This window comes from Salvia splendens, chromosome 20 (assembly GCF_004379255.2).
Source record: "Salvia splendens isolate huo1 chromosome 20, SspV2, whole genome shotgun sequence".
Taxonomy (NCBI): domain Eukaryota; kingdom Viridiplantae; phylum Streptophyta; class Magnoliopsida; order Lamiales; family Lamiaceae; genus Salvia; species Salvia splendens.
In genome coordinates, this window is record NC_056051.1 from 17,915,252 (window position 1) to 18,031,626 (window position 116,375).

Sequence of the window (116,375 nt, forward strand, 5' to 3'; positions counted from 1 at the left end):
ACGCGAAGTCAATACTTGTAAATTAACAAAAATATTGGGGTATTAAGTTATTTGAAATTTTTGCGAATAATCGGTTCCGTTATTAGTTAGCCAATAACTGCATTATCTATTAAGGTTAATGTAGTTATGATATATCCTAAAATATCATATACGAAAATCAAAGTCGACCATCTTCAATGATATTCTAAAATCCAAATGGAGTAGGAAAATAGTTCTATGGTACTCCAAATTAAATTCATTCCATTTTACGTTTTTCAGTAAATTATACCCGTTTTTGGGTTTATACTAAAACAATTTCAAATCACTTTTTTCAAATTTTGTGAGTAAATAAGTAATTTGATATAGAATATTCTTTTAAGGGTGATGTGGCGTTTACACTCAAATAGTTTAGTGTAAATGGTTAGAGATGCACTAATTAGATTTATACAATTTAATTGTATATACTTATAATGTAATAAAGATGTGATCAGTTGCTAACTATTTGCTAAGTACAAATGTATTTGTGTTGATATTTATAACATAGATTGTTGACATAATTAGCAGTTAGTAATTTAAGATGGGTAGCAACCTAATAAGACCCATATCCTAAAACCATAAACAGTTGATAGTTTAGGATTTGGTTTGATTTACCTTTTTTTTAAATCAAAGATAAACCAAATTATATTTTGTCAAACAGTAAATATAACCCAATTTTCCGCCTAATCAAATTATGAATACCCCTAGCTATACGTAAAGGTGCATTGACAATGTCACGACCACAGCTCCCTAGTGCTAGTGAGCGTAGTTATTTCGCAACCAAATTAAACTCATCGGTCATAGGCTCATCATAAAAGAAATACTTAATTCAAGGCAATAGTCTTGAAGGTAAATGGGTTACAACCAAGTCAAAATCAGAGTATTTAGGCCAGTTACATTGTTCACTAGGACAATGCTCAAACATGCAGCGGAAGGTTCCAAGAAGAAGTAATACGTATGGGGACATATTAATTCAGCTACCTAACTACTTATTCATAGGTTTCTCCCAACACCTTCGTCACCTCGGTCACGATCAACCTGCACGTCAGAGAAATAAACATGCAGGGCTGAGTATTTGATATACCCAGTGGACTTAGTGCCAAAAATAGTTCTTATTCAATTGTCAGCCATAGTTGAGTGAACGCGGGGTTTTTATTTGAAATAAGTCCCGCGTCACTAAATCCTTTTTCATTTCGTGAATTTGATTGCGAAATCACATAAACATCATATACCATATCTGATCTTATGTGAACCAGGAATGTGGTCACATTCCACGACGGTCACGGGACCGGCCAACTAGAAGGCTAGCACCCAGTCCCATATGTATACACTAGTCCGAGTAGGGTTTGCGACCCTACTGGGACCCGAATTCGATTTAACATGATTGACATAGCCAACAGATATGTAATCATAACATAAAACGTGTCATGACAACTCATTCAAAATATGTTCACGTTTTCACATAAAATCACGTTTTGAAAGAAAAGCCCACCTCGTTTGCTTAAACTCTCAATCGAGCGTTCCTCGACTTGGTTTCACTTGACGTGCGACGACGTCCCCTTAAACAATAAATATTTTTTTAAAATTAGACTTGAGCAACTATTTATTTTGCGTGCATGCATTCCTAAGTGTGTGATTATTTTTACTTTCTTCTTCCTAAATCCATAAAATCCTTGAGTATAAATTAAATCAAAAGATTTAATTTATTTGGGACTTTGCCGAATTATTCGAGCATTAGTTAAATTCCAAATATTTTAACTTTATCGTCGTGGAATTAATTAACGGCTATCCATCATTTAATTTGGCAAAACATTAGGAGAGTCTATAAATTAAATTCAATGTTCTTGTCATACTAGTGTTTTAATTAGTAGCCCATTCTATGATTCCATCGATCATTAGACCATTCTCAATTAAATTTTCTTGGATTAAGTATAAAATGTAATTGGGTAGGGGAGGTCCAATTGAATTAAATTACATGGTCTAAATTTTATTGAGGGCAGAGGCCCAAAAACGTGGCCCCAAATAATTTAAATAAAAGAGCCCAACTCTTTTCTCTTTTTTTATGAACTCCTTGGCCCAAATAAGGAATCCTAAGCCCAATAACCTAAAAATTGAAAAAGGCCCAAATCTATACTCCCTATCCGTCGGCTCTCCCTCTCTTTCCCCGGAAGGGATCACCTCATACTTTGCATAATACATTTTATAATACACCATTAAATAGTTGACAAGTGGAACCTATTTTATGGTTAAAAAAGTTTTTCTGGAAATTATTCCCTTCACTTTCTTACTACCATATTTGATCAAAATAATTTTGTTAACTCTTGTTAAACAAATATCACAAGTCAAATTTTACTTTTTTAAAAAGATTTATATGAGAAAATGTAACTTTTACGTATTCTGAAAAATATAAAAATGTCAAAAATTTCTTTTTTTATTTTACTTTGATGATTTATCTTTTAATATCATTAAAAGAATGTCGCTCTTATATAAAATTGTGAATAAACTAAAGCTTGATCAAATTTTACGTTTTATATCGCTATTATCTCAATATAAAATTTATTATATATATTCTATAAAAATAAATGCAAAATTTTATTAAGTTTAAAAAGGTTGACATAATTAGTTGACTATATTTTTTTTAAAATTCGGTTTCATTATAATAGAATCAACTAATTATATCAAAATTAATTAATTAATTAAAATTTTGTAATTATTTTTATGGAGTACTATATTTTTTATATTATTTTGCATTTCGATAATATCTATATAAAACATAATATTTGGTCAAATTCTAGTTAATTGCATTTTTATATAAGATCGACATCTTTTACAATATTAAAAATTATATAATCTCAATAAAATTAGAAAAGAAATAAAAATGAAATTTTAAATTTGATAGAATACATAAAAAATTAATCTTTTTATATAAATATTTTGAAGTAAATAAAATTTGACTTATTAAATATTTTTAACAATTTACGTAGATTCTTTGATTAAATATAATAAGCAAAAGTGCATGAAATAACAAAACTAGGGAATAATTTCTAGAATTAACTTTTTTAACCATAAAATAGGTTCCATTGTCAACTATTTAATAGTGTATTATAAAATGTATTATTCGTCTCTCCTCCAAAATCGACAGCCTCCGATCTTCGGCGAACTTCGCCGATTCGCCACCGCCGTTTGCCGCCATGCACCGCCTCCGATTCTCCGTCGCGAGTGTCGCGACGGCGCTCCTCCCTTCCCCTCTCTCTTTCTCGAGTTTTCTCTCACTCGCTGCGCTCTACGCCGAGCTCCAGCGCGTTTCCTCTCCGGCGGAAACGGTGTTGCCGCAGCCGTCGATTTCTCGCGGTGTTGTCACCGCTATCTTCACAGCGGGGTCGCCGCGGTTCTTCGAGCTTCCGCCGTCAATTTCTGGTTCCTTCGCCCCAGCTCTTGTCGCGGTATTACCGCCGTCACAGCTAGTCACCAGCCGCATGGTCAGGAGTGAAGGAGTCGGCTCTCTCTCTCTCTCTCTCTCTCTCCCTCTCCCTCTCCGAGCCTTGGTCCCGGTCGAGAGCCCAGCCGCTCTGCCGTCCATCGGCTAAGTCCCCGTTCTCCCTTTTTCTAGTTCTTAAATTCCATTTTATTGAAGTGTTGTATGTGATTCAGTAGCATTACGGTTTTGATCCGGGTAGGATCTCCGGTTGGTGAATTTTCGGTTTGTTCTTATCTCGTTGGTATAGTCCATAGATTTGTTGAGGTGTTGCTTGGTAGATAGAGCAAAATCTGAACTTTTTATGCCTAGGGTCATGAATTCTTACCTTGCTGATTTTGAGCAACGACGGTATCTTATGGTTCTTTTGTTTCACTTATGTGATAAGCTCCTAATTTCCTATGTTACGCATGAACTAAACGTGGCAGGGGTGCGCAGAAGTTTTACTCTTCTTCCTACAGTATATCATACTGTCACGATTTGGAGTTGTGGCGCTCTAACATGCTTGAATTTAAATTCCTACATGATGATATGGCGCTTCAAATGAACTTGAAACGGGGTGGGATTACTTTCACTGCAAATGCTCTGCTGCTCCTTACTTCTAGCTTCGATCCCCCTCACTCTCCAACTTGTTAATCTTGCTGAGTGAATATGTTGTGGTGGAAGGGAGTGGAACCGAGGGGCATAGTATATATATATATATATATATGGTACTTGTAACTGAAAGCTGCAGGGCTGCTGGTAGTGTAGGAAAAAGGGGTCCTTTGGCTGCCCTTTGTGGGGCTGATTCCTCTACACCAACGCAGGGTGTACTCGTGTATTAAATGCATTTGTACATCCTCATTTGTTGCCTTATTGCAGGGTACCTCAGCCCCTCTGTTCTCTCGCTGCGGTTCACTGTATTTTGCAGGTACAAACGGGGATGGAGGCCGTTGAACTGAGGTGTAAGGCCCCTGCAGCTTCATTGCAGCCCTTCTCTCTCTGCTCTGACCCGTGGCAGCCTTGGCCGAGGAGTGCAGGCCGTTACAGCCTTCCATCTTGCTTCTTTAGGCAAGTTTTGGTCTTCATCGAATGAGGTAGTGTTGCGTCCTATTCTTGTTCGGTTTGTTTACTATATGTAACGACCCGCTAAGCCGATATTATTGGAAATAATATTATTAGCTTGATTATCTATATCAGTAACTTTTAGGCGATTAAATCCGAGCTACGATAGATTGTTGTTGTTGTTTGACGATAGGAAAGTGAATAGAACACATAAATATATTACACCTCTATGAATATAATAAATTTAAATAAATAAATAAATAAGATCCCAAAATCAAAATTTTAACGCCCGGTACATTCAACAAAAATCCAACAAAATTAAATTTATACATCATGCGTTTTAAGAAAATCGGGTACTTCAACGAGGACAGCCACAAACTTGAACCGATCATACCCACACCAAATTGAATGAATAAGTGAATAAATACATAAATAGTTACTTTAATAAATAAATAAAATAAAATAAAATAAAAGAAAAAGAGAGAGGGGGGGGGGGGGGGGGGGAGAATCGTTTTTTTTAACCCAACATTCAATGATGCATTTAATTAGATTAGGCAAATCTTATCCCCTCCTCCGGCAAAAGAGATTTGAGATAGGAATCTGGTAGGCAACTTGCCACAACCAACTTGCTACCCACGCCACTTTCACCGCCATCTTTTATACATATAGACAATCGTTTTCTTCACCCCCACATCACAATCACACCATCTATTCTCTCAGAACACACCAACAAATCGAAAGGGAGAACAAGAATCAGAGACGGGGGAGTCTTGCAGATGATTATAGGATCATACTCCACAATCCAACAGCACTTTGTTCTCATATCAATAAGGTAAACCCCAACCTCCATTTTCTTTCATACTCATATATATACAAGCATATGCATATTTTTTTTATTTCCTACCACAAGTTTAACAACATAATTTTTTTTCACCATTTAATCTTCCATATAGCAAGGCATATACTACTCATAATTCACCAAATTCAGTAAATAGAAATAAAATAGAATCCCACTGCCTTAATAACTAGAAAGAAGGAAAAAAAAACTCATCTCTATGAATCTACCGGATTCCGGCAGCGAGCTCGGCCGCCCGGAGACGACGAGGGCAGCCCCACACCCCTATGACTTTCAATGAATTCGAAATCTTGACCAATCTACAAAGTTAAAACACAAAACTTGTAAGATATTTGACTCCTAGGAAAATAAAGAAAGCAAAACTCACGTTACCTGTCGGAAAGTTACGCACGGCAGGGGAAGGGGTCTCGGATGTGGCGTCGGCGGCTGGGGGGAGGCGGACCTGCGACGATGGCGAATCCGCAGCGGCGGCGGCGTGAGCATAACCGAGGGAGAGAAGAGAAAGGAGAAGGGACAGACGGAGGTGGTGGTGGCATGATGGCGGCACCGGAGGCAGAGGCGGCGCCGGTGGGATGGCTGGTCGACGAAAATTCTGATCTGGGAGAGATTTTTCCCTATTTGTGCAATTTGGGGAAGAATATGAATAGTAATTTAGGTGAGAGAGAGTAGATGATACGTGTGGTGGAAGGGGGAGTATATGGACTAATTTAGTTATTGAAATGGGCTGGTCTCTTTCTCTAATTAGATGTTGGGCCTTTGGTTTTAAAAGAATTGGGCCTCATTAAATTAAAGTGGATGATTTGTTTAGTTGGACTCCATTTATTTTATTTTGGGCTTTAAACTTTTAATTAGAGATATAAAGTGGGGAAATAATTAAGCTTTGGGGCTTTTAATTAAGTTTTGGGTCGATAATTAATTGTGATGAATTATTTAAATAATCCCGGATTATTTCAAAGGATGAATAATTTTATCTAAGTCCGAAATAAATATATATTCGAGGGGAAATGGTTGCGATAATTTAATTGTGCACTTTTAAAATTTTTGGGATTTTAATTCGATATCGTGGAGGGAAATACGAGGAGCCAACGGAGGAATTATGGGCGTAAGCGACCGACCGGAGTCTCAAGCGACGCCTTGGGCGGCCGCCGAATAATCGAAAATATGTGAAAATCGAGAAACGAGATAAAAGACTTTAATGAGGGTGCATGCATTCTAATTTAAGTAGTTTTGTCCTTGAGTCTAATTAGTGTATTATTATATTGTGATATTTTCAAAAGGGTACGTCCACAAGTAAAGTCGGAACGAAAGATTCAAGCTAAGGGAACTAAACATTCAGGGTGAGCTTTCTTATACTAAAAATACAAATCGTATTTTATGAAAACACGAACACATGTTAGTGATTTTTAAAGATGTTGTCTTGCCATAAATGTTTTTGTATGATGCCTATTTGTTTGGCTAAGGCCAAGTGAATTATGAATGATGATATAAGTCGAATTCGGGTCCCAGTGAGGGTGGTGTCCCCGCTCGGACTAGTGTACACAAGATACCTCTGACATGATGGATAGAGAAGGTGACCGTGCGAGAACACCATCTCGGCGGCACAATGTGATCAGATATGGCTAAAGTACAGGAAAAAGATGCTGCAGCCCAATGTGAATATTTTTAGTAAGCTCGGGACTTTTCAATAACACCCCCGAGTGTTACTGTGATGATGGCTTGCCAATATTTTCAAATGTATATGTGTATTTTTCAGCAATGTGTTCAGTGAGTACTTTTTGTACTCAGCCCTGCATATATTTTTAAATGTGCAGGTTGAGCAGCGAAGTGGTGGAGGAAGTGCCATTGAGACAAGACATTTAATTCAGTCAGATTTTGACTCTCGGAGGTTTATGTCTTCATACATGGAACCGCGTTCATTTGCTTTCGTTGTGCATCTTAAAGGACTCGAGTCTATTTTGTTCAAACTCTGATATTTTGAAATTTTTACAAACAATTACTCGAGTTTTCATGATCGAGTATCTTTTCTTCTATGTATCAGCACTTGATTAGTCATGTCTCGCAACCAATGTTTGATTTTATTTTCCCTAAATTCTTTTCCCGCTTCTTATACCCCACCCCTAGTCACGGTTCCCCGACTATGCTATCCTTAGCAAGTGAGGTCGTGACAAAGTGGTATAAGAGCATTCTTTCTAGCTCTGAACCCGAGAGTCTTCTTTGAAAATCTTTGGTCTAGCCTTGTTCCACTAGACTGTCTAATCGATGAAAATGCCCTTAGCATTCCCACCAATCGCGCTCAATGAGGAAAAAGGTAACTTGTTCTTTTTCAAAAGAAAGTCATGATGTTTAAAAGTTTGAAATGGAGAAATAACTCATGTAGTTAATTTGAGTGAACAGATGAAAACACTAAGTTGAAAGAAAGAGTTGATGTTTCTTGATTTGGTAGCGTGCTTAAAGAAAGAGTTAGTATGTCTTTTCTTGGCTAAAGACTGTGAATGTATGAATAAAATAAGTAAATTTCCTAAATGGAAATAGGTACTGAAATATGAAAGTATAAAGTATATGAGTCTGGTACCAATTGTTGAAAGTATGTCTCTTTTTGAGTTTGTGAAATGATACCTCTTTTTGAGTTAGTCATCGAATCATGTTGCTAGTATGGGGAAATCGAAATTTCCAAGAACTTAGAATACTTAGTTATGCGTTCCTTCTAGAACACAATATGAACTCGAACTTAGAAGTACAGTATGAACATTTCTCACTTTCCCAAGCGACGAAAAGAAAAGGGCGCGATAAGAAACAAACTTCGATAAAAGCAATCTAACATAGAACAAAACGATGTTTCTGGAAAGTTGATAGAAGTTGGATGCCATTTTCTACGTCCCAATGACATGAATAATCTGGGTTAGCCATTGTCTTTCTTGACAATCCAATCACTCCAAAGGATCATACCTTTGATCCAACTAAGCGATGTACACATACATAGCAAGAGAATATGATTACAATGTAAACAAAGAACCTAGCTTTACAATAATAAGTAAACAGAAACGGCGTGTTACGAGGATGAGCGTTCTGACGAACCGAGAGTACCAAAGAGTCATAATCTCCACATATGGTCATCTGACGTGATCGTAAGGTGAAAGTAGCTTGTGACCAAGGTTTCCCATAACTCATTTACCATCCTCTATAAAGAGTTAAACAACGGAGTATCACCATCGTAGTTAACCAGGAAGATTCATCAGCAACGCTTACTTGGATTCCCGTGAATTTCATTTTCTCGTATCCCCCTTGATCAAAATACTTTTGTTGAATTAAGAACTTAAATGACTCCTTTTGCAAGGTAATGTGCCATTATTTTCCCTCTGCTATGTCAAGGTTGTGAATCACTTTCAGTTTTGAGCTTGCTCCCTCATGTTTTCTGATAACCTCCAGTGACTACGGTCCTTCTTTACTCATTCTGTATAAAAGCAATACATTGACTCTCTGAATTCTTACCACCAAACTCCTATACTAGGAGTTGCTTTATTTATAGCCTTCAGAACGAACATGTTTCCCTAAACTATTGTCTCTTCAATGATAATATATTCTTCAAAGATCATTAGTAGACCTTTAGTGTTTTCAAATGTGCTTGCTGACACACATTAATTTATAAAGAATTGTCACCTCTTCTTAATCCCACTATAATTATTCCATCATGCTTTGAGCTCTTTAGCAACTCCAAGTCTAAAGTAATTTGCTCTCTTCCCGAACTAGTTTGCTCTGGTTGTCTTCTCTACAAGTTAATTTCCGTGAGTTGGTTATAAACTTTGTGAATTCGTTAACGTGATATCACGATATTGTTGATCCAAAAGGGTAGTTCCTTGTTATTCCGCTTCTCAAATCCACTTAAACCCAATCATTTTCAGTCTTACTATTTTGAAGCAGCTATCTGGTGAGACCTTAAACCTTTTAATTTGACCCTTTGTGTTTTCAGACATACTTATTGACAAGCTCTTTGTTTTACATGAGGACTCTCATCTTCTGAATTCAAATATGACTGTTGTCTCTTGATCTGAGCTTTTCTGCAAGCTCCATGTTAAAGCTGGCACATTGCTTCTCCCTTGGCTAGTTTCCTCTTGTTGCCCTCTTTATTAGTTAGTTTCCCTGAATTGCCTATAAACTCTAAAAAAAATTCATTGATATGATCTTCTATCACAATGTTGTCGAGCAAATTGCAATTGTTTGTTTTCCTATTCTTTTCAAATCCATTGGTAACCAACCATCTCAGGTTTTCCTGTTATCATCTGGTGATACTTGAAACTTTTTTACTTCACTGTTCATTTTGATTATATTATTGGCAACCTATTATTGACATCTACATTCTATTCATCATACCCCCACTTTCGCAATTTATTCCATCTGGCAAGCTCTTCCCACAATAAAATTCTCAAGTTTTATGGGTATAGCTCAAGCCCTTTGAAGTTGTATCTTTTCTTTTCTGGGGTGAGCATAATGAGCCCAATTGAGCCTAATCATCGCATTTCATAAAAACCTTTGTTACAAGCTACTGGTGAGAGTTTGTGGTGAACCAAACACTCACGTAATTGAAATAATTATAATCGTTTTGTTTTCATGGTTACCTTGGAGCCTACCCAAAGCAAGAACGATTCAAATATTTCTCTTGGAATCCCAAATTCAGTTCCTATCAAAGTTAAAACGGTTAGATCAACTCTATATTTCCTCACGTGAGACCCTCATGGGAGGCAAGACATTGACCACTGCAGAAAATGCCAAAAAAATAATAATTAAATTCTACACCGACGAACGTCGAACCGAATTGAAATTTAACATCGAGAGGTCTTTTTGAAATTAACACCTTCCAAAGGAATAACCAGATTTGGACTCAAGGGAAAGTTGAAACTACGATTTATTGGACCCTATGAAATTCTGGAAGAAGTGGGCCCAGTAGTATATCACTTGGCATTACCACCCAACTTTGGGAACGTACACAACGTATTCCACGTCTCCCAACTTCGAAGGTACGTGTTCGACCCAAAACCTGTGATTGGCCACGAAGAAATCGACCTAGAGCCTAACCTGAGTTACGAAGAAAAGCCGGTGGAAATACTAGTGAAAGGACCTAAGGTGCGTAGGTGTCGTTCAAGCAAGGATATATCCTACTGATCAGGATAGAAATCCTAACTAACCTAGACCTTGGTTTCAAAGATTCCTCAACCCACTTCTACTGATCAGTATAGTGGTGGTAAGGGTCGAATCCCACAGAGATGGTGCGTTCTTAAACTACCGCGGTGACAATCGGAAGATTTGGTTAGCTACCACGCTGGGTTGAGTTTCTACCTAGGCTGGAACTTAAAGGAGGTGTTCTACTGGTCAGACGGTAAGGAAAACATTTGGAATGTAACTGTGTACGTGGAATGAGGGGACAATTTTGTAACAGAAAATATTTGGAAGGTACGGGTTTCTATTTCGGGCTAAACAGAATATTCAGAGTGTAGTGGAAGTTTTGTGACTGGGCTGACAGGGCTTAACTAAAAGTGAAGGACAAAAGCAAAAGCATCTTGAAAAGTAAGTGGTCCCCTCCAATTGAAATAGACATCATCTTCTTCAACAAACGCTTCCAAAATTCATATAACAATTCCAGATTCAACACGGAAAAACTCAGATTAACAACTTACAAACACAGATCCAAAACTAAGAATTCAAATCCGAAATCAAACACTGAAACTGGACTTCTGCATACTGGTCAACATGAAAGAACGATTCAGAAATTAAAACTAAGCTTTGCATGCAACGACCTACTTTCCGATCAAACAGTACTTGTTTATCTATCCTAAAGAAATTTGTTACGTAAACGGAATTGAGAGAATCAGCACTTTAAACACCGAGAAACTTTAGATCTAAGCTAACTAGGCAAGGGAATAAAGAAACACCACAATAAACGAAACGGAAATCAACTTCATAGCATAAACACGTTCGGATCTTCAACAAAGTATTTCAAAAGCAGAAAATATCCAAAGGTAAACAAGATCCGACGTAAGGAAAGCGAGAAATTTAAAACTACGAAAGCAATGTAAAAGTGTTTTGCCACTCCGGACGATGAGACTCTAAACTACGATCTTGCTGGCTGGAATGGACGATGACTGGAATTCTGGGAACATCTGAACGTCAAGTGATCATGGCTACGGCGAGGCAAGAAGCGGGACACGGCTGAAAGACTGAAACTACCGAGAGAACTTTCTACCTAAAGATGGTGGTGAATGAGTGAATGTTGTATCATCCCCCTCTTTCTCTCCAATTTGGCTTCCTTTTATAGGGAGGCTACCCTTGATTTTAGGGTAAATCCTCGTTGCAATTTGACTTCTTTGCCCTTAATTGTGGGTAATCCGTCCCAGCTATCCGTCTTCTCCATCTCAAGCCGTTTTAGCACGAATACTGATCAGTATGAGATCATGCTGGCGCCTTCTTCACCTGAACATTCCGAAACTTCCCTACTGGCTAGAATGCTTAACCTGCACACTTTAAACAACTGTTTTGCAAATATAATCAATTAAGCACATCATACTGACCCGTAACCAAGGCCTAGAATACGACTTATCAACTAGATCGAAGGGTGCAGCAGCTTCGGAATAAGTCGATTACTACAGTAAAGGTTTTGTGAAAAAAACTACGGACAGGAAGAAGCAACATGGGAGCTAGAAGAGAAAATGAAAGAGAAATATCCCGAGCTTTTTGTCTAAGTACTTCCTAAATTTCGGGACGAAATTTCTTTTAAGAGGGATAGAATGTAACGACCCGCTAAGCCGATATTATTGGAAACAATATTATTAGCTTGATTATCTATATCAGTAACTTTTAGGCGATTAAATCCGAGCTACGATATATTGTTGTTGTTGTTTGACGATAGGAAAGTGAATAGAACACGTAAATATATTACACCTCTATGAATATAATAAATTTAAATAAATAAATAAATAAGATCCCAAAATCAAAATTTTAACGCCCGGTACATTCAACAAAAATCCAACAAAATTAAATTTATACATCATGCGTTTTAAGAAAATCGGGTACTTCAACGAGGACAGCCACAAACTTGAACCGATCATACCTACACCAAATTAAATGAATAAGTGAATAAATACTAAAATAGTTACTTTAATAAATAAATAAAATAAAATAAAATAAAATAAAAAAGAAAAAGAGAGAGGGGGGGAGAATCGTTTTTTTAACCCAACATTCAATGATGCATTTAATTAGATTAGGAAAATCTTATCCCATCCTCTGGCAAAAGAGATTTGAGATAGGAATCTGGTAGGCAACTTGCCACAACCAACTTGCTACCCACGCCACTTTCACCGCCATCTTTTATACATATAGACAATCGTTTTCTTCACCCCCACATCACAATCACACCATCTATTCTCTCAGAACACACCAACAAATCGAAAGGGAGAACAAGAATCAGAGACGGGGGAGTCTTGCAGATGATTATAGGATCATACTCCACAATCCAACAACACTTTGTTCTCATATCAATAAGGTAAACCCCAACCTCCCTTTTCTTTCATAGTCATATATATACAAGCATATGCATTTTTTTTTTCTGGAAATAGAATCTGCTACCACAAGTTTAACAACATAATTTTTTTCACCATTTAATCTTCCACATAGCAAGGCATATACTACTCATAATTCAACAAATTCAGTAAATAGAAATAAAATAGAATCCCACTGCCTTAATAACTAGAAAGAAGGAAAAAAAAACTTATCTCTATGAATCTACCGGATTCCGACAGCGAGCTCGGCCGCCCGGAGACGACGAGGGCAGCCCCACGCCCCTATGACTTTCAATGAATTCGAAATCTTGACAAATCTACAAAGTTAAAACACAAAACTTGTAAGATATTTGACTCCTAGGAAAATAAAGAAAGCAAAACTCACGTTACCTGTCGGAAAGCTACGCACGGCAGGGGAAGGAGTCTCGGATGTGGCGTCGGCGGCTGGGGGGAGGCGGACCTGCGACGACGGCGGATCCGCAGTGGCGGCGGCGTGAGCATAGCCGAGGGAGAGAAGAGAAAGGAGAAGGGACAGACGGAGGTGGTGGTGGCATGATGGCGGCACCGGAGGCAGAGGCGTCGCCAGTGGGATGGCTGGTCGACGGAAATTCTGATCTGGGAGAGATTTTTCCCTATTTGTGCAATTTGGGGAAGAATATGAATAGTAATTTAGGTGAGAGAGAGTAGATGATACGTGTGGTGGAAGGAGGAGTATATGGACTAATTTAGTTATTGAAATGGGCTGGTCTCTTTCTCTAATTAGATGTTGGGCCTTTGGTTTTAAAAGAATTGGGCCCCATTAAATTAAAGTGGATGATTTGTTTAGTTGGACTCCATTTATTTTATTTTGGGCTTTAAACTTTTAATTAGAGATATAAAGTGGGAAAATAATTAAGCTTTGGGGCTTCTAATTAAGTTTTGGGTCGATAATTAATTGTGATGAATTATTTAAATAATCCCGGATTATTTCAAAGGATGAATAATTTTATCCTAAGTCCGAAATAAATATATTTTCGAGGGGAAATGGTTGCGATAATTTAATTGTGCACTTTTATAATTTTTGGGATTTTAATTGGATATCGTGGAGGGAAATACGTGGAGCCATCGGAGGAATTATGGGCGTAAGCGACCGACCGGAGTCTCAAGCGACGCCTTGGGCGGCCGCCGAATAATCGAAAATATGTGAAAATCGAGAAACGAGATAAAAGACTTTAATGAGGGTGCATGCATTCTAATTTAAGTAGTTTTGTCCTTGAGTCTAATTAGTGTATTATTATATTGTGATATTTTCAAAAGGGTACGTCCACAAGTAAAGTCGGAACGAAAGATTCAAGCTAAGGGAACTAAACATTATAGGTGAGCTTTCTTATACTAAAAATACAAATCGTATTTTATGAAAATACGAACACATGTTCGTGATTTTTAAAGATGTTGTCTTGCCATAAATGTTTTTGTATGATGCCTATCTGTTTGGCTAAGGCCAAGTGAATTATGAATGATGATATAAGTCGAATTCGGGTCCCAGTGAGGGTGGTGTCCCCGCTCGGACTAGTGTACACAAGCTACCTCTGACATGTTGGGCAGAGCAGGTGACCGTGGAAGGTGGTCACCTTCCCGGCACAAGGATACCTATGACATGATGGGCAGAGAAGGTGACCGTGCGAGAACACCATCTCGGCGGCACAATGTGATCAGATATGGCTAAAGTACAGGAAAAAGGGGCTGCAGCCCAATGTGAATATTTTTAGTAAGCTCGGGACTTTTCAATAACACCCCCGAGTGTTACTGTGATGATGGCTTGCCAATATTTTCAAATGTATATGTGTATTTTTCGGCAATGTGTTCACTGAGTACTTTTTGTACTCAGCCCTGCATATATTTTTAAATATGCAGGTTGAGCAGCGAAGTGGTGGAGGAAGTGCTATTGAGACAAGACATTTAATTCAGTCAGATTTTGACTCTCGGAGGTTCATGTCTTCATACATGGAACCGCGTTCATTTGCTTTCGTTGTGCATCTTAAAGGACTCAAGTCTATTTTGTTCAAACTCTGATATTTTGAAATTTTTACAAACAATTACTCGAGTTTTCATGATCGAGTATCTTTTCTTCTATGTATCAGCACTTGATTAGTCATGTCTCGCAACCAATGTTTGATTTTATTTTCCCTAAATTCTTTTCCCGCTTCTTATACCCCACCCCTAGTCACGGTTCCCCGACTATGCTATCCTTAGCAAGTGCGGTCGTGACACTATATGCCTTAGTATCTCATGCATTTTTCTTGTTTATCTTATTTGCATTCGGCAGGGGAGAGGGGGTTGTTCGTACCCAGCTGTCAACACGCTGCCTCGGTCCAACGGCCGTCGACAAACGGGCCGAGAACCGGGCCTAAGGAGAAGGGGCCCAACTTAGAAATTTTAATTTGTAATAGAGTTGCACTTTTCTCTTTTTTTTCCTCAAGTTCCCTCTCCCTTCAAAATGTACAGAATCACTTTCAAAAATTTAAAGTGTATTATCCTTCCTTTATTTTCATCTTCGTGTATTTGTGGTTCGGAATGTAGTACGTTGTATTTTATCCACTTAAGGAATAAACGAACTCATTTTCATTTTACTCGATCCTTGTCCTTTTCTTTAAATTCTTCTAGATTTGTATCACTTATAAATCGTGAAAATCGAATGTAGGAATTGTATAGTCATCGTACATAAGATATTTGGGAGAGGAAATCGCTCCACGTCTCCTTAGTTATTTCATAAGGTTCGGGTAATTAGGTCGGGCTATTACAGACAAACTCGTTCAATTTCACCTAGTATATTTATAATTTCAATTTATGACCTTCAATTATGAGATTTTTTATTCCTTTTGACTCCGAGGCAATTATGTTATCCAGTCCAACGAGGCATCACGTATAGTAGCTTAAATTGAACAATTTCTTAAGCTCCAACTTGTTAAACATATCTAATGTTTATGTGTGGTGCATGTAATTATTGATATATATATGCAAAGTGACGCATAAAAAATGATTGCAGACTATATATTCTAAATTTTAGTCGAAAATATATTTTTAGGTAATTTAGATAATTAATATTGATCTTATCTTTTATATGGAGTGATATTCTATGTAAAATTATGAAATAAATTTGAAGACTGTAATTTTTTTTAAAAAAAACTTGACCGAGGTTTAAGTTTTTCGCCACTTCATTTATGTAATTATGTCCTCCTATGTTGATAATATATGATGTGTATGTGTGTCGCGTTAAGGTTTGTTGGAGATTAGTCCATTATCTATATGTTTGAATTGTGATATAAATGAGACAATTTCCACTAGTCATGATATCATGTTATATTTTTCAAAGGAGTAACATCGCTATGTGTAATTTTAAAAATATTTTATTATTAAATTATAACCGCCATAATGCAAGGATAATATATTTACACATAAAAAAAAGACCATTTAACATAATAGAATGTGTTTATATTGAATTTGGTACTAATATCGAAGTTGACTAAAAATAGGGTTCAATTTAAAAGGGGAGGTTTATCCACTCATAGCCTTATAAACAGTTGCAAAAGTCATCTTTAATTTTTTAGTGCATGATTAGCAATACCACTTCTCTACCTCTCTATAAGTAGGCAGTGTAATTGATAAGCAATTCTACTCACATCTCTCTCTATCTCTAAGCATAATAATATAATATCATTCTTCCACTATCTTTGGAACCTTTTCCCTTCAGCAAATTAAGGGGCAAGTCTTTCTCCTACATTTCCATTGTTAAGGTTTCTAATTCTCTCCCAACATCTATATATATACTTATCAAATGTGTGTGTGTGAGGAGCCATTTATGGAATTTTGGAGTTTCATGTGATATTAGGTGACATCCTTTTATGGAAATTCCCATGTTCTGCCTGGAGAATATTCTCCCATGATCAATTGTAGTATATTTTATTATTCATTCAACTCTGTTTATTTTAATTAATGATGTTTTAATTATACAGATATTTTATATACTCCGGGATTCCTTAGTGCGGAATAGTGACACTTTCGATAAGAAAAATTATTATTTCAAAAACATAGTACTTGGACGTTTTTAATTAAATTTATACACGTAATTCTTTTGGGTCATAGTTTAATTTAGAAAGGCGACGGGAACTTGATACCGGTGAATTATATTTCAAGAATATAGAAAATTTTGATTTTCGAAAATTAGGTTAGCCAATTGCCTGTTCGAGTAAAGTAATTGGGTAGTTCGATCTTGCATAACTAATTCGCCAACTCAAAACAAAACAAAACAAAACAAAACAAAACAATAGTGTATGCGAATAGATTAATTACTTGATATGATTAGGTAAATCTTTCACAAACTTATTCTTGAAAATTTGTAACTTATTTTCATTTTCGTTTGTCCTTAAAAATTTATCACTTTTCACTTTTGTTATTGTTAAGTAGTGAACCTCATATTCCACTAATTCATTTCTATTTATATTTTATTATAAAACTAATATATAAATGTAGGATACACATATTAACATACATTGTTATTAAAGATATCCATTGTGAATTGTCGATTGATAACCAGTATTGTAATGTATGACAATACTGGATTGAGATCACATTTATTAGCCGGGTAAGACATGACATACGACTGACGAATAGAAAATTGTAATACGAAAACTCGTAACATCCACATACTTATGAATCACTGGTTAATTTTCAAAATCATTTACTATAAGTAACCACTACTAGTATTTCAGTATTGTTTCTTGACTAAAACTTTCCATCCCCTAACATTCCAAATATGTGTACAATTTTTCCTGGACCTTGTATAGAAAATAATAACAAGGCATTCAATGATAACAATGATTAGCTATAGTAGAATCGACCTTGTCGTGTCACACTTTTCCTTGGAAAATTCTCATGAATTAAGGCTAGAACTAGTGGAGGTATGTACTAATTCGAGTCAAAATGAACCATATGACTATTATTCAAGATCTTTGCTCATTTCGACATTCTACATGTTATACATCACAATCTTGATATAATGTGTTGGTAATGATTTGATCTAGGTGCAAGTAAGTGTATACAATGGCTCCTAACGCCACCAAATGTATAACGCCTATGAAAGCGACATCTAACGGCGTGTTCCAAGGCGACGATCCACTTCACTACACGCTTCCCCTTCTCATCATACAGATATGCCTCGTCTTGCTCCTCACCTGAGCCCTTGCTCATCTTCTCCGCCCACTCCGCCAGCCATGTGTCATCGCTGAAATCATAGTTTGTTTTTTTTCTCTTTACTTTTTTTTTATTGATAAATGAACATAAATTTAAAGGCTGTGTTATAATGGACCGAAACCCGAGCCTTACACATTCACAATTTTAATGTAACATAATGTTAATGGTAAGCAAACCCGAGATCTTGAGCTTTTTTATGATTGCCACATGACAGTTGATTATTCGTCCACGTGTACAAATGATTGGCTAGGATTAGTGGTATAGTTTCACTTTAAGAGGTGTTGTCATTTTAACACAAACCTGACTCCGTATCTTCAATAAATAGATAGGGGCTTAAGTTTCTAAAGTATAGGAAATTAAAAAAATGAACCAAAATATTTTTAATTCTTACTGCATATTTAGAACGATTTTCATTTCCAATACAAATGGTATCTCAAAATTTATAAATAGTATTCAAACTGGAAGACTACAACGCCAGATAAGTTGCTATGGTGTAGTGGTTATCACGTTAGTCTTACACACTAAAGGTCCCCAGTTCGATCCTGGGTAGCAACATCATATAATATTTTTATGTCCATGGAATATTCGAATATTGAATGAATAACACTGGCATTATTATATACATCAACTTAACCATCAAATCACGTTAGAAATATAAAAAAAAAACATATCACTTTCCTGATCTTTTATTTTATGATTTCAATACAACTAGCGGTTCCGATTCCTATAAAAAAATCAATAATGCAGATAAGGTGCAAAGGATAAATAATTGATTAAAATCTTTGAATTAGTTGACAATAGCCATCTCTGAATGTGGAGAATCTAGCGCTCCAACATAATACTATAATTAATGCAAGCAATGACTTTGGAGATGAATATATATATATATATATATATATATATATATATATATATATATATATCTATAGAATATGAGTAGGTTGTACCTCTTGGATTAAGAATGGTGTCATTTTTTGACCCCCCACTTCCTCAAAATGTTGTATGACTTGTGCATGAAGTGGATATAATTATAAATGGCGTATTACTTTTTCAGTTGTAAATTATCCAATAGTGTTAATGTGGTCCATTGTTGGAAATGTGTTTCATTTTAAATAAGGAGTAGTTGATCATTGGGATATAATGATAGGCTATCATAGACAACTCCCAATTTTTGTGTGATATTTACCCAACATAGCATGCCAGGCATGCTACAACGGTACTTGATTTGTCTAATACTCCTTCCGTTCCAAGAAAGTTGATACAAAACTTTTGGGCACAGAAATTAAGAATTTATATTAAATAAATAGGAGAGATGAAAAAAGTAGGAAATATAAGAGAGTAAAGTAAATGATGGAATAATGTAAGAGTGATTAGATGTCTTGTCTTTTGTTAAAAAAGTAAATGACTCAACTTTGTTGGGACGGACTAAAAAGGAATACGAGGGAGTACTAGTAATTGTTATTATTAACTTGATAAGGTGTCTAATTTAGATATTACTCCCTCCGACCCCTAAGAATATGCACTTTGGGTTTGACACGAGTTTTAATGCAAAAATTGGTAAAGTAAGAGATATGTAGAGTGAAAAAATAATTAAATTATTGTTAGTTGTGAATGGATCCCACCTCAATAGAGAGAAAATAGCTATCAAAATTAGAAGTGCAAATTCTTGTGAGACGGATGGAGTATTAGCGTTATAATAAGAAGGGTGTGTTATAATGCTAACTTTTCTTAAGTTGCTAACTTACTAACTCATCAACGCAATATATAAAAAATATCAATACGTTCGCATTAAAATGTCAATACAAATTTGTGTTGACATTTCAATGTCATCGTGTTGACATTTTTAATAGACTATATTGATGAGTTAGCAAAGTTAGCAACAGATCACACCCTTGGCAACAGAGGGGCAGATCTTGCTGCAACGAGCCTGGATTCGAATCTCACTACTGCAGTGTAGTTGCTTCCATCTCTTAGGCACAAGTATGAGGTCTTGGAAGATGAGCTTCTAACAACCAGTGAGTTAGGCCTCCCCCTTAATGGGCTATTGTGTACCTTGATTGAACTCTCTCACATGATGTTGGGCCGGAGTGTGGGGGCCGCCAAAATGACGGAATCACCTTTTTTGCTGCAGTAAATCACTGATTAAAAAAATAGGGGGGGTTAGACGTTAGGTCATAATGGTGAGAAATATTCCCTTTCATCACAAGATAGTTAGTCATTTCTTTTTTTTGGTAAAAATTATATTCTATCTCTTACTTTTCTCTCTATATCTCTTATATTTTATTCTATCTCTTACCTTCCTATCTCCACTTTAACCTATAACAAATCAATTTCTTAAATCTCGTGTCTAAAAGAAATGGCTCAACTACTTTGGAACGGAGAGAGTATAATTTTTATGTTGTTTTGTGTCATACTCTCATAGATTTGACCTGAAAAGACATAGCTGGCCGTAATGTATAAAATTAATTTGACAACCTTATGATGATTAATTAAAATTCGAATTATTTCATGCTAATTGTGAATGATTTTATTGGTGTCAAATAGGGTACTTATGAGTACCCGATCCAAAAAATCGAATACCAATCACCCAAAATTTGGCTTAATTCGCCACCCGTTATTCAATCCGAAACATATTTTAGATTCATCATCATGAATAAGGACTAAATGAAGACCCAAACAAAAAAGAATAAGGGGTAATCTAATTTGATAAATAAATTTACGAATCTTCAACCAGCAATTGTAATGCCAACAAATAACATACAAGATTATTGCAAATCAATTAATCGGACGACTCATCTGGTATCCTAAGCGAATGAAGCGAGTCTCCAGTCAGCTGCGCCCGATACTGCTGCACCACCAGCACCGACGGAACCGTCGAGAATTCCGATGAAATCAGCAAGTTCCCAACCGGTCCAAGCTCAGGGCAGTCGTTGTTCCTCTTCAGAGCCGCAGCCAGTTGCCCCTCCGGCATTCTCCCCACCACAAACAGATTGCACCGATCATGCCCTCGCATTGCCTCCACCGCCTCCGCCCCATTCCTCACCACCACCTCTTCCAATCCAATCTTCCCATTCTTCCTCACTTTCTCCTTCAAAAACTCCTCATCCTCCGATCTGGCCTCCTCCGAGCCGTCCCGGTCCCCAATGTCCACCCGGATGCCATCCCCGGGGTCCACCACGAAACGCACTACGTTGAACCTTATCCCGGGGTGCTCCGCCATCCGGGCCCCGTACGATAGGGCCTCCCGATCATCGGGTCCTCCGAAGAATAATGACACGACCGTGTAGTCAACGTTGCTCGCGGCCACGTACGCCTTCCCGCCCAGTCCTCGGTCAACGAATATCGCGACCGAGCACGGGGCGTGCTCGAGAACCCTCCGGTTCACGTGCCTGAAACCGGACCGGGTCGTCTCAAGCCGCCCGTCCAGCCTCTGGTGCTTGTGGAACGGGAGCACGATCATCGCGGCCCTCTTCCTCGCGGCCCCGTTGCATACGTCGACGTGCATGCTCGACAGGGCCGACATGGCGGTCGCCGGCCGGACCGACACCTGGCTCAGCTGCTCGAACGCCTCGAACGCGATCTCGACCTGGTTCGGGTCGGATTTACGGTTCCGGTTCCAAAACGGCATCCCGTTGCTCCTCCCCTTGTGCACCATCACGATGGCGGAGGATCTCTCCGAGAGCTCCATCATGTGCATCGCGTAGACACGGAGGCCGTGTCGGTTCCCCGTGCCACGCGACGCCTCCATGAGGTTGATCAAGGAGCCTATGTTCCTTGTGCTGTGGAAACAGATCAGGAGACGGAGCTGAGAGTTCTGCTCCGTCTCCTTTTTCTGTATCGCCCGTCGCTTGTACTCGGATGTCGCCATCCGAGCCGGCTTGTATATCGTCACGACAATCGGCGTCGTGACGAAAGTTGTGAACAATGCCATCAACACCATAATTGCAAATGTTTGGTCATTCAAAACTCCCCTGTCTTTCCCAATGTTTAACACAATGAGCTCCACTAAACCTTTTGTGTTCATCAAAAAACCAAGAGTCACTGCCTCTTTGAAAGGGATCTTACACAAGAGAGAGACCACAACAGTGCCAATAACCTTTCCAGAGCAAGCAGTGAATATGACTAAAATGAGAAGCCCCCATGAATTAGCCCCTTGAATGGTTGCCACATTCGTCTTCAAACCACTCGACACGAAATACAGGGGAAGGAACAGACCCGAGACGAGATCCTCCACCTTTTCGACAAGTGCACCGGTGAAGGCCCCGTGCTTAGGGACGAGAACACCGAGGACGAACGCCCCAAAAAGCGCGTGGATTCCAATAGCATCGGTCACAAATCCAGCCGCCAAAACAGCAGCTAACGTAGCACAAATGTACACCTCGTCCACTTGCTGCCCCTTGGGGCAGCGTTGTGACATCCATTTAAAAACCGGGGGCGCCACGAATATGCACAGGACTATAAAGCCGGACCCGCACAGGAACACCCACACGGCCACTAGGGGGGAATGGCCCGTTCCTGACAAGGCGATGGCCAGAGCGAGTAAAACCCAAGCAGCGACGTCGTTGACAGCAGCAGCGGACATGGCCATCCGGCCTACATCGGTGGTTAGCAGCTTGAGCTCGGCCAGTATGCGCGCCAAGACCGGGAAGGCGGTGATGGAGAGGGCGACGCCCATGAATATGAGAAACGGGGCCTGGCTTACGCCCGTTGAGATGGTGGCTCGGAACACGAATGATGTGCCGATGCCAAGAGCGAAAGGGAGAGTGATTCCGGCTAGGGCGATGCTGAGGGCTGCTTTCCCGGTCCTGCGGAGAGATGCTGGGTCGATTTCGAGGCCGACGAGGAAGAGGAAGAAGAGGAGGCCGAGATTGGCGACGGTGTCCAAAACTGTGAGGCTCCTTTCTGGGAAAATGGTGTGGAGATACTTCTCATTCCGGCCTAAAACTGATGGACCTAAGATTATTCCTCCCTGCCAAAATCATTTTTAATTTCAATTAGTTACTTAATTAGTTACATAAAAATCATGTTCCAATCCATGTTGTGGATACTTCTTCTAGAAAGAAAAGAAGTGTTGATCTAGTGATAATGTGATTAATGTCCGAGGCCAAAAGTATCAGGTTCGAGGTTATGAGTATACTGTTATTCTAGCTTCAACTTTAAGTTTCACATAGACAGATAGAAGCAAATGACATCATGAGAAAAAGGCACTACAGAGCATGTAAATAGTGACATCTAAAAAGTATAGTTTTAACTGCTTCTATTTAGAAGGGACCAAACCAATGGTGGATATAAAAATTCCCAAGCACGAAACACTAGTACATGATAAAGCAAGGGTTGTGAAGTAAAGATGAGAGAAAAAGGGAATAAAGAAGGTTTTCCTTAAATGGTAACAAAAAAAAAGTGGTACACAACACACAAAAAAGTGGTTGTTGTGATTGCAACAAAAGAAAAGAGCAAGAACACTCACAATAATCTCAGCAACGACGCGCGGTTGTCTCAACGGCCTTAGGAAATAGGCGAGAACTCGGGTGAGCACAACCACGAGGCATATCTGCACTATAAGGAGAGGGAGCGCGTAATCGAGAGGATCGTCTCCTTGGAAGACTCCATTAGAAGTTGCCTTCATCGGTGCTGCACATTTTATTGTTCCATTCGATGCCATTTTTTGACAAACAATTTATTCTTGCACTTAATTCTGCTGCATTACAATTCAAAAAATCATCTCACTTCAGATATACTTATACTTGACTGCAACTTGAGAGTTGCAAAATCAACTTGTTTTTAGTTGGCTTCCACACAGTTTGTAATGAGAATATTCAAAGAGTGTTCTTGTCCACCCAAGAATTTATGACACACGTCCAAATAGAGGTGTATTGCAAGGATATTTCGTCAAGTTGCTACAAAATGAAATGCAAATAAGTAAAATTATTCAATGTGGAAAAAATGGATTAAGTGTTTAAAGTCAATGAATTAATGTAGATTAATTATTTAGGCCATGTATGCGATGACTGGAACACCACGACGAAAATAAATCCTACTAAAAATTTGAACCTATTCATGAATTACGACAAAACACATATACGAAATTTAATTTGAATCAATCTGATAGTGAAGGGTTCGTTAGAATCCGGATTCCAATAGATAAAATAAATCTGAAAAATATTTTAAATATTAGCAACTCTAAAATCTGCTAATTTGGAGTTGACTTACGAATAAAAACCATTAGAGAAATTTGCTACTTTAGGACATTTTTCTTACCTATTTTATCTAAAAAAGTGTGCCCGTGGAAAATCAATTCATGAAAACGATGTATGATCTCTTGTGACATTAATGTCACAAAAACTGAATATTTTCACATATACTCGCATTTAAGTTTTTTTGTAATGTATATATGTTCAGACTTAGTTGAAGAGAAGGTTATAATCTGTAAACACATAAAACAAACCTCAATTTTGTTGGATCGGCCGAGTGTTTTCGGAAGAAGATTGTTTGTCAGCTCGAGAGAACTTCGAAAAGGCTATCTTCGAAGAGAGACAGAGAGAGATTAAGGTTTAAGAAAAGGATGGTGATAGAGATGGAGAATTTTGAGAGAGCTCCATACTTGCAACAAACTGAACACTCAAGTATTTATTTGGTCTTGATACGTCGGTCATTCAACAAATCTAAAAGGAATTGAGTTCCTTTTCCATACTTTAATAAATGAATAGAAATTTAAAGATCAACAAACAAATTCAAAAGGAATTGAGTTCTTTTTCGATATTAATAAATGAATAGAAAATTAAACTTCATCTTTTATTAATAGAACCATATATTAAATTTCTCTTTATTCTCTGTTAGATAAGTCTATTCGGTCAGAATGACGATTCATTCTCATCTACTCCCTCCGTTCATCAAATTTTATCACTGTTTGACCAGACATTAATGAACCCACGTTCCACTAATTTATTCCCGCTCACATTTTATTACTCCCTCTGTCCCGCTTTAGCAGTCCCGATTACTTTTGTGCACTCATTTTGTAAATACGATAATAAATAGTTAAAGTGGAGAAATGGTAAAGTAAGAGATAGAGTAATGAAGATAAAACTTTTCTCTACATTATTTTATCTCTTACTTTATCATATCTCCATTTTAACTATTTATTATCATTTTTACAAAACGCGTGTACAAAAGTAACCGGGTCTGCTTAATCGGGATGAAGGGAGTAATAAAATGTGAGCGGTAATAAGTTAGTGGAATGTGAGTTCATTACCAAAAATGGTTAAAAGTGAAATGTAACAAAGTTTGTGGGACAGATGAAAATGGAAAAATGTGATAAAATTTGAAGGATGGAGGGTGTATATTTATGGGATCATATTACTTTTTATCTCATCTTTGTTCTTTGATGGATAAGTCTATTTGGTCTGAATAACGATTCATTCCCATCTATATTTATTGCATCACATTATTTTTTTTATCTCATTCCTTTCTTAAGAAACAATACCGATAACCCATGTTCTTTCCATTAACTATTTATCTGTATTTATGGCATTACATTACTATTGATTTACTTTTATTAGCTAAACAATTTATTTATAAAATATAATTAAATTAAATTTACCATTTAAATACAATATCAAATTTAATTAAAAAAATAGGTTTTATTTTAAGTTAATATTCAGCAATTAAAAAAATTTGCAAAATTCAAAAGAAAATGGAAATAGAAATACAAATGAAATAAAAAACAAAAATAAAACAAAACAAAACAAAGATAAAGATAAAGAGACATTTAAATTAGAATATTTATCTAATTTGTTTTCACAAAAAGTATTAGAATATTTATCTAATGTATTTTTTATTTATACGTTCGTGATTTGTCACTCCGAACGAATATTTTGGAAGTTCAAAGTAAACGTGCAATCTGTGCAAATTATTGCAAGAAAAGTCTTATTGTATCTCTAAATGGCTGTCTTAAAAACCTACCACCCATCAACTTGTGTTAATAGGGATGTATTCAAGTTCAACATGTAAATATTGTCCAAATATTCAATCGAATCTCAGCTCCACGATTTTGTCATTTAACGGTTAAATTAATGCTACGTGTCATTTAATAATGTAAATTTTCATTCTCATAATGTAGCATTATGTCTAATAATGTAGATTTTCATTCTAATAATGTACATCGACTAATAATGTAACATTATAGTCTAATAATGTAGCTCGGCTATTTTGATCACAACCATCCAATTCAAGGATCCATGGGCTGTAATCTGTTTGAAGCTTAACACTAAATGGTTGTGAGGACCCTAATACACCATGTGTTAATATGATAGGCTTTTGCCTATCAAAGGAGTTGTTTTAGTGAAAGAGGCATGAATTGAGAGAGATTGGAGAGAAATCGGTTTCTCCAAAAGGGAGAATAGTAGGGAGAGAATGATAAATATTAATTTAATTCATTCTGCTTCATTATATTTAAAGACTCCACACATATTTATCAAAACATAATAACTAAATAGTAAAACAAAAAATAAGCTAACTAATTATACGGAGAGAATATTAGCTACATTCCGGAATAAAATAAAATATTAGGTCCCTATCAACTCCCCCACCATTGAAAACCACCTTGCCCTCAAGGTGGAAGTCAGAAAAATAATCTTCCATCTTGTTGTCGCGGATCTTCGTCTGCAAACAAAATTGTATCGTTTGCGACCGCAACGAGTGATGGAGAAACCGTCTTTGGACTTGAGATCTCTTGTGGGACTTCAGTGACATAAACAATTATGACAACAATGATTTTTGGGCTATGGGATTTTGGAGGAAGTTTTGTTTCCACCAAAACCATTGGCTCATCCAACTTTTGAGGCGATTCGTCATCAATTTTGACTATCTCTACAATGTTGGGATCAGACCTGACATTTGTCGTTGACTCATCATCGTTTTTTGCAACAGTCTCCACAATAGAATCGGATGTGGCCTCCTTTTTAGCCATGACCTCTTTTTTTGCTAAATATCTAACCGCCTCCATTATTTTGTTGAGAAGCTTATTCATCTCGGCGAAATAAATGACATCCTCATCAAAATTATGATAAACAGCATCCAAAAATTCTTGCCATGAGCAATCAGGATTCGAGCGTCGATACTCGTGGAGCCATACGGATGCTGGATGGTAAAAAAATAACCTCACAAAAAACAGACGGTCAGCATCAGAGAACAAGTGATAATCAAAATATTCCTGAATATCCAAAATCCATCTCACGGGGTTAACACTAGAAAACCGAGGAGGAGTGTCTAGAGGAGAGTTTGACAACAAGACAGACATGGTGGTAGAAAGTAAATCAATATGAGGATCATAACCTAATGAAAGCACAAATTTATAGGCTTTTGTCTATCAAATGATTTGTTTGACTAAAAGAGGCTTGAATTGAGAGAGAAATTGGTTTCTCCAAAAGGGAGAATCGTAGAGAGAGAATGATAAATATTAATTTAATTCATTCTGCTTCATAATAATAAAAGACTCCACACATATTTATAATATGTGAGATACAAAAATATCTCTATAAACTAAGAAAGCAAATAAAATCCTAACCACTAGGAAAAATAAATCAAAACATAATAATTAAATAATAAAATAAAAAATAAGCTAACTAATTATACGGAGAGAATATTAGCTCACTTCCGAAATATGAGGCCCCTATCTTAATATGTTATCAGATCTTTGTTAAATTATATTTGACAATTGAACGAATAAAAAGCAATGATAATTTTCTTCTCATATAATTTCAACTTTACAAGCCAATAATTGTAGTAGGTTATATAGTGACATATATGGAGGAGAATCCTCTCTTTCTCGTGTATCATCTCTGACCATATTAAAACTCCTTGCAACTTTGATTTAGATTCGCACATAAATTGTTAAAATTTTTTAAAAAATTACACTCATATAATTTGTAATTAAGTTAAGAAAGTTCGATATGCCGGGAAATAATATATAGAAGGAAAGATCAATGAAGAGTGGATCAAAAATTAAACGAGAATTTCAACACAACTACAAAAAAATATCAATACAGTTTTATTGATATTTTACATAATATAAAGAGATTTTATTTTTATTTGTAATAAAAATTTCAACACATACGAAAACTGAAATATAAATTATCAACTTTCATCATCCGAACATCGTCGGAATATATGCAATTGAGATCTCATTGGAATCCTTATAAAATTATCTTTAATTTGATATATTTTTTGCGAAAAAATAATTTAAATCAAGAGAGTTACATAAAGTTAAAGTTTTGAGACGATTTTGATGATAGAGAATTGATATTAATACCATTCAAATTTATTTACTAAATTTTTAAATTCAAAATATAATCAAACTTACATTATTTTAACAATTGGATCTCTTAATCTAGTGGCTAAGAAATGGTCTTAAGAGCATCCGCAGCGGTGAGCAGGACGTCGTCCGTCCGTGCCAGCGGCACGGCACCGCTGTCCGCCGCTGCGCTCTTGCCACTGACGCGGCGGTACTCGATGCATCGAGCACGTCCGTGCCAGCGAGCAGCGTACGTGGCAGCTTTCCATTGGCCAACGGCTATTTGATTTTTTTTTAAAATCGGATTTTAATTAAAAAATCCGATTAAAAAATATATATTTTTTCCCACTCCCCAAGAAATTATATCCGTTTTCTATCCATTTTTAATTTATTTTTCAATTTTTTCACCCAAAAATACACATTTTCATCTATAAATACCTCCACTTCTACACCCAAAAATCCACACCACACTACACAATTCTCATCTAAATTCACTCATTTCCATTCTCAATTCTCAATCTTTCTTTCACTCTTACAACAAAACAATGTCCGGCTCCAGCGATCACCCATCCGAGCTCAATTTGGCTGATAGGTCAAATATGACCCCCGAGCAACTTCGATCGCATGTGGCAATGATACGGGGTCTCCAAAGAACATTGGGGGTAGAGCCAGATGAATAGTCTTCCACATGGGTATTTTCAGGCTTAATTATGTAATTTTTATTTTTTAGGAGTTTAATTATGTAATTTTTTAATTTTTAGGATTTTAATTATGTAATTTTTAATTTTTATGATTTTAAATATGTAATTTTTTTTATAATTTGTAATATTATTTCGGGTAATTTTAATGTACTTTAATTTTGTGGAAATATTTTTATTTAAATTGAATAATAGAATGGTGGGACCCTTGTGCTTGTCCTTGCGGAAGAGCACGGATGTGGGTGTTGTGCTCTTGCCTAAGAGCAAGGAGTAAAAGTGGGGCCGAGCCCACATCCATGCTAGTGTTGCCCACGGTTCGGAACCGCCGGTTCCGGTTTGGTCGAAGGCGGAACCGGCGGTTCCGGTTCGGAACCGGCGGTTTCGCGGTTCGATTATTTTTTTTTAAAATTGAAATTTGGATTTATACAACAAATTGGAACAAGACAATGTATAATTCAAATAGGATAACGACGAATAAGGAGAAAATGATATCAATTTTATTGAGTTTGAGTTGTAACGGACAACGATACATTACAATTTACAATACATATACATCTACAACTACAACTACAACTACAAGTATACAACATACAAAATAATATTTGTATTGTAAATTTCAAATAAAATTATGAACAATAATGTAATGTAATTCAAAATTAATTAAATTAGTAGATAAATAAATATTAACCTGCCACACATCCATCTTCATTTGAGAAATTTCATCAATAACGGATCGCCGAGATGGCATCTTGGACTTTCCCTTTCCCTTATCAACACGACCTTCTCGTGATGAAGACATATTGCTATGTAGAAATATAGAAATATGGAATAATATATATATTTTTTTGTTTTGGCAATTGAGAATTAAGACAACTTATAGAATTACGGGAACAAGTATAAGTGTATAACAATGCGTAATAATAAGAGTAGCACTTGAGTAATTAAATGGAAGCACAGTAGCACAAATGAGAAATTGGAGACAAAGAGAGAGAATTGGGAGATTGAAGAGAAAAACTATTATTAACGCAAGAGTGGGGTGAATGTAAATGAGGATAGATGGGGGTATTTATAGATAAAAATGGGGGGGGGGGAAATGGAAGAATTTGAATTTGAAATCTGAAATAAAAAAAAAATTGAATTTTCGAAAAACCGGCGGTTTTGGCGGAAAACCGCCGGTTTCCGGGACAAAACCACCGGTTCGGTCAACAAACCGTCTGCAAAAGCTGCGCCATGTCTCCTCGTTTCTCGCGCCGCCACCGGAAGCCAATGAACCGGCAGTTAACCGCCGGTTTTCACGGTTAACCGCCCAAAAACCACCGGAACCGGCCGGTTTTGCAGCTGAAAAGCTGCCGCCGTCGGCCCCATCCCTAATGCCTTGATATACGCGCCCGAACCGGCGGTTCCGAACCGTCCCGAACCGCTGGTTCGGCGACGGTTCCGGTTCAAAATATCTTGAACCTGAACCGGACCGCGACCCGAATTGCCACGGTTCCGATTCGGGAAAATTGCCACGGTTCCGGTTCGCCGGTTAACCGCCAGAATCGGAACCAGTGGGCATCTCTAATCCATGCTCGTTGGCAAGAGCACGGATGTGGATGCTCTAATTTTAAGGCTCGTTCGGTGATGACTAACTGGCCAAAATTGGGGTCAAATCAGTGCATTAATGATGGTTCGATGTTCAAGAACTGAACAAGCATGGCCCTCGAAAAAGACCCAGGCCCGTACTGTGCTCTTTGGCTTCTGTCTGAAATAATTCACACTTCCAACTTGATATTGGAAATCTCGTCCACAACAGTGATAAAGAAATGGTGAAGAGATTACCAAAGTACCCCTCATAATTTTGGTTTCCCCCTAAGTCCGCATTTCCACCTTCATTTTCGGACGTGCATTTGGGTGTGCATTCTCTCTCTACCCTGCACTGCACATAGTAGTTGACCAGACAGGAGTCCAAGACTCACTGCTTTACCGACGAAAATAAGGTCTTTATCGGGTAAAAATAGGTGGTCCGTCTCGATGTGTATACCTTTATTGCTCTCTCTGACGGTTTTCGCGGTTATGTATGTTATGTATGCAGACACATATCTAACATATGAATGTTATGTATGCAGACACAGATCCATGTTTTTGGTGGAGGCGACGGAGTCGGACGAAGTCAGGATCTTGGAAACACAGTTTCTGTGAAAGGTTTGCCCGATGTACATCGTTTTTCACGCATGACTCATTTGCATATTTCTCGGCTTAAATATGGGTCGAGGGGTGGAAATGGAATTCATTGAAGTGGGTGAGAACATTTTTGTCATGTAAGCTCCAATTTCTTCACCCCAATTCGGCAACAGCAAACACCCAACAATGACGCACTAGTTGGTGGGCCTGTCCATATTTATTTAAGTCAACATTTATCTCTTGCCTTTCTAAATAGTCCTTAGATTGCTATTTAGTTAGCAATCGATCATAACTCATAATATATATTCTTCAAAACATAAGTTATAGAAAAGTAAATAAAATTTAAAGTTAAAAACTGAAATTCACTCAAAGGTGATTTATTCCAGGATGGCAAAATAGGTGATTTAGTTTCTTCCTCTTTTCCCCTAATTTAAACGTGTAATCTTACGATTTTGTTGAAAGTGCATCATTTTAGTGATATGGAGTAGTACATGTTAACAAACTTTTTCACAAAAATACTGAAATAGAAAGAGAAAAAAGTTTTGAATATTTAGTTAAGGGAAAAAAGTTTTGAATATTTTTTTTAATCAAAAACGCTCTTTGTGGGCGGGAGGTTTAGGTAGACATCCAACCCGTAAATAGTATCAAAATAAAATATTCTAACAACATGATCTTAGCCCAAAAGTGACTAGGATCTAAACAAGAACATGAAGAAGCCAAATAGCGGTCCCACAAGTCGAGAACCTCCGTGCTATTAAGCGGAAAAAAGCTGACTAAATACATATGAGGGAGAAACGAAAAATAATCAAAACCAACCACCAAGAAAGTTGGGTCAACCCACATCTCTACGTCGGAAACGGAAGTTAGGATATCCCAGCTGGTCCATCCTAACCAGCGCCTGCAGATACCGAGGCGCAGAGGTTGGGTCATAGTAAGTAAGGGCAGGGGTCTGAACTCCCATACCTGCAAGAAAGTCAGCAGCTCGGTTCCCTTCTTTGTAGATGTGTGAGAACCGAACATGCCGCTGAGCAGTCATACTCCTGATCAAAGCCATGTGATGTCTGAAGTCCGCAGCGCCAAGCTGTCCAGATGACAACAAGGTAACCGGAGCAGCTGAGTCAAGCTCAATCCAGATGTGTGTCGCCATCTCGAACCCCCGAATCAGAGCTAACAACTCCGCCTCAAAGCTCGATGAAGCGGCTATTGGAGCACAGAAGGCACGCAGAAGTCCTCCTTCAGATCCTCGAACCAATCCTCCCTCCCCCGCCTTCATTGTCGATGTAGAGAAGACATCGTCAGTGTTTAACTTCACCCAAGGGGCATCAGGGGATGCCATAGGACCATGAGTGACCGCAGAACACGCTTTCTGGGGGAGAATGACATGAAATCAACCGACGACGAACATCCCCTCCAGTGGGTCGGGGTGATCGTGCCGGCCAAGACAAGCACGTGCAGGTGGTGAGTGACCTGCCAAATAACATGAGAGTAACGAAAAGGACAACCGCCATGCTTGCAGCCGTTCCTCTCCGTCCAAAGAAACCAAGCAATCAAACAGGGTACAAGAAAACTAATATGTAAGGCGGGAGCCCTCTGGAAAGAGGACCTCCGCCAGTGACCTAGTCTAAGTGCAATATCAGTGCTCGTGTGGATCGGTGTGTGCGAGGAAGGAAACCAGGCATCGAAATACTCCCATGCAGAAACCGCCGACTGACTCGAGAAAAAGACATGACTAAGAGACTCGACCGAGGAAGACCGACAACACTGACACCTAGACGCTAACTCAATCCCCCTCCTCTGCAACTTTTCATCCACTGGCAACCTACCAAACAACAACCTCCAAATGAACACCGAGATGGTAGGGGTCAACCCCTGATTCCAGATAAGCTCAAAAATCTCCTTCTTTGGCAGTCTAGTCCGGATGCTCTTCCAGGCTGAGGTCACAGAGAACTCGCCATGGCTAGTCAGACTCCATCGCCTCACATCCTTCGCCCCCAACTCAATCGGCATGGCTATGATCCGGTCTATCACATCTGGAGGTACGCCAAACCTGAAAGATAAACTATGCAGCATATCCTCATCCCATGCATGCTCATGCCAATATGATGCAACGGCCTGAGATTGAGGATGATCATTTCCCGGGATGCACAGACTCCGGATGGGTTAGCCCCAAGCCAGACATCATCCCAGAAGCTGATCTTCCCCTCACCCAAGGACCAACGAATCTAATCATGCATGTAAGACCAAATACGACGCAAACGACGCCAAGTAGGACTATCATGTGACCAACAAGGGGATGTATGCAAATGACAAGGGAGGATACTGTACTTCTGGATCATGAACTGAGCCTAGAGAGAATCCTGTGCCAGTAGTCTCCACCACAGCTTGAAACCAAAAGCCACTGCCACTTCCCTGAAGAGGCGAATACCCAAGCCACCCTCATCAAAAGGCAAGCAGATCTGTCTCCAAGAAATCCAGTGCAGCTTCCTCTTTTCTTCAACTGTACCCCAAAAGTATCTAGCCAGTATCTGCTCCAACTCGTCCAGAAAGCCAAGCAGAGGGTTAATGACCTGTAAAATATGAAGCGGGATGGCGGCAAGGGTGCTCTTAATCAAAGCTAGACGACCCCCAAAGGCAAGGTGACGATGGGACCAACTGTGGATCCTGTCCATGAGCTTCTGCCTAAGGGGCAAGAGGTGATCTGCCCTCCTCGCTCCTCTGAAGATCGGGACCCCAAGGTATGTGAAAGGCATCACCCCTCTCTGAAATCATCCCACCTCCTCAACAATGCTAGCGAACTCCATGTGCTCAGTCGCCAAATAGAAGTGTGTCTTCCCATTATTCACCTTCTGACCAGACACAACAATGTAGTGATCTAGGCATCCAACCAACCTTCCCACTGCCTCTCTATGCGCCCTTGAGAAAATGATGACATCATCTGCGTAGGAAAGATGAGTAATAACGGGAGCCTTTTTCCGGCATCTGTAGACCATCTCTTTATCCCCCTTGATCAGTCTATCAAGACATCTCGAAAGGTAATCTGCAGCCAAAACAAAGAGGGAAGGCGATAGGGGGTCCCCTTGTCTCATCCCCCTGGAGGATTGAAAGAAGCCTGCCGGACCACCATTCACCAGGACAGAGAACCAGCATGAAGAGATGCATCTGCTAATCATACCCACCCAAGCTGGTGAGAATCCCATCTTTTCCAAAACCTTGAGCAGAAATGACCACTGGACTCTATCATACGCCTTTCCCATATCCAACTTGAGGGCCAGATGTGGCGATCTCCCTCTACTCGAAAGTTCTTTTCCCAGGTCATGTATCAATTCTTGGGATAGAAGAGCATTGTCACTAAGTAGGTCAGAGTGGGCGTCGTCACGCTAACGCAATAATTATTTTTTTTTAAAAAAAATTTGAATTAAATAATAAAAAAATTAAAAAAAGTGAAATGGTAATGTTACCGTTTAAAAGAGCCGTTTTAATTTTTTTACTCTATAAATACTCCTAATTCATCCTCATTTCACACACAACTACACATCTATTCTTCCAAATTCATCTCCATTTCCTCTTCAATTTTCATCTAACATCTAATCACAAAATGTCCGGCGACGGAAACTCCGGCGGTGGCGGCTCTAGCGTGTGGGATCTCAACGCGTTCGGCGACTGGGGGTGCATGTACAACACATTGGGTAGTTCCGGTTCGTCGACGCGGGGCACCCAGGGTTCGGGCACGCCGGGGGGTACCAACCACCCAATTTTGATGTTGATGCATACGCCCGTCCCTCCGCCCCGCGGTATTCCCAGGGATTATTCAAGATTCGGGAGGATTATCCGGTTCAACCCACTCCGGAAGAAGGCCGAGGCAGGGGAGGCTCCAGGGCGGAGGCCGAGGCGGAGGAGGAGGATCTATGCCGGTATCCGTACGACCCCAAAGAAACGCTGGCGGTGTACAACGCCTGGATCAGCATCTCGTACGATCCCATCATCGGGAATCAACAACCCCAGAAGTGCTTCTGGGAAAAGGTCACCGAGGCCTACCACGAGATTAAGCCGAAAAGACCCGTTGCCGCAGATATAAGATGATCCGCGCTCACTTTGACCGAGTCGACAGAGAGGTCAAACGATTCTGCGGCATCTACAAGAATGAAGCGGCTTAGTACCAAAGCGGAGCCACGAGAGCCGACATTCTGAGGCCGGCTTTGCGGGTCTGCTACGAAGACACCGGCAAACAATTCAAATATGCCAATGTTACGAGGAAAGGTGGGTCGGCGGTGTGCGGTCCAGCTCGGGCTCGACCTCGAAGCTCACGAAGCACACGACGAGTGGCCAATACTCGTCTGGTGAGAGCGGTTCGGGCATCGGGCCATAAGAGTTTACCTCGCAGGAGGAGGAGACCCCGACAGATGATGCCGGGGGGTCCTCCCGTGGGCGCTGTCGGCCGCAAGGGAGAAATGCGGCGAAGGCGGCTAGAGGGAGAAGAGGCCGAGCTGAATCAAGCCAGGCGGGCTCGGGCTCGGGCTCGGGGGGACTCTCGAACTCCCTTATGTCCATGTACATGACCGCCACAATGGCGGACACTTCCCGCTTTACGCCCACCCAATACGAAGCCTGGCTTAACAGAGTCCTGTTTATGGCGGCACAACTTGGTATCCCTCCTCCAAGTGGCCTTAGGGCACCTCTACCGCCTTCGGGGATGATTCGCCGGTGGAGTAGTTTTTTATTTTCTATAAAATTGTTGTAACGACCCGTTAAATCGTTACCTACACGAAAGAATAAACCACGTATCAAATACACTTTCGATAACAAATCGAGACGAAAAGTTGGATAAGAATCGCGTCACATCGGGCACGTTTTCCAAGTAGATAAGAACCACATCACATCAGGCACGTTTTTCAACGCCGCATTAATTACTCGTCACATCAAAATGAAAAGACGTGAATTTTTGTCTTTTATGAAATTTTTTTCTATAAATATGACCTCCCTCCTCTTTCATTTCTTTTACTTCTACGAACGAATCGAGAACCCGAGAGAGAGAAGAGAGAAGGAGGAGCCGATGGTGGCGGATCCGCGATGGCGGATTCGTGGCAGCGGTGAAGGGAGAGGGACGAATCGTGTCAACGTTTGTTCTACCGATTCGTTTTGTGTCAAAGAAGGTATATTGTTCACTTTCTATCATCCTACCCGTTTTGACCATGTTCTTGAGTCCTACATGCATGTAGAGGGTGTAGGTTTGATAGATCGCAAGTTTAACGGGAGGGAAAGTGTGTTTCGTAAGAACTTGTTTGATTTTGCGCTGTTGATTGAAATCATGTGTGTTGGATTGAAATATTTGGTGAATAATATGAGTTTATGTGCAAATATGTGTATGAGGAACGTGTAAGCATGATTATGTGTTATCGAGCATGAAAAATCGGTGTTTGTGTTGTGGAAGTTTTAAAAACCCTATTTTCGAACTTGAACCAGAAATCTGTGATGCACAACCAGTGACTTATGATCTGTATTTGACCCATCAAACCAATGAATTTTTCTATACAATTTTTACTGAGTAAACTTCAAGTTGTTTTCTGTCTCTCGTATACATTTCAGCCCTTTTTGTCGAAAAATGAATTTTTGAAAAATATTTGAAGTTGACTGCGCAATTCTGCCAGTAACGTGTGTTCTCGGCCAGAATGTTTCGAAATCTGTTTGACCTACCAAATGACCTACGATCGATGTGATTCTTAAACTAGATGAAAATTTGAAGTGTCTTCTGAGTCTTGTGAAAATTTCAGCCTTATTGGACATCGTATGAATTTACGGTGAATTTTTCAAATGAACTGCGCAGTGCTGTTAGAATTTTATGTTCCGATCAGAGAGTTGCATAAATATTTTGACTGACCAAATGATATGATTTCAGTGTGAAATTTTAACCGGGTGAACTTGAATGTGTCTAATGTGTTGTGACCAAATTTTAGCGTCATATGAGGAAGGATGAATATTTGGTGAATTTTTGAAGTTTACTGCGCAATACTGTCAGAAGTTATATGTTCTGACCAGAGAGTTCAATATGTGAAATGACTGACTAAATGGCGTGATTTCGATATGAAAATTTTCATGGATGAACTTGAATGTGTCCTCTGTATTGTGACCAAAATTTAGCATCTTTTGAGGTTGGGTGATTTTATAGTAATTTTTACAAAACGGTCGCGCAATTCTGCCAGTTTTCTGCCTTATTAAAATGACACCTAGTTTCAAGATTTAAAAGTGTTATATGATGCATGTATGTCCAAGAAACGTGTTTAAATGTTGAAATCACTTGTGATCAGTTGAAATGTGTTACGCGTGTCTTACACCTGTGTGACGTATGCTGGGTTTGGGAAATTGAGGAAAACGACGAGAGAGAAGCGATAGGACATGCATAGTAAGATGATGTTGTGTGAGGCTGACTTGTGTTGTCATTGACAAGGGTGTTGTGTACTCGTGAACTCGAGGATCGAGAGTTGCTAAGTTGGGGTGTGAATTGCTAAGAGAACGAGGTGGGCTTTCTTTTACCTAACTCTTTTACGCTTTCAAAAGTATGATTATGGTGTAATAAGGGTGGTTTAAAGTGTTATGTCATGTCATGTTTGTTTTGATGATGAGATTGTGCCTGATGCCTAGTTTGTGAGTGCGCTCCATTAGGCTATAGGGCTATGTTAAACGAATTCGGGTCTGAGTAGGGCCGCAAACCCTATCAGGCTAGTGTACACAGGTGGGATCGTGAGTCGTCCTTGCTAGTCGGCCGGTCTCGTGGGCGAATAGTGTGGCCACACTTTCGTCGCACTATGGAAAGAGAATGTGATTGAATGATTGATGAGAAAGTGGGGAGATTGATTGTCTGGCCAGACTTTGAAATATTTTTGTTTTCTCGTGATATTTCTTAACTACATAAAACTCGAGATCACTGGTATGGATGACATAACTGTTTTTATGAAAATATTTTCGGCATGAGCCCATTGAGTACAACAAGTACTCAGCCCTGCATGTGTTTTCCCTATGTGCAGGTTGAGCGGGATGTTGCGGTGGATGTTGAGTCGGCATAGGGAATTTGGATGCGTTGTGTCTTCATACATAGGCGTCATCCTTGACTCTCTTTGAAACCTTATTTCCGCTGCTATATATATATTTTTGAACTAAACTACTATTCTTTTAAGCTAATTGAGCATTTCTTATGAACTGTTATCCTTAAATGCTATACTTAAATGTTTGACCCTGGGTCACGATCGCCTCGTTTGTAACACCCCTAGTATGGGCGGTCGTGACAGAGTGGTATCAGAGCTTCGTTCTTTCGCTCTGGTCCGAGAGTCTTCTTTCACCATAAGTCTAGAATAGTAAACCTTAAACTGGAGTGTCATGAAGGCTCAACATCCAAAGCATCACGCTCAACCAAAGAAAGTGAGGTATGTTTTAAGTTGTTGAAAGAATGTGAGATAGATGTATGAAATTGATGATGATATGATGAGGATGTTTTGGCAAGTGTACGCATGTGAATGAATGTTATACGTGAAGCTGAATTTTGATGATATGATTATGTGGAATATGAGTACGATTGACATGAAAATTTAAGCATGTGTTATATATGTGAACACGATGTTGTGATAGTATGATTATGTGAAGTATGCGCATGATTGACAAGATGATCTAAGCACGTGTGGTATGTTGATCATGATATTGTTATGATGTGATTATATGGAGCATGAGCAAGACTAGTATGATGACTAAGTATGTTTTATATGTGTGAAAGTACTACGACGTGAGCATGTCAACATAGGATGATGGAGTGTTTTACATGAATGACGAAAGTTGATGAGTTGTTTTGAGAATGTTAAAATTTTTAGAAAATAAATGAGTAATCTAAGAATGTTGTTTCAAACATATATGTGAAGTGCATGAGTGTTTTGTTTGGAATACAAATGTGCTATGAGTTTTGAAAGATTTGCATGGTTTGATATGTAGAAAAAAAATGGAAAAAGGATTTTGTGGTTGATGTTTTGTAATATTAATGACTCGTTGTCTAGTGGAGTTTGATTGAGGAAAAAAATGTTTATGTTGTGGAAAGTTGTTAAAAAAAAATGAAAAAAAAAAATTTGAAAAAAAAAAATTCCTTTTCGATTGGAAAATTTAGCTATGGAAGTGTGATGTTATATATGTTATGAGGTGCGAAGTATGAAGCGTTATTCTATGGAGTGTTTTATACAAGTGATGAAAGTGGATGTTCAAGTATGTTTTGAGTTTTGAGTCAAAACTTTTACTCTAAAGTTGAAAGTGAGATGTGAAAATTTTGATGAAAGTGTGAGAGTCTGAAGAAAATTTTATTTCAAAAGTTTTAAATGATAATGAGAAGTGTGAAAGTGTTTTGCTTTGAGATGTGAAAATGTCGTGTGTTATAGTACTTGTTGTGATATTTTGCTATCTACGAGATGATGAAATGTGTCGTGAACTTAGAGTGCCGAAGATGTAGACCTAGTTGACCACGCGGACCGTAGTTCTAATTTGAAAACTCACCTATTGCTTTCCCGAGCAATGAAAACGAACGAGAATGAAAAGTGGGGCGAAATTTCCAAATTATCGAGATATGAGACTAGAGTATCGAGATAGAGGATGGAGACCAGTGGACCATGAAATTTTTCTATTTCTTGGAATGACGCTATGAACTTTGTATGCGAACACAGAGTGCCTAAGAAGTATGTTAGATTAAATGATATCGAATTTAGTTGTTGACAACTGCAATATCACTTTTCCGAGTGATAGGACAAATGGAAATATGTGGTGTGAACTCGAACTTTATCGAATGATTACAAATTCAGAATCGTTTTCCCTGAATGACGAGAACAAGGAGAATGCGAAAGGACGTAGCATATGATAAAGAGTTTAAGAAAAGAATAAGTGCAAATTGAAGAGATGTTCCAAACGAGAAAATGTTCGAGGCAAGAAGAGATGCGAAATGATCCTACAACGGATGTAGAGATCATACTTGCGATCTAATAGATAAATCCGATCTTCGGTCAAAAGTAGCGATGCGGCGAAAACGACCGTTATAGCATGTTGAGAGCGCGAGTATAACTACAACGTTTTAAGAAAATGACGATTATCACGTGCAAGGAATATATGAAGATATGGATTTCGACTACTGTTATTAGTTGTAACGACACGATGAATCTCAACTTGGAATCCGCAATTTCGTAGAACGATGTTACCATGTTCGGCCTCAGAAAGATGAACGAGAGAGTGTGACCCTCGTGGCTATAATGAATGATTTTAATCAGCAGTACTTACTTGGATCCTAAGAAATTCTTTCTACGTTCTTTCGATTAACGGGGAGCCCTGTTCAATTTAAGACTCTGTTTGACTCAAACCTTGCAAGTAATGCTCATTATTTCCTTTTCCTATGTCAAGTCATGACTCATTTTTCAGTTCTTGAAAATTTGTGCTTGTCTTTGTAACTTTGGACATCTTGATTAGTAGTCTTCTTTGATTCATCTTTTGTAAGGACAATATTTTGACTTTATGAACTTCCGCCTTTGAGCTTCATTTCTAAAGTTGTTTGCAGTTATGACTTTCAGTACGATCCCATTCCCAAACATGTTTCTTCAAAGGATGGAATATTCTTCTTGGAACTTTTGTACACCTTTTTATTTCGTAACTATGCATGCGGCAAGTTCTTCCTTGCAGAAGTGAAATTTTTTTTAGCTCAGTTTCACTACACATATTGTTTCATGCTCAATGATTTTTTTTCTGCAACACCAAGTTAAGGCTATTGTGTCTCTTTTTCCTTAACGTGGTTGATCTAGCCGATCTTCCTAAAAAAAGTTCACTTCACGTTGGTTGCAACCCTGTGAATCCATTGACGTGACATCATTATTCAATAACATGATGTCGTCGAACCATGATCAGTGCTACCTCATGACATTTGTCTATGCTTCTAAATCCTCCCACGATTGATCATCTCGTGTCATGACATGTGTGAACCATCATTCATTGATTTTGCAAATTTGATTTGACAATTGAAATATCTTATTTGGCAGCCTACTATGTAATTTGAGACCTGATTCAGTTTCATCCTTTTTTCAAGGCCTATCTCATATTCTTTCGAGCTCTCGTCAGAAGTAAAGTCTCAACCTTTATGAGTTTATTTGAAACCTTAATTTTCAGAATGAACATGATCAAGATCAATGAAACTTAGACCCTGCCTTATTTTTTCAAACCAATTTCTGCAAGTTGGTGATGAGATCTAAAAGAGTCGAACTAGAAGTGTTGTTCTTGTTTTCTTGATTAATTCTACAACCTTTCTGATTAAGACACCTTCAGCAGTGTTGCTACAATTTTGAATTCAGTTCATATCCAAGTAAGACTGCATGATCAATTTTCGAGTTCTTGATACTAGACTTGGAGAAAAGGGAGGGGTTGAGCTTTTCGAATGCACACGGGGGAATAAGTTTCTATACTCAGACATGCGTAAAAGTGATGCACCAGCTAGAGGCAAATTTCTTTTCAAACTCCTGGCGACGAGCCGACTATTTTTTTTGTAAGGGATTTCTTTAAATCGACAAACCTCTATAATCTCCGCATTGCAAGCAACCATGATGATAAGGAAAGAGCGTCATGCGTATCTTGTGTACTTGAACGGAGAGGAAAGGAAGGAATTGAGAGTGGAAGAAGTGGCAGTAGTACTAGATTTTCTCGATGTGTTTTACAAAAGCTTTGTCTGGACCGCCAACCGACAGACAATTAGAGTTCACTATTGATTTGGAACCAGGGCCTGCGCCAGTATCGAAGGCGCCATACCGAATGGCCCCTAAAGAGTTGGCAGAGTTGAAGATTCAGTTGCAAGAATTGTTAGACTTGGGTTTTATCCGACCTAGTGTGACACCGTGGGGAGCGCCGGTGTTGTTCGTAAAGAAAAAAAGGATGAAACGGTGAGAATGTGCATCGATTACCGTGAGCTCGACAAGATGACCTGAAGAATAAGTACCCACTGCCGAGGATTGATGATTTGTTTGACCAACTTCGAGGAGCGGGCATATTTTCAAAAAAAAAGGACTTGAGGTCGGGATATCATCAACTAAAGGTCCGACGAGAGGATGTACTTAAGACTGCTTTTCGCACTCGTTATGGCCATTATGAATTCGTAGTGATGCCATTTAGGCTGACCAACGCCCCGGCTGTCTTCATGGACTTGATGAACCGAGGTTTCCACGAGTATCTTGACAAGTTCGTGTTAGTCTTCTTCGACGATGTTTTAGTATACTCGAAGAACGAGGAGGAACATGGAGGGCATCTGCAAACTGTGTTGGAAACGTTACGAAGGGAGAAGCTTTATGCCAAGTTTAGTAAATATGAATTTTAGTTGACTCGAGTGAACTTTCTTGGTCATATCGTGACGGCAAATGAGATTCAAGTAGACCCCGCAAAGGTTTAGACTGTGCAAAATTTGAAATCGCAGAAAACGCCGAGTGAAATCCGCAGTTTCTTGGGATTGGCGGGATACTACCGATGCTTCATCGAGGGATTCTCTAAAATCGCGAGACCAATGACACAATTGTTGAAGAAAGGAATCAAAGAGGTTTGGACGCCGGAATGCGAGGCGAGTTTCCAACGATTGAAATAAAAGTTGACCACAACACTTGTTCTAACGGTGCCGGCAGCTAACAAGGATTTCGCCGTCTCTACTGATACATCAAAAGTAGGACTTGGATGAGTGTTACTGCAAGATGGGAAGGTGATAGCATATGCTTCCCGACAGTTGAGACCGAATGAGCTGAATTTTCCGACTCATGATTTGGAACTAGCAGCAGTAGTGCACGCACTGAAAATTTGGAGACACCATCTCTATGGAGTGTGATGTGAGATTTATACGGATCATAAGAGTCTCAAGTACTCGAGCAGAAGGAGCTAAACATGCAACAATGACGTTGGTTAGAAGTCGTGAAAGACTATGACTGTGGTATTCACTATCATCCGGGCAAGGCGAACGCAGTAGCCGATGCTTTGAGTAGGAAGAACCAACCGCAAATAGCTTATTTCCTAACGCAAGAGGAAGCGTTGATTCGCGAATTCGATAGAATGAGATTGGAAATAGTAAAAGAGCCCGAGACAGTAGGAGAAAGAATAACGACGCTAGTGATCGAGCCAGACTTGATAACCAAGCTCATAGAAGCCCAACGACGTGATGAGAAGTTGGAAGAATTACGTGCGAAGGTGAGAGCCGAGAAGCTCGATCATTATCGTGCGGAGGCGGATAATGTTTTGACGTACGATGGACGATTGGGTGTACCGAGCGATGAGGCGCTAAAAGATGAGATTTTAAGTGAAGCGCACGACACGCCTTATACTGCTCACCCCGGAAGTACGAAGATGTATCGAGATTTGAAGAAACATTTTTGGTGGAATGGGATGAAAGGAGACGTAGCGTCACATGTGGAATGATGTCTAGCGTGCCAACAAGTGAATGCCTTACACCAGCGGCCATATGGGAAGTTGCAACCACTCGAAATTCCCGAATGGAAGTGGGAGCATATAGCCATGGACTTCGTGATGAGTTTGCCAAAGTCACATAAGGGCAACACTGCGATTTTGGTGATTATCGATCGACTGACTAAAAGAGCGCACTTCTTACCGATTAAAGATTTCCTATGGATCGGACAAATTAGCTAAGATCTACGTGAGTGAGATTGTACGTTTGCATAGAGTGCCAAAGACTTTTGTGTCCGACCGCGATACGAAGTTCACATCAAAGTTTTGGATAAGTTTGCAACGAGATTTGGGCACGAAATTGAACTTCAGAACTGCTTATCACCTGCAATCGGATGGACAGTCAGAGAGGACGATTCAAAAGCTTGAAGATATGCTACGAGCCGATGTCTTAGATTGAGGGGAAAGTTGGGAAACTGTTCTGCCGTTGGTTGAATTCGCCTACAACAATAGCTACCAAGCGACGATCGATATGGCTCCGAATGAAGCTTTATATGGCAGGAAGTGTCAATCCCCACTATATTGGGATGAAGTTGGCGAGAGGAAGATGTTAAGACCCAACGCTATAAAGGAAATGACCGAAATTATGCATCAAATCCGTGCAAGGATCAAGGAAGCTCAAGATAGGCAAAAATCGTATGCTGACGTGCGTCGATCGGAAATCAAATTCGACGTTGGTGACAAAGTGTTCTTAAAAGTATCCCCGACGAAAGAAGTTGTGAGGTTTGGAATGAAGGGCAAGTTGAAATCGCGCTTTGTAGGACCGTACGAGTTTATCGATGAAGTAGGTCCTGTAGAGTATCGTTTGGCGTTACCTCCCAGTTTTGGGAATGTGCACAACGTGTTCCATGTGTCGCAGTTGCGCAAGTACGTGTTTGACCCCAAGCATGTGATTCGTCAAGAAAAAGTTATCCTAAACCCCGACATGAGCTACGAGGAAAGGCCAGAGGCAATCCTAGATCGAAAGATACAAGAGTTGCGAAACAAGTCGATAGCATTCGTGAAAGTGTTGGAAACACCATGGTTCCAAGGAAGCCACGTGGGAGTTAGAAGATGAAATTAAAGAAAAGTACCCCGAGTTTTTTATGTAAGACGATCAAATTTCGGGACGAAATTTCTGTTAAGGTGGGTAGAATGTAACGACCCGTTAAATCGTTACCTACACGAAAGAATAAACCACGTATCAAATACACTTTCGACAACAAATCGAGACGAAAAGTTGGATAAGAATCGCGTCACATCGGGCACGTTTTCCAAGTAGATAAGAACCACATCACATCAGGCACGTTTTTCAACGCCGCATTAATTACTCGTCACATCAAAATGAAAAGACGTGAATTTTTGTCTTTTATGAAATTTTTTTCTATAAATATGACCTCCCTCCTCTTTCATTTCTTTTACTTCTACGAACGAATCGAGAACCCGAGAGAGAGAAGAGAGAAGGAGGAGCCGATGGTGGCGGATCCGCGATGGCGGATTCGTGGCAGCGGTGAAGGGAGAGGGACGAATCGTGTCAACGTTTGTTCTACCGATTCGTTTTGTGTCAAAGAAGGTATATTGTTCACTTTCTATCATCCTACCCGTTTTGACCATGTTCTTGAGTCCTACATGCATGTAGAGGGTGTAGGTTTGATAGATCGCAAGTTTAACGGGAGGGAAAGTGTGTTTCGTAAGAACTTGTTTGATTTTGCGCTGTTGATTGAAATCATGTGTGTTGGATTGAAATATTTGGTGAATAATATGAGTTTATGTGCAAATATGTGTATGAGGAACGTGTAAGCATGATTATGTGTTATCGAGCATGAAAAATCGGTGTTTGTGTTGTGGAAGTTTTAAAAACCCTATTTTCGAACTTGAACCAGAAATCTGTGATGCACAACCAGTGACTTATGATCTGTATTTGACCCATCAAACCAATGAATTTTTCTATACAATTTTTACTGAGTAAACTTCAAGTTGTTTTCTGTCTCTCGTGTACATTTCAGCCCTTTTTGTCGAAAAATGAATTTTTGAAAAATGTTTGAAGTTGACTGCGCAATTCTGCCAGTAACGTGTGTTCTCGGCCAGAATGTTTCGAAATCTGTTTGACCTACCAAATGACCTACGATCGATGTGATTCTTAAACTAGATGAAAATTTGAAGTGTCTTCTGAGTCTTGTGAAAATTTCAGCCTTATTGGACATCGTATGAATTTACGGTGAATTTTTCAAATGAACTGCGCAGTGCTGTTAGAATTTTATGTTCCGATCAGAGAGTTGCATAAATATTTTGACTGACCAAATGATATGATTTCAGTGTGAAATTTTAACCGGGTGAACTTGAATGTGTCTAATGTGTTGTGACCAAATTTTAGCGTCATATGAGGAAGGATGAATATTTGGTGAATTTTTGAAGTTTACTGCGCAATACTGTCAGAAATTATATGTTCTGACCAGAGAGTTCAATATGTGAAATGACTGACTAAATGGCGTGATTTCGATATGAAAATTTTCATGGATGAACTTGAATGTGTCCTCTGTATTGTGACCAAAATTTAGCATCTTTTGAGGTTGGGTGATTTTATAGTAATTTTTACAAAACGGTCGCGCAATTCTGCCAGTTTTCTGCCTTATTAAAATGACACCTAGTTTCAAGATTTAAAAGTGTTATATGATGCATGTATGTCCAAGAAACGTGTTTAAATGTTGAAATCACTTGTGATCAGTTGAAATGTGTTACGCGTGTCTTACACCTGTGTGACGTATGCTGGGTTTGGGAAATTGAGGAAAACGACGAGAGAGAAGCGATAGGACATGCATAGTAAGATGATGTTGTGTGAGGCTGACTTGTGTTGTCATTGACAAGGGTGTTGTGTACTCGTGAACTCGAGGATCGAGAGTTGCTAAGTTGGGGTGTGAATTGCTAAGAGAACGAGGTGGGCTTTCTTTTACCTAACTCTTTTACGCTTTCAAAAGTATGATTATGGTGTAATAAGGGTGGTTTAAAGTGTTATGTCATGTCATGTTTGTTTTGATGATGAGATTGTGCCTGATGCCTAGTTTGTGAGTGCGCTCCATTAGGCTATAGGGCTATGTTAAACGAATTCGGGTCTGAGTAGGGCCGCAAACCCTATCAGGCTAGTGTACACAGGTGGGATCGTGAGTCGTCCTTGCTAGTCGGCCGGTCTCGTGGGCGAATAGTGTGGCCACACTTTCGTCGCACTATGGAAAGAGAATGTGATTGAATGATTGATGAGAAAGTGGGGAGATTGATTGTCTGGCCAGAGTTTGAAATATTTTTGTTTTCTCGTGATATTTCTTAACTACATAAAACTCGAGATCACTGGTATGGATGACATAACTGTTTTTATGAAAATATTTTCGGCATGAGCCCATTGAGTACAACAAGTACTCAGCCCTGCATGTGTTTTCCCTATGTGCAGGTTGAGCGGGATGTTGCGGTGGATGTTGAGTCGGCATAGGGAATTTGGATGCGTTGTGTCTTCATACATAGGCGTCATCCTTGACTCTCTTTGAAACCTTATTTCCGCTGCTATATATATATTTTTGAACTAAACTACTATTCTTTTAAGCTAATTGAGCATTTCTTATGAACTGTTATCCTTAAATGCTATACTTAAATGTTTGACCCTGGGTCACGATCGCCTCGTTTGTAACACCCCTAGTATGGGCGGTCGTGACAATTGTATTTTAAATTATGTCATTTTTATTTTTTTAGGATTTTAATTATGTCTTTTTTTATTTTATTGAATTTTAAGTTGTATTTTTATTTTATGGTGTAATGTTATTTTATTTTTAATGAAGTGTGTTTTTTATTAATTGAATTTGGTGGAAAAAAAATAAAAAAATGAAATTGAATGAATAGTAATTTAAGGGACGGTTAATGGACGAAGGGTTGCAGGTTCCGTCCCTTAGTTAAGGGATGGAGTAAAAAAGTACAGTGAGGCCCTCAAATAGTGTTTTAAGGGATGGTTAAGGGATGCTATAGTGACAGCGTTGTGGATGGCCTAACCTTAATAGACGTGTATCATTTGAACTTTTTATTATTGTAGAAAAATCTTGGAATATATCTTTGCTTTCTTAATTCTTGTGGTATTCTGTGAAGTATATTTAAATTTTCAATTTAACTTTACAGTAATCCATAATTCATTCATTCAGCACGGTACTATTCATTGATTCCACAATATTTTACACATTTTTACTTAGCTAACAATACCGATTATTCACTATATACATCTCATATTCTTTTATTTGTAATTGAATTTATTCATTCTGAAATCCAATTAAAATATACAACTATTTAACATAATATAATTAAAATTCACAATTCATTAAAAATTGTAGTACATAATTAAAATCCTAATTAGGATATATAATTATCTCTTAAAATTGATGTCACTGTTGTTAGATAATTTTTTTTATTTGGTTTAATAAACTTAAAATCAGGATATCGAATGTCATTTTTAAATGAAAATTAATAATAATTACTCTATCGTTTATGATAATATGATTAAAAAATAAATCAATGTTGGGCCTTTAAGAATGAAATAGCAATAATCGAATATTGGATCCAGTTTGGACTGTATTACACTATTAAGAAAAAAATGTATAATACAAATTCATGATATACGAAGTAAACTTCAGCTCTACGGAGGAAAAAAAAACTAAACTAGAAACTCAATAAAAAAAACAGAGAGCTATCATTAATGAACTTTATATATCACCCAAGCTCTATGAAGCATATCAAGTGTCGTAGCAGATGATTACATCGTGTATCAAAGCGTAGAGTAATTCATTGTTGTGATTCGTGCTCTCTTCATATAGCAACCATTGCAAAACATATAAAAAATTAAAATAAAACTATACAAAATATTACAATTTGAGTTAGTATTAACCGTTCTACTATATCAGCTTAAACCAATAAAAATCCCTGGCAACTACTGTCAGCACTAAAAATACCTGCAAGTATACATGGTAGATCTAGTATATCTAAAGGTAGAGTCACAGAGGTTTTGGTTTGATTTATTAAACTATGGCAGAAATAAATAAACAAATAACAGAAAGCATATAAACAAATTATACAAAGCAGACGAAAGAATGCAGATTTTTTGGATCCAAATACACAATCACGAGCTATTATTTAATCAACTTCCTTGAATTACCATCTCTAGAGTTATTAAGTCGGTCACTTTATTAGATTAAACTCCTTCCCAAAGTGAGAAACCGCAGATTAGATGTTAAAATCAAAGTCCCCTCTAAATTACTAACATCTAAATACCAAAAGATTGTTAAAACCAAAAGACCTCACGTAAAACCTCAACACTCCCGATTTCTATTGAATTAAATTGTGAATTATCCCTTTTCCAAGTCAATTATTTCATCTCTCAAGTACTCTAATCAACTCTAACATGTATTCAAGAGGTAGCTAATAAATTGAATATAGAAGACCCAAGGATAAATCATATAATTGCAAGAGTTAACAAGGAAAATCAATTGAATATCTTCATTAAAAAAAATCCACAAATGATGTTCTACTCATAGACAAGTAAAAACAACAATTAAAGTACGAGACATGAAAGAAATTGATAAAACTCAAGGTTGAATCTTCAATATTCTCTTGCCAGGATCCGCAGAGCTCTGCTACACTAGATGATGATGAATGAATTATGTGTGGAATATGGGATGGAAGAAGGTGTAGAGAAGGAAAATGATTGAAGGCTCTGAGGCTATTTATTGGCTGGATAAATGTTTAGAATGGTGAAAAGTATCCTGCAAGTAATTGAAAATTAATATTTTTGAATCCTTCAATTAAAAGAAGAGATTTGGGAAATAATTTATTTCTTTCTTGAATTTCCGCTTTATTTCTGTCAGCTTTGACTATACTGCACAATGTTCGTAGAATAGTCATGACTTTGTCCACTGAACTCCGATGGAGACATGCAAGGTATCTACGCGAAGCTATATATTTCGAAGAGACGTGCAAGAGAAATGACTCCATTAGTATGGAATATACCAAAATGACAAAATGACTCAACTACTAAAGAACAGAGGGAACAGTTCTAGAACAAAAAACCCAATTTGATTAACCTATACAGTAGTTAGGATTGGTTCTAAGTTAAGACTGGTTTATGGTACTTAGGTTGACACTTTAGTCTCAGTGAAATATTAAACTTTTACTTGTCACTCCCTCCGTCACGCAATAGGAGACACATTTGTTGTGGGCACGGATGTTAAGAAATGTAAAGAATTGTGGGTTGGAAGAGTTAGTGGAATATGAGACCCACTTTTTTATATTGGTTTTATGATAAAATGTGAGTGAAGTGAGTTAGTGGAATGTGAGACGTACTTACCATTTATGGTAAAAGTGAAATGTGACTCTTATTGTGGGATGGACTGAAATGACAAAATGCGACTCTTATTATGAGATACGAGGGAATATTATTATATTAGCCCAATATAAAAGTGAGTAGCTTTAGTAGTAAAATAAAAGTGAGTCTGTATGTGAATAATTAGATATGACATTTTCAGTTAAAATAATTTCAGTTACATAACAAACTTATCCTACGCATGTGTAGGGAGACGCCCGTAAAAACGCATGACACCCACATCCCTAACCTAAAATATGTGATTATAGTATAGTTTTTTTTTTTCAAAATTTTATTATTGCTATTTTCATAATAAATATATTAATTGATCTCATAGAGGTAATAGTTAATTATGATGAGAAGCCAATGTACATTGTACGTAAGCTTAATGCATGTTAGTAGTAGTATCTCTTTTATTACCTTTAAAGAAAATAAAGTTAAACCGAAGGTATACATATAAAAAAATAAAGTTAAACAAAAGGTATACATATAAAGGGATGTGATTAATGGCTAATTCACCCCTATGTATAGTATATTTACGAGGATGAAGAATGTTATTACCAAGTAGTGGGCAATTGAGAAGTAAATAATAATAATAATAATAATAATAATAATAGTAGTAGTAGTAGTAGTAGTATATATTTATACTGTCATTTAAAGATAATATATTTAGTATATTTATCCATAGGGATATTGTAGATGTATATATACATGTACATTTTTAAGGTGTACAAACACATAAGAATTGAGGAGTCATGTATTAGCTTTTAATATTAACATTTTTTTTCTATTTTTTTATATGATTTCAATTATATATGTACAGTATAGTAAACCAACATAGGAGGGAGGAATATATATGTAGTTTGTTGTATTGGGGTAGGAGATAATATTATTTCACAGTTGATTTAAGGAGAGTGCTTAGTTAGTGAGTCTGATTCATATCAAAATATATGAATTGTGTTGAAATGGACGGAATGAATAACTTGAAAAGAAAATTCACGTTACAATAATTTGAGCATGAATTGTAAAGCGAGAAGCAGAATTAGACGTTTGACTAGATTATTTCTTGTGAGCATGTGTGTGTATAAATCATCCTTCAATTTTATATGTGTTATGCAATTCTTTTGCTATATGTATTATTGAAGTGATTTATTGGAGTATATAGTGGATTATATAGTGTGAACTTAGTTGGTGAGGTGTTTATTTGATATTGATTGTAGAATCTGATAGAGATATGTTATTGATGCAATTGATATGTTTTACATGGTATTGGAATAATTCGAATCATTTGATTAAAGAGGATCTGTGACGGTCTTGTCCTGTATCTGAAATCATAGTAGACATATTACGGCCTTCGGGTCAATCACAGTAGGACCTTCGGAAAATGATATTGGGACCTACGGGTAATATCACAATGGGACCTTCAGGTCAAGTCATATTGAGACCTACGGGTCAAATCACAGTGGGACCTTAAGGTCAATTCATATTGTGACCTACGGGTCAAATCATATTGGCATATTGGAAATCCCGTGCCTAATTTGTCACATAATAAACTGAACAGAGTGGCATATGCATATTGATATAGAATTGTTTATGATATTTATTGCTTCTAGTTATATGTGTTGGTCAAAGAAAACGTATGATAAATGTTGGCTTTTGGTAATTACAGTATTTGGATGGACCTATTTGAATATGTGATTACTTTATTTTAAGTAGTACTTTGTTTATTATAAATTCACATGTCAGAGGGGTTAGGGCGTCGTTAAATAAAAATGTATTTTTTAATGCGTCGTTTAGTCGACACATAAGGTATATGCATCATATGTTACAACTCATGACGGTCATGCGTTACTCACTTTGTGGGAATTTAAATGGAACAATAACTGTGTCCTAGAACAAAATTATTTTTTCTTAGAATTATGGTGGACAATGCTCCTAATAGTCATACTAAAATCTAGAGAGCTAAAGACTAAATGAAGATTTCTTTATGGTGTGTTCTCTTCTACTCTAAACTCACCTATTTATAAACTAGAAAATACTGAATAGAAAATCGTGCTATTAAAACAGCTCAAAAAGTATTTGGAGGTTACACTAGGCGAAAGGCGAAAAGCCCACATGAAAAATCCTAAAGCCGAACCGGAATAGGAACCGGGCAGCGGTTCCGAACTGCCGGATGCTTCGGCTGTTTGGATGGTCTGGTTCAGGTTCAATGAAATGCAAAATCGGAACCAACGGTTCCGAACCGCCTGTTAAACGATTAGACTGACGGTTCAAATAAAATTATAAAAAATTAATTATCATTTATACAACATTAACTTTTATGTCTAAAAATTAATTTTCACAAATAAATAAATACACGAGTTTCATAATAGCCCATATTTATTTTTTGGGCCTATGAATTCTAAGAAACCATTATTTGTTGTTTCTATTTTACCGAGACATTCTTGAATGTTTTATGTTTCACTTTGAAAATGAGACAAAATATATTGAACTATTTTCTTATATAGGTATATGTTTAGATCATTCATTCATCTTTTTCCAATGTGGGATACAAAACTTTCTTTTGTCTTCTACTTTTCTTTATTTCTTTAGATTTTTATTATTCACTATTTTATCTTTATTTTTTATATAATTCTATTTCTAAGAAAAAATTATAGATAATAATAGCATAAACTAAAATAGTTTATGCAAAACTTGAATGTTGCATGTTGCTTAGAAGTTGTACTCCATATTTGAATGTGGACATTTCCATAAAATTGGATTTGAATGTAGGTATATTCTTATTTTTCTCAATGTAAAAAATAATTAATATAATATGTATAATAATGATAAAAACAGACATATAAAGAAAATATGAAAATATAATTTATATATTAGTAATATACTAATATTATGATTTTGTATAATAATTATTATTTTAATATATATGAAATTATTGTTTGAATATATTTCTGATAGATAAGAATAAACAATTATTGAATAATATGATTTGTATATAGAAAAATAATTATTTGTATAATAGTTATTGATAGATTAATACAATTTGTATAATAATTATTCTCTTAATGTGTTATAATAGTACCATATACATAAATTTATACTCATAAATGAATCGATAATTATAAATGATTATAGAATAATATTCCATGTAATAATATTTGTTGCTATACTATAATAATAGAAGAAAGAGTACTACTATAGATAAAAAATGATAGAGATACATCATGTAGTTATAAATAATGATTTTTATCCCACATTGAAAGTAGAGTGGATCACCTGCTCCAACATTGGTGCATCATTCCTACTCCACACTCACAACAAAATAAAATAATCTTATAAAGATGAGCAATTTTAACAAGTGATGGTGGGTCCATTTTATTTTGTGGTGAGTGTGGAGTAGGAATGGTGCACCAAAGTTGAAGTAGGTGATCCGCTCCGGCATTGAAAGAATGTAACTATAAAAGAGAATAATTCAATACACTATATTCCAACTCAAAGGCTCAAGTTCAAAATTAAATGTTGGCATTTTAGAAATCAAAAGGTCTAACTTTAAGTATAACTAATTAATTTTTATAAGTAAAACTGATTTAAAAAATAAATTTCCTAAAAAATATATTTTTCAATATTTAGTGTACTCCAAAATAATGAAATGTGTACTATGTTATAGGATGAGTGATAGCATTTTTAAATCAAGAACTGAACATACACTCAATGGTGAGGATGGATTACATTTAGTAAGTATTGATAAAATATGATCAATAAATAAATTAATACTATGTTAAATGTTATGTTTGCTTGATCTGGTGTACATACTACTCATACAGTTGATCACAATGCTAATTGATATTTAAATCATGTTGCAATTCACTTATATACGATATTTGACACTCTTATATAGTAATCTCTTTGATACTAGTTCCATACGTATATACGCAAGCATTTTTATAGTACTTATTTCATAGCAAGTAGTACTACTACATATAAAAAACCCTCAGTACATAGCAGTGAACACACAAATATTTGGAAAAAGTAAAAACCATATCCTTCAACAACTCCTATAAAGATGATCAATAAATTTTTTCAGATTGATGCAAGACGTTCCACCATCACCAACACTCTCCCCACACATTTCCTTCAGTTTTAGTGCATTTTCCTTAAACTTATTGTCAGAAAATATCATATCAATTTTGTTCTTGATTTCATATCTTGATCTAATAATCCCATCTTCATTAAAATCAATTTTTAATCCAATCCCCCACTTTTCACAAATGTACCTCTCATTATGGAACTGGTCACCAAAATGGGGCCAACATAGGAAAGGGACCCCATTGGTCACGCCTTCGGTAGTCGAGTTCCATCCGCAGTGAGACACGAAACAACCAATGGACGGATGCGGCAGGACTCTATTTTGAGGTGCCCATTCCACAATCTTCCCGAGCCCGGTCCTGAACCCGGGAGGGTACACGACCGGCGACCCATTGACGAGGCCGGGCCGGATGACACATAGAAAAGCCCGGCCCGATAGCTCGAGCCCGAGAGCCAACTCATCCAACTGCTGCTGAGAGAAAACTCCTGAGCTTCCGAAAGAAACATACACCACAGATCCATCAGGTTGGATATCCAGCCAGCTTAAACAGGATGAATCTTCAGAGAAGAAATTGGCGGATTTGACATTGTTGGAGTCGAGTAAATTTAAGGGCCCGACTGGCAAGACGTTTGGGAGCAACTGTGTAGCTGCAGGTTCGAGCTCATGACAAGAGTTGCAAAGCCACCACTTTGCTTTACTAGTTTCTTCGAATCCTTTTGTTGTAAATTCGAAGATCAACTTTTGTATTTCCGGGTCTTTGGAGAAACTCCATAGAAACTCATCATTCCTCCAAGAAGGTATATCGTTTGATAGACTAACTACAACCCCATTCTGGAGAGATTCTGCAGTTAATTTATTAGGATATATCGTCGACTTGATATTGTCGGCTTTGAGCTAAGTTTCAAGATATTATTCACACAAGATAGTATGAATAGTGATACAAAAATGAAAAGGGATGAATAAATATTACCATTAGTATTGAGAATTCCTTGCTGTAAGAGTTTGGGAGTGTGAAGCATGAAGGCCAAGCTGGCGATGGAAGGTGTGGAAATGGCGACAGGCTCAGCTCCCATCTTCTCTGCAATTTCGAAAATCCATGAACATGCGATGTCAGCAATGAGACAGGTAACCTTCTCGTTAGGATTGGAGGTGTTGATTCTTTGAATCAAATCTGTTAAGGTTTGTGGCATGGTCCTTCGGAGACTTTTGAGCAGCGTAAAGAGGTTGTTGTTTGGATCATCTTCAGGAGTGAAACCGTCTGGCACAGTTTCCATCACTATGGAATCATCTTCATCTTGTTGTTGAGGAGATGCGGAAATTATTTTGTGATGAACAGACTCGGCATTGACAAAGGTGACTTTAATGCCGTGTTTGGCTATTTGGCGACAGAGGCTCATGAGCGGCTTCACGTGGCCTTTGGCACGGCCAACACATGAGGTCTCTTGCCGGCCATCAGAGCTCCTTCTTTTCAATTCCTACTGACTAATTGAACATGGATGTAAGACGCTTTTAACCACATATTTTTTCCAATCTTATCACGTGTGCTCTTAAAGCAAACACTGATATCATATCTCTTTGGGCTTTCAACTTTTTTTTTCTTCCAAATATGTGGTCCTGAATAAAAATATTGTGAAAATTTTAAAAATATTAGGTTAGAACTGTTAAAATTCTAATATCTTGTCCCACATTGGCTTTGATGATGATCCGATCTTTTCTATATAAGTGTGGATAACCCTCCGGTGAGTGGCCCATTTCTAATATGGTATCAGAGCGGGCCCAAGTCGATGATTGAGTTTATTTTCTTTATCTCTTATCTTGCCTACCCACGTGATGGAAGTCCGATGTGTCATTCCGGCCCACACGTGAGGGGGCGTGTTAAAATTCGATGATTGAGTTTATTTTCTTGATCTCTTCTCTTGCCTACCCACGTGATGGAAGTCCGATGTGTCATTCCGGCCTACACGTGAGGGGGCGTGTTAAAATTCTAATATCTTGTCCCTCATCGGCTTGATGATGATCCTATCTCTTCTATATAAGTGTGGATAACCCTCCCCCTTATGAGGAGGGGTGAGTGGCTGATACGAGGCTCCCAACTACAGCCCCAGCAACAGAGCAGCCCGCAGAGCGGGAGCCGGACGTGGACGCGGCACCGCCAGAGGCAACCCCGAGGGCGAGTGTCCGAGAGGAAGAGAAGTCGGTGACGAAGAGGACCTTGAGGCCTCGAGACAAGCTCAGACCCCCAAGCAAGTTCGCGAAGTAGAGTAGCATCCGTGTGTTTTTGGATTAGCCTTTTAGAATTCTTTCCTTTTATGTTTTAATCCTTTTTGGACTTTAATTTAATTACTTTTGAGTCGGGCCTGAGTTATAAGCCCCGTTCGGGTTTTCTTTGCGGTTCTTTCCCGAATGCATTAGGTTACGTCGAACCGCCCTAGGGTCCTTAGTATAAAATAGGGTATTTCTTCAACCATTATTTTTATGAATGAAATATTTTCCCTAAAACCTATCTTGTGTACCAAGAAACAACAAACTACCGTCTCTTTGTTGCTAAGTGGAAGACGTCCACTGCTCAACAAATTCGTGATCTTCCCTTCGAAGTTGTCGAAAGGTCGATTGCAAATTCTCGCGAGAAGGAAGATAACTACTCGTTACGGAGCACGTCCGTAACAGTGGCCCATTTCTAATAGATTTCCTCCTATCCTCGGTCACAAATCGACTGAAAGCATCCGCAACTAAGAAGAACAAGAATGCCGATAAAGGGTCGCCCTGCCTGAGACCCCTCTGCTCTGCATCTGAAATGGGGAAGTGGGTGATCCATTGACGAGTATTGGCATCGAAGCCGCAGTCACATATTCCATAACCCAATTTGTCCATATTTCATCAAATCCCATGCCAATCAAAATCTCTTTCACAAAATCCCGCCGAATTGTGTCATATGCCTTCTCGAAGTCAATCTTCAGGATGGACACTCTTTGCTCTCACAACCCTATATAGATGTTATTAATAATTTAATTAAATATGAATTGATGTCTACTTTATTCTGTATTTTTGTTCTCCACTGAGGAGACACTATTATCTTTCACCCTAATTTTGAAATATGGAAAAATAAATTTTTGATTATCTGAAAATAATTTGAATTTCAATTTCTTTGAAAAAAGAAAATACTCACTTCTGTCCCTTATAGTTTGTCACCATTTGACCTTGTACGAGTTTTAAGAAATATATATAAAGTGGTTTGAAAAAGTTAATGAGATGTGAGTCCTATTTTTATATTTTAGTTTATAATAAAATAAGTTAGTAGAATATGAGGTCCACTAACCAAAAATAGTAAAAGTGAAAAATGAAAAATTTTCAAGGATGGACGAAAATGGAAATAAGTGATCAATTTTCAGGGACGGAGTGAGTACATTTTAATTTGGAGTCCATTTTTTTTGTTTTTTTGTTTTAAATTAGAATTTCCATTTAAAAATTGAAAAAGATTATAGTCAACATTATACATTATACATTCACTCTACCATTGACTACATCAACTAGTTTCACTATCATAAGATTCTTAACTTTAACTAAAAAGGGAAATGACTTCACTACTATGGAACGTACCAAAATAGCAAACTGACTCCACTATTAGTGACTCAACTTATTTTAACACAAGTAATACCCACAAGTTAACAAATGATTCAGTTTATTCTAACAACTAATAAAAGCATAAAATAACTAAGTAAACAAATAAAAACAAGGCGAGAAATTTGTAGATTAGTATCCCCAAAGTTATTAAGTCAATCACAATTATAGATTAAACCCCTCCCGAGGTGAGAAATATGTAGATTATGTGCTAGGATTGAAGTCCCCTTCTAACCCTAAACCCCTAACTCCAAAAAGCACGATGAGATCCAAGAGCTCACTCAAAACCTCAACTCTCCCTAGTTATATTGTATTAAGGTGTGAATTATTCTTATTTCCAGCTTAATTATTTCATCTCTTGATTAATCTAATTAATCATTCACAATCAAGTGGTGATCAAGCAATTGAAAAATAAACTTAAGAATAATCAACCGACTACAAACGCAAGGTAAGAACAAAATCAATTGGATAAAAACTATGAAATTAGTGTATCATCGCCAAGAATTCTACAAGAAATGTTTAGCTACTCATGTTCATGGAGAAAACTAAGTTTAACACAAAGAATTCAAACAAATACATTAATAAAACATACTAAGTATTCCTATGAGATGGATCTATGGAGTGAAGCTTCAATCTTCCGATTTAGAACCTTCAATCTTCAATTCTCTCTCTCAAAGGTGTTCTTGGGGTATGTGCTGGTGTAGGAGGCTGCTAGTAGTGAATCCTTCTTAACTTAGGCGTTTTTCCTCTTTATTTCCCACTAAAAAAATCATGTTTTGGACGTTACAAAGCGCCAGCACGTCGGACTCGTCCGGGTGGTGGTGGCCTCTTTATTATATGTCTGGGTATAAGTGCTAGAAGCTTCACGCTTTAACACCTTCACTCGTCCGGGTGACCCTACGGTCACAAAGATACCCGAACGGGTAGACTGCCCTAGATCCGTTCTGCCTTCGTGCGATGACCCACCCGGGTGAACCAACCTGGACGAATAGCACTCGGACATGTGTAAGTCCCTGATCCCTTACGCCTTTAGTCTGATGCCCACCCGAGTATATGCCTTTGGTGTTAGAGCTTCACCCGGGCGGGTATTGTGCCAAAATGCACCAATTCTCCATTTTTTCCTTGTTATTCTCTACAACACTTAACGAACACATCAAACTCCAAAATAACAATTATTTGGCTGGAAATAGACAATTCAAGTAATAAACTCGACATTAAGCACCTCAACAGATCAATTAAACCAATGAAAATATGAGTTTGTCATCGATGGAACGGAGGGAATACTAAATGTACACAACTTAAATATGAAATAAACGATATCTTTTATAAAAAGATTGAACTTTAGTCTCACTACTATTGTTTCTAAAATATATATTCTTCAAAATTTAAGTTATAGAAAAAGTAAATTAGAGTTAAAAGTTAAAACCTGAAATTTGCGCAAACTTAAGGTTCTAATCTGCAATTAACCAAGCAAATAAATGTAAAATAAGAAATGACATTATCTGTTGTGGCGGTTTCGGAACCGGAATCGGAATCAGCGGTGGCGGTTCAACGGGTCATGCGGGCCGGTTTAAGTTTGAGAAATCAAGGAACCATAACCTGCGGTTCGCCGGTTTCAACGGTAAGATTCCGGCTTGAATCATAGGTTTTCAGGCTTTTCAGGCGGTTTGAATCAGAAACCGCCGGTTTCCGACGGTTCATGTGCTTTTCAGGCCTTTTCAGGGTGGCAGTCATAGGTTTGCAGTGTTTAGGCCTGAAAACCGGCTAAAAACCACCGGTTTTGTGCAGAAACCGTGGACTGAACCGTCGGTTCAGGCGGTAAACCGGCCGATTTGAATTTTGAATTTTTTTTTGCTTCCTCCAATTTTTCTCCTATAAATACCACACTTCACCATCATTTTTACTCACTCATTCTTGTGTTAACAATGATTTCTCTTCTCAATCTCAATTTCTCTATTCTCTATCCTCATTTTCTCTAATTGCTCAAGTTACTTACTATTATTGTGAATTGTGATTGTGCTCTCTTTCACTACTTAAGTTGTTATTTGCTTACATCCATACACTACTCTAAGTCTTTTTTGTAATTTTTAGACTAGTAGTCTCGGTGTATTTTAATTTTTTGTTTAAGAATTCAAGACTTCAAGGTTTTTATGATTTGTAATTTGTTGTAACTTGTAGTCTCTCAATAAAATTGTAATTTTCATCGTGAGTTTTTGAATTTTATTTACGCACATTTCATAGATAAAGAAAAAAATGCAAAAATAAAATAAAATAAAATTACAAACCGCCGAACCGCCCGGAACCGGCGGTCATCGGGTCCCCACAGTGGGGTAACGAGATCACTGTGGCGACGCCCTACAACTTTGCTGACTTGGTGGCGTTCGACGACCCCGTAACCCTAGACAACAACTTGCATTCTCCACCGGTGAGCCGCGCCCAAGACATGTATTTGTAAGACCAAAAGACCACATACGGTGCGTGGCTCAACTTCTCGTTCATCTTCAACTCCACCGACTACGTGGACACATTGAACTTCGCAGGGGCGGACCCATTGATGAACAACTACAGTGGTGGACGTAGAAAAATAGTGATTTTGTTCTCTAAACAGTCTATTTTTGCCTTGTTAGTTCTTTCATCAAAATTAGATCACTTCAACCTGTGATATTTTCAAAATCTCTAAATTTAAGGAATGAAAAAAATATAAATATATCGCTTTAAGTTACATATGTTTTTTTTGGGGGATATCTCACTATAATGATATATTTTTGAAAATGAAAACATCATTAACATTTGTGCCAAATAAGAAATACTTCCCTAAAATTGAGACTGACAATAGATAAAATCATAATATCGTACAAACAAATTACAAACACAATAGTCATAAACTAATTCAGTACTTACAAAATTATTGAATTTTACATAGTTTATAATGAAAAAAATTTGAATTATTACTTATGGTAAATGATGATTTTTGCTGTGAAAATCTATCATTTATTAAAATTTTGTGTACAACTCTCGAAATACAAAAGAAAATTTTAGACACCACATTTTTATTAAAAAACACTTTTATTTTAAACAAAACAATTTGACATATAAAAGGAATGCAGTTCAAAAAGAAGCCAATAAATGAACCACACGTCACTGTCAGTTTTCCTTTGAGACATAATTCACAAGCTCCATAGGATTCTAAATCAAATGAAGTGAGATAGTCTAACTTTCTCAATGTTGCTATTATTTTCTCATTAATATGACCAAGTCTGCAATGCCAAAGATAAGTTGCATTATTCGTATTACTTAGTTTAGGTCTTTTGTTTTGCACATTGAGAATATTTCGTTTGTATTCAAGCATATATAATCCATTTTCAAGAGTGGTATTTCCATAAAACAATCCATTAAAAGAAAATGAGCATTTACTGTTTGCAAAATGGAAGGAAAAACCTTCAATGTCTGTCTAACATCGGAATGGAAATAATATTCTTTGAAATAACTGGAATAAAATAATAATTATGTAAATCTAGTCTATGTCGTGAGGGAAGATCTAATCTATAAGTTCCCACGCGTTCGGCAGCAACTCTTGCTCCATTTCCAACACGCAAATCAACTTCCCGGGTCTCACTTTCTTGCAATCACTTAGCCCCTGCACATTATTACAAATGTGTGAGCCACAAGCAATATCTAATACCCAAGATTGTGAATTATTCATAGACATATTTATCTCAATGACAAACATACCTGAGCTCCCACTTTCTGCACCTTGTGCCTTGAATTTTGGGCTGTCTCTCTTCCAGTGTCCCTTCTCATGACAGAAAAGACACTCATCCTTTGATAATTTCGACTTCTTATTGGCCCCTCCACTCTTAAGCTTTAGAACAACATCCTTAGATGCTTTCTTCTTCTGTTGCTTATTCTTCCATTTCGAAGACTTCGCAGAAGAGCTCACCATGAGCACAGATTTTACCTTAGCAGTGGAAGACTCATAAGTCTTAAGCCTATTGTGCAGCTCTGGCAGCCCAACCTTCGTGTTGTTCATGTTGAAATTCACAATGAAATTCTCAAAACTACTAGGAAGAGACTGCAAAATTAGATTTGTTGAGACATTTGCGGGGACCGTTCCAATCGAGGCTAACCTCTCAATCAAACAATCATTTTCAGCACATGCTCAGAAACCTTGCTTCCATCATGAAGCTTGCACTTGAAGAGATCGCGAAGTATCTCATAATCCATAGTTTGAGCTTGTGAAGCATACAAACTCTCCAAGTGCTTAAGCATTTCATATGGAAATATGTGTTCATGTTGTCTTTGCAGTTCCAAACTCATAGATGACAACATGACACACTGAGCATCAGAAGCATTATCATTGTGTTTCTGATGAGCTTCAACATCAAATGTAGCAAACTCAAGAGATTCCTTATCGGGGATGACATCGATTGGTTTGTCCAGGACATACTCAACCTTGTCATGCCTTAGCACCAAGCACAAACAATGGAGCCAATCCGTGAAATTTGACCCAGTCAACTAGTTTGTTTATATCAAACATTTGTAAGCCAAGTTTGACATTTTATCTGAACAGAAATTAAAATGAACGCAAATCAGAAAAGCATACAAAGATCACATTCGCATAACTAATCAAACAAGGGTTTATCGTATTGATTAGCTCCCACTAATTTTAACATATATTATGCCCCCATACATAAAATGCAAATTTATATCAAATATAAATTTTAGTGGTCCAAGATCCAAGTCTATATAGTTGTAGCCTCTGCGAGGGCTGATGACTACAATAATATCACCAGGTAGGCTTCCAAGCCAATTGTAACAACAATTTTACAATTCTTGGTTTATTAATCTAATTAATATGCGTCCATAAATTATTTGGTTGCGAGGGCTACTCAAAATAATTTAAGTAAGTCAACCCCATCACACGATGCCAACCATGCATCTATGAATGAGCCTAAACCTTGTAGATTTAGAGTAAACGCGAGAGCGTAAAACTCGTGGTCGAAAAGACTAGGAACATCAAACAATTGTGATGGACGACACATTTGTTTAAAAAACAAGACTTATATTTTATGGAGAAGAGTGTGTGTCACGACCGCATTTTCTAAGGATAGAAAACACGGTTGATCGCGACTAGGGGAGGATTAAAGAAGTGGGGAAGAAAGGGGAAAACAACACAAATCGACCATAGCTCGAAACAAACGGGAATAGCTCGAATTAAAATTAGAGTTTTGAACAAAATAGACTTGAGTCTTTTAAGATGCACAACGGAAGCAAATGAACGCGGTTCCATGTATGAAGACATGAACCTCCGAGAGTCAAAATCTGACTGAATTAAATGTCTTGTCTCAATAGCACTTCCTCCACCACTTCGCTGCTCAACCTGCACATTTATAAATATATGCAGGGCTGAGTACAAAAAGTACTCAGTGAACACATTGCCGAAAATTACACATATACATTTGAAAATATTGTCAAGCCATCATCACAGCAAGACTCGGGGTGTTGTTGAAAAGACCCGAGCTTACTAAAAATATCACATTGGGTTGCAACCTCTTTTTTTTTTGGTACTTAGCCATATCTGATCACATTGTGCCGCCGAGATGGTGTTCTCGCACGGTCACCTTCTCTGCCCATCATGTCAGAGGTATTCTTGTGCCGGGAAGGTGGCCACCTTCCTCGGTCACCTGCTCTGCCCAACATGTCAGAGGTAGCTTGTGTACACTAGTCCGAGCGGGGACACCACCCTCACTGGGACCCGAATTCGACTTATATCATCATTCATAATTCCTTTGGCATTAGCCAAACATATAGGCATCATACAAAAACATTTATGGCAAGACAACATCTTTAAGAATCACGAACATGTGTTCGTGTTTTCATAAAATACAATTTGTATTTTTAGTATAGGAAAGCTCACCTTGATCGTTTAGTTTCCTCAACTTGAATCTTTCGTTCCGACTTTACTCGCGAAGGTAACCTTTTTGAAAACTTCATAATAATACACTTAATTAGACTCAAGGACAAATCTACTTAAATTAGAATGCATGCCTCATAATAAATCTCATTTTCTTATTTCACTTGTCTTTAAGAAATTTCTTAAACTCATATATTATTTGATGTGTCTTCATCCACTATTTTCGGGCTTCGACTAAATTGGATCTACGTATCTTTTTACTTTGAAAATTTTACTCTTAACCAAAACTCTAAAATAAATTTAAAAAAAAATCAATTATTTTCGCTAGTTACATTAATGGAAGAATCATAAAAAAAAATAATTAAAGTAAACATTAATGAAATCTTATTTTAAAACTTAGGCTAAAATTTAATATTAATTTTGCTTTCAAAAGATATTATTTTCTACTAGATGAAGACCCTCTTCTAGTTCTTTTTGCCCAAAATATAAGTAAATTTCGAAATTGGGCTTCCCTCCATTTAAAAGCCATTTAATTTAAGCCCAGTCATTAAATTTCAAAATGGGCCTCATATTCCCTATGTATTGTAGCTCTAATTTAATTAGGAGTAGTTGGGCTTGATTTGTTTTTTTTTTTATATTTGCATGGCCCAATTAAAAAAAACCCAAGAATATATATATTTAGGCTAAGTCATCTTCTCCCCCAACCTCATTACACTCTATCATGATAGAACAGTAGATAACCGAGCATAGAACATGATGAGATACCACAACAACATGAACTTTATCACATAGGTTTAGCCTCTTTGACCACAGTAGATCACAATCAAGCTCAACACCAAGAATCCCTATGTCACATAGCTACTGCTCTTTTCACCATAACAACCAAGGGGCAAGATTTAAACTGAATCACAACTAGACAAGTTCCTAATTACCAAACACTGCCGTAACTGTTAACAAGGAAACGAACGGGGAAAGAGGGAAGAGGACTTAACTTGCGTGGCGACTACCGACGGAGTAGAAGAGGGAGTCGTGGTTCGACGGGGACCAAGGGCGGAGCAGCAGCGGGGTGACATCGAGGGAACGACAGGGCTAACGCCGGGCGGAGGAGAACGGCACGAGCCGCTAGGCGTGGCCGCCTCGCCTGAGAGACGGCGGGTCTGCCGTCTGGCGATCGGAGGTGCGAGGACTCCGGAGGGAGCGAATTCGCTAGAGGAGAAACACGCACCGACGGGACCCGGATTTCCGACGAGATGGTGGCGAACCCGCCAGAGAAAAAAAGGACGCCGCCTCTGAATTCTTCGAATTGAGAATCGTGGAAATAAGAAGTTAGTAGGGAAAGAGCTCGCTCCGGGCGCGGGTTCGCCGGAGGAGAGCGTGAGCACGACGATTGACTCTCGTCAGGATGGCGACGAGATGAGGAAGAAGAAGAATCGGCGAGAGAGGGAGGAGAACTGATGTTGCAGTGTCTCTCAACTTAGGGATTTCAAAATGTGAAGATTTTTTTCTTTAAAGTGACGAGCCTTGAAAAGGTAAGGCTAAGATATATATGTATTTTTAAGCTAATAATATAGTTAATAATAATATCGGCTTAGCGGGTCGTTACAGTGTGATACTAGTTTTGTGAATATAATATCTAATATTAAATTTCAAACAATTACTGGGCGCCGCCTACCCAGACATAGTATAACACAAACTGCACATACTGGGCGCCGCCTACGCAGACATAGTATAACACAGACTACACATACTGGGCGCCACCTACCCATACAATAAAACAGTCTCTAACTACTATAGTTAAAATAAATAAGCGTAAATCAAATAACATGCTTATCACATAGAATATCAAATAATGCTCAACAAATAAAATCAAATTTTATTCTCTAATTAAATATGGATTTAATTATTTATATTAATTCTAAATTAATATAAAATTATAAAATATTAATCCAATTAATATTTCATTACAAACTAAAACTTTGACTAACCATTCATATTAATTATAAATTAATATATTAAATATTCAATGATTTAGTCAACCATTCATATTAATTCTAAATTAATATATTAAATATTCAATGATTTCCTTCAAGATTCCCACGTATATTGAACGCCGTATTTGCACATCCTAATTAACGGAATCATCATCTCCATCGCCACCGCGTCGCGATTCTACCGGAGCCATCCGCCGCCGGCGACTCGATCGCAGCACCTGATTTATGTCAAAACTCCTCCGCCGGCTTATTATGCGGATTACTCACCTCCACCGGAGGTCAGGGACGTGGCTGTGGTTCCGGAGGGGCGTACGAGAGAGAAGATATGGTTATGGACTGGAAACCGGTGATGGTGAATGGTTTGGAAGTCGGCGCCGATGCGGAAGAAGATGAAGGCGAGGACAACGCATTGGACTGCAGTGAAAGAATTTTGAAATCCAATTTCAGAATTTTGATTTCCAAAATCATCCACAAATTAATTAGGAAAAAAAATTAATTATGTATCAAACCCCGGGCTCTGGTACCACTATTAGGAATTCTTGTATTCATCTAATGAGCTCAGCGGAAATTGCAGACAAGAATAACCATTTTAGATTCATAATTATATTGTAAGTTGAGCACGTAATACACAACGGAACTAAATCTTACTTGTTGTGTTGTTTTCTTCTACGATTGTGTCCGACAAGTTGAATCTACAACTATCGAGGTTCACGTGTATTCTGATCCGATGCAAGAACAATTCCTCGGTACAATCGCTCCGTAGAAGAAAGCTATGAATTCTCTCTATAAAGCTTTGCGTATTTTCTCTCTAATGTTATGCTATTTCTCCTCTCTCACAATGGAAAATAAATAACCAGATGGTGAATCACTAGGGTTCCATGATTATTTGGCTTATGGACTATTATAATTATAGCCCAACTATAACTATAAGTATTTAATCCATATGAATCTAATCTAGCCCATATCCTTTCACCACTTCACTACCTCACGATTCCTACAATACCATTATTTAGTGTTTTCCAAAATAATGAAACGTGTCCTATGTTATGGGAAAAACTATAGCATTTTTTAAACTAAGTACCGAAGATACACTCAATGGTGAGCATGGATTACAGTTTACAAGTATTGATAAAATATGATTAATAAAATAATTTAATAAGTACCATAATTGAATATTATGTTTGCATCATCTGATGTACATACTACTCATGCAATTGATCACAATGCTAAATTGATATTTAAATCTTGTTGGAATTCAAGAATAGACACTATAAAAAGCTTATCAATTTCATTGATCAAATTAAACACTCTTATTATAAAGTAATTTCTTTGATACTAGTTTCAAACGTAAACGTATGTACGCAAGCAATTTTGTAGTGTACTTTATTTCATAAAAAGTAGTACTACCACATTTCAGAAACCATTAGTACATAGCAATCAATGAACACACAAAATTTTCAAATAAGTAAAAACCATACCCTTCATCTCCTATAAAGATGATCAATAAATTTCTTCAGATTGTTCCAAGACGTTCCACCATCGACAACACTCTTGCCACACATTTCCTTAAGTTTCAGTGCATTTTCCTTTAACTTATTATCAGAAAATATCATGTCAATTTTGTTCTTGATTTCATATCTAGATCTAATTCCCTCTTCATCAAAATCAATTTTTAATCCAATCTCCCACCTTTCACAAATATACCTTTCATTATGGAACTGGTCAGCAAAATAGGGCCAACATAGGAAAGGGACCCCATTGGCCACGCCTTCGGTAGTCGAGTTCCATCCGCAGTGAGACACGAAACAACCAATGGACGGATGCGACAAGACTCTATTTTGAGGTGCCCATTCCACAATCTTCCCGAGCCCAGTCCCGAACTCGGGAGGGTACACGACCGGCGACCCATTGACGAGGTCGGGCCGGACGACCCATAGAAAAGCCCGGCCCGATAGCTCGAGCCCGAGAGCTAACTCATCCAACTGCTGCTGAGAGAAAACTCCTGTACTTCCGAAAGAAACATACACCACTGATCCATCCGGTTGGGTATCCAGCCAGCGTAAACAAGATGAATCTTCAGAGAAGAAATTGGTGGATCCGACATTGTTGGAGTCGAGTAAATTTAAGGGCCCGATTGGCAAGGCGTTTGGGAGCAACTGAGTAGCTGCGGGTTCGAGCTCATGACAAGAGTTACAAAGCCACCAATTTGCTTTACTAGCATCTTTTATTCCTCTTTTTGGAGTTTCGAAGAAAACCTTTCCTATTTCCGGGTCGCTGGAGAAACTCCATGGAAGCTCATCTTTCCTCCAAGAAGGTATTTCGTTTGAAAGACTAATTATAACTCCATTTTCGAGAGATCCTGCACTTAATTTGTTAGGATATATCGTTGACTTGATATTGTCCGCTTTGAGCTAAGAGGCACGATTTTATTTTTTAGAAATTCAAACATTCACACGTACCAATGGCAAACATAACACAGTTTTGCATTATCACTATTAATATTGAGACATTCAAACATACGTAATCGAATACAGAATAAAAACTCCAAACCATACAACGACGAAAACAACAACAACAACAACAACAACAATCCTTGAACAGAAATGTCTTCAAATTTCCAATCTAATCATCACTGGACTATTTTCAGAGGTCTTATCATTTTAGACACCAATGCTAGCTTTCAAATAAAACTAAATGAAGAGATACAGCAAAAGAAGGAAAGAAAAGAGACCAGATTCATTCAATTGGATAAAGATAACCTCAATGTTTCAACACACAAGCATCCAATTTCAACAATACAAGAAAACCAATCATCAAAAGACAACTCAAATTCCTTTTGGAGTTACAAATATATTCACGTAACTCCAGATATTCGAATTGGTCCCCGCCCAAATTATGCTCACATCCATCACTAGCAAAAAGAAAGCAATTTTTATTTTTTTTCGAAAAAACACATTTTGCTGGGAAAAGGTAGCTCATTATCAACAATTCCTCCACCAAATTACAAATTCAAGAACTAAGCAACAAAAGGAAAACATTCGACAAATCAAAACCAAAATCCAGAATTCTAAGGTGTATTTGAGCCAATAACTCACAGCAATCTTTTAGCTCATTTGCTCATTCCTCATCATCAACTATTCACACAAGAGAGCAATATATACATAATGATATTAAAAACGAAAGGGATGATTAAGTATTACTCCTACCATTTATATTAAGATTTCCTTGCTCTAAGAGTTTGGGAATGTGAAACGTTAAGGCCAAGCTAGCGATGGAAGGCGTCCAGAAGCCGACTGGCTCGGCTCCCATCTTATCTGCAATTTCGAAAATCCATGAAAATGAGATGTCAGCAATGAGACAGGTAACCTTCTCGTTAGGACTGGAGGTGTTGATCCTTTGAATCAAATCTGTTAAGTTTTGCGGCATTGTCTTTGGGAGAGTTTCGAGCAGCGTAAAGGGGTTGTTTGGATCATCTTCAGAAGTGAAACCGTCAGGGACAGTTTCCATGACTATGGAATCATCTTCATCTTGTTGTTTTTGAGATGCGGAAAGTAATTTGTGATGAATAGACTCGGCATTGACAAATGTAACTTTAATGCCGTGTTTGGCTATTTGGCGACAGAGGCGCATGAGCGGCTTCACGTGGCCTTGACCAGGGAATGGAACGGCCAACACATGAGGTTTCTTGCCGGCCATCGGAGCTCTTTCTTTTCAATTCCTACCGACTAGTATGACATGGATGCAAAGATGCCTAATGCAGTATAAAAAGAGTACATATCAAATTTCAACCCCCTATTTCTTTCCATTTTCATCACGTCCGCTCATAGAGTGGATCTTGCGTACCAAAATGTCATTATGAGATAGTGTGCCAAACGAATTAATTATTGACAAATGCGACTCACATCCAACTAAATTAATCAACTAATAAAATTAATTTTAAAACCACTTTTAAAAAGGATATTCAGTAAATCACTTTTGTAGAATATTTATTTATTTAAATATACAAATTATCAATAACTTTTGCCTCCTACATATAGCAGATACATACTTATATATACATGATATCTAGGGATCTCATTCATATTCATATGGTAAATATTGTTCAATAATAAAACACTTATAGTCCATTGAATCTTGTTATCTAACTGTTAGATTAATGCCACGTATCATATAATAATGTAAATTATTAGTTTAATATAATAATATATTATATATATTCATCATCTTTTAGCAAGACAAAAAAATAATATAATCATACAACACTTTGTTAGGATTGGTTCAAATTCTAAGCTTATAATATATGACCAAAATACGAATTTGGTTCAAAAACATTCACTTTATGAAAAACAGGTCCATCACAAATGAACAAGTCGACGAAATAGTCTTTTTTTACAGTTCCGTCAAAAAACTAACGGTCATATGTTTAGGACCGAAATTGACCTTTGCTCTTTTATATATAAAAATATATATAACTGAAAATGTACACAAATAAAAAGTGATGCTATAATTTCATTTTTCTATATTTCTATTACATTAAATGGTTATGGGTTTGTGTTAAAATGACAACAACTCTTAAAGTGACATCATACCACAATTCCTAGTCAATTATTTGTACACATGGACGAATAATCAGCTGGCATGTGGCAATCATAAAAAACGCTCAAGGGCAAATTTTCTCGGGCTGCAATATCCAATACGGTAGACTGCAATTTTTGTCCGATTGTAATATCCAATACGCTAGACTGCAATCTAGTGTTTATACCATTGCAGTGTAGCGTTTATAATATTGCAGGCTACTTGTGAAGGGGTTAGCAGCGGAAGCGTGCATCAAATAAATCACATAATAATCAGATCTATTTAGCATATTATTTAGACAAATTCTATTCGCGTAATTATCACATGTATCATGCTCATAACTTGAAATAAACATGCTTTAAGTATAATTGAAACATAAAACATGCTTTTCTACGGAGTAGGAATAATACCTTGTTGATTCTCCAAAGAATCGACGATAGCTAGCGCCTTCTCCACGTTAAGATCTTGAGTACTAAACCACGGATCTTCTGACTGGTTCCCGGACTGTAATCAGGGTGGGCTGATCTTACCAGAGTACTAGGACTTAAATAAAGAAGACGGAAAATGCTCACGGAGGGAGCTGAAAATCGTCCCTCTTGGAGAAGGAGATGGGGCGAATTTTTAATGAAAATAATGTGTATTTTATGTCTCCTTTATTCTCCTATTTATATTAAGTCATATTTTGGGCCCGGACAAGGATCTATGGAAGGTTTTGGACATGGGCTCCCCCAATTTGCTTTTTACTAATTAAATTGAACCCACAATTTAATATAAGCTTTAATTGGAATATTACGAGCAGCCACTACAGAAGTAATATTGAACTCTCCATCCAAATTCGAGATTACAAGTAATCCGGGTTTCCGTTTTAACTTTCATTTCCCGCGCTTAAGATATAAATGTCCATTAATTAATTAATGTTTGCTATGGACTTAATTAATTAACTTCTTATTAATTCCCAGAGTGGACTTAGCATGAAATACTTTTTATTATTCATAGAGTAATCAAACTCCATCTAGCTAGGTTCCGAATAATAAAACCTTGTTTCGTGCTCCTCTTGAGGACATTATCAAACGAGACTCACCTCGCGCACGTTTCAACATAATAGCAATCCTAGCACCGTTAGATATTAATCACCACTACCCAATATATCAGGATTATTGGGTTGCGAAAAACATGCACCATTTGATTAGTCAAAGCAGTGTATAATCAATACCGTATGCTCAATGCTAACTTACATTGATTAAGAAATAAACATTTATCAAGACCTCGTCTTTCAGTAGATAGCATAAAGACTCGTCTCGCTGTTAGATCCGTTCAATGCTTTACCACACCAATGTCATCTTATTTCAGTAAGGCTCAGGAATATGCGGACTGACATTGCAACCTTTCACGATGGGTAGTCTAATTCCATCTAGGTTGTGAAATTCTCCTTTTTCTTTGTTCAGAACTGACCGTGCTACCTTAAAGTAGACGTGACCCACAACCGGTCTACTAAAACAAAGACTTAGACTTTGTTAAGTTACTTATACATTTAAACATGCAATAAACATCCATTAAATGTAAAACATAACAACATTATGACAAAATTAATCTGTTTTTTTCATTGGAAAATAAAATAAGAGTTTTACAGTATTCAATCACTCGAAATGTGATTTCTAGTATACAAACTCTAACAACGTGTTATCACATTGTCACTTTAAAAGGTGTTGTCATTTTAACGCACCCCAATGGTTATATGTTTAGTAACTTAATATGAAAATAAATATTAAATTTATATAAGTATGTAAATATATTATATATAGGAGGAAAACAATATTGGTAAATTTTCATATTTTATGATTATGCAATATTCATAAAAGGGATTAAATGAATATCTTCTAAATAAACTCTATTATTTGTGACGTGAGCTATTTATATTTCTATTGGTCAAAAATTAATTAGTTGGGCTCACCACCTGATAATGTTAGTTTGACATAGAAGGTCCATCAACCACTTATATCATACTATCTTTTTTGGCTTCCTAGTTATTTTATCTTGTAAAAAAAATATTGGAAATAACTTAAAATTGTTGGTAAAGAATTAATGGTCATAATATTATTATTATTATTATTATTACCATTATTATTATTATAGTATTGTTAAATTGTTATGATACTATTCCCTTCGACCCAATTATGCTATAGTAAAACTTTTGGGCACAAACATTATGAAATTGTGTCAATGGATTCCATATTCCACTTGCCTTTTATTATAAAACTAATTCACGATATATAAAAATTAGACTCACATACCATTAACTTTTTTCAATATCTTTTCCTTTCATTTCTCAAAACTTGAGCGGGGTAATTTGTAATAATTAATGGCGGACAAAGGGAATTACTCCCTCCGTCCACAAAAAATAGTCTCATTTGTGGAATGCACCAGTTTTAATGAGAATTTGATAAAGTAAGAGAAAATGAGAAAAAATTAGGTAAAGTGTGATAGAGAAACTTTCAATTTGTAGAAATAGAACTATTTTTTGTGAAAACACCAAAATGGTAAAGTGAGACTATTTTCATGGATGAAGAGAGTATAGTATAACTTTTTAAATTATAAATTATACTCATGCCGTCCATAGAAAAGAGACAAGTTTTACTCTTTTGGACCGTCCACTAAATCTAGGCTAATTCTAAAAAGGAAAAGTTTTAAACCAATACTAAGCATACACATCATTCTCCATGCGGACCCCACAATCCACTAACACTACTTCCACCATATTTTTCCATCATCTCTCTTACTTTACCAATTATGCATTATAACCAGTGTCATTTACAACTTTGTCCATTTTTTATGGACGAAAGAAGTATAATACTCCTCCCTCCGTTCCAGCTAAGATGACACTTTCCTTTTTTCACTTGTTTTGAAAAAATGATAATAAATAGTTAAAGTATAGAGAAAATAAAGTAAAAAGATAATAATATAGAAGATAGTGTCTTCTACAATATTCTCTAACTTACTTTATTTTTTAACTATTTATCATAATTTTTTCAAAACAAGTGCAAAACAAATGTGTCATCTTAGCTGGGACAGAGGGTGTAATAAATAATAAATATTTTTATTGTTATTATATTAGTATTATATTAAAAATTAATCAAGATTGTCTTAATGATATATTGGAATTGTGTAATTACATTCAATTATAATATCAATAAATAATTATAATTACAACAAATAAATATAAATTTAAAAATTGCACCACAATAACCATAAACTTGATATCTTTATTTTTTATATTAACCATTCTACCGCTTGATTAACTCACACACTAACATAAATATATCTTTTTAGATGAAAATAGGTAGCTTTTACATAATTTTATAAATATGAGCATAATTTGTTTGTATTATATTAAAGAGTTATTTATTTATTATGTACATATAGTACTCTCTCTATTCCATGTTAATAGATTTATTTTTTTTATTTCGGGAAGTTCCAACATAAATGAGTCATTTCTATTTTTCCTAAAAAGGAATCTCCTCTCTTACTTTATTCTTTCTTCATATCTCTTACTTTATTTACTATCCACTTAACACACTATCCTTAAACTCTGTGTCAAAAAAATGTCCCAATTAATAAAGAACGGAAGAAGTAGTTGAAAATTATAGAGATTAATAAAGAATTAAAAAAATGGAATTTTCTAGAATAGGTGGAGTTGGCTACAAATTGCCCAACACCCTCATATTATAGGGTTGCTTTGGTACCCACTCCTATCTTAGCATGGTTAGTTTGGCCACCTTACCTCTAATTAAAAGGTTTTATTTAAGTACATTTGATTAATTAATTAATAAATTATAATATACAATTTTAATGTGATGTTTAAAGCGGGTTTACCCACTCCTAAATTATCATGAGAGAACTCTGCCCCCATTGTCTGATTTAATAAATTGTACTTTCTCCATACCTAAAAGTTTGTCACACTTTTTTCAGCACTCGTTTTGTAGAAATAATAATAAATAGTTAAATTGAACGGAAGGTGACGTAAGAGAGAGAATAAGGTAGAGAAAAGTCTTAACTAAATTATTCTCTCTCTTACTTTACACTCTTTTCTCTAAGAGGAAAAGTAAGAGAAATATGGATAAAAAGTAGATAAAGTATAAAAGGAAAACTTTTAGATTTTAGAAATGGAATTATTTTTTGTGGAGATCTGAAAATGGTAAAGTGGGACTATTTGCGTGGATGAAGAGAGAAGAGTATAAATTTATAAATTATAAATTATACTCCCTCCGTCTCATTCAAGATGTCCACATTTCCTTTTTAGTTTTTCTCACTGAAGATGTTCACTTTCTATATTTAGAAATATATCTCTCTCTACTCTCTCCTCATTAAAATATTTAAGTAGACACCTAACAACTCCTAAAATCTTGTGTCACTCAAGAATGTGGATATCTTGAGTGGGACAGAAGGAGTATAATAATAAATAATAACTATTACTCTCTCCGTCCCCAAAGAATATGCACTTTGGGGATGACACGAGTTTTAATGTAAAATTGGTAAAGTATGAGAGATATAGAGAGAAAAATAATTAAAGTATTGTTAGTGGAGAATGGGTCCCACTCATTAGAGAGAAAAGACTTTCCAAAATTAGAAAATGCATACTCTTGTGGGACGGACTAAAACGGAAAGAGTGTATATTCTTGTGGGACAGAGGGGAGTATTATTTTTACTATTTTAGTACAAATTAAAATTAATCAAGTTTGTCTAAATGATATTTTGAAATTGTGAATTACATTCAATTATAATATTAATAAATAATTATAATTACAATAATAAATATAAGTTTAAAGGTAGCACCATAATAACCTTAATCTTGATATCTTTATACCATACTATCGCTAGATTAACTGACACACCCTATCGTGTGTACATCCTTTTAGATGGAAACTGAGTAGCTTTTATATAATTTTATAAATATGAGTATAATTTTTTTGTATTATATAAAAAGATATATTATGTCTTTCTGATTAGCCCATATATTATAATAATTTAATGTTTTAGTTTTACTTTCTCTGTCCCTTGTGTTCATCCTCCTTCATATTCGTGATTGTCTGTGTTATTTCTCAACAATTAATCCACTGAGAAGATTCTTGATTCTTCTGCTGGTTTTTGAAGTTAAAAAGGCTGAGAAGGAGAAGAAGCCCAATCAGGATCACAAGCGCGAGGAGGAACAAGTTCAATGACAGTTTGAGTGCTCGATGTAACTGAATGCTTTTCCAATCAAGGTTCTTCAAGCTAAGGTTGATTTGGGCAATTCCATGAGGGACAACACGTCAATGGAATTATTGAGTGATTCATCGCATGTTAAAATGTTGCAAATATGAATCATCGATTTACATCACTCGACGCCGATGCCCGGTTGATTCCTCCGTACAATGACACTCTGTGATTGAGCATTCATGGACGCATTCACAAGATTTTAGAACTGAATTATCATGTCCATAAGGCTAATCCCTTTGTGATTTTTTATGGAGATGATACAGGGAGAAGCTCAACTATTCGGTGTATATTTGACCTAGGAGGATTCCTCGACGCTCATTGTTGCTTCATGGTTCCCACCTTGGGACAAGGTGGATTATAACCGTGGAGGAGTTGATACGATCGTATCATATGATTATCTCCATATCTCCATTATTTAGTCTATTATTGATTTACCATATCTTTCTTATATATATTTAGGATATTTATTTGTTGTTTCTTAAGTTAGGGTATTTAGGAGTATTATAAATAGGAGACATTGTTATTCCTTTTAATCAATAAATGAATATATGAATATGAATTTACGTCTCTTTCTGTTTTATTTTATGCACTTTGTTTAAAGCTTGAGTTGCTGACGTGATTCTGCCTCCCGAGACTTCTTGTTTATCGTCTCCGGCATACCATTATCAGTTAGTGTCATGAAGATTCAAGAGAGAGAATATAATGACTGGGGGAATAAATAATAGGTGAATGAATTTGACATTTGTGCGTTTTTAGAGTTTAGAGACAAAAAAAAAAAGAGAGGAAAAAATGATTTTTTTTACATTACCGAAGACATACAACGAAATTCTTTCCGTTTCAAGAATTTAAAATGTATAAGTGCATTTTCCAAAGGCCACACTGAAGTTCAATTTTTTATTTTATTACTTTTATGTTAATATAATTTGAGGTGCCCATTCCACAATCTTCCCGAGCCCGAGAGCCAACTCATCCAACTGCTGCTGAGACAAAACTCCTGAGCTTCCGAAAGAAACATACACCACAGATCCGTCCGGTTGGGTATCCAGCTAACGTAAACAGGATGTATCTTCAGAGAAGAAATTGGTGGATCCGACATTGTTGGAGTCAGAGTAAATATATTGTCCACTTTAAGCTAAGCCGCACAAATTTATTTTTAGACATTCAAACATTCACACAAATCAAATGGTAAACATAACAAAGTTCTGCATTATTGAGACATTTATTAGAAATGGGCCACTCACCCCTTAAAAGGGGTCATAAGGGGGAGGGTTATCCACACTTATATAGATTAAATGGGATCTTCACATAAAAGGCCTCGGGGGGAGGGTTATCCACACTTATATAGATTAAATGGGATCTTCACCAAGTCGATGTGGGACAGAATTTAGAGAATTTAACACGCCCCCTCACGTGTGGGCCGGAAAGGACATCGGTCATCCATCACGTGGGTAGGCAATGCAAGAGAAACCATCATCGATGTGGGCCGGAAAGGACATCGGTCTTCCACTCGTGAGGTAGATAAGAGATAAAGAGAAAACCATCATCGACTTGGGCCCGCTCTGATACCATATTAGAAATGGGCCACTCACCCCTTAAAAGGCCTCATAAGGGGGAGGGTTATCCACACTTATATAGATTATATGAGATCTTCACCAAGTCGATGTGGGACAGAATTTAGAGAATTTAACAACATTCAAACAACAACAACAACAACAATCCTTCAACAGAAATTTCTTCAAATTTCCAATCTAATCATCACCGGATTTTATTCAGAGTTCTGATCATTTTAGCCACCAATGCTAGCTTTCAAACAAAACTAAATGAATAGATACAGCAAAAGAATATAATACTGATATCAAATCCTTCTTTTCAATTCCTACCGACTAATCGGATATGGATGTGAGACATATAATACTGATATAAAAAATCGTACATGTCAACTTTAAACCACATATTATTCCCATTCTTATCACCATTCTTATCACGTGTGCTCATAGAGCAAACAATGATATCATAGTATCTCTTTTGGCTTCCAAGTTTTTTTCTCTTCCAAATATGTGATCTTGTAATAAAATGCTACCCTCTTTGTCCATTGTTTAAAGAGCTCTTTTGACTCGGCATAAATTTTAGAAAATTATTTAATTTTTGTGAAGAAAATAAAAGAAGAAAGTAAGTGGAATGTTTAAAGTCGTATGCTCCCTCCGTCCACGAATAATAGACAAGATTGTGAGTTGCACGGGTTTTAATATGTAATTGGTAAACTAGGAAAGAGATAGAAAAAGTAGGAGGGAGGGAAAAGGTAGTTAAATGAATGTTAGTGGATTGTAAGTTCTACATTTAGAATGATGTGTAGGGCTAGTATTGGTTGAAAACTTTCTATTTAAAATTTAGGGTTAGCAAAACTTTTCTGTTTTTCATGGACGGTGGGAGTATATTAGATTCTTGAGTGTTAAAAAATGATGAAATGGGGAGTCTGTATACTAAAAATTGAATAAAGTAAATAGTTCTATAAATTATAGACAAACTAATATGGCAAAATGATTTATTAAATGGTGGACGGAGGGAGTACTTCTTAATTATATATCGTTCCTTGAAATACAGTCAAGCATATTGAAATTACTCTTATACAAAAGTATAAAACACTAAAATATGTGTGTAACGTACATATTTTACATATTTAAAATACGTTTATAAGTTATGATTATTTTAATTTTCAAAGATAGTTTAGTAGTAATTTTTAATATATGTTATGGGGCGTTCGTTTGCAAATTTGTATCTCGAGATTGAATATGTAGTGTGTTTAGTTTATGAAATTCAATTCCACAACTCAATCCTAGATGAATAATCATGAGTTAATTAGTCATAGCTAACCCCTTATGACTAAACTAATCTCACTATTCAATCCTAAATTATATGTTGGTATTATTTTATCTAGAAAATCGAACACCACCTAAAAATACTCTCTCGGTCCACGAAAAATAGAACACATTTGCCATTTTTGGTTGTCCACAAAAAATAGAGCACATTTAAAAAATGAAATTTTTAACTTCTCTCTTACTTTTTTCCCTATTCTCTTACTAATAATATTGACCCCACATTTCACTAACACTACTTCTCTCTTCCTTTTTCCATTCTCCCTTACTTTACCAATTCTACATTAAAACTCATGTCATTCACAATGCACCCTATTTTTCGTGGACGGAGGGAGTATAATACATAGTACTACCTATTTATAGTACAATTTTAACATGATTTGGTTTCTATTTTGCTCTCTTGGAAATTATCGTGTAATGGTGCATATCTTAACTTCATTTTTATAAATGTAATTCTTTATTGGGGTAATAAATTAATAAGTGTATCACACTTACTTTTTTAAAAAAAATATAACACAATAGCCATCTTCTATTTTATTATGTTTTTTACTTTATTTTCTTGTTACTCCTCTACTTTAACTCTCTTTACTTAATTTTTCTTATGTGTGGTGCCCAAAAGAAACATCTCATTTATCGCGTGACAAAGTACTACTCCCTCCGTCCCACAAATATTGTAGGGATCAGACCACCATGACATTAGTTACTAGGACCTCTTTTGTATTACATCATGTACTGAGACGGCTAATCTCAGAGGATACAAGCCAAGATACAAAAGATGATTACACAACTCAGAACTACTACAAAGTACATGATACAAAGAAAAGCTCTATCTAAGTTCAGATCCTATCACTGGATTGAACTACCCGACATCAGTCCGTGTATCACCTGCACACTCAAGTAGAATAGTTAGTAAACCAACAATCGATCCCGTAGGATCTAAAGTCAAGAATAAGAAAAGCACAGAAAACCGAGAGTTTGAAGGATATGGCTCAGGTCACAGCAGTGACTGCACTAGGCCTTGGACCTCCCCAAATCTTAACTGATTGTCACAAGGAGAGCACCGTTGAACGGACTTGACTGTCAAGGATCAGAAAACCCTAGATCCAACCGACTACGGCTCACCACGGCCAACTCAACACACGGATCTCCACAAACACTTGAATCTCGGCCTCACAGCACAAGATCTCTCAAGAACATCTCAGATCACACCTAGATCTAAGTAGGAAACCGAAGCAGTTACCAACTCAAGATCTACACCGAAGAACCTCTCTAAAACCGAGAATCAACGGTGAGAACAGAAGATCGAAGAAGATGACCGGCAAAGAACCGCCGTCAGAAGGAGAGGGAGTGTAGAAAGAAGGCGGAGCAAATCACAAGAGAGAGAGAGAAGGAGTAGACTGAATGAATGAAAACGGGAAAAGGAAGGGTCGAAGACTTATCTCTCACCAAACAAACACACCTCACATCCAACGGCTCTAACTCATGATCCGCGTGGAGTGAACGCGTGGTGGCCATCAGAGGACTCAGGTAAGTGAATTAATGTAATGGGCCTCATCCTCACATTGGGCCTTATTAATTCCATTTGGGCTCAAATATAGAACGAACCCAATTCCAAGACATGGAGTCCAATATTCAACATTCTCCACCTTTTGACTACATCAGGAGACACAGGGGAGAGCCTTGGTCCACTATTGCTTCATCATAGCCTACAAGGTTTATTCCTGACACCAAAGAGTTTTAAAGCTCATTAGTCAAGAAGAAACCAGGTTGCCTATCAAGACACCAGATGGGAAGCCAATTTGTCTTGAAGGACTTTAATTGCCTTGTGACTTCAAAGAGCCAAAACTCAGAGTCAACAAGGTCTTATTATCCCCGGGACATGCACATGCTAGCCACAGTCAAAATGCAAACTCCTAATACAAGTGAGCAGTTTATCAACAGGGAAACACTTTGTACTCATGTCAGCAGGGTTCTTGTCAGTATTCACTTTATCCAACAAAACCTCTTCATTTTCAACATCTCTAATGAAATGGAACCTAACATCTATATGCTTAGTTCCATCATGAAATACAGAGTTTTCGCATAATTGTATAGCAGACTGACTATCAGAATACACAGCAGGCATAACTTTCAAGAATTTAAGTTCACAAAGAACTCCCTTCAACCAAATAGCTTCCTTCATAGCCTCTGTGATGTAACGACCCGCTAAGCCGATATTATTAGAAACAATATTATTAGCTTGATTACCTATATAAGTGACCTTTATGCGATTAAATCCGAATTACGATAGATCGTCGTTGTTGTTTGTTTTGAGTTAGGTATGTGAATACAACCCGTAAATATATTTCACCTATTAGAATATAATAAATTTAAATAAATAAATAAGATTTCAAAATCAAAATTTTAATGTCTGATACATCCAACAAAAGTCCAACAAAATTTAATCTACACATCCTGTGTTCTAAGAAAATCGGATACTTCAACGCGGACAGCCACGAACTTGAACCGATTATACCTACATCAAATTAAATGAACAAGTGAACAAATACTCAAATAATTACTTTAATAAACAAATAAAATAAAAAAAAGAGAGAGATGGGGGGCAGATCCTTGAGGATCGATTTTTTTCGACACAGCATCAAATGCTGCATTTAATGATAGGAGGTGAATATCTTATCCCCTTACAAAGGGGAATAATTGGGAGAGAATGTCAGGCAACTTGCTATCAGCAACTTGCTACCACAGTCACTTGCACCGCCATCTTTTGTGTATATGTACATATAGATATACAATCATTTTCACCCACCCGCATCACAATCAAACTTTCCAAAAAGAATTCCACGTAGAATAGAGGAGGGAGAGTTGCAGAAAATTGGAGAGTCAAGCACTACAATCCAACAATACTTTTTTCCACATAGCAAGACATATACTCATAATTTACCAAATTCAGTAAATAGAAATCAAGTAGAATCCTACTGCCTTAATAACTAGAAAGAAGGAGAAAAACTTATCCCTATGAATCTGCCGGATTCCGACAGCAAGCTTGGCACTTCGTCGCCGACAATCGACAACCAACGCTCCGACAGTCACTGCTTTCATTCCTTTAAAAATCTGAAAAATTGAATTAATAAAGTTAAATACAAAAAACATGAATTCTTTGAGGTTTAAACAAAAGAAAAGAGATGAGAGAGACGAACAAATTTCCGACCACCTTACCTGTCGGGAATCGGCATCGGCAGCGTGGGAGGGGTCTAGGCTGCGGCGGCGGCCGGCGGTGCGAGGGGCGGAGAAGGCCGAAGCCGCCGCCTGTGCATGCACAGTGGCGGCGGCGGCTGACCTGAACGAGGGGGGGATCTGGTGATGACGGCGGCGTCTGTGCTGCGCACGGTGGTGGCGGTGCGTCGTCGTGCTCGCTGCGGCGGCGGTGGTGGAGTAATCTATGAGAGAGAGAGGGCAGCGGCGTACGGTGAAGAGGGAGAAAAGAGAGAGAGAGGGAGAGAAGAGAGAGAGATGAGGAGGAGGAAGGGAACACCGCCGGAGATGAAAACGGAAGCGGAGGCGGCGCCGGTAGGGTGGCGGTATGAGTAGATCTGAGAGACGGGAGAGAAGGGAAGCCGCGAGAGAGAGAAAGAGGAGGGAGAGAGGAAAACGGTGACGGAGGAGAAGCTGGGCAGCGATGGCGGATCCGCGACGACGGCTGCGGTGGTGGAACCGTGGCGGCCGCGGTGCAGTGGAGAGAGAGAAAGAGAGGAAAGGAGAAGATGATGGAGGGGAGGGAGCTGAAACTCTAAATTAGAAAAGGGGTTACCTATTTTGTGCATTTGGGGAAGAAGATGAATAGTGAGAAGGAGAGAGACGATAAGTGTTGGGGATAGGGGTATGTGGGCTGATTTTAATCCTAGGATTGAGGCTCTTTTCTTAATAGTTGGGCCACTGATTTATTGAGAATTGGGTCAAATTTTAATTTGGTGCTCGTGGGCTAGCTCCATGGAATTTACAGTGGGCTAGAATTAATTATTTTGGGCCATGGAGTAGTAAAGTATTTAGGGAATAAGTTGGGTTGTAGTGAAATAATCCCAGAAGTCCCATTTCCGAAAATCTAATTAATTAGACTATAATTTGAGAAAGAAATCTTGGCCTCTTTGAAAATAACACTTTACGGAAGAGATGTTAGCAATTTTTTTAGCCTACGTTGAGTTCAACTAATATTTTTGTATATTAATTAAATTAGTATTGGTTCTTCTATTAGTGAAATTAAGTTTAAATATCTGAAATTGATTAACGAAAGGTGCCAAATTAATTGAAGAGTGAGGCTTAAAGAACAAGCAGAATAAAATAGTATACATGTCATCAAGTTATTGTATATTCTTGAAGCTAAATTTAGCTTGCATTTTGCGTTCAAAAGGGGAGAATTGAGAGAAAGGTAAAAATTGTGGAGCGGGGAATTATTTTCAAAAATATTGGGAAGCATGCGGGGTGAGCTTTCTTATACTAAAAATACAAATCGCATTTTATGAAAACACGAACACATGTTCATGATTTTTAAAGATGTTGTCTAGCCATAAGTGTTTTTGTATGATGCCTATCTGTTGGCTACGACCAAGTGAATTATGAATGATGATATATGTGAATCGATTCGATTTTGAGTCCTGGTAGGGTTGTGTCCCTACTTGGAACCTCTGACCACGAACGACAGAGAAGGTGACCATGGAAGGTGGCCACCTTCCCGGCACAAGGATACCTCTGACATGTTGGACAGGGAAGGTGACCGTATGAGAACACTATCTCAGCGGCACAATGTGATCAGATATGGCTAAAGTACAGGAAAAAGGGGCTGCAGCCCAATGTGAATATTTTTAGTAAGCTCGGGTCCTTTTCAATAACACCCCCGAGTGTTACTGTGATGATGGCTTGACAATATTTTCAAATGTATATGTGTAATTTTCGGCAATGTGTTCACTGAGTACTTTTTGTACTCAGCCCTGCATATATTTCTAAATGTGCGGGTTGAGCAGCGAAGTGGTGGAGGAAGTGCTATTGAGACAAGACATTTAATTCAGTCAGATTTTGACTCTCGGAGGTTCATGTCTTCATACATGGAACCGCGTTCATTTGCTTCCGTTGTGCATCTTAAAAGACTCAAGTCTATTTTGTTCAAAACTCTGATATTTTGAAATTTTTACAAACAACTACTCGAGTCTTCATGATCGAGTATCTTTCTTCTATGTATCAGCACTTAATTAGTCATGTCTCGCAACCAATGTTTGATTTAATTTCCCCTGAATTCTATCCCCGCTTCTTATACCCCTGCCCCTAGTCACGGTTCCCCGACTATGCTATCCTTAGCTAGTGCGGTCGTGACATGTGATGACTATATATTCTGACTATGTGGTGGAGAGAGCAACTATGTGTTGCAACTGAGATTTCCAACTAATACAAGACCTACACACAGTAAATACATAGGAAGTAGTGGACTTTCTTTTATCCATGTCATTCGCATAGTTAGAATCAACATAACCACATAGCTCAACACCATCATCACATTTAAGCCAATATACCAGAGCAGGGTCCTAGATCAGGAGCACCCGACTTACCTCAGAGCCTATACCGGACGCTGAGCTTTACTCTGAGTTTTAGCGACCTAGCGTGCCACGGTGATCCCCCCGTGTCTTTGATACCACTATAGGGATTAGACCACCATGACACTAGTTACTAGAACTTCTTTTGTATTACACTGCGTACTGAGACGGCTAATCTCAGAGGATACAAGCCAAGATACAAAAGATGATTACACAACTCAGAACTGCTATAAAGTACATGGTACAAAGAAAAGCCCTATCTAAATTCAGATCCTATCACTGGATTGAACTACCAGACATCACTCCGTGTATCACCTGCACACTCAAGTAGAAGAGTTAGTAAACCAACAATCGATCCCGTAGGATCTAAAGTCAAAAATAAGAAAAACACAGAAAACCGAGAGTTTGAAGGATATGGCTCAGGTCACAGCAGTGACGGCACTAGGCCTTTGACCTCCCCAAATCTCAACTGATTGTCACAAGGAGAGCACTGTTGAACGGACTTGACCGTCAAGGATCAGTAAACCCTAGATCCAACCGACTACCGTTCACCACGGCCAACTTAACACACGGATCTCCACAAACACTTGAATCTCAGCCTCACAACACAAGATCTCTCAAGAACATCTCATATCACACCCAGATCTAAGTAGGAAACCGAAGCAGCCAACTCAAGATCTACACCGAAGAACCTCTCTAAAACCGAGAATCAACGGTTATAACAGAAGATCGGAGAAGATGACCGGCAAAGAACCGTCGTCAGAAGGAGAGAGAATGTAGAGAGAAGGCGGAGCAAATGGCAAGAGAGAGAGAGATAGTAGACTGAATGAATGAAAACGGGAAAATGAAGGGTCGACAGACTTATCTCTCACCAAACAAACACACCTCACATCCAACAGCTCCAACTCATGATCCGCGTGGAGTGCACACGTGGAGACCATCGGAGGACTCAGGTAAGTGAATTAATGTAACGGGCATCATCCTCAAATTGGGCCTTATTAATTCCATTTGGGCTCAAATATAGAACCAGCCCAATTCCAAGACATGGAGTTCAATATTCAACAAAAATATTCACTCTTTCCATCTTAGTCCGTCCCACGAGAATATTCATTTTTCAATTTTAGAAATTATTTACTCTCTAATGAGGTAGGACCAATTCCCCACAAAATATACTTAAATTACTTTTTCTCTTTATATCTCTCTTACTTTACCAATTTTTGCATTAAAAACCGTACTGAACCCAAAGTGCATATTCTTTAGCGATAGAGGGAATAATAGTTAGTATAGAAAACTATGTGCCACACAAATTCTATTTTGCTTTGTCATCTTAAATGAACTGGTAATAAAATATGGAAAATTCATCCGTAGATGCATGTCATCTGTACTTGGAGAAAATTAGTATTAAGTAATCGAAAGTTAAAGACGGTGCTGAAAATGGAAGGATAAATGACTATCAATCTTTAATTTGGATATTGAGTAATTGGAACGTTCATAACTTGAACCAGCGCTTTATAAATTAATTTATGAACTTTTATTTGTTAGCTCTAAAATTATTCATGTAAATCAAATGTTAAATAGTGCCATAAAACAATTATAGTACTATCACCCATTTTCGATTTTGTGAAAATGAAAGATGACCTCTACCTCCATATTGTGAAAATGTAAATATAAAAACATTGTCAATAATTAATACCCATCATCTCATCCTTCACTTTGTAAGAATTTCTCCAAATTCTTATAAGATGACTCCCCATATTGGTTCCGTTGTAAAAGGACATATACAAAAAGCACAATATATGAAAAAAAATACTACTAAATTGCACCATATTGAAAGAACAGATTAATAGCACTACCCAACATGCACAAATTCATAGATAAATGCCTATAGTCCTCAAAGTAATTTCTCATCTTCCACCATAGATTGGCAACACAATATGATCCCTGCAGATGCTACCATATCCCGAACTTGAGCTCACACCACTCATTCCATTGTAGTCAATTGGAAGCAAAGACACCGCCTCTTCTTCGATGTCTACAGCATCTCGTGCCCACGAGTGCTTCCCTCCGAGCATTAGCCCTTCGAGTTCCATTGCTACCTCCTTCATACTAGGCCTATTTTCACCTTTCACGTTCAAGCACTCTTTTGCTAGCTCAGCAACTGCAGATATTTGCTCCGTATTTCCCACACACACAATATGATCATCAACAATTTCAAACAACTTATCCTGTTTCAGAACAAAAAGGAAATAGTTAGCTAGACTCTTTTCCTCTACCGGCCTATCTAAACTCAATGCTCTCCGCCCCGTTAATAGCTCCAACAGAACCACACCAAAGCTATAAACATCGCTCTTCTCTGTCAATTGGTTTGTTTGCATATATTCAGGATCAAGGTATCCAAAAGTCCCTTGTACGATAGTGGATAGTTGTGCAAGATCAACCGGAACCAACTTTGAAGATCCAAAATCCGACACCTTTGCTGAGAAATTATGGTCTAGAAGGATGTTGTCCGACTTGACATCTCTATGTATGATTGGAATAGAAGCGGAAGAGTGCAAATACGAGAGCACCCCTGCAGTTTCTGCAGCAATCTTCAAACGCATTTTCCAGTCAAGAACACGCGCCTTAGCCTCATTGTGCAGGTGCGAAGAGAGGGTGCCATTGCTTATGAACTCGTAGACTAGGAGGGGTGTGTCGGTTTCAAGGCAACAACCAAGTAGTGTAACTACATTCCTATGGTTGATTTGAGACAGAACAACCACCTCGTTGATGAACTGCTCGATTTGTGTGGGATCGACTCTTATAGACCTCTTGATTGCAACTGTTCTTCTGTCCGCTAACACGCCTCTGTACACTGTACCAAAGCCACCTCGACCAATGATCATACTGCTGTGGAAGTTGTTGGTGGCCATTTGTAGCTTGGATGAGCTGAAGATGGTGATCATCTCCGGTGAGGCTTCTCTTCTAGCCAGCTTCTCCTGCAACATATGCCCGCCGTTTTGGAGGAAGAATTTTAACTTGGTCTTTCTCTGTGATCTTCTCTTGAGTTCCAAGTAGAGGAGGATGATAGCAAGTAGCAGAGCAATAATCCCACCAGCAACTACTGTTTATTTGTTTTCCACAAGCTAAAATGTGAGTATATGTTTGAAGAAGCAAGAAACATATCCAAGAAAAGAATACTCCCTTCGTCCCCCAATAATTGTCCACTTTGGTTCTGGCGCGAGTTTTAAGAAAATGTAAAAGAAAGTGAGTTGAAATAGTCAGCGGAATATGAGTCCCACATCTATATATTAGTTTTATAATAAAATGTGAGTGGAATAAGTCAGTGGAATGTGAGACCTACTTATCATTTATGGTAAAAAGTGAAAATGGACAATTAATGAGGGACAAACGAAAATGGCAAAAAAAGAACAATTAATAGGGGACAGAGGGAGTATTTAGATATTACCAATGGAGATAGAGGCAATTTTGATATTCTGTTTCTTTGAGCAGCCATAATCACCTCTCCCATCACCATCGTAGTTCTTGGGACAAGAACATGTGTAACTCCCTTGAGTATTATAGCAATACTCACTCTTGGTGCACTTATGTATCTTGTCTGTGCATTCATCAATATCTGCAAACAAACATTTATTAGCACATACTCTGTAAATACAAAGAGAAGTAAAGAATGGTAGGCAAATATACCTCTACATCCATTAGTTAGATAAGGATTTCCTTCAAATCCGTCGCTGCAACGGCAATTGTAGCCATTGCCATTTTTGGGGTTGTGGCAATGAGAGTTTGCACTGAGGCAGGCATTGCCGGTGACCTTTTCGCACGTCTCATTCCCGATGGACCAATCAACCACCGTAGGAAGTTTGGTAACGTCGGACAGGTTTGTAAGATTAGCCTTTGAAAACTTGAAGGCATTGTCCTCAACAAAAAAGGCATAGCTACAGTTGCTGAAGTTGGAAATACGGGTATAATTGAAATGACTCCCGACTTCAATATCAAGATTCCACACATCGTCAGGGATGATAGTCTGGCAACAACCCGCGCCCGCACACTCCCCTTCCGTTAGATCATCCAGCGAGCTGCACATGGCGGTGCAGCCGGTCGTGAATCTGCGTTTCAGCCTATTCCCCGACACGTAGCCATAGGCATCGCATCCCACGATAGTGAACTTATTCGCAGTGTTGCTCACCGTGAAATATTTAGTGAGCTGTAGAGATGGTCCGTTGCTCCTAGAACTTTTGCCATTTTTATAGCAATTTTTGGCTATGAACTGCAGCAATTTGAGGTGGCCGTCGAGGGATAGATCTGTGAGTTCGACAGTCGTATCCATCCAGAAGAGTTTTGAAGTTGAGTGGTTGCAAGTCACCCCGAATTCTCTATCAAGGTAGCATTCTGGTGTGGTGCCGAAAGGGAATGGGATGCGTATGTCGCCGCAAGTATCGATGCAGTTGGGCTTAGCTACGGGGAAATTCTGTGTTGCTAGCGTGGACGCCATTGCCAGCATGATTATGAACATGCTCAACACAATTAGTGCCTGCATATTTTTTACTCTCTCAAACACCATAATTATACTTATCGCAATGAATAACCACACAACAACAATATGGAGTTATATAGAAATAATTTTGAAAAGTCTTTACATATGTGGTCCAACTCTTGCAGCGTGTTATTCCTTACCCAAAATATGGGCTCCTTTTTTCGTCGGATATGAGATTATGATATGAGTAAGAAGTAGAATGAAAAATACTACTCCCTCCATCCTCCATTAATTAACCGTTTGACTTGGCACAAGTTTTAATAAATGTAATAGAAAGTGGGTGAAAAAAAAACTAGTAGAATGTGGATTCTACTTTTATACATTAATTTTATAATAAAATGTGAGTGAAATGAGTTGATGGAGTGTGGGGTCCATTACCAAAAGTAGTACAGTAAAAATTAATGGTGTCAATTAATTAGGGACGGACCAAAAAGGAAATTGATGTCAATTAATGGTAGTAACCCTTTTGAGATTAAAAAAATTACAAATTATACTCACTCAGTACACCATTTAAACAGCTCTTTTGACTCGGTATGAGTTTTAAGAAATCATTTGACTTCGTGTGTAAAATAAAGGGTGAAAGTGAGTGGAATGTGTGACCAATGTAAAAGATAAGTATTATATTGGATTGTGAGGGTAAAATGTTGATGAAATATATATGGGGTTCACATATTAAAAGTGTAATAAAGTAAATAGTTTTATAAATCGTGTAACCTAAGATAACAAAATAGTTCTTTAAATAGTGGATGGTGGATGGAGAGAGTCCACGACAATTAAACAATAGTAGTACCCTTTTAAGTCAGTTTTAATCCATGCACCGCCGATGGGATCATAGAAACCATTATAATGCAATTATAAATTTAACTCATACTTATACGAAACGTATATTTGATCAACCACACTTATGGAGACACATGTAGTAGGGGGAGAGGCTTAAGAGATTTTTTTAAAATTTTCCATATAATATTATCGGATTTTCTGTACTTTATAAGAATATATTAGTGTGCAAAAAAGCCCATATATCATAAAAAATGTGTATCAAAAATATTATTCCGATATTTTCGACTTGAAATTTAGAATGTAACCAGAATAATTTTCTTCGCCTGGCCTTGATTAAGGCTGAATTTTGATTTTAATTTACGAGTTTGAAGTTTCTCGATTTTTGACGGAATTTAATGGTTTTGTATGAGAAAGGAAAGACACAAGTTTTGTAGGGTGGAATAACAATATATACGACATAGATTCATGTACAAGTCGTTGAATTAGTCTTCCTGCAGGCGTCTTCTTCATTAGTATTAACTAAGATGTGCATTGCGACACTGACATTCCACAACTTAGTCGCCCTGACCTTTCTCTTTTTTTCCTAAACTTTCTTACGTAATTCATCTATGGCTCTGTTCGATATCATGGAATTCGACATGTAAAATTAGAATTAGATCCTTCCATTCTAAATCTAATGTTTGGCATTCGCAAATATATAGAATCAATTCCAATTCATCTCAATTTCATAGTTTGAATTTCATATAAAAAAATTGATAATTGGAATTTCAAAAATTATAAAATTGGGCATCTTAACAAACGACACACGCATATATACACACTACACACACAAATACATACTATAGTGTATTTGTTCGGTGAATGTGTGAGTGTGTGCATGCGAAGTGAATTAATGTGTGTGCACAATTTCTTCAACTTCGACTTCACATCAATTACTCCATATCATTTGTATGAGGATTTCGAATTGAATTATAGTCCACATAATTCAATTACGTGGAATTTTAATTCTACGTCCAATACAGTTCTAATTCTCTGTAAGGAACATACCCTAACTAATTTGTTGAATCATCATCTCGGATTGTGTTTTTGGATTATTCAAAACATCTTCAGTGAGATTTTCTTTATTAATTTTAGTTTGGATTTATTAATTGTTAATTCTCGGTTACAATTTATTATTCTTTCCATTCCCGCTCAAAATGTATTAGTATTAATTTTTTTAACTATTATTATTCATTTAAACTTAATATATTTTAAATATAAATATCAAATAAACACATTTTTCAACTTCCTTTCACAATATGTTCTATCTTTGTTTTCTCTTAAGCCATCCGTGTTGCGTCTCGGGGATGCCTCACCGTCTCGGTCTCGTTTAGGCGAGACGAGCCAACTGTGAGATTGTGTTATAAAGGTCTGGTCATACGAAGGGGCTTGGGGAGGGGGAGCCGGCGAGCCACAACCCCCACTCTCTCCCACGTGGCACGCTGGTGTTGAGCGGTGAAGCCCATTTACTAGCCTGCAAGTGGCGTCATAATATGATGGTTTGAATTTTATTTTTTTTAAAGAAAAATATCGAAAAAATCAAAAACAAATTAAAATTCATCTATAATAAGAAATTTAAAATCTCAAAAAAATCGAAAAAAAAATTTAAATTTATTTTTAATTAAGTATTTTTTTAATAAGTTGCAATTTTAAATTAAAGAAATTAAATTGTAAGACTAATTAATAAATAGTTAACATAAGATATTGTTAAGAAATGTAGGATTGTCGAAGTATTGTTTTTTGATTAAGAAATGAATTTAAAAAATGATGTTGAGCCTATTGGACAAAATTTCAATATTCCGGTAGAACTATTGAATAATTGTGATTGGAATTTTTTTTTTTAAATTGGATTAACATTGTATCACCATAAATTCTTTTGTTTTTTAAAATTAACTCTATATAAGCGAGGAAATTACAAATAAACTCCTATACGAGGAAAATACAACTGATGTCAGGAGGGCTCGAACTCGGCACCTCACGCAATAATGTCTAAGCTCTTTGCCGCTAGTACAAAGGCTCTGGACTAATTGTGATTGGAACTTGTGGTCCGATACTTTAGGCGAAACCTTCGGATTCAATCGGTCTATATATGTTATCATTAACTGCGGGTAATTTCTTTTGTTTTACTCGTGTTTTTAATACAACCCTAATATAAAATAATTACAGCATATCTTGAAAAAACAAGCAAACTAAAGCCGCCGAATTTATAGTTTATAGTACTAGTTTGTAATTTACTTTACGTACGAATTCAACTTATCAGCATCGAAAATTTCTTATTGGTGAATTGACAATATGTTGTTTATAATTAATGATGAAAAAAATCGTAATCTTAAAATTTAACAATAATTTGTAAACCACAAAACGGTTTTGCGTTCTTAGGCCATCTACAACGCTGTTCCTATACCGTTCCTTAACCGTTCCTTAAATTACTATTTGTGGGGCTCACTGTACTTTTTAACTCCATTTCTTAACTAAGGAACAGAATCTGCAACCCTCCGTTCCTTATCCGTCCCTTAACCGTTCCTTAAATTACTATTTATTCAATTTCATTTTTTATTTTTAATTCCCACCCAATTCAATTAAAACAAACACACTTCATTAAATAAAATAAACTTACAACATAAAATTTCGTAAAAAAAATATAACTTAATAATTCCTAAAAATAAAAGTACACAATTTAATAATTGGTGTAGAAATAGAGAGGATTTGAGAGGAATAGATGTGTGTTTGTGAGTGAAATGAGTATGAAATAGGAGTATTTTATAGAGTAAAGAAATAAAAAAAAATTGAAAAACGGCTGTAAACGGTAACATTACTGTTTACAAATTTTTTTTATTTTTTTTTATTTTTTTTTTAAATTCGAATTAAAAAAATATATATTTATTGCATCATCGTGACGACGCCCACTCGCGGGCCGGCGAGTGGGCGTCACGCATGGCCTGGGAGCTCGCCACGTCGCCTCGGCGCGTGGCGAGACGTCTCGTGCCGCGTCTCATGGTGGCGGCTCTCGGGACGGGCTGGGGACGAAACGGCAGGCTGCAACGCGTTTCTCCGCGGTTTCATTCCTCCGGCACGGAACGCGGGCCGGTTACGCCACGCTTTGTGGATGCTCTTAATCGTGAACTAATCATAATATACAACAATCTTATTGATAATCCGAAAACTTTTTAACTGTGAATTATGGACAAACCCAAGATACTTGCTAAAACAAATAGATAATTTTGTATTGAGTAAAGGTCTAAAATGATCCTAAACATATAGCTAGAATATGAATTTGGTTTAAAACATTCACTTTTTGAGAACCGAGTCCAAAATATTTGAAATCGTTATTGAAGTGTTCCTAATTTGACGGAACCGTTAATTTCTAACGACAAGCACCCAATTAACGATTTTTTGACTTAATTAGTAGTATAATGATACATAATAATTTAATGGAGCAGCGGTGTTGAGCTCATGGAGCAGCAATACTACTCGACTGACAACGAGCTGGCAGAGGCGACGGAAGCGAAACCATCATCCAGCAACAGCGACGACGTCGGTGGAGAGATAACAACGTCGGACCGCTAAGAAAGAAAATTGAGAGAGATGAGGAAGACTGAAAGGGATAGGTGTTGATGGCGACAACAATGGTGGATAGCGACTGTTTTGATCTCAGACAGCAGCAATGCGAAGAAACACACGATGACGGCGAGTTGTGGAGGAGCGAGGAGAGAGAGAGAGAGAAAGATGCGACGAGGTTGGGCGCCAGAGAGAAGAAGAGAGAGTGAGTTGATTTAGGAAGAACGAATGAGAGATGGAAAAAAAAGAGAGAAAGAGTCGATTTTGGAATATCTTAGCACTTTTTTAATTTTTTATTTAATTTTGTTTAATTAATTATGCATTAATATATTAATTAAGTTAAAAAATTATTAATTAGGCGTTGACCGTTAGTTTTTTACGGAACCGTAAAAAAAGACCACTTCAACAACGATTTCAAATGTCACAATTTTCAAAAAGTGAATGATTTAGACTAAATTCATATTCTAACTATAATTTCAGGACCAATTTTGACCTTTACTCTTTTATATACTCCCTCCGTCCCGCACTACTTGCATTTATTTCCTTTCTGGGCGTCCCAAGTTATTTGCACTCTTTCCATTTTTAGTAACAATTTATACCTACAGCCGTAATTGATGACTTTGTCTATCACTAATTCCTTAATCCCCGTGCCCAAAAGGAAATGTGCAAGTAGTGCGGGACGGAGAGAGTATTAATTATTGATTAAGTCTTATTTGTATATACTATTGATTATTTGACTAAGTCTATTATATGAAAATAGCCGATAAGACTAAGTCTACTATATGAATCTCAGTGTACTCCATCCACCAAGTCAAATAACCAGTATGATTAGGACCAAAACCAATACTCCCTTTCGTCCTCGAAAATAGTCTCATTTTATCACTTTACTCTAATTTCTCTAAATGAAAAGTTTTCCTCTTTAACTTTATCCACTTTTTCTCCTCTCTCATACTTTACCTATATTTACTTTATATATCTCGCTTACTTTACCTACTTTTTCTCATTCTACTTTACCAATTTCTCATTATAAGTCGTGTCATCCACAAATGAGACTATTTTTTGTGGACAGAGGGAGTATTATTTCATTATTATAGCGTATTTTATCTTTATAATGGAAAATAGATAATTTTATATATTGGTTATTTGAGTTTTGAATAAGTCTAATATATGAATGTATCCTTTACCTACTATAATGAGACATTTTTAATTTAGAATAAGTCGTGTGTGGAATTAGCGCTAAGCTGTTTTCATCATGAGGGTTTAGGGACGTCGTCTTCCCACGCGTTGTACGGCTGCGAACCTCTGCCATTGATTGTGGTTTTGCAAAAGAATTTGGAGAAGACACAACATCCCATGTGAGCTACTGCAAACCGCCACCGCCGTGATGTTGAGTTTCGCTTAGGCGACAAGGTTTTACTTAAATTACAACGGTGCCCACTATCACCGGCGATTTTACCATCCTTTCGAAGTGATTGAGCGCAATTACTTATTTAATTTATATTTTTGCGCTTTAATTAATTATTAAACAATAGAGTTGAGCATATCTATAAGCTCTTTTCCGAATTTTGTTTGTTGAATCTTACCGGATCGCAAAGAAACTCCAATCAACTAACTATAGGTGACTTATCGTTATTTCCCCTCAATAAATTAATAAACGTCACCTTATTTTCACGTCTTATTTTGCAACCCCAAAAACTACTCTTCTTGTTCGACAGATCTACTACCCTTGACGGAAATTTTGATCTCTGAGCAAGGATTCGCCGCTGATTATCTTGATAAGGAAAGAAATCCATTATCAGAGACAGAAAAACTGAATAAAGTATAAGATGAGGTTTTCATTTTTGTAATATGACTATTTTTCGAGGACATCCAAATTGCAAAACCAAACTATTTTACGTGGACGAATGGAGTAAAGAAATGTACGTGAGACTCATTTTTTTATATTGATTTTATAATAAAATGTGGGTGAAGTGAGTTAGCGGATTGTGAGACCTAGTTACTATTGGCAATTGAAACTAAAAATATAACATATAACTGTCCCAAATCGGTGTCAAGAGAAAAACTGAAACTAGTATATAAGTCTCATGGGCCCCTCCTCCTATCACCAATTGGTTTTAGGATGGAACTCATGGATTTCTATCATGGTATCAGAGCAGGTCACCGACTGTGGGTCATATTTAACTGACCCAGCAGTATATCTGGGCTGAAACCGAAAAAAATGACTGACCCAGCAGTATAACTGGGCTAAAATTTGGGCCAAGTGGTCCAACCGATCGAAAAAAATTGGGCTGATTGTCTAATCAATTAGAAAAAAAGTCCAACCCCTCCAAACTTCACTTTGAAGGGTTTGAGGGAGGGTGTTGGCAATTGAAACTAAAAATATAACATATAACTGTCCCACATCGGTTTGAGGGAGGTGTTGGCAATTGAAACTAAAAATATAACATATAACTGTCCTACATCAGTGTCAAGAGAAAAACTGAAACTAGTATATAAGTCTCATGGGCCCCTCCTCCTATCACCAATTGGTTTTAGGATGAAACCCATGGATTTCTATCAGTTACCATTTATGGTAAAAATGATGTGTGACAATTATTATGGGACGGACCGAAATGGAAAAAAGTGATAATTATTGTGGGACGGAGAGAGCATTATCTTCGATACCAGTTTCACACGTATATAAGCAAGCATTTTTATGTTCCACACATAACAAATAAATTACAGATATAATTACATAGACATGAGAACACAAATTTTATAAATCAGTATAAATCATCCTTCATCAGTTCATCTCCTATAAAGATGATCAATAAATTTTTTCAGATTGTTTCAAGATGTTCCATCATCGGCAACACTCTTGCCACACATTTCCTCCAGTTTCAATGCATTTTCCTAAAACTTATTATCTTAAAACATCATGTCAATTTTATTCTTAATTTCATGTCTAGATCTAATACCCTCTTCATCAATATTAATTTTCAATCCAATCCCGCACTTATCACGAATGTACTTCTCATTATGCAACTGGTAGAAAAGTAGGACCAACAAAGGCCCATTGCTCACTGAAAGCTCGTTTTCTTCGAGGTGTTCTTCTTTCTTTTTTGGATATTTTCGTCTTTACTTATCTTCCGCGCCAACTAACTCATGAATTTGTAGCTGTATATTGATCAAGTCGGAATACCAATCGGATCCAGTGGACAAGATCTTATGTCACCTACGCGTGTCCCTTGAGCGGATCCATTGGACAACCTAGCTGATCAACTTAGTGTGTTTCAACCTACTCTGGCTTTGTTGAGTGCGCGAACGGAGAAAGTCGAAGGCTTTCAAAACCTTAACCCACAATACTATTACTTAGTAAAGGGAAGTAAGGATCGAATCCCACAGAGAGGATGTGTTCTACATTTGTAAAAGACAAGTTGGGAATGGCTGTCACACTTTAAAAGTGGGTTAAGTTGAGATTACTAATGGCTAGAACAAACTGAGAGACTAACTAGACTGAATTGATCAACTCATTCTAACTAAAGGAACTTGTGCTCCGGTTTCCTGAAATAGCAAAACAGAATAAAAATGAGCCAGTGTCAGAGTTCTGCAAGATGTACGATAAAGTGAAACTTTACTAACAAACTCATCTTTCTCATACAACCGAATTAAACACAAAGTAAATCAGATCTGCAGAAAAATCCATCGTAACAACTTCGCATAAAGAGACGAAACTCCAGAACTAACGCATGACTCCCAATTAAAGCGGAAAGAAAACGACTACACACGTAGATAATCTGACCTACTTATAATCATGCAGAAATCATAAATCATTCATCAGATCCACAACGAAAGCTAAATCAGAAATGATCACATCTTCAATCGACGTAAATAAACTCAGATCTACTCTAATATACTCCACGGTACCAGATCTAAACATCCTAGTTCAATCCATTCAACATTTCCTCGCAACCAAGCAGAAATCGTAAGTTAACAACTTAGATCTAACAGGTTTAACAATGACAAGAAACTTAGTTGACAGATTTATCGCAGAACGGAAATCAAAGATGATTCAGAGAATTCATGCATGGAATAGAATATTGCAAGGTAAACGGAAATGATTCATCAGATTTACTTCGCAAAAAAACACTAGAGTTAATAACAACAAGAAATATAAAACCAAGCGTAACAAACATAAAAACAACAGATTGTATCTTCGTCCCTTCTCAGAACGGAATCACAGAACCACAATGAAAGTTTGAAAACCAACACCCAACCACAATAAAACTAAACTAAACTGAGAACCAAGTGTGTGTGGCAGAAATCAGGAATTTGGAGTGTTGGGAGCTCCCATTTCAACCCTGAGAGAGAGCTGGAGTCTATTGAGTGCTGCCTCCTTCCTCCTTCTCTATTTCCATTTATAGGAAGGCATGAGGTCTTGATCCCTAGGGCAACTATTATCTGAAAAGTCTGTCTTGCCCTTGCTTTGGGGGATCTTTCTTTTGTTTCGCTCCATCTCCAAATCGGGTGCTCCTGTTGCCGCCAATTGCTTTGTCTTGATCCGTTTATGCAACAAAACAACTCTTCTTCCTTGATCTGCTTGTCCGCCCAACTGATCAGTTCATTCTTTAGATATGGCAGACTTTTGCACACACCTGGCTCACAATTACACGTTAGAATACAGGATTGGGCGTAGTTTTAACAACGAACACATGCATGAAACGAGTCTTATCACTCACGCCTTCAATAGTTGAATTCCATCCCCAATGAGACACGAAACAACCAATGGATGGATGCGAAAGTACTTTGTTTTGAGGCGCCCATTCCACTATCTTCCCAAACCCAGGAGGGTTAATGATACGTGACCCATTGGCGAGGTCAGGCCGGACGACCCAGAGAAAAGCCCGGCCCAATAGCTCGAGCCCGAGAGCCAACTCATCCAACTGCTGCTGCTGAGAGAAAACTGCTAAACTTTCGAAAGAGACATATACCACTGATCCATCCGGTTTGGTATCCAACCAGCGCAAACAAGATGAATCTTCAGAAAATAAATTGGTGGATTTGACATTGTCGGAGTCGAGTAAATTTTAAGGGCCCGACTGGCATGACGTTCGGTAGCAACTCAGTAGCTGCAGGTTCAAGCTCATGACAAGTATTGCAAAGCAACCACTTTGCTTTACTAGCTTCTTTGTATACTTTCAAACCTTTGAAGAAAACCTTTTTCATTTCCGGGTCGCCGGAGAAACACCATGGAAGTTCATCTTACCTCCAAGAAGGTATATCTGTAAGAATATTTATATTCTTATGTGACCTATGTATCTATTGGTTTAAAATTAAAGTTTAAGTTCATAATATTAAAAGCTAAGAGGGATTCTAATATTAAAGATGACACCGTGATGGATCGGTTTCAATTAAAGAATTAGAATCGGGTGTATTGATAACCCTCATCTCTTGCCTCTTAATTATAATAATATATAAATGTGTAGTATATGTGTGAAGATGTACACGAAATGATATACAAATATATATATATATATGGATTTATTATATATATTATATTAATGTATATGTTACGTGCATAAAGAATGTGATGTGACAGTAATATATATACACATTAAATTGTATTGATTTATGTGCATGATGGTTATATATATTGAATTGTAATGACTTATGCGTATATATGCATAAGTAAATAAATTCAATGGATGGTTGTTATTAAATTAATGGCAGTTAATGATGCGAAATGACACACCTTTTGGGAAAGAAATCGGTTGGTCAATTATGAAGTAATAAATGAATAGTCACATCCATTCCCATGCAGTACGTGTGCATCTATAAAAGGCCTCATGCAGGCAGATGAAACATACACTAAAAAGCAATTTGCTTACTCTCGGCTATTGTTTATACACATATATTCTTACAGTATTTATATATTTAAAGTTTCGATTCTTTATTTCATCAAAAGAATCATCAAAGCTTGAGGCCAAGGAGAGGATAAACATCAATAGCAGCTTAAGGGGAAACATCAAATAGTGGATCCAACCCTACATCAAATTAATAAGCATGGACGGAGGTTGGTGATTCTATCCCCACTTTATAGTATAAATGTTATGGTTGAATTAATTCAAATTTAGAATTAGATTTCATTATCGAAATCATTAAAGTTGAGATATGGCTGACAATATCATTTGAAAGACTAATTGCATCCCCATTTTGGAGATCCTGCACTTAATTTGTTAGGATCGTCGACTATCATTAGTTTGATATTATCTGGCTTTGAGCTAAGTCTCCACAAGCTTGTATTTGGATCACTCTAAAAAATTCTCAAACTAATTGGAATTGAACAGAAGATAGTAACAAGATTGATGTAAAAACAAAAGGTATGATTTAGTATTACCATCTATAATGAGAATTCCTTGCTCCAACAGTTTAGGAGTGTGAAGCAAGAAGGCCAAGCAGGCAACGGAAGGCGAGGCCGTGGGGAGAAGCTGACAGGCTCGGCTCCCATCTTATCAGCAATGTCGAAAATCCATGAAAATGAGATGTCAGCAATGAGACAGGTAATCTTCTCTTTAGGATTGGAGGTGTTGATTCTTTGAATCAAATCTGTTAAGGTTTGTGGCATTGTCTTATTGGAGTTGTTTCTAGCAGCGTAAAGGGGTTGTTTGGATCGTCTTCAGGAGTTAGACCGTCTGGGACAGTTTCCATCAATATGTTGTGGTCGTCGTCGTCGTCATCATCATCTTCTTCTTCTTGAGGATAAACAGAAAGTAATTTGTGATGAATAGACTTGGCATAGACAAATGTAACTTTAATGCCGTGTTTGGCTATTTGGCGACAGAGGCTCATGAGCGCCTTCACGTGGCCTTGGACCGAGATTGGAACGGCCAACACATGAGGTTTGTTGCCGGCCATCGGAGCTCCTTCTTTTCAATTCCTACCGACTAATTGAACATGCATGTAAGACGCATAATGTGGTAGAAAAATCGAACTTATCATATCTTCTAACCACACATTTTTCCCATTCTTATCACGTGTGAGGAAACTGATGGAGTACGTACTAAACAAGCCCAACAGCAGTAAAGCCCATCAGCCTAAAGCCCAAGAAAGAGTATCAGTTCGGCATGACTAAAGAGTATCAGAGTTCAGTTCGGCACAACCAAAGAGTTCGGCCCCAGCCTACAGCTCGGTAAAAGCCAACCAATCAAACTCTGCTCTCAGGTCGGCATCAAGCTCTACTCTCAGATCGGCAAAAGCTGCTCGGCAATAATTCAGCAGTTCGGTCTCAGTATTCGACCGAACTAGGAGATAGTGGACTCATGCAGGATTTCCACCTCCACTACACCCACGATCTATTTAGTGGTGTCAAGCAGTCATTAACTCATGCAGGATAGTGGACCCATGCAAGATCGCCACGATCTCCACGACATCCACTACCTAGTAAATGGTGCTGCATGCCACGATCTTGGTCCTTTGTATAAATAGAACCTAGATCAGATAGATAGGGTTAGACTCTTTCGCTTTCTAGAGATCAAATATAAAATAGCAAGTCTGTATTGTAAGCTGTAGAAAACAGATCAAGCAATACAACTCTGCCCTTTTTTCTTCCCGTGGACGTAGATTTACCTCAGTAAATCGAACCACGTAAATTCTCTGTGTCGTGATCTGTGTTTTCCAGCATTCATCACCATCAAAAATTCGCCGATTCATCACTGGCGCCGTCTGTGGGAAACAGAGAACCAAATCTGTGATAAAGCGAATTTTTGACCCTTTTTCCACCCCAAAAAAATGCATACCAGATCACATAACACCCGTAATACCGTTCGTGATAACCGTGAGGAAGCTAGTCCAGCTCGCAGGTCTGAAAAACGGCCTCGGGAGACATCTACCTCCGGTTCTCACGAAGAAGGAACAAGCCACTCCAGGAGTCATCGCACCGAGTCTTCCCAGCAGCCCGATTTAAATGAAGCTGTCAAGCTGTTCTTGGCCGAGAAGCAGGAGGAGTTCTTAACCTTCCTGCAGAAGAGCCAACAGCCGGAGAAGACAACGGCGGATTCTCCCTCCTCATCCAGACATGAAAGTCACTACCGCAGTAGTGACGTGTCTTCCAGGAGAAAGAATCCTCAACCCCGACATGTTCCTGTTCCTCCTCGGTACCGGAACCACAGGAGAACTCCATCTCCTCCGTACCGAAGAGAGGTCGGGTTCGCCATGTACGGAGCATTAAAGACTCCGTTCTCGGACGATATCACCCGAACTCCTTTGCCGCGGAACTACCGGACTCCGTCGATAACCTATGACGGACTCGTGGATCCTCATGATTTCTTGGGACGCTATCAATACAACATGGCGAACCAGGGTCTCAACGAGGTCCACATGTGCAAGCTGTTCCCCGAGCTGCTCATCGGGAACGCCAGAAGGTGGTTCGACAGCCTTCCTCAAGGCAGCATTAGATCCTACCGAGATCTAATGGATGCTTTCCACAGGAGGTTCTTTCAGAAAGCGGAAGCCCGGATCACTTCGGCTCAGCTGCTTTCTATACGTCAAGGTCGCGACGAAAAGATCAGCGACTTCATGACGAGATTCCACAAGGAATGCCTACAAGTAGATGATCTCAACGATCTACTTGTCATTTCGGCATTCCAAAATGGAATCCTGCCCGGAGCTCTCTACAGAAAGCTCGTGGAGTGCGGTCCGCAAACAGCTCAAGAAATGTGGGACATTGCGGACCAGTTTTCCCGTGCGGATGAGGCAGACCGTCGAAAACGGTCTTTAGACAGCTCATCCCGAGAAGAGAAAAAGAAGCCCGATCAAAGCGGCCAGGTGCTTCCTCGCCGAACTCCTTTTGAAAGAATTCAAAGGGCACCGGTACAAGGCAGATTGGGGCCACGTCTCAATCCTGAGAAGCCGCCCGCTCAGTTCGTACCATTAAACAAGTCAAGAGCGGAAATTTTCGAACTACATTCCGATATGTTCGAAAAACCAAAGCGGATGACGAAATCAGCCGCGCGGCGACCTCAGGATCAATATTGCTCCTTCCATCAAGCCCACGGTCACGATACCGAGGAGTGCCGAGATTTGGCTGCAGGTATTGATGTTCTTGTGAAAACAGGAACGTTAAAAAAATACCAAAGCAAGCAGCCGAAAAAGAACAAAAGACAGAGAGGTGCGAACTGCAATCCTCAGGATCCGAAAAGGCATGAGGATCCCGAAGACGACGACGAGCCGCAATATGATGGAGTAATCCAGACTATTGATGCTCTCCCTGCCGGGAAGACTAAGTCGTCTCTAAAAGCAGAACGCAGAGGTTCCAATCAAGAGGAGCCAACACATAAAAGGCTGAAGAAAGACGAAGTGATTACATTTTCAGATGCCGATCCCGTCCCAGCCATCTCTCCTCACCAAGACGCTATTGTCATTCAAGCCGGAGTGGCAAACAAACTGGTCCACAGAGTATTTGTGGATACAGGAGCGTCAGTCAGCATTCTTTTTAAAGGATGTTTCGATAAAATGGAAGTGGATCCAGCTCGGCTCAGTCCGGCTCCACTTCCTCTGAAAAGTTTCGCCCAGGAGGACACCCGCCCTGAAGGTATTATCAGCCTTCCGATCACGGTGGGAAAAGCGCCTACAAGCTCCAATACGATGATCGAGTTCTTTGTGGTGAAAGCTCGGTCCCCGTACAACATCATCCTGGGGAGAGACTGGCTCAACACAGTTCGGGCCGTTTGCTCTACTTATCACCTCACCATCAAGATCCCCACTAAAGGTGGGATAGCGGTCATCCGAGGTGATCAAAAGAGAGCAAAAGAATGTCTGCAGATTGCGCTTAAAAGTGCCGAGCAATCAGTTCGGCACCATCAAGCATAGCAATCACAGCAACCGGAGTCAGAGGCAAGCGAGATGACCGAAGTCACTTCAGAGCCGAACTCAATGACCGTTCAGTTATACGAAGATAATCCATCCAGAACGGTCAAGATCGGCTTCGCAGGAACGCCTCTACTCCGGGAAAAGACCATTCAGCTCCTCAAGGAGTACAAAGATGTCTTTGCATGGTCTCCGTTGGACATGACCGGAGTGCCCCCCGAGGTAATCACTCATCGGTTAAATATTGATCCTTCAATCCGGCCAGTAAAACAGAAGCAAAGACTCTTTGCGGCAGAAAGAAGCCAAGTCATCCATGACGAAGTCCGCCAATTACTAAAAGCGGATGTACTATTCGAGGTGAAATATCCTTCTTGGGTGGCCAATCCTGTGATGATCAAGAAAAAAGGAGGAGGATGGCGGATGTGCATAGATTTTACCGATCTAAACAAGCACTGTCCTAAAGATTGCTATCCCCTTCCGAATATAGATAAAAAGTAGAAGCTTTGATCGGCTTCGAAATTTTCTGTTTTCTTGATTTATACAAAGGATATCACCAAGTGTTGATGGATGAGAGTGACGCTCCGAAAACAGCTTTCATTACCGATTTCGGCATTTTCGCTTATAAAAAGATGCCATTCGGTTTAAAGAATGCCGGAGCCACTTATCAAAGGATGGTAGACAAGCTTTTTCGGCACCTAATCGGAAAGCAAGTTGAAGTGTATGTCGACGACATAGTTGTCAAAAGCAAAAGCACTTCGGAGTACGAAGACAACCTCAAGTCCACTCTCAACGTACTCAAGAAAGCCAACCTCAAACTTAATCCCCAAAAGTGTACCTTTTTGGTAGATTCGGGAAAGTTTCTGGGTTGTTGGGTTTCAAAGGACGGACTCAAGGCAAACCCCTCAAAAGTTCAAGTCGTTCAGAACATGGCAATGCCGAAGTCCATACATGACGTGCAAAGGCTAACCGGATGTCTAGCCGCACTGAATCGATTCCTTTCCCAAGCAGCCGAAAAGCAACTGCCGTTCTTCAAGGTGTTGAAAAAGGCACCAAAGTTCGAGTGGGGAGCCGAGCAGAAAAAGGCCTTTGACGAGCTCAAAAGTTATCTAGCCGAGCTTCCTATTCTCTCTGCTCCAACCGAAGCCGAAGTAATATTCTTATACTTAGCGGCATCGGATCAAACCATCAGCGCGGTGCTTGTACGAGAAGAAGGCCTAAAGCAGCTTCCCATCTACTTTACAAGCCGAGCATTAAGAGGTCCAGAAACAAGGTATCAACCTCGGGAAAAAATTGCTCTGGCGTTAGTAAATGCAGCAAGGAGACTGCGGCCATACTTCTATGCTCACAAGGTATGCGTCTTAACTGATCTGCCTCTTCGGCAAGTTTTGACCAAGCCAGAAGCATCAGGCAGAATCGCCAAATGGGCCATAGAGCTGGGAGAACACTCAATCGAGTATCTACCTCGGAAAGCTATCAAGGGACAAGCCTTGGCAGATTTTCTTGCAGAAGCAAAGTTCGATCAAGCAATTCCTGTTATTGCCGAACAGAAGAATTCTGCCAATGCCGAACTAGCACAGCCCTTGGAACCCGAAGTAGAGCCGCCGGACTGCTGGAGCGGATTCGTAGATGGAGCTTCAAACAAGATGGGAAGTGGAGCTGGTATTTTACTTGTCGCTCCCGACGGACACGAGGTAACCTACTCACTTCGATTCCTATTCCCCACTACTAATAATGAAGCCGAGTACGAAGCCCTCCTGGCCGGACTCCAGTTAGCGCAAAGTCTGCTCGTCAAATCTCTCAAAGTCCATTGTGATTCACAAGTCATAGTAAATCACATGTTGGGTACAAGTGAAGCCCGTGACGAGAGAATGAAGAAGTATTTGGACAAAGCGCAAAGCATCAGCCGAAGTTTCTCCTATTTTCGGATAATCCGCATTCCCAGAGCGGAAAATAGCCGAGCAGATACCTTAAGTAAGTTGGCCTCAGATCCGAGCTCAAAGGCGGAAGAATTAATGCATCGAAGCATTGATGAAGCCGAGGTACATTCAGTATCCAGCTCGCCGAACTGGATGACGCCGATCTTGCAGTATCTGGATCAAGGACAATTGCCCGAGGATAAGAGAGAAGCTCGGAAGATCACGTGCCGAGCACTTCGGTACGAACTTCATGAAGGAGTCCTCTTTAGAAAGTCTTACCTCCAGCCGTTATTGCGGTGCGTAGGACCAGAAGAGACGGACTACATCCTCAGAGAAGTTCATGAAGGATCGTGCGGTAGCCACATCGGAGCCAGAGCTTTAGCTAAAAAAGTTCTGAGATGGGGATATTATTGGCCAACCATGGTACAAGAGGCAGTGCAGCTCGTCAAGACATGCCCGAAGTGCCAAATCCATGCAAATATCCCAAGGATGCCGCAGACCGATCTATACACTATGCAAAGCCCTTGGCCTTTCATGCAATGGGGCATAGACATAGTGGGACCACTTCCTCAAGCTCCTCGGCAAATGAAATTCCTTATCGTTGCCGTGGACTACTTCACGAAGTGGGTGGAGGCTGAACCATTAGCTACGATAACGAGCTCAAAGGCATTGGACTTCGTCTGGAAGAACATAGTGTGCCGATTTGGCATACCCCACATCCTCATCTCGGATAACGGGACTCAGTTCACCGACAAGACGTTCAAGAATTGGTGCCAAGAGCTGAATATTCAACAGCGGTTCACTTCAGTCTCTCATCCACAAGCAAACGGACAAACGGAGGTAACAAATCGTATCCTGGTGAAAGGGTTAAAAGCTCGGTTAGATCAAGCCAAAGGACAATGGGTAGAAAATCTCCCTCAAGTCCTATGGTCCTACCGAACTACACCCACAACCTCCAGCGGTGAAACTCCGTACAGTCTTGTTTACGGCACTGAAGCCGTGATTCCGGTGGAGATCGGCATACCCAGTCCTCGAACTCTAAACTTCTCAGCAGAAATGAATGACGACGGACTGAGAGCTGAGCTAGATCTTGCCGAAGAAAGAAGAGAATTGGCATGCATAAAAGCAGCCAAGTACAAGGAGCAAGTAGCCCGGTATTACAACCAAAGGGTGAAGAAGCTGCAATTTCAAGTGGGAGATCTCGTCTTGAGAAACAACGAAGTAAGCCGAGCAGAAAAGCTGGGCAAGCTCGAACCCACATGGGAAGGTCCGTATCGGGTGTCAGAAGTCCTCGGCAAAGGGTCTTACAAATTGGCTCACATGTCAGGAGAACAGGTACCCCGAACATGGCACATTTCCAACCTCAAGAAGTTCCATTTGTAAGAGACAGTCCGGTCAGTCAGTCTTGAGTCCTGTTCGGTCAATGTGCTTTATCTGGTTTGCTTGGTCTTTGTCTGTCTCTGTGCGTTTTGTCTGTGTGTTTTGTCTGTCTCTGTGCGTGTCGTCTCTTACAAATGTTACTGAGGTATCTTGTTCTTCGAAGGCTGATCCCCTTCTTAGAACATATACAAGCCAACGATTGTGAGTCAAAGCTTCTGAAGAGGATACAAGACCACAATTCAGCTTAAACAAGCAGTTCGTCTAAAACGAGCTGCAATAAGCCAACGATTGTGAGTCAAAGCTTCTAAAGAGGATACAAGACCACAATTCCGCTTAAGAAACAAGCACTTCGTCTGAAACGAACTGCAATAAGCCAACGATTGTGAAGTCCAAGCTTCTAAAGAGGATACAAGACCACAATTCGGCTTAAAAATCAAGCACTTCGTCTGAAACGAACTGCAACGAAAGTCCGATTCTCGCGATAAAACTTGCCTGAATTAGGACAAGGGAAAGTCCGATCCACGCGATAAAACTCGCCGAATTAGGACAAGGGAAAGTCCGATCCCCAAATTAGGACAACGGAAAGTCCGATCCGAGCGATAAAACTCGCCAAATTAGGACACAAGACGAGTCCGGTCAAAGATGTTTATTTCATCAGACCAAAGACGAGTCCGGTCAAAGATGTTTATTTCATCAGACCAAAGACGAGTCCGGTCAAAGAAGAGTTCACTTCATAAGACCGAGGACAAACACCAACTTACCCCGTACCTTTATCCAGAATGCCGAAGTAATTCACTTCGCTTTTCGGGGGGGGGGTAGTGATGGAGTACGTACTAAACAATCCCAACAGCAGTAAAGCCCATCAGCCTAAAGCCCAAGAAAGAGTATCAGTTCGGCATGACTAAAGAGTATCAGAGTTCAGTTCGGCACAACCAAAGAGTTCGGCCCCAGCCTACAGCTCGGTAAAAGCCAACCAATCAAACTCTGCTCTCAGGTCGGCATCAAGCTCTACTCTCAGATCGGCAAAAGCTGCTCGGCAATAATTCAGCAGTTCGGTCTCAGTATTCGACCGAACTAGGAGATAGTGGACTCATGCAGGATTTCCACCTCCACTACACCCACGATCTATTTAGTGGTGTCAAGCAGTCATTAACTCATGCAGGATAGTGGACCCATGCAAGATCGCCACGATCTCCACGACATCCACTACCTAGTAAATGGTGCTGCATGCCACGATCTTGGTCCTTTGTATAAATAGAACCTAGATCAGATAGATAGGGTTAGACTCTTTCGCTTTCTAGAGATCAAATATAAAATAGCAAGTCTGTATTGTAAGCTGTAGAAAACAGATCAAGCAATACAACTCTGCCCTTTTTTCTTCCCGTGGACGTAGATTTACCTCAGTAAATCGAACCACGTAAATTCTCTGTGTCGTGATCTGTGTTTTCCAGCATTCATCACCATCAAAAATTCGCCGATTCATCAGAAACACATATCATACCTTTTTTTCTTTTTTGGCTAATTGGCTTCCTTTTTTTCCAAATATGTGATCTAGTAATCCTATTATTTGTAAAAATTTAAAAATGCTGGGAAAGAACTGATAATTATACTATTATTCTTATACTATATAATTAATCCATACGATCCATTATTACTCGTCACTAACTTCTTTTTCTAGTCAGTCACTAGCTTCTTTTTTAGTCTGTCAATCAATATTTACGATACTAATATTTTTACTATTGTTTATAATAATTTCCACCTTCCACTAACATTTTATTACTCATTCCATCTCAATAAGAGTCACATTCCACTTTTACCATAAATAGTAAATAGGTCTTACATTCAACTAACTCACATCACTCACATGTTATTATAAAACCAATATAAAAAGTAGGACTTTATATTGCACTAACTTTTCCAATTCACTATTATTTACATTTCTTAAAACTCGTGCTCACACCAAATATGACTCTTATTCGGAAGAGTAGTATAAAACTAATTCTCAGTATATAAAAATATAACTCACATTCCATTAACTTTTTTTACTCATTTTTCTTTATAGTATTTCAAAAACTTTAGCGGACAATTTCTTTGTAGTAAATGTATATTTATTCAGTAAAATTACACAATTTGTAAATTAAGACATCAAACGTACATTTAGCTTGTGACTTTTAATTTTAATATTTAAGTATCATTCATATTTTAATTATTAATATTATTCCAATTATTTTTGTGTTAAACTATATAATATATTACGCAATTTATTTTGAGTTAGGCCAATTAAATTAATTATTCCATAAAATAATAAGATAATTTAATTAAATAATAGTAAAATGCAGTAATTTAAACAAATAAATTCATCTAGTCAAATTTATTTGTAATTTCTTATTGAAATTTAAAACTAATCATCTAAACTCCTTAATTAAATCATTGGGCGGCTAATAATAATTAATAAAAAAGTTCATTACTAATTAAGAATTTATTAGAGTTTATTTAGTTCGATGGTAGTAGATTTAATATGGAATAAGTCAAGTTGAACTTTTCTATGATTAAATTAGTATTGAATTTTATATTATAATTAATTTGTTTACTTAGATTATATCTAAGATAATTATTATAAAAATGCTTGGTTGAATGGATTAAAATTTTACATTCAATTAATTTGAACTTATTCATTATAATAATTTTGTTAGCAATTTAATTTTTAATTAATTATTCAATTAGATAAAATATTAAATGAAATAAAATATTAACTAAGGTTTATTTAATTATTGAGAATCAGAAAATGATAAAAATAAGAATAAAAACATTTGAAAAGAATAACGCCATTAATATTATTAAGCAATAGATATCATTATTCTCGGTAATCACGAATCAATTAATTACGAAGCAATCCAACTATGTTATTGATCAATTTCAGTAATGTAAAAATTCAAAATAGCTTTCCATCACTGATTATAAATTGATTATAATCAGTAATGTTATTGTTCATTCCCCTTTAGTTGTGAGTAATCGAAGCAAGGCCGACCTTCTTTTCTCCTTATTTTTCATTTTTGAAATTTTGATGGAAAGAATCTGCTTTGTAAATCAGTATATATAGAGATTTATTTAGTTTCATACTAATTCATACCTTTTCTTATATAACTGAGCAATTCATACGTTTCAACTTGTATTTTAGTAGACCATCAATTCATACTCGTTTATATTATTCGTATGGCCATTGTTGACAATTTAATTAATTTTCTCTTTGACTGCACAGCTTTGTAATAATTTCATTACTCTAATATATTCAAAATAGAGGAATACATTGGGTCGTCCCAAAGCAAAAACTTTACAAAATGCTATTTCTCAAAACAAGTAAATGTCATTACGTGTGACAATTGTTTGTAATATAATTATTTCCCCACATTTATACGACTTGTAATTACTGCCAAACTTATAGTCTGACTCTTTTTTCAAACCCTAAATTTATAAATATTCAAATTCATATCTCATATTTCATAAATATTAAAAATAAGGTCAAAACTCACCTTATATATAGTTATAGATGAGATTAAATAAAAATATAAAGTTATCAATAGAGTTTATAAAATTAAATGAATGATCATGAGATTAATATGAGTTGCATTTGCTTGGTGAGATGCTTCTCGGCAATAGCCGAACGAGAAGAAAATGGTCAAAAGGGCAAAAGGATATGGAGTGACCGGAACATTAAGGTGGTAAAATGGCTTATGCTCGTGAAAACGCCTAAAGCCCTCCACTACCTTCACTACCTTACCGTTTTCTACGATACCATTATTTAGGGTACTCAAAGAAATGTGTACTATCTTGTGGGGCAAGCTATAGCATTATTTAAGGAAAAATTCTTTTTTTGGTAAAGCATGTAAATGGAATTCCATTTTAATGAAGAGCTTTAGTTGTATTCCAACTCAGGGAGTGACGCACAACCGTTATGCGTCGTTAATTGAGAAACGCATAACCATCATGCGTCGTTATTTAATGACGCATAAGCATCATGCGTCTTTTATTAGTGACGCATAATGCTTATGCGTCTTTGGCTAGTGACGCATAACGCTTATGCGTCTTCCGGTGGGTTTTAAAACAGGCAGAGAAGGAAAAATACTTCGCAGCACAGACAGAAAGCCGCGACCCAAGCGACGATTCCCAGCAGATTCCGACGATTACCAGCAATTTCCGGCGAATTTCCACCATTTTGCAACCATATTCCGGTAATTGTTCTTAAATTTGGCTAAATACATCATTTATTGCTTAATTTGTGCAGGTTTTCCGTAATTTAGCAAAATTAGGGTTTATGATGAAATTGATGGATTTTTGATCGATTTTTGTTGTTTTGTTTCCTATACTTAGGGATTATGATGAAATTAGGGGTTATGATGAAATTGATGGAATTTTTGGTCGATTTTCCGTAATTTGTGTATTTCATATGCATATTATTTAGAATTGTTGAGTTTTTATGAAAAAAATTGAATCTTGGGTGAATGTTTTGAAGTAGATGGCATCTGCAAGTTCCGAACAACAATTATGTTATGGACCTGAGGATCCATCATTACTATTTCATTAAAACGAACACATTTCAGCCTCATTGTTGGCAAATGGCACAGCAAATGTGTTGAGAGTTCGTAGGACGGAGAGTAAGGTTTGGGCAGTGCCAATACATGAAAATGAGATGTATTGGCTTGATGTATGGGGGTTCAGAGGCGTGGTTGAATGTGGAAGGCCGATGAGGATGGACAATGAGCTTATAACTGCCTTGGTCGAGCGCTAAAGGCCTGAGACACACTGTTTCCACCTTCCAGTTGGTGAAGTTACCGTAACCTTACAGGATGTGCAAAGCCTGTGGGGTTTGAGAGCAGACGGTCGTGTTTTCACTGGCCGTGACTACCCTGTTGGATATGAAGATTGGCCCAGCAAGTGTAGAGATGTGTTGGAATGGATACCTGACGCAGAAACAGAAACGAAGCACGGTGGTTTGTTGATGACATCTCTGATCCACCAAGCGACGATGCCGTTGGGTGATGGGCTGCATGATTATGCATACATCCAAAGAGCACGTATACATGCTCTAATCTTGTTAAGGGGGCTTATTTTACCGGACACCACAGGGTGCAAGGTCCCCTTTATGTGGTTAAATGCCTTTGACGATCCGGAAGAAGTGGCTAATATCAATTGGGGTAGTGCTGCTTTAGCATATCTGTATCATTATTTGTGCGAGGCTTCAGTAGGCAGGCAAAGAAGAGATGTGGGTGGACCTATGGTTCTCTTGCAACTGTGGGCGTGGGAAAGAATGCCTACATTGAGGCCAGCCTTCTTGATATCGCTTATGTACACGCCGTATACCCCGTGCGGAGCTAAGTAATGTATTTTTTACATTAACTCACTTAATTAAGTATTTTTTCGGTAACTTATTTTGACATTAATATTATGTATAGGTGGCACGGAGTTACTGAAATTGGAAATGCTCCCCGACATTCAGTAGCTCATTATCGTGATCAATTATCACTGATTCGTCCGGGCAAGGTTAAATTTATTATTTTTTTGTCTTAGTTAATGAATTTACTATAGTATGAAATTAATTGTGTTTTTCATATTATTTTTTTGTAGTTTCTTTGGACACCGTATGCATATTGTATCCTGCCCGATTACTACATTGATCCGACTGCATCCTTCTTGTGCGACACTTATTTGGTGTGCTGGTCATTTGTCGAGGCACACGAGGCTGGACGCGTTTGCCGACAATTTAACCGATACCAGCGTATTCCTCAGTATTGTGATAGGATGCTACATAATGTCAGACATCTATGTAAAAGTCACCGCCGTGGGAGGAAGGGCGCCGATTGGGCTAAGGTACATAAATTCTTCATTGATGAATGGGACTTGAGACACGACATGTTCCAAGCAATTTTTGACCATGCCACGGCGACCATGGATGGTCGCATTAATCCGGGCTATATGGCGTGGTACAATAGGATCACAGCATGGGAAATGAACGACAAACAAATGAAAACCCGAAATACTTGTAATTTCGGATTTGGATGGGCAGTGCAATATTACTTCTGTAGTGGCTGCTTGTAATATTCCAATATAAGCTTATATTAAATTGTGGGTTCAATTTAATTAGTAAGAAGTTAATTGGGGGAGGCCATATCCAAATTCTTCCATAGATCACTGATTGGACCCAATATGTGACTTAAAATAAATAGGAGAATAAAGGAGACAGAAAATAGACTTAATTATTATCATAATTTTCGTCCACCTCTCTATCTGGAAGAGGGACGATTTTCAACTCCCTCCGTGAGCAGTTCCCGTCTTCTTTATTCAAGTCCTAGTATTCTGGTGAAATCAGCCCACACTGATATCAGTTTACAGTCCGAGAACCAGTCAGAAGATCTGTGGTTTAGTACTCAAGATCTTCACGTGGAGAAAGCTCTAGCCAACTTCGATTCTTTGGAGAATCAACGAGGTAAATTGGCTAATTCCGTAGTAACCATGTTTTAGGTTTCAATTACGCTAAAGCACGATTAAATTTAAGTTATGAGCATGATACATGTGAGAATTACTCGAATAGATTTTGTCTTAATAATCTGCTAAATAGATCAAGATATTATGTGATCAATTGAATGCACGCTTCCGCTGCCAACCCGTACAGTCCTGGCTAAGATGACACATTCCTTGGAGGGCACGAGATTTTAAGAGTTATTGGTTAACGTGTTTAATTGGAGAGAGAAAAGGTGGGTGTAAATATTAAAATACAGAGAGAAAAAGAGATGAATATTTTAATAGGAGTGGGAAAAAGTGGTTGGGTGTATTAATTGGAGAGAGAAAGTTTCTAAAAAAGGAAATGTGTCATCTTAGTTGGGACAAACTAAAAGGAAAACGTGTCATCTTAACTGGGACGGATGGAGTAATAAATAGTTAGAGTGGAGAGAGTGTAAAGTAAGAGAGAGAATAATTTAGTTAAGACTTTTCTTTATATTATTCTCTCTTATACTTTACCCTCTCTCCACTTTAACTATTTATTACTCCCTTCGTTCCCTCATAGTCGAGGCGAAACTTTTTTATGTACGGAATTTAAGAAAGGGATGTTGAGTGTGTTAAATAAATAGATAAAAAAAGTAAGAGAGTGAAAAAAGTAAGAGAGGGAAAAAAGTAGAAAGAATAAAGTAAAAAGTGAATAAAGTTGAGAGAATAAATTAAGAGAGGGTAAAGTAAGAAGAGAAAAAGGTTACCATATATGAAAATGACTCAACTATGAGAGAACTTCCCGAAATGAGAAAATGACTCAACTATAAGATAACGGAGAGAGTATTATTCCATGATGAAGTGATATATGTGTTCAAAGTGAAAGTGATCATGTGCGATGTATAGCTTTTTAAGTGATTGTGAATTGCTCGACTTTGTTGATATGATGTGAGATGATGCTCGACCTTGACAGTAAAACAATTTATGTTTCAAATACATTTTTGAAGAAAATAAAGTTTGCAAAGAGTATATCATGCCATGTTTTTATTTTGAGAAATGCCTATTTGTTTGTTTAGCAAGGGAGTTGTCCCAACTAGACCTATTGATATCGAATTAGGGCCTGACTAGGGAGTGAGTCCCTACTCAGGCTAGTGCACACTAATGGGGATCGTGAGCCGTCTTTTGGGTCGGCCGGTCTTGTGATCGAGTTTGAGGCCACATTCTCGTTTCACATGATGTTGTTGATGTTGATGAGATTGTTGTTGATGTTGATGTTGATGATGGGTTAGGGAGGGGAGTGAGCCTACTATGCCAGTTGTTATTAATCGAATTCGGGTCCTAGCAAGGGGTGCGTCCCTACTCAGACTAGTATACACGATGAGGACCGTGAGTCATCGAACGGGTTGGCCAGTTTTAATGCTCGTGGAAAGTGGACACGGCACCGTAAAGAACAGATATGGCAGTTTCTTAAATAACTCAAGGAGAAATGGTTGTGTTTTTTAAATGATGAGGAAAAGGATTTGAGGATGAGTCGAAAGTTTGTGTTTGAAATTTTTTTAGCGTCTTGGTCCTTTACAATGTTAAAACCCCGAGTTCATTCAATGGCATGACATAACTGTTTTCATTAAAAAATGTTTTGGCATTTGTTCACTGAGTACATCAAGTACTCAGCCCTGCATGTGCTTTCCCTTTGTGCAGATTGAGCTGTGACTAGTGCGGTGGGTGTTGAGCATAAAAATGAAGAAGATAGTAAACAAAAGATTATGAATATATTATGTTTTCATACATAATATTATTCTTCTCTTGAATTGATGCAGTATTAGAAGATACTTGGTGGCTAAGCAAGTTATATTTTAGATTTTATTTATTTCCTAGTTAAGAGAATAATTAGCAAAATGGAAAAATATTAGGATTAATTGTTTTTCCTTCTACCAAGTTAGGTTTTCCTTTTTGTTAATTTCTTTTCGGTTATTTTCGTTAAAGGTTTTATTTTCCATAAGTTAGGATTTCCCTTTGACTATATAAAGGTCTCATTGTTGAACTTAAAAGACAGATTTTGAATATTAAAATTTACTTTGAGTTTTATACTCTTAAGTTTTCAATAAGTTTGAGTTATTTAACTATCGGTTAATCATTCTCATAGTTTCTGCATTATTTGGTATCACGATCCATGTTGATTATCAATGGTTAAATATAGAAATACCGGCAGATGTGGCGATGCTCGTGGCGGTGGTCGAGGGGGGAGGCGTGGAGATCTCCCGAACGAAGAGGTTGCATGACAGCGTGATCTGCGCGACATCGAGAACGATGATTTGAGACAACAGGTTCGAGACCTCCAGCGCGACATTGATACGCTCAGATTTTGCACGGTTTTAAGGCCATCTTTTGGTTCGTTTTCGATGTTAAAGTTGCATTACATGTCCATTAATTGCATATTTTATCTATTTTGGTATTTTGACATGTTTTGTGAGAAATGTGCATATTTGAGCATAAAAAGAGAGTCAAAATGCGAAGTTGGAAATCTGGAGCTGTTCTGCATGTCCAGTGGTCTGCTGCAACACTGCCAGCGACCGCTGGCGCCCAACGACCGCTAAGCCAGTAGCGGTCCGCTCCGGAAAAGTTGTGCATGAAGTCAAGACACGCCCAGCGACCGCTGGAGAATGCATGGCGACCGCTACCGAGAGTCCAGAGAGTTACGGGATGATGGATGGCGACAGCTGAAACAAGTGCAGCGACCGCCAGCCAAAAGTCAGAAGCCTCAGACCAACTCATGGCGACCGCTAGCCAAGGTGCAGCGGCCCGCCAGGAAAAAATGGCTAGCAGAATTTGCCCTACCTTCTCTCCAATATTTACCATATTTTGCAACCCTTTTCCTTATATGAGAAGGGGAGATTTCTTCCTTATAAATAGCCCTCAAAGCTTCATCAAAAGGAGATCTTCTCTTCGCCAAATATTTCCAGAGCTTAAAAGTTAGAGTGCTTCATTGTACAAGGAGTTGAAGAAGGAATCAAGATCATCAAGACTACAAGGATTCAACCTTTGGGTTTTATTGCTTTAGTTCTTATGTTTTCATTGTCTTCCCTTCAATCTATGTTTTTAGCTTATTCTATCATGTGTAACTAAACTCATAGGATTCTAGGGATGTGTCAGTAACTTTTATTGGTTTATACAATTCCTATTTCTATTTAACATCCATTTGTTCTTACTTTGTTTCTTCCTTAAGTTGTTCCATAATACTTCACGTTTGAGTGACACATTCGGTGATGATTTAATATAACTTGCTTCATAATAGACACTACAATTAGCTTCCTTTAAAATGGCACTACAATTAGCTTCATTTGAGAGGAGGTTGGCGAGTTAGATCCACTTAATAGACACTACAATTAGCTTCCTTTAAAATGACACTGTTAATTGAGAGTGTGGACTTTTTAAGGGTCTTAGGAGCTTCTAGGAGTTACGTATTTAGGATTGACAACCCTAATGTTTGTAATCAACGTTTGCATCGCATGAGCATAAACTAGGTGACTCGTTCTATGAAAGTAAGAACTGTGCTAGGGTGTTGCAGTTGGAATTTGTATAACCATAATTGTGAAAACACATCCCTGGAATTCCCTTATCTCTATACGTTTATCTCTATTATTTATTTGCAATTAGTTGTTTCTTTGCTTTCTAAAGTTCTTTGTTTTAAAGAAATCTCCAATTCTTTTGGTTTTCCAAATAGTAATTGAGTTTTAGTAGAGGATAAACAATTTGTGTTTGTTTTCCCATGATCGATATCCGGTACTAACCTTTA

At 37.8% G+C, this 116,375-nt stretch overlaps 6 protein-coding genes, 1 long non-coding RNA gene, 1 other non-coding gene and 2 pseudogenes across 10 annotated transcripts; 3 read left to right on the top strand and 7 right to left on the bottom strand.

Moving 5' to 3' along the window:
- The first annotated feature begins 18,648 nt into the window (after positions 1–18,648).
- On the top strand, positions 18,649–18,721 carry TRNAV-UAC. The gene has a single exon. It is a non-coding gene; the product is annotated as a tRNA-Val (tRNA).
- A 2,139-nt stretch (positions 18,722–20,860) lies between these two features.
- On the bottom strand, positions 20,861–24,747 carry LOC121780588 (cation/H(+) antiporter 18-like). Of its 3 annotated transcripts, none has more exons than XM_042178195.1 (3): positions 24,612–24,747; positions 23,634–23,861; positions 20,861–23,135 (listed from the first exon to the last, which is right to left on the bottom strand). In XM_042178195.1, exons 2-3 carry the CDS (start codon positions 23,826–23,828, stop codon positions 20,946–20,948), a joined length of 2,385 nt encoding a protein of 794 aa, XP_042034129.1. In that variant the 5' UTR covers positions 23,829–23,861; positions 24,612–24,747; the 3' UTR covers positions 20,861–20,945. The 3 variants fall into 3 exon arrangements, with proteins under 3 accessions (XP_042034129.1, XP_042034127.1, XP_042034128.1); XM_042178193.1 differs by having other exon boundaries at positions 23,634–23,864; XM_042178194.1 differs by having other exon boundaries at positions 23,634–24,063.
- A 6,226-nt stretch (positions 24,748–30,973) lies between these two features.
- LOC121782307 lies at positions 30,974–38,376 on the top strand. Its single transcript, XR_006046292.1, has 3 exons — positions 30,974–31,142; positions 31,261–31,336; positions 38,335–38,376. It is a non-coding gene; the product is annotated as an uncharacterized LOC121782307 (long non-coding RNA).
- A 15,714-nt stretch (positions 38,377–54,090) lies between these two features.
- On the bottom strand, positions 54,091–55,720 carry LOC121782861 (annotated as a pseudogene).
- Positions 55,721–61,373: 5,653 nt separating this feature from the next.
- LOC121782160 lies at positions 61,374–62,476 on the bottom strand. Its single transcript, XM_042179886.1, has 2 exons — positions 61,603–62,476; positions 61,374–61,507 (listed from the first exon to the last, which is right to left on the bottom strand). Exons 1-2 carry the CDS (start codon positions 61,898–61,900, stop codon positions 61,497–61,499), a joined length of 309 nt encoding a protein of 102 aa, XP_042035820.1. The 5' UTR covers positions 61,901–62,476; the 3' UTR covers positions 61,374–61,496.
- A 4,657-nt stretch (positions 62,477–67,133) lies between these two features.
- Positions 67,134–69,490, bottom strand: LOC121781017 (UDP-glycosyltransferase 83A1-like). The gene is made up of 2 exons (XM_042178695.1): positions 68,982–69,490; positions 67,134–68,134 (listed from the first exon to the last, which is right to left on the bottom strand). The coding sequence occupies exons 1-2, from the start codon at positions 69,469–69,471 to the stop codon at positions 67,257–67,259; spliced, it is 1,368 nt and encodes a 455-aa protein (XP_042034629.1). The 5' UTR covers positions 69,472–69,490; the 3' UTR covers positions 67,134–67,256.
- Positions 69,491–80,840: 11,350 nt separating this feature from the next.
- Positions 80,841–84,996, bottom strand: LOC121781587. The gene is made up of 3 exons (XM_042179310.1): positions 84,941–84,996; positions 81,693–82,263; positions 80,841–81,587 (listed from the first exon to the last, which is right to left on the bottom strand). The coding sequence occupies exons 1-3, from the start codon at positions 84,994–84,996 to the stop codon at positions 81,423–81,425; spliced, it is 792 nt and encodes a 263-aa protein (XP_042035244.1). The 3' UTR covers positions 80,841–81,422.
- Positions 83,691–88,697, bottom strand: LOC121782257 (putative wall-associated receptor kinase-like 16). Its single transcript, XM_042180013.1, has 3 exons — positions 87,740–88,697; positions 87,501–87,668; positions 83,691–87,155 (listed from the first exon to the last, which is right to left on the bottom strand). The coding sequence occupies exons 1-3, from the start codon at positions 88,611–88,613 to the stop codon at positions 85,960–85,962; spliced, it is 2,238 nt and encodes a 745-aa protein (XP_042035947.1). The 5' UTR covers positions 88,614–88,697; the 3' UTR covers positions 83,691–85,959.
- Positions 88,698–98,083: 9,386 nt separating this feature from the next.
- On the bottom strand, positions 98,084–99,901 carry LOC121781051 (annotated as a pseudogene).
- A 10,888-nt stretch (positions 99,902–110,789) lies between these two features.
- Positions 110,790–111,479, top strand: LOC121781588 (serine/threonine-protein phosphatase 7 long form homolog). The gene is made up of 2 exons (XM_042179312.1): positions 110,790–110,876; positions 110,946–111,479. The coding sequence occupies exons 1-2, from the start codon at positions 110,790–110,792 to the stop codon at positions 111,477–111,479; spliced, it is 621 nt and encodes a 206-aa protein (XP_042035246.1).
- The last annotated feature ends 4,896 nt before the right edge of the window (positions 111,480–116,375 follow it).

What these genes read in the sequence shown, in the direction of transcription:
- LOC121780588 (XM_042178195.1), bottom strand. Translation starts at nt 23,828, where the DNA reads ATGGCATCGAATGGAACAATAAAATGTGCAGCACCGATGAAGGCAACT. An exon ending in GCGTCGTTGCTGAGATTATT is followed by an intron (nt 23,136 to 23,633) that starts GTGAGTGTTCTT and finishes TGATTTTGGCAG; the next exon opens with GGAGGAATAATCTTAGGTCC.
- LOC121782160 (XM_042179886.1), bottom strand. Translation starts at nt 61,900, where the DNA reads ATGAACAACACGAAGGTTGGGCTGCCAGAGCTGCACAATAGGCTTAAG.
- LOC121781017 (XM_042178695.1), bottom strand. Translation starts at nt 69,471, where the DNA reads ATGGCCGGCAAGAAACCTCATGTGTTGGCCGTTCCATTCCCTGGTCAA. An exon ending in AGGAAATCTTAATATAAATG is followed by an intron (nt 68,135 to 68,981) that starts GTAGGAGTAATA and finishes AATTAAGTGCAG; the next exon opens with GATCTCTCGAAAATGGAGTT.
- LOC121781587 (XM_042179310.1), bottom strand. Translation starts at nt 84,996, where the DNA reads ATGGTCTCCACGTGTGCACTCCACGCGGATCATGAGTTGGAGCTGTTG. An exon ending in TTGGAGCTGTTGGATGTGAG is followed by an intron (nt 82,264 to 84,940) that starts GTGTGTTTGTTT and finishes TTTCTAATTTAG; the next exon opens with AGTTTCAGCTCCCTCCCCTC. An exon ending in CCGATGCCGATTCCCGACAG is followed by an intron (nt 81,588 to 81,692) that starts GTAAGGTGGTCG and finishes TCAATTTTTCAG; the next exon opens with ATTTTTAAAGGAATGAAAGC.
- LOC121782257 (XM_042180013.1), bottom strand. Translation starts at nt 88,613, where the DNA reads ATGGTGTTTGAGAGAGTAAAAAATATGCAGGCACTAATTGTGTTGAGC. An exon ending in TCTAACTAATGGATGTAGAG is followed by an intron (nt 87,669 to 87,739) that starts GTATATTTGCCT and finishes GTTTGTTTGCAG; the next exon opens with ATATTGATGAATGCACAGAC. An exon ending in AATTGCCTCTATCTCCATTG is followed by an intron (nt 87,156 to 87,500) that starts GTAATATCTAAA and finishes ACAAATAAACAG; the next exon opens with TAGTTGCTGGTGGGATTATT.
- LOC121781588 (XM_042179312.1), top strand. Translation starts at nt 110,790, where the DNA reads ATGTATTGGCTTGATGTATGGGGGTTCAGAGGCGTGGTTGAATGTGGA. An exon ending in ATGAGCTTATAACTGCCTTG is followed by an intron (nt 110,877 to 110,945) that starts GTCGAGCGCTAA and finishes GTAACCTTACAG; the next exon opens with GATGTGCAAAGCCTGTGGGG.